The sequence below is a fragment of the Oncorhynchus mykiss genome, chromosome 13 (genome assembly GCF_013265735.2).
Source record: "Oncorhynchus mykiss isolate Arlee chromosome 13, USDA_OmykA_1.1, whole genome shotgun sequence".
Taxonomy (NCBI): domain Eukaryota; kingdom Metazoa; phylum Chordata; class Actinopteri; order Salmoniformes; family Salmonidae; genus Oncorhynchus; species Oncorhynchus mykiss.
The window spans coordinates 40,282,352-40,425,500 of NC_048577.1; the positions used below are offsets into that span (position 1 = coordinate 40,282,352).

Here is a 143,149-nt window from a genome sequence, read left to right on the forward strand (position 1 = left end):
GCCCGTGCATTGACTATTTTTATGAGTACCTCATCATGCCGTACGGGTTGATGAATTCTCCATCAGTCTTCCAATCCTTTGTAGACGAGATTTTCAGGGACCTGCACGGGCAGGGTGTAGTGGTGTATATCGATGACATTCTGATATACTCCGCTACATGCGCCGAGCATGTGTCCTTGGTGTGCAAGGTATTTGGACGATTGTTGGAGCAATGACCTGTACGTCAAGGCTGAGAAATGCCTGTTCTTTCAGCAGGCCGTCTCCTTCCTAGGATATCGCATTTACACATCAGGGGTGGAGATGGAGAGTGACCGCATTGCAGCCGTGTGTAATTGGCCGACTCCCACCACGGTAAAGGAGGTGCAGCGATTTTTAGGGTTTGCCAATTACAACCTGAGATTTATCCGGGGTTTTTGCCAGGTGGCTGGTCCCATTACCTCACTGCTGAAGGGGGGTCCTGTACGTCTGCAGTGGTCGGTTGTGGTGGACAGGGCTTTTGGGCACCTAAGAGCTCTGTTTACCTCGGCTCCCTTGCTGGCCCATCCGGATCACTTTTTGGCATTCATAGTGGAGGTAGATGCATCCGAGGCTGGGATAGGAGCCTGGCTCGCTCGTTCAGTGCTTCTCGAAGAAGCTCAGCGCGGCGGAGCGGAACTATGATGTGGGGGACTGGGAGCTGTTAGCTGTGGTTGAGGCTTTGAAGGCGTGGAGACATTGGCTAAACACCCTTTTCTCATCTAGACTGACCACCGCAACCTGGAGTACTGAATCCTCGTCAGGCCATGTTCTTTACCCGTTTTGTGTTGACCCTTTCCTACAGACCAGGCTCCCAGAATGTGAAGGCAGACGCACTGTCCCGGCTGTATGACACAGAGGAGCGGCCCATGGATCAGACTCCCATTCTCCCGGCCTCCTGCCTGGTAGCGGCGGTAGTGTGGGAGCTGGATGCGGACATTGAGCAGGCGTTGCGTACAGAGCCCGCTCCACTCCAGTGTCCCGTCGGGCGTCAGTACGTTCCGTCTGCTGTCCGTGTCCAGTTGATCTATTGGGCCCACACATCATCCTCCTCTGGTCATCCGGGGATCGGTTGGACGGTGCGCTGTCTGACTGGGAAGTACTGGTGGCCCACCTTGGCTCGGGTTTATGTTTCCTCCTGCTCGGTGTACACCCAGTGTAAGGCTCCTAGACACCTGCCCAGAGGTAAGCTACATCCCTTACCCGTTCCACAACGGCCTTGGTCACGGATCTTCCTCCCTCACAGGGAAACACCATGATCCTGGTCGCTGTGGATCGTTTCTCTAAGTCCTGTAATCTCCTCCCTCTGCGCGGTCTCCCTACAGCCCTACAAACTGCGGAGGCCCTGTTTACACACGTCTTCCGGCACTACGGGGTGCCTGAAGATATAGTGTCTGATCGAGGTCCCCAGTTCACTTCGAGAGTCTGGAGGGCATTCATGGAACATCTGGGGGTCTCGGTCAGCCTTACCTCAGGTTTCCACCACGAGAGTAACTGGCAGATGGAGTGAGTTAACCAGGATGTGGGTAGGTTTCTGCAGTCCTATTGCCAGGACCGGCCGGGGGAGTGGGCAGCGTTCATGCCCTGGGCAGAGATGGCGCAGAACTCGCTCTGCCAATCCTCCAATAACCTCTCCCCCTTTCAGTGTGTATTGGGGTACCAGCCGGTTCTGGCACCGTGGCATCAGAGTCAGACCGAGGCTCCTGCAGTGGACGATTGCTTCAGGCGCGCGGAGGAGACACGGGAGGCCACCCATGGTCACCTCCAGCAGGCCGCGCTGCGCCAAAATACCTGCGCAGACCGTCACCGCAGTGAGGCCCCGGTGTTCGCACTGGGGGACAGGGTCTGGCTCTAGACCCGAAACCTGCCCCTCCGTCTGCCCTGCCGGAAGATGGGCCTGCGGTTTGTGGGGCCATTTAAAGTCCTGAGGAGAGTGAACGAGGTATGTTACAGGTTACAGCTTCCCCCCGATTACCATATTAACCCATCGTTCCATGTGATTCTCCTCAGGCCGGTGGGCACTGGTCCGCTCCCTGAGTCTGAGGTCCACTCCCAGTATGCACAACATTGACAGTTCCTGTAGAATCTGAAAAGTGTTGAATTCTTTCCACGGCCATATTCCTTTTGACGACGAGTGATTTGATCTGTTTTTTTGCAGTAGGTGTTTTATCTTTCATTAGTCAGTACAATTTTCAGTCATTTGTGTTGGCAGATATTGATTTCATAGTAACATGACATAATACAGACATACGACATACAACATTGTGAGCATTAACCTTGTTTAAGCTAGACCATGACACTGTCATTTTCATTATTGCTCTATATAGTAGTGGAGCACTGAAAGAGATGTGGGTTCAGTATATGACGTACAGTGGGAAGAGTTAGGTCTACAGCCCACATTGAAACCTCAGTAGAGAGCCTCAATGGGAGATTTAGTGTAGCTAATAGCATGGTACTGTGCTGGTAATGTGACACTGTGCTGGTAATGTTAACTGTGTTTCTCATCAGGGCACCAATGTTTTTCCTTTGTTGCTACAGAGGTGATTCCATGACTATGTTCAAATAATTTTGCAACATTTAGTCATAGGCTACGAATACCACACTTTTCTTATGTCTGTTGGTCCTATTAAAATTTCTACACTCCAATTTCCAACATAAAAATGTATAATCTAGTTTAGGCTACATTATGGACCAAAACTGACCAGTCGACAGGTGACTAAAGTTCATATTCCATATTGATGAGTCACAATCTCAAGCTTCCAACTACTGCACTTCTTTCCATGATATTGTAAAATCACTGGGGTTTGTGATCAGCAGCATTGAAGGCAGCTGCTGATGGTCTGAAGAAGTCTGCCTCGGTTTCCTTGTTCTGCACATTCAGAAAGCAGGGAGGGCTAATGCAGAGGGACGTTGTCATGGTAACAGATGAAAAACAGCCATGGATGACCATGAGTGACGAAGGCCTGCCAGTAGGATGGTTTGTATTGTGGAAGTTGTTTCATGACCTGATTTCATACCCCACTGCATCACGTTGAGAATTTCCACAAACACAATAAAAAGTAGCAACAGTGCTAAATCAAGATTATAGTATAGCACTGAAGTACACAACTCAGTGTTTTAATACTGCTTCTCACTCCCATTCAAATGTATGTAATCAAGGCTGACGTTTGACGTTGCTGTGTTGCATTTGTCAAATAAATTCAGACAGCCTTTGGGTGGAGGAAGACTAACGATGAGCAGAACTTTGAACTAAAATAATGCTGTTGTTTTTCTCTGCATAACCTCTTATTTCACCCTGTCTTGGGCTTGTATTTGATGAAGCCCAGAATAGCTCCTCAAGTAGCCTTTTCACTAAAAAGACACAAACACAGGGCCGTAGTTGAAATGAAACATCATGACTTTGTCCTTATCATAGTCACAGTTTGTCAAACTGACCTAGATTTCCTTTGAAACGGCTCATTTAATTATTCCCTGTGCTGTTGTCTCTTTTTGGGTATTCCAGTGCCAACAAGCCAAGAGAAGATACAGCACGGTTTATTCCATACACACAAATGATCTGATGGTTATTCACAATGGACCGATTTCAGACTCCATAAACAGTAGCTACTGTTTCTATTGTTGTTGTGGACAACCTTGGGATTCACTGTCATTTGCATGTGGTCTCATCAATATGAGGAAAGAATGTGAAAAACATAAAGCAGACCGAGCCACAACATTTTCAAAGCGGCAATTGGGAGGATTCCATTTAGATTCTGTTTCCAAACAGGAGGGATGCATGGGAATGTGTGTTGCTGAGTTTGTGTGCACAGGGAGCTTGTGAATAATACCTCGTAAACGTGTGACACCGTGGGATATGCTACAGTAGTAGAACTAGATTCAGAAGGAGTATCAAAACACAATGCCTTCAGTAATTAACCTTTATTTAACTAGGCAAGTCAGTTAAGAACAAATTCTTATTTTCAATTTAAGAACAAATTCTTATTTTCAATGACGGCCTAGGAACAGTGGGTTAACTGCCTTGTTCAAGGCCAGAACGACAGATGTTTACGACATTTTTACGACAGATTTTTACAGATTTTTATTCGATCTTGCAACCTTTCAAGTTACTAGTCCAACACTCTAACCACTAGGCTACCTGCTGGATTAATACATTTACCTAGGCCATTTGTATGCTTTCATTCAAGAAGCTCATTGTTGTCATTACATTGTGATGATGCAGCTACTGTGGAGCTGTTGTCCTCAGCATGCACAGGACTATAGTTGAGTGTCTGCTGTTCCGTGAGAGGGAAGCACGACTCACAGAGAGCTCTCATTACCATGACTCCAGAGAGCTAGACTGAAGCAAACCCCTGATTGGGGCATAATAACATGGTCAGCAGGCAACACTCTTTGTCAAGGGGTCAAATGAGGCTCAGGCTGATAAACAAATGGGACCTCTTTTCCATCGTCCGTATTATTAAAAAGACATTGATTTATTCAAGTACAAAAGGCCTTTGTTGTCATTTGTGAGCTTTTCATTGCCAGTCATGATGAATGCATGTGTTATCAGAGGGGTTGGGTTAAATGCGGGGGACACATTTCAGTTGAATGCATTCAGTTATACAACTGACTGGGTATCCCCCATTCCCTTACTTTCCTTCTTGCTCTAATACATAGTCGCAACTCTGTAACGGCTCTCGTCGAAAGGAGTGGACCAGAGCCAGAGCACAGCGTGGAAAGCGTTCATGATTTTATTATCAAAAAACACTCAAACAAAATAACAAAGCAAAAACGAAAGCAAACAGTTCTGTCAGGTAACAGACACTTAACAGAAAACAAGACCCAACAAAACCCCAAAAGAAAATGACCACTTATATATGATTCCCAATCAGAGACAACAATAAACAGCTGGCTCTGATTGGGAACCACACTTGGCAAAAAACAAAGAAATAGAAAACATAGACTCTCTCACCGAGTCACACCCTGACCTAACCAAACATAGAAAATAATAAGGATCTCTAAGGTCAGGGCGTGACAAACTCAGAATAAAGGCTTGAAACAAACAGACTGAATATATTGACAGTATTGAATAATTTTGTTTTTATTTTGTAAAGTAGTCAAGGGATACAGTGCACAGACACAGTAGTAGTGTGTGGGTAAAATCACTGGGGAAGCCAAGCCACGGGAAAAAGCCATATGACAACCGATGTGTTGTGATAATTGTGTTGTTTGTTCTATAACCTGTTCGTTCATATGCCTTGCCACCGTGACAAATACTGTAGGCCTAAAGGCCGATACAATAACAAGACACAGTGGCAGAAGAAATTCAACCATGCCTTTGTTTCATTACAAAACCGGAGAGCAACATCTGTCCGGCGGAGTCCACAAAGCATATTGGATATAACAAACAGTTACATGACCTACAGCATTGTCAATCAAGTTAATATTTCAGACATATTCGGACTAATAAACCACTATCGATTTAGAATGTTATTTTATTTTATTTAACCTTATTTGAACTAGGCAAGTCAATTAAGAACAAATTCTTATTTACAATGATGGCCTACCAAGAGGCAAAAGGCCGGAGAGTTACCACAAGTCGAAAAGAAATTGGCGCTATCTCTACAGTCGTGGCCAAAAGTTTTGAGAATGACACAAATGTTAATTTCCACAACGTTTGCTGCTTCAGTGTCTTTAGATATTTTTGTCAGATGTTACTATGGAATGCTGAAGTATAATTACAAGCATTTCATAAGTGTCAAAGGCTTTTATTGACAATTACATGAAGTTGATGCGAAGAGTCAATATTTGCAATGTTGACCCTTCTTTTTCAAGACCTCTGCAATTCGCCCTGGCATGCTGTCAATTAACTTCTGGGCCACATCCTGACTGATGGCAGCCCATTCTTTCATAATCAATGCTTGGAGTTTGTCAGAATTTTGTTTTTTTTTGTTTGTCCACCCGCCTCTTGAGGATTGACCACAAGTTCTCAATGGGATTAAGGTCTGGGGAGTTTCCTGGCCATGGACACAAAATATTGATGTTTTGTTCCCCGAGCCACTTAGTTATCACTTTTGCCTTATGGCAAGGTGCTCCATCATGCTGGAAAAGGCATTGTTCGTCACCAAACTGTTCCTGGATGGTTGGGAGAAGTTGCTCTTGGAGGATGTGTTGGTATCATTCTTTATTCATGGCTGTGTTCTTAGGCAAAATTGTGAGTGAGCCCAATCCCTTGGCTGAGAAGCAACCCCACACATGAACGGTGTCAGGATGCTTTACTTTTGGCATGACACAAGACTGATGGTAGCGCTCACCTTGTCTTCTTCGGACAAGCTTTTTTCCGGATGCCCCAAACAATCGGAAAGGGGATTCATCAGAGAAAAAGACTTTACCCCAGTCCTCAGCAATCCAATCCCTGTACCTTTTGCAGAATATCACTCTGTCCCTGATGTTTTTCCTGGAGAGAAGTGGCTTCTTTGCTGCCATTCTTGACACCAGGCCATCCTCCAAAAGTCTTCGCCTCACTGTGCGTGCAGATGCACTCACACCTACCTGCTGCCATTCCTGAGCAAGCTCTGTACTAGTGGTGCCCCAATCCCGCAGCTGAATCAACTTTAGGAGACGGTCCTGGCGCTTGCTGGACTTTCTTGGGCGCCCTGAAGCCTTCTTCTCAAAAATTGAACCGCTCTCCTTGAAGTTATTGATGATCCCATAAATGGTTGATTTAGGTGCAATCTTACAGGCAGCAATATCCTTGCCTGTGAAGCACTTTTAGTGCAAAGCAATGATGCCGGCACTTGTTTCCTTGCAAGTAACCATGGTTGACAGATGAAGAACAATGATTCCAAGCACCACCCTCGTTTTGAAGCTTCCAGTCTGTTATTCGAACTCAATCAGCATGACAGAGTGATCTCCAGCCTTGATCTCGTCAACACTCACACCTGTGTTAACGAGAGAATCACTGACATGATGTCAGCTGGTCCTTTTGTGGCAGGGCTGAAATGCAGCAGAAATGTTTTTTGGGGATTCAGTTCATTTGCATGGCAAACAGGGACTTTGCAATTCATTGCAATTCATCTTATCACTATTAATAACATTCTGGAGTATATGCAAATTGCCATCATACAAACTGAGGCAGCAGACTTTATTCAAATTTGTATTTGTATCATTCTCAAAACTTTTGGCCACGACTGTACTATTGCAGCACCATTTCAACTTCAACGTTTTAACATTATCAAAGCACCTATGCTTTGTCTAATACAGTGACAACTAAGATACCAAAAACAATTTAGTCCAATGTAAGCTAAATATCATGTGTCTGTCCATGGCACTGACTCCTCATGTAACGGCTGTTGGTGGAAGAAGGTGAGGACCAAGGTGCAGCGTGGTACTTGTTCATACTTTTATCAATGGAACTGAACACTGATTAACAAAAACAACAAAGAGAACAACCGAAACAGTTCTGTCTGGTGCAGACACAAAAACAGAAAGCAACTACCCACAAACACAGGTGGGAACAGGCTACCTAAGTATGGTCCTCAATCAGAGACAACGATTGACAGCTGCCTCTGATTAGGAACCATACCAGGCCAAAGACATAGAAGTACAAAACCTAGAACAAAACATAGAATGCCCACCCCAACTCACGCCCTGACCAAACCAAAATAGAGACATAAAAAATAAACTAAGGTCAGGACGTGACAGCACACCCCCCCCCCCCCCCCCCCCCCCCCCCCCCACCACCCCTCCCCCAAGGGTGCGGACTCCGGCCGCAAAAGGGGAGGGTCTGGGTGGGCATTTCACCGCAGTGGCGGCTCTGGTGCAGGACCCCACTCCACCTTAGTCTTTGCCCACTTAGGTGGTGCCTCTGGAGTGGCGACCCTCGCCACCGCGGGCCCCGTATAGGAGGGAGTGAAGGGCGACTCTTGTGGTGCTGGAGTGAAGGGCAACTCTGGCACCTCTGGACTGACGGGCGGCTCTGGCAGCTCCGGACAGACGGCGGCTCTGGCAGTTCCGGACAGGAGGGTGACTTGGTTCTAGGAGCAGGCACAGGACTCACCAGGCTGGGGAGACATACAGGTGGCCTCTTCCTTGGCCGAGACACTGGATGCACTGGGCCGTGGAGGCGCACTGGAGGTCTCGAGCAACGAGCCTGCACAACCCGTCCTGGCTGGATACCCCAAATCCAAACTGGCTTCCCATTACACTTTTTTTTTGGTGCACTAGGACCACACACAGTTGAGCTCACTCAGTTTAGCTCAACGCTGATTGGCTATAAAAAAAATAAAAAATATATGTATATATATATCAAGGGAGGCCAAATGCTTGCTGGCTTCCCTTGCATTCAATGCTACGGGCTGCAAAAATATCATACTATTTTTGACCAGACAGCATCAAATAGATGGGCTGCACATACAGAGACAGAGGGGCGCTGTTTCGCTTGCTTGGATGCTTTCTCCGGTGAGATACATCAGCCTCTTGCGAATCTAAGGAAAATTATGAAACACGAGACAAATTCTTTTATGTGTTCATTTCTTTTTTTAATTGGTAATTTTTATTGGGGAACCTGTGAATACAAGCCACTGCACAGACATACAGTACATTTGATATGCAGATAATTTTATGGGGGGGAAACTAGGCGGTAAAGCAATAAAAAACAAACACATACAAACAACGACATACAGTAAATCATATTCCATCAATCAACTCCTGTGTTTTGACGTAAAAGTGGCCAAAACAAGGTCGACAAAAGCCCTATAAATTGCTACACTTACTAATCTTGGTGACATCAAGGTCAGTTTTTGCCGTGGAGAGAGCTGTGGGGCAATGATGCGCAGCAGCAGACACTCAGCAGAAGCCATTCAGATAGTCATCTGGGGCCCATGCAGCACACAACCTCCCTGGTGAACATGGTGAACATGTTAGGAGCTACATCAGACAACTGACAACAAATACATGCTACATCATTGGATGTCTTATTTAGAATGTCCTAATATGTGCACCGTACGGCAGAACAACAGGGATGCAAGGAGCCTGACATGCTACAGGTCGGTCTGCTTCAAAGAGCCACAGAGCAGATGAGTCTCTGGTGGACCATCAGACTCATTCGGACCAGGATGAGAGTTCACTTCTACCCTAACAGTGTGAAGCTTTGGAGGAGCTAATGAACCCCCTGTTTGTCTGTTGGGAGTAAACAGAAACATGTCTTGACTCTCCAGTTTTTTTTAAGTGGTGTGGCTGCAGTGCATCCAGTCTGCCTCTTTTGTTTCACCTCTCTCTATCCTCCTCGTCCTCTTTCTCTCTCCCCAGTGGAATCCTGAAGTTCAGCCAAACAAATACTTCTGCAACTTTCCCTCACCTACCCGCACACCCTGTAGTGAAGGGAAAATGGGTGGTTTTGTAAGAGTATGATGGGTAGACAGCCAGTCCCTCTCAACAGCTGGAAGTCTGATCAGGCCTTCGGAAGTGACTGTTTCAGAGCAAATAATGATAGAATCTATTGTTCAGAAATAAAGAGACTGAAGGGTTTATTGCAAAATGCCGAAATCAGCTGGCTCTTTATTGCGCCAGACCTACAGGGATTTTAGGCCTGAAATGAGCAGCTCATTCATTGATGACAGAGAATCATCAAACATCACCAAAAATGTTGGAAATGAATGAAAGGGAAAAACTGCTGTGATGTACTCGATGTCGCTAATGCTCTACAGAGTTGGAGTTGGTTTATAATACAGTCAGGGGGGAAGTCATCTGATTAAAACATAGCTTTTCTCAAAAGCTTTGAAAGTTACAGCTGAGAAACTGGAGCAGGTCTTTCTAAATAAATATTTAAGCTCCAATCCCTTACATCCCCGAGACATCTTCCCTGTAAGAAGCCCCTTTTGCCATTTGCTGATTTACCCAGCGTTTGTTTCCCTGTCGATAGGCTTTTTCCTTTTACCAGAAAGACAGCTGCAGGTGCTTATTTTAGCCGTCAATCACAATTTACCTCTTGAAAAAAAAAGACAATCTCTTTGTTGGCAGTGCATTTGCATAACATTATGTCTGATAGACCATGTTGAGTAGGGAGGGAGAGAGAGAGAGAGAGAGAGAGAGAGAGAGAGAGAGAGAGAGAGAGAGAGAGATAGAGAGAGATCACCATTAGTGCTGAGAGCATTAGCAGTGCTGAGGGGAAGAACTCTGTGCACCTGACAAAGTGGAGATACTACACAGACCTGTGCTGTTGCAAACCTTGAAAGGCTTCCCAGTCAAATGTGACTCACTGTGACAACGACATGTGAATGACCATCCTCTACACTGCTCCCAGGTGTGGTGGACTGGTGAGCTCTGCCAGGCATATTGCTGCTGGTTTTTGTTTTCGATTTTCTGGCCCCAGAAAGCAAGGCTACGCTCTAGAAATTTACTGGCACATTGCTTTGTGAATACCTGAAGGGGAAAGAGAACGTCAGCCCGAAAGAGACACTGAATAGAAATTCCTTCAAATGCAGTGTGCTCTGTCACTCCTTCTGAGCCACAGAACTCTGACAATAGATCGTTTTTCAGTAATTTATTGAGAAACCACCAAGACCTGTCAGACCATTAGTTGAGACACAGACAAAGACATTGGTACTGAGGCCCACACCCAGATCCCTTTATACGCTACGACCAAGGAGAAATACTTCATCTCTGTCCAAGCTAGTTTTGAGACAATATTCATTTCTGTATTCAAACCCTGTTAGAACCACATTTTCCACCCAGTAGGAAAATGAATGTGTATGTGGAATGTACTGTGCTCATGTTTCTCACTAGGCATATATAGCATATCAGACAAGAAAACCAAAGACCAGGCCTGATATAATTGGAGGATTCACTGTAAACCATGGTTTCGGTTTTCCAAGCAGCTCATATGCTCTGATGAAAGAAGAAATGCCACTGCTTTATAACTCTCCCAAAACACCATGCCAATGCAGAAAATTCAGTTTGCATTAAGTACAGATGAAATATGTTTAACATATGGTTGGAAAAAGGTCTAACCGGTATAACATGCGGGATATGAGGTATGAACCCGAGTCTCCCACAGGATCAACCAACGTATTAGACCAAGAGGAAATTCCCTCTTAAGGCTGAGGGCAGACACTGGTTTTGAAGATCGAGGGTTGGGCTACGTCATCACGTGACCATACCGACTCATGTCCACTACACTGGCACAATATCTGCAACATTGAATACACTTTGTTGGATTACCCCACAAAGTTAATTTCAGGTCCTCAGTGATACCCTCTATAGCAGCCTACATAACTAGTGATAAACACATACAGTACTACATGATAATGTGACCCTGATAAGCGTCCTACAGGAATCCCATCTCATGTTATCTGGGATGAGTTTAGACCCATTCTGCTAATGAGGACATCAGTGAAGGCTGTGGCTGCTGTATTGCAGGGGCTTGGGTCTCCAGTGCACTGTAACACGAAACACAAACTCTTCGATCAGGCCATCTATTTACGGCCCACACATTTTAATGGAGCAAAACGTTTCCCTACAAAGCCTGTACTCTGTCAGAATTTGGCAGCCTGGCAGCCGACTGAGACACAGAAGGTAGAAGGCTGGCTTATTCTTCCAAGTGAAACCAGGGCTAGAGTTGGCCTTTTTTTTCTTGCACAACTGCCTCGGAATAGCTTGCATGCATGAATAGGTGCATACTGAAGTCAGATATCTGTGTACAGTCAGTATGAGCTGGATGACTGTGGGTGTATGGCATAGACCTCCTGAATCGTCAATTTGACAATGTCCCTATCTGTGATTCCTCCCTGCAGTTGGAAACCAAACTGTTTGGTTTTGGCTTTGGCTTTGAGTCCATGTGCTTTTTCTAAGTGCCTCCCCTGTTTCAAGTCAAGTTGCGACTTCAGTTTTTTCTTTTTTGTCAGGGATCATCAAACAAAAGTTTACTCTCCTTTTCAAATTTTGCTTCCATAAAACATGCATACATTTCATCTTGTTGGATATGTTAGATTCATTTAATGAGCTGGTGACACTACCACTGCATTTCAAAGCACAGCTTCTGTCACCGTCTGACAGGCTGCTCAAACATCTCCCATCTTTCTCAAGGCTGACATACCTCCCTATTTAAGTTTCCAACAAATGTAGCTCTTTTTTTACCTTAGCGTCTGTCATGGCAGTTTTTCACCACAGCAAGGATGTCTATTTATTTTGCTCCTATTTACTTTCTCTCTGCAAATTTACTTTCCCCAAGTCATATATCTCTGCTGTTGTTTTTCCTGTGCACAATGTTTTCCAGGTTTTATTGCTCAAGCCATTTGGTTGGGCTGAATTGAATCTGACAACCTTGTTTTGGCTGCAACAACATCAGAATTATGGCTAAAAGTAGTCTTTTGTTGGGATGTTATTTTCTGTGTAGATATTTGATTGCAAAGTTTGAATGCAACAATTGATCTTACTGGCCTATACACTGAGTGTACAAAACATTGAGGACACCTCCCCCCTCCCCTCATTTTGCCCTCAGAACAACCTCAATTCATCGGGGCATGCAACCTACAAGGTGTCGAAAACGTTCCACAGGGATGTTGACTCCTATGCTTGCCACAGTTGTGTCAAGTTGACTGGATGTCCTTTGGGTGGTGGACCATTCTTGATACACACAGGAAACTGTTGAGAGTGAAAAACCCAACAGTTCTTGACACACTCACGCTCCTGGCACCTACTTCAGTACCATACCTTGTTCAAAGGCACTTCAATATTTTGTCTTGCCCGTTCACCCTCTGAATGGCACACATACACAATCCATGTCTCAATTGTCTCAAGGCTTGAAAATCATTATTTAACCTGTCTCCTCCCCTTCATCTACACTGATTGAAGTGGATTTAACAAGTGATATCAATAAGGGATCATAGCTTTCAGCTGGATTCAACTGGTCAGTCTGTCATGGAAAGAGCAGGTGTCCTTAATGTTTTGTGCACTCAGTGTATGCCGACAAAGTATAGCTTTTCAAGTTGGGCCAAATTGTAAATGGCATGTATAATTGCCTTGGAATCATTCAAATAACCCCTATACTGCCATTAGCCCAGATAATTTAATATCCACCCAATTAACTGCCATTAACAAATTAGTCTGATACTGAAGTGATGATAAATAGTCAACTGAATGTCCAGCCACAGGTACTACTGAGTCTGCCACAGCAGCATCCATTGAACAGTAGCCAACCCTGCCGCAAACCCTCCATTCGTACCGCCTAACTTTAACATAAGTAATTACATTGTAATTACAGTACATTGTAGAATATTCTCCGCTGTTCTGGTCCAGGCTTTAATTGAGATCACGAGAAGACTGTGAGATGTTGTTAAACACATACACCAACCAAATAAAACCGAACGGAGAGAACATCTTGTTTTATTCTATATATTCTATTCTAAAGTGATCTGCACTCTGCGGAATCTTTCAACCTACTAGGTAAACACCTTAGAAAACCAAGGAGATTTTGAGGTTCGTTTGACCATTATTTCATTACATTTTCACTGAAGAAAGCCTTAGTATTCAGCCTCTACTCCTGCACCTCTACAATTCCTCCACAGTGGGTTTGACATTTGATTTGAATACACTTGTTGAGTCACTTACTAGTAACTAGATTGCTATTTTCTGTTAATTGATCTGAAATTGCGTTGTTCATCACAATCACAGTGGACATTAATACAATCATGGTAACTAGGGCTTTTGCGTTTTCTCCATTAGTTTCCTTCATTTGTTGAGACCTTTTCCTAATGTATTGATTATTATTCAACTTAATTGAAATGCATTTCAGATGTTTCGACTTGGCTTGCAACCCCAGTATTTGACGAAGCCTCAGAATATGTCAGTTTCCTCTTCCTCTTTTCTACCTCGACTGAATACTGTTACCATATATTGATAGGAGACAGTATCGAAACAGACATGGATCAGTGTTTCGCATCTGCCAATAGCTATTTTACAGGAGTTTTGTTACCAGAGATTCTTACTGTACAGTAGTTGATGTCCTTCCTGAAAGCATTAGACCTCTTTACCATGCTAATAAACACGTGTTTGGGATGCCTTTATCGACTCATGAATTAAACATGAGTTTGGGATGCCTTTTTCGACTCATGAATTAAACAGGAGTTTGGAATGCCTTTTCGACTTATGAATGCAAGTAATGTAGTCATGGGCATTTCTGCTACGAGTCACGACACATTTCCACACAACAGAAAACATCATCCGTGAGCCCTGTGGCTTGTGTGCTGAGGACTTAGTTGCCTTTGAGTCACTTTGCTGGGCACTGAGGTGTGACTGTCTGTTATGGCAACAGTTTCTGGGGGCAGGGATGGCGTCAGGGGTTCAGCTGCAGCCTGCGACACTGTGTGTACTCTAGGAAGGTGACATCCCAGCTTTGTGAAACTTCATCTTGATTGTAGGAGTGACACTGAGTCAGAGCTGGGGATGTATTATGTAGGCTACTGTTGACCGAAAAAAAAGACTGTGTTGGAATAATAGCAAAGAATAATAGCACAGACCATAATCATAACCACTCACTCCTCTCTCTCCTTATAAATGGCAGAATTTTTAAGACAGAGAGAACAAACGATGTAAATTGAAAAGGCATTTTTAAGTAATCATTCTGTTCAGGTGACTTAATGCCACAACAACAAAACTTTGCAGTGTCCCAGATAAAAAATGTAGAAGTCAAATAAATCCATAGTCATCTCTTTAGGAATACTATACTGCCCCCTTGTGACTTAGTGAGAATAAATCCCAAAATGACAATATGTTGTTTTCTTCTGATTCCGTAAATCATTTCTAGAAAAATGTCCTGCATTACATCTCATGCACCACCAGCGAGCACAAAACAAATACATAGTGACACATTACTGTCTGGGTTTAAATCAACTAAATGATGTCTCCATCCTATGTTAGCTACTGTTAAAACACCAAGTGTATTCTTTATAACAGCAGGCTCCACTTGTCCACCCACCAGGGCTCTGATGACGGTCCCTACACCTTCTAGGCTCCTGTAGTGTCACACACAGTCCCCCTCTATGGTTCCTCCTTCGCCTCCCAGTTTCTCTCTCGCCATCTGTATCAGCGAGGGAATGAAAGGCTGCAGGGCTGGAAAATACAGGACACAGAGATGAGTCACTTCACACATAACCAACCACTCCTCCTACTAGAGATAGGGTTGGCATTTGGTCCCTCAGTGAGGGGCAGCCCCCCCCCCATTGGCTCTTGCTATTCTTGGGGCCGATGATTAAGACTCACACCACATTGACAAAAGTCTGGGCTTTGCTTTGCAGGACACGTGTCAGCCAGGTTCCAGCAGTAGCATAGGAATAGCAGTGGCAAGGGAACAAAGACATGGGAAGACGTGAGCAACTCCTCTCGTGACTCATACTACAGCATGCGATCATGTGTGTTCTCATGTGTGAGGAGAAAAGAATCAACCGCTATCTCTCCAAGATGAATATGAACAGCACATGGACTCCACACTATACGCAATCTACAAGCACTATGTCTTTTACATTTGTCATTGGAATTAAATGGTTTATAGTGAGTGGAATCTCATCTTTGATTGCTCTAGAAATATACACTACCGCTCAAAAGTTTGGGGTCACTTGGAAATGTCCTTGTTTTTGTAAGAAAAGCACACTTTTGGTCCATTAAAATAACATCAAATTGATCAGAAATACAGTGTAGACATTGGTCATGTTGTAAATGACTATTGTAGCTGGAAACGGCTGATTTTTTATGGAATATCTACATAGGCGAACAGAGACCCATTATCAGCAACCATCACTCCTGTGTTCCAATGGCACGTTGAGTTAGCTAATCCAAGTTTATCTTGTGAGGCGTCTGTTTTTCATACTAGACACTCTAATGTACTTGTCCTCATGCACAGTTGTGCACCGGGGCCTCCCACTCCTCTTTCTAGTCTGGTTAGAGCCAGTTTGAGCTGTTCTGTGAAGGGAGTAGTACACAGCATTGTACAAGATTTTCAGTTTCTTGGCAATTTCTCTCTCAGCCTTCATTTCTCAGAACAAGAATGGAATGACGAGTTTCAGAATAAAGATCTTTGTTTCTGGCCATTTTGAGCCTGTAATCGAATCCACAAATGCTGATGCTCCAGATACTCAACTAGTCTAACAAAGGCCAGTTTATTGCTTCTTTAATCAGAACAACAGTTTTCAAGTGCTAACATAATTGCAAAAAGGTTTCTAATGATCAATTAGCCTTTTAAAATTATAAACTTGGATAAGCTAACACAACGTGCCAGTGGAACACAGGAGTGATGGTTGCTGATAATGTGTCTCTGTTCACCTATGTAGATATTCCATAAGAAATCATCCGTTTCCAGCTACAATAGTCATTAACAACATGAACAATGTCTGCACTGTATTTCTGATCAATTTGATCTCATTTTAATGGACAAAAAAAAGGAGCTTTTCTTTAAAAACAGGGACATTTCTAAGTGACCCCAAACTTTTGAACGGTAGTGTATATTCAAAGTCATGTTCTATGTAGAGGTGATGGTTCGTTGAACAAACCTCAAGTTGACCTTTTGTATTAGCTCCACCTTATGCCTGGGCTTTAGCACAGTGAACTGGCACAGTCTTAAGGTACCAAATTCATGACACGGTGTGTCATACATACAGTTCTTTCCCCATCATGCTCTGGGCACTATGCTATGTTCATGGGGTGGCAAGTAGCCTAGTGGTTGGAGTGTTGGATTTGTTACTGAAAGGTTGCAAGATTGAATCCCCGAGCTGACAAGGTAAAAATCTGATATCTGCCCCTGAACAATGCAGTCCAGTGTTCTAAGGCCGTCATTGAAAATAAGAATTTGTGCTTAACTGACTACCCTAGTTAAATAGGTCAAATAAATATTCCAGGAGTATTTTTTCATGAGCAACCTGGCAACTCACACTAGATGGCAGTATAGTATAAAGAACATTTTAGTTTTTGATGGCCTCTAAACTTCTGAGTAGGGCGTCAATGGTCTGAAATAAGTGATGCAACAATATTGTCATCAATAAATAGTGGATCAAATACTGATTTATTCTAGTTATTTGATCAAAAATAGTTGTTTTCATACAATTAATTATTGGGAGCTATTGATTAGTGTTTTATAAGAATTACATTGCACATAAGATAAATGCTGTGCCAAACTGGAAACCTCTCAATTAAAAACTGATAAACCTGTCAAATTCATTGTCTGTTCACACATTCACGTGTTCTGATATCAATTCACATACACTACCGTTCAGGTCAAAAGTTTGGAGTCACTCAGAATTTTTTTTCACTAGGCAAGTCAATTAAGAACTAATTCTTATTTTCAATGACAGCCTAGGAACAGTGTGTTAACTGCCTTGTTCAGGGGCAGAACGACAGATTTGTACCTTGTCAGCTGGGGAATTGATCTTGCAACCTTTCAGTTACTAGTCCAATGCTCTAACCACTAGGCTATGCTGCCACCCCAAATGTCCTTATTTTTTAAAGAAAGCGCATTTTTCCCCATTATAATAATACCGAATTGATTAGGGTGTGGACATTGTTAATGTTGTAAATGACTATTGTAGCTGGAAACTGCTATTTTTAATGGGATATCTACATAGGCCCATTATCAGCAACCATCTGTGTTCCAATGACATGTTGTGTTAGCTAATCCAAGTTCATTTTAAAAGGATAATTGATCATTAGAAAACCGTTTTGCAATTATGTTAGCACAGCTGAAAACTGTTGTTCTGATTAAAGAAGCAATAAAACTGCCCTTCTTTAGACTAGTTGAGTATCTGGAGCATCAGCATTTGTGGGTTTGATTACAGGCTCAAAATGGCCAGAAACAAAAACATTTTCTTCTGAAACTCGTCAGTCTATTCTTGTTCTGAGAAATGAAGGCTATTCCATGTGAGAAATTGCCAAGAATCTGAAGATCTTGTACAACACTGTGTACTACTCCCTTCACAGAACAGCTCAAACTGGCTCTAACCAGAATAGAAAGAGTGGGAGACCCCGGTGCACAACTCAGCAAGACTACAAATACATTAGAGTCTCTAGTTTGAGATGGGATGCTCCGGGATGCTGTACTTCTAGGCAGAGTTGCAAAGAAAAAGCCTTATCTCAGACTGGCCAATTAAAAGAAAAGATTAAGAAGGGCACAAGACACTGGACAGAGGAACTCCGACTAGAAGGCCAGCATCCCGGAGTCGCCTCTTCACTGTTGAAGTTGAGGCTGGTGTTTTGCGGGTACTATTTAATGAAGTTGCCAGTTGAGGACAAGACACTCTAATGTACTTGTCCTCTTTCTCAGTTGTGCACCGGAGCCACCCACTCCTCTTTCTATTCTGGTTAAAGCCAGTTTGCTCTGTCTCAAGTCTCAAGTAAAAGTGAGTCACCTAGTAAAATACTTATTGAGTAAAAGTCTAAAAGTATTTGGTTTTAAATATACTTCAGTATCAAATGTAAATGTAATTAATAAAATGTACTTAAGTATCAAAAGTAAAAGTAAAAGTATAAATAACTTTAAATTCCTTAATTAAGGAAACCAGACGGCATGCAGTTCTTGTTTTTAGTTATTTACAGATAGCCAGGGGCACCCTCCAACACTCAGACATAATTTACAAACGAAGCATGTGTTTAGTGAGTCCACCAGATCAGGGGCGGCAGGGATAACTTTTGATAAGTGTGTGAATTAGACCATTTTATTGTCCTGCTAAGCATTTCAAAACGTAATGAAGAGTTTTGGATGTCAGGGAAAATGTATGGAGTAAAAGTACATACTTTTCTTTCAGAACATAGTGAAGTAATAGTCAAAGTTGACTAAAATATAAATAATAAAGTAAAGTACAGATACCCGAAAAAACGACTTAAGTAAAAATACTTGAAAGTACTACTTAAGTACTTTACACCACTGACAAATACTGAGATATATTGTATGCTAAAAAAAATGGGAAATTATATTAATCATACTAATACAATTGCTCAAAAGGCACTCGCACATCTGAGCTATCTTTTTTTGCAGGTGCATGGTAACAGTTGAATAAGATGAGAAAAAGTAAGAAACCCGGACACTGCTCATGATAGTATCACAATACATTTCACAAATAGTTTTTATAAATCTCAAAGATGGGGTCAAAATAATTGGCACCCCCTGTTTTCAATATCTTTCAATAGCTCACCTTGTGAGGATAGCGGCAATGAGCCTTTTTTCTAAAATGTTTTATGAGATTGGAAAACACATTGAGTGTCCCGACCGTTGTTGGAATGAGTAGACCAAAGTGCAGCGTGGTAAGCGTAGATCTTTCTTTATTTGATGATCACCCAAAAAATAATAGACAGCTGCCTCTGATTGGGAACCATACCCTGCCAACAAATAAATAGAATGCCCACCCAAATCACACCCCGACCTAACCAAAATAGACAAATAAAAAGGCTCTCTAAGGTCAGGACGTGACATTGAGAGGGATCTTAGACGATTCCTCCATACAGAATCTTCCCAGATCCTTGATATCCTTCATCTGCTCTTATGGATTGCCCTCTTCAATTCAAACTATAGGTTTTCAATGGGGTTCAAGTCTGGAGACTGAGATGGGCATTGCAAAATGTTGAATTTGTGCCAATTAACCATTTATTTGTGGAATGTGATGTGCGCTTGGGCTTACTGTGTTGCTGGAAGATAGGCAACCAGGTCTTTAACTAAAAACATCCTGGTACTGGGTAAAGTTCATGATGCCGATGACCTAAACATGGCCCCAGCATGTACCAGTGGAAGCAAAATAACCCCATAACATCAAATATCCACCACCATATTTTAAAGGAGGTATGGGATTATTTTCTACTTAATGAAACCAGGGGTGCAAAAAATGTAGATATTTTTAGATTGTTTTTAATACTTGCTTAACAAAATCACTTTTTCTGTACAATTGTATTAGTACTTTTTTTTATTTCCCAATTTTTTGGAGCATACAATATCGCTCAGTATTTGTATTATTTATTTTATACAGTATTTTTTGCTCATCTTTATCAAGGGTTCCAATAATTAAGGACATGACTGTATATCAAACATTTACAAATGATGCAGTGATTTTAAAACAATTATGAAGGCTATAGTGAATTCTGAATGAGACGGAGCAGGGATTAAACCCTATCCATTGAACACATCAAAGGGTTAAATTCAGATTACATCATCGACTCCAGCCGAGGAGCAGCCATCTTTTTCCAAGACCAACAATTTCACTTTCACCGAAGAAAAACAAATAGCTATTTATTTATTAATCATCTCAAACAAGCGACAATTCCGTTCCATCGAGACAAATACCAACGAACTCAAAGGAAAATCGGTAAGATTTGCATGTCAATGTTTCAATAATTCTACTGTCACTGTTTTTCATGGCTGTTTCAGAATGCACCACTGCCACCGGTTGCTTTGGTGATGCATTGTAACGGTGCAATAATAAGTGATGAACATTGGATACAATGTCAAGGGGCTAGATTTGGCAAAAACATAATGGCAGATCTTGACAGCCTATTTTCACGATAATGGCAGGTTTTGTATGTTGAGTTTATGTTGAAAAACGAATGTGCGTGACCAGTTTTTAACAACACAATACCATGCAACTTTTCTGATAATTTATTAGGTAACCTAACACACCTGACATTTTGAAATAGTGTCTATCTATTTGACAATAGCCCCAGACGTCACCAATTAAGTTCAGCTCGTAGTGGGGTGATTTGAGCTAGATTAGATTAGATGTAGAGTTCTTATATGATGAAGTCTTTTAAATGTTAAAAGGCGCAATCAGCAGTCACTACATCCATTTTTGACTTATAAATGCATGATATGTACGCAATGATTCTAGTGCTTCATGTGCTTAGTTCAACTGTCATACCACATCGGAACCCAAAATATAAGCGTGTTTTCAACATTTGTAAACAAAGAAAAGGTAGACAAACATGGTTAAAACGATCATTTTGATATCATGGATTGTCATTCGTTGAGTCCATAGCTATGTCTATGAATTTGAGAGAGGTTACATTTTCCCAGCGCCATCCCTTAACTTTTTACCGAACTAGAGGTGGGGAACCGCGCTTTGTTATTGTCAAATCAAATCAAGATGATGTTGATAGACATGGCAGCTCTGTTTCTAGTTCCTTATTGTTTCTACCGCTGACTGACGCTTTAATGATTAACTCCAAATGCTGAAAATATGTGCCGCTCAAGGTCATGAACATGTGTAAGCTTTTGGAGTATTATGTTTTTAAACACCTGTTGATCTTGTTCAGTATCACAGAGGTCAGCATGAGAGTTCACAACATCAATATGCCCCCAGATGTTCTGTTAAAACTCTGGGCGTTTATATGCTGCTTAACACTGTCAACACACACAACATATATTTGAAGTCTTTTCACACATCATTCGTTTTGAAATCCCACTCAAACCCATGTAACCATAAGCGTCTCTCAAGGGAAAACAGTTTCTAGATTGAGCCAGATTGCTCTCCCAGCACCCTTTCCCCACTGTATGATGCACATGGATGTGACTGTGGGTGTAGGGCCTGAGAAAATCATGTATCCATCTGAGCCAGCAGCACTGTGAGGGATGGAGGAAGGAAGGAAACGGTTGTAATCGGGGTAACTTTTCTGTTTTCCAAAGTGGAGGCAGGAAGTCAATCAGCTCTGGGGAGATGACAGCCAATGAATGCAGAGAGAGAGAGAGGGAGCGAGAGGTGCTGTGTGTTCTGCACTTTCTGTTGAATTTGAGAGAGAAGGAATACATGTATGTTACATGACTGTCCACTGTCATAAACTTCCTTTCATCGTTTATTTCATCTCTGTTGCACTGTTGCAGATGCAATGCTATACAAAGTAAATTGTCAAATCAATGACAAACTCTTGAAGGGCAGACCACCTGGAAAATTGCACACTCCTTTTCTTCTTTGCTACCGTTTTCTGTCGATGTTGGTGTATCTGGCAATATGAAATGAGCCCATTGCAACTAATGGAAGAAGTGTGTTTAGGGTCTGTGAAAGGGCAGAGTTGTATATTAAAGTCTGTTTATTGAAGCAGCTAGCCTGGACAGCATCAATGTTCTCACACTCGTTCAGTAGTTCATGCTGCAGTGTTTTTGCAGGGCTGGTGAGAAGTTAAGTTTGCATCGAGAGTCCATTTCCAACAATGCAGAGTAAAAGATAAGATAGAAATCGAATCAAATTGTATTTGTCACATACACCGAATACAACAGGTGTAGATCTTACAGTGAAATGCTTACTTACAAGCCCTTAACCAACAATGCTTTAAGAAGTTTTAAGAAAAAAAGTGTTAAGTAAAAATGTCAAATAAAAGTAACGAATAATTTAAAAGCAGCAGTAAAATAACAATAGCGAGGCTATATACAGGGGGTACCGGTACAGAGTCAATGTGCAGGGGCACCGGTTAGTCGAGGTAATTGAGGTAATATGTACATGTAGGTCGAGTTAAAATGACTATGCATAGATAATAACAGAGAGTAGCAGCAGTGTAAAAGAGGGGTCTGGGTAGCCCTTTGATTAGCTGTTCAAGAGTCTTATTTCTTGGGGGTAGAAGCTGTTAAGAAGCCTTTTGGACCTAGACCTGGTGCATTGCTTGCCGTGCGGGAGCAGAGAGAACAGTCTGTGGCTTGGGTGACTGGAGACTTTGGGCCTTCTTCTGACACCGCCTGGTACAGTGGTTCTTCCTTTAAAAGTTTTGAACTTATGCCGCTACCATTTTGTGGTAGATGGTGGCATATTGTGGTAAATTGTGTCATTCTGGCAACAATGGCTGACACTTAAATAACGTGCCATAGAATTCTGCGGCACCCTGCAAGTTGTGCTACAGTACGCCGCCACTTTTAAAGGAAGAACAACTGTATTGAGTTCCTGGATGGAAGGGAGCTCGACCCCAGTGATACACTGGGAGATACGCACTACCCTCTGTAGTGACTTGCGGTCAGATGCCAAGCAGTTGCCATACCAAACGGTGATGCAGTCAGTCAAGATGCTCTCGATTGTGCAGCTGTAGAACTTTTTGAGGATCTGATGTCCCATGCCAAATATTTTCAGCCACCTGTCGTGCCCTCTTCACCAACTGTGTTGGTGTGTTTGGACCATGATAGATCCTTAGTGATGTGTTGCACTGAGGAACTTAGAGCTTAGGGCATAAAAATTCCTAATATTGAGTTGTGCCCCCTTTGTCTGCAGAACAGCCTCAATGTGTCAGGGCATGGACTCTACAAGGTGAGGAAAGCATTTCAAAAGGTTGCTGGCCCATATTGACTCCAATGCTTCCCATAGTTGTGTCAAGTTGGCTGAATGTTCTTTGGGTGGTGGACCATTCTTGATACAAACGGGAAACTCTTGAGCATGAAAAATCCAGCAGCGTTACAGTTCTTGACACACTCACACCTGACAGCTACTACCATATCCCGTTCAAAAGCACTTAAATATTTTGTCTTGCCCATTCACGTTTTGAATGGCACACAATCCATGTCTCAATTGTCTCAAGGCTTAAAAATAATTATTTAACCTGTCTCCTCCCCTTCATCTACTCCGATTGAAGTGAATTTTATTGAAGTGGACGTCAATAAGGGATAATAGCTTTCACCTGGATTCACCTTGTTAGTCTAGGTCATGGATAGAGCAGGTGTTCTTAATGTTTTGTACACTCAGTGTATATTTAGTTCATTTAGCAGGTGTTCTTATCACACCATAGTGCCATCAGACTTCTGATACCGATGCAGGGTAAAGGGGGGGGGCACAAAATGTGAACCGCTATAAAAAAAATGATAAAGAAAAGTTTTTCGTATTTTGAAAACAATTACATTGGTATAGTTCGGCCCAGTGTAATTCAAATGACAAAATACTTAATTGTGCATTTCCATTTTTTATTTTTATATTACCTTTATTTAACTAGGCAAGTCAGTTAAGAACAAATTCTTATTTTCAATGACGGCCTAGGAACAGTGGGTTAACTGCCTGTTCAGGGGCAGAACGACAGATTTGTACCTTGTCGGCTCCGGGATTTGAACTTGCAACCTTTCGGGGTCTAGCCCAACACTCTAACCACTAGGCTACCCTGCCGCCCCAAATACATGTAACATAAATAAATAAATACTACCCATCTCTGTGTATTCATAGTGAGGCAGCACAGCGCAGGGAGAGGGCAGGCCAGAAATGGTGGTTCCTTGGTGTTCTGGTTTGTGTTTTCTCAGTCCTACTGTGCTGTCTGTCCGTATTCAGGCAGGAGGCCTGTTACACTGTTCTGACGCTGTTATTGTTACCATTTATTCCAATGAATAAATGTTATTCCTAATCTTTTCTGGGGAATCGTAAGTGTATACAGCACTTTGCTGGGCCCATGCGGACAGACTTGAATGTAATATGAATACTACAAGAGCAACATGTTTTCTGTGTGAACATGATTCAGATAGTCATGGCAAACATTTGTTCCTCATTTGGGTTGAGTGGAATGTTGGTTCTAGTGAATTTGTTTGCACAACATGTTCCCACCTCATGAGATATATTTAGTCAGCCACCAATTGTGCAAGTTCTCCCACTTAAAAAGATGAGAGAGGCCTGTCATTTTCATCATAGGAACACTTCAACTATGACAGACAAAATGAGAAAAAAAATCTAGAAAATCACATTGTAGGATTTTTAATGAATTTATTTGCAAATTATGGTGGAAAATAAGTATTTGGTCACCTACAAACAAACAAGATTTCTGGCTCTCACAGACCTGTAACTTCTTCTTTAAGAGGCTCCTCTGTCCTCCACTCATTACCTGTATTAATGGCACCTGTTTGAACTTGTTATCAGTATAAAAGACACCTGTCCACAACCTCAAACAGTCACACTCCAAACTCCACTATGGTCAAGACCAAAGAGCTGTCAAAGGACACCAGAAACAAAATTGTAGACCTGCACCAGGCTGGGAAGACTGAATCTGCAATAGGTAAGCAGCTTGGTTTGAAGAAATCAACAGTGGGAGCAATTATTAGGAAATGGAAGACATACAAGACCACTGATAATCTCCCTCGATCTGGGGCTCCACGCAAGATCTCACCCCGTGGGGTCAAAATGATCACAAGAACGGTGAGCAAAAATCCCAGAACCACATGGGGGGACCTAGTGAATGACCTGCAGAGAGCTGGGACCAAAGTAACAAAGCCTACCATCAGTAACACACTATGCCGCCAGGGACTCAAATCCTGCAGTGCCAGGGGGGTGCCCCTGCTTAAACCAGTACATGTCCAGGCCCGTCTGAAGTTTGCTAGAGAGCATTTGGATGATCCAGAAGAAGATTGGGAGAATGTCATATGGTCAGATGAAACCAAAATATAACTTTTTGCTAAAAACTCAACTCATCGTGTTTGGAGGACAAAGAATGCTGAGTTGCATCCACATAACACCATACCTACTGTGAAGCATGGGGGTGGAAACATCATGCTTTGGGGCTGTTTTTCTGCAAAGGGACCAGGACGACTGATCCGTGTAAAGGAAAGAATGAATGGAGCCATGTATCGCGAGATTTTGAGTGAAAACCTCCTTCCATCAGCAAGGGCATTGAAGATGAAACGTGGCTGGGTCTTTCAGCATGACAATGATCCAAACAACACACTGCCCGGGCAACGAAGGAGTGGCTTCGTAAGAAGCATTTCAAGGTCCTGGAGTGGCCTAGCCAGTCTCCAGATCTCAACCCCATAGAAAATCTTTGGAGGGAGTTGAAAGTATGTGTTGCCCAGCAACAGCCCCAAAACATCACTGCTCTAGAGGAGATCCGCATGGAGGAATTGGCCAAAATACCAGCAACAGTGTGTGAAAACCTTGTGAAGACTTACAGAAAACGTTTGACCTCTATCATTGCTAACAAAGGGTATATAACAAAGTATTGAGATAAACTTTTGTTATTGACCAAATACTTATTTTCCACCATAATTTGCAAATAAATTCATTAAAAATCCTACAATGTGATTTTCTGGATTTTCTTTTCTTCATTTTGTCTGTCATAGTTGAAGTGTACCTATGATGAAAATTACAGGCCTCTCTCATCTTTTTAAGTGGGAGAACTTGCACAATTGGTGGCTGACTAAATACTTTTTTTGCCCCACTGTACTACCCTCCAGTGGAATGTTCCCAGTTGACATAATCCCGATTCCCTATGCAGTTAGACCTGATTCCCAGCATTACATTTCCATGGCACAGCATCAATTTCAGTAACATGAACAGCATGTCAATCTAAGGGCAGTGAGTGCTAGTGATGAGCAGTGAATCGAACGCATTTCCCACTGAGTCAGCGGGATTGCAGGCTGGTGATTGTGTTACACAAAGGACACTTAGGGTCAGCAGCACTCTGTCCACTAACAAACACATTAAGGCCCATCTCCATGGCCTCTTTGGACTTCTAAGAAACAACTTTCTTTCAAGAGAAAGATTTTCATTTTGTCCTCACACTATACATTTTTTTTTTCTCTAGCATCTTGTCTCCATTGCTACTTTTACATGTTTGAAATATATATATATACATGTATATATACCCTTTATATACACAAAAGTACTTGGACACCCTTTCAAATGATTGGATTCGGCTATTTCAGCCACACCCATTCCTGAGGGAGAACAAGTATTTGATACACTGCCGATTTACAGGTTTTCCTACTTACAAAGCATGTAGAGGTCTGTAATTTTTATCATAGGTACACTTCGACTGTGAGAGACGGAATCTAAAAATCAAAAATCCAGAAAATCACATTGTATGATTTTTAAGTAATGAATTTGCATTTTATTGCATGACATAAGTATTTGATACATCAGAAAAGCAGAACTTAATATTTGGTACAGAAACCTTTGTTTGTAATTACAGAGATCAAACGTTTCCTGTAGTTCTTGACCAGGTTTGCACACACTGCAGCAGGGATTTTGGCCCACTCCTCCATACAGACCGTCTCCAGATCCTTCAGGTTTCGGGGCTGTCGCTGGGCAATACGGACTTTCAGCTCCCTCCAAAGATTTTCTATTGGGTTCAGGTCTGGAGACTGGCTAGGCCACTCCAGGACCTTGAGATGCTTCTTACGGAGCCACTCCTTAGTTGCCCTGGCTGTGTGTTTCGGGTCGTTGTCATGCTGGAAGACCCAGCCACGACCCATTTTCAATACTCTTACTGAGGGAAGGAGGTTGCTGGCCAAGATCTCGCGATGCATGGCCCCATCCATCCTCCCCTCAATACGGTGCAGTCGTCCTGTCCCCTTTGCAGAAAAGCATCCCCAAAGAATGATGTTTCCATCTCCATGCTTCATGGTTGGGATGGTGTTCTTGGGGTTGTACTCATCCTTCTTCCTCCAAACACGGTGAGTGGTGTTTAGACCAAAAAGCTCTATTTTTGTCTCATCAGACCACATGACCTTCTCCCATTCCTCCTCTGGATCATCCAGATGGTCATTGGCAAACTTCAGATGGGCCTGGACATGCGCTGGCTTGAGCAGGGGGACCTTGAATGCGCTGCAGGATTTTAAACCATGACAGCGTAGTGTGTTACTAATGGTTTTCTTTGAGACTGTGGTCCCAGCTCTCTTCAGGTCATTGACCAGGTCCTGCCATGTAGTTCTGGGCTGATCCCTCACCTTCCTCATGATCATTGATGCCCCACGAGGTAAGATATTGCATGGAGCCCCAGACAAAGGGTGATTGACCATCATCTGGAACTTCTTCCATTTTCTAATAATTGCGCCAACAGTTGTTGCCTTCTCACCAAGCTGCTTGCCTATTGTTCTGTAGCCCACCCCAGCCTTGTGCAGGTCTACAATTTTATCGCTGATGTCCTTACACAGCTCTCTGGTCTTGGCCATTGTGGAGAGGTTGGAGTCTGTTTGAGTGAGTGTGTGGACAGGTGTCTTTTATACAGGTAACGAGTTCAAACTGGTGCAGTTAATACAGGTAATGAGTGGAGAACAGGAGGGCTTCTTAAAGAAAAACTAACAGGTCTGTGAGAGCCGGAATTCTTACTGGTTGGTAGGTGATCAAATACTTATGTCATGCAAATTAATTACTTAAAAATCATACAATGTGATTTTCTGTTTTTTATTTTTTTAGCACAGTTGAAGTGTACATATGATAAAAATTACAGACCTCTAACACCGGAAACACCGGAAAACCTAACACCGGAAAACCTGCAAAATCGGCAGTGTATCAAATACTTGTTCTCCCCACTGTATATAAAATCAAGCACACAGCCATGCAATCTCCATAGACAAACATTGGCAGTAGAATGGCCTTACTGAAGAGCTAAGTGACTTTCAACGACGTGGCACCGTTATAGGATGCCACCTTTCCAACAAGTCAGTTGGTCACATTTCAGCCCTTCTAGAGCTGCCCCGGTCAACTGTAAGTGCTGTTATTGTGAAGTGGAAACGTCTAGGAGCAACAACGGCTCAGTGGTAGGCCACACAAGCTCACAGAATGGGGCCGCCAAGTGCTGAAGCGGGTAGTGCATAAAAATAATCTACCGAACTCCAAACATCCTCTGGAAGCAACGTCAGCACAAGTACTGTTTGTCGGGAGCTTCATGAAATGGGATTCCATGGCCGAACAGCCACACACAAGCCTAAGATCTCCATGTGCAATGCCAAGCGTCGGCTGGACTGGTGTAAAGCTTGCTGGCATTGGGCTCTGGAGTAGTGGAAACGCGTTCTCTGATGTGATGAATCACTCTTCACCATCTGGCAGTCTGACAGACGAATCTGGGTTTGGTGGATACCAGGAGAACTCTACCTGCCCCAATGCATAGTGCCAACTGTGAAGTTTGGTGGAGGAATAATAGTCTGGGGCTGTTTTTCATGGTTTGGGGTAGGCCACTTAGTTCCAGTAAAGGGAAATCTTAACGCTACAGAATACAACATTCTAGATGATTCTGTGCTTCCAACTTTGTGCAAACTATTTGGAGAAAGCATTTTCCAGTTTCAGCATCACAATGCCCCATGCACAAAGTGAGGTCCATAAAGATATGGTTTCTTGAGATCGGCGTGGAAGAACTTGACTGGCCTGCACAGAGCCCTGACCTCAACCCCATTGAACACCTTTGGGATGAATTGGAACGACTGACTGCGAGCCAGGCCTAATCGCCCAACATCAGTGCCCGACCTCACTATTGCTCTTGTGGCTGAATAGAAGTCCCCGCAGCAACGTTCCAACATCTAGTGGAAAGCCTTCCCAGAAGTGTGGAGGCTGTTATAGCAGCAAAGGGGAGACCAACTCCATATTAATGATTTTGGAATGAGATGTTCGACGAGCAGGTGTCCACATACTTTTGGTCATGTAGTGTATATATAGTGTGGCAAAAAAGTATTTAGTCAGCCACCAATTGTGCAAGTTCTCCCACTTAAAAATATGAGAGAGGCCTGTAATTTGCATCATAGGTACACTTCAACTATGACAGACAAAATGAGAAAAAAAATCCAGAAAATCACATTGTAGGATTTTTAATGAATTTATTTGCAAATTATGGTGGGAAATAAGTATTTGGTCAATAACAAAAGTTTATCTCAATACTTTGTTATATACCCTTTGTTGGCAATGACAGTGGTCAAACGTTTTCTGTAAGTCTTCACAAGGTTTTCACACACTGTTGCTGGTATTTTGGCCCATTCCTCCATGCAGATCTCCTCTAGAGCAGTGATGTTTTGGGGCTGTTGCTGGGCAACACGGACTTTCAACTCCCTCCAAAGATTTCTATGGGGTTGAGATCTGGAAACTGGCTAGGCCACTCCAGGACCTTGAAATGCTTCTTACGAAGCCACTCCTTTGTTGCCCGGGCGGTGTGTTTGGGATCATTGTCATGCTGAAAGACCCAGCCACGTTTCATCTTCAATGCCCTTGCTGATGTATAGTTACAGCCAGAATTTAAAGTGTATTACAATTATATTTTGTTTCTTTGGCCTACACACAATACCTCATAATGTCAAATTAGAATTGTTTTTAGAAATGTTTACTAAGTCATTAAAGATAAAAATCTGAAATGTCTTGAGTCAATAAATAATCAACCCCTTTGTTATGGCAAGCCTAAATAAGTTCAGGAATACAAATGTTGCATGGACCCACTCTGTGTGCAATAATAGTTTTGATTTTTGAATGACTACCTCATCTCTGTACCCCACACATAAAATGATCTGTAAGGTCCCTGTCGAGCAATCAATTTCAAAAACAGATTCAACCACAAAGACCAAGGAAGTTTTCCAATGCCTGGGCAAAGAAGGTCAGCTATTGGTAGATGGGTAAAACAAAGAAAATAGACATTGCATATCCCTTTGAGCATGGTGAAGTTATTATTACACTTTGGATGATGTATCAATACACCCAGTCACTACACACCCAGAGGAAGGTAACCGTTCAGGGATTTCACCATGAGGCCAATGGTGACTTTAAAAGAGTTCAAGTTTAATGGCTGTGATAGGAGAAAACTGAGGATGGATCAACAACATTGTAGTTACTCCACAATACTAAGCTAATTGACAGAGTGAAAAGAAGGAAGCCCGTACAGAATAAAATATTCTAAAACATGCATCCTGTTTGCAACATGGCACTAAAGTAATACTGCGAAAAATGTTGCAAGGAAATAAACTTAAATGCAAAGCATTATGTTTGTGGCAAATACAACACAACACATCACTGAGTACCACTCTTCATATTTTCAAGCATGGTTGTGGCTGCATCATGTTATGGATATGCTTGTCGTCGGCAAAGCTTGTTTTTTTTTATAAAAAGAAACAGAATAGAGCTAAGCACATGCAAAATCTGGTTCAGTCTGCTGTCAACAGACACTGGGAGACAAATTGACCTTTCAGTAGGACAATAACCTAAAACTCAAGGCCAAATGTGCACCGGAGCTGCATACAAAAATGACATTGAATATTCCTGAGTGGCCTTGTTACAGTTTTGACTGAAATCGGCATTCAAATCTGTGCTAAGACTTTAAAATGGCTGTTTAGCAATGATCAACAACCAACTTGACAGAGCTTGAAGAGTTTAAAAAGAATAATGGGCAAATATTGTACAATCCAGTTCTTACCCAGAAAAAAATCACAGCTGTAATCACTGCCAAAGGGTGTTCAAACATGTATTGACTCAGGGATGTGAATACTTATATAAATGAGATAATTCTGTATTTCATTTTCAATAAATTTGCAAACATTTCTAAAAACACGTTTTCACTTTGTCATTATGGGGTGTTGTGTGTAGAGGATGAGTAAAAAAAAAAAGAAGATTTAATCCCATTTTAATTCAGGCTGTAACACAACAAAATGTGGAATAAGTATGAAATATGAATCCTTTCAGAAGGAAATGTATATACTAGAATTTGAAAGAGTAAAATATCAAGAAGTATAGGCTACATCCCCATTTGGTAATATTGGACCACAGGTCATTGTGTTGTGTAGTATATCTGTGCCATTGCAGTAGTATCTGCCTCATAGGTTATTTTAGTTGGACTAAATTAAGACCTCAAACTCTCCCAGTAACATTGTTTGAATGGAAACGTGCCATCTGGAAAGCAGAGCAGTACTCCCCAACTGTGATTGTAGACCAAAACAGATACTCCCTCCCTCCTCCCAGGCCCACGCCATGAGTCCCAACATGCCAACGGCCAAGCGGAAGGCTATTTCTGTCTGCGGTCGGCTGGTCCAGCCGCCCCCTCCTCCACTGACCCAATGCTGAGTGCAGCGGCCCGCTCCGCTGCCTGGGCCCTGGGAGGGTCAGACGCCATGTGTGAAGTTCTCAGTCATGGCCACTGGAGAATTTATTAGACTTATGGGAAATTTACGGTGTTTGAAATGGGGGAATTTTGGGGGGCGGGGAAGAAGAAGAGTTAAGGATGAGGAAGTCCCCCTCCTCTTTCTGCAGTGCTGCAGTAGTCAGTCTCACACTGTTTTCTTTTGTGCAGTTCTGAGTGTGGTGAGACCCATATGGCCTAAGCACACATGGAAAAGGAGGCTTTTTTTCCTGTATTTTTTTCCAGCTTTTTTTGGCGAGTACTATCAGCTATTTTTAGACATACAGTTGACCTCCTCTGGCTTACTGGTGGTGAGTCAGTGAGTGTTTATTGAGGTTCAAAGTTATAAATGTTTAATGTGGTAACATACCATTTTTTTCTCTATTCCACATACATTCTAGTTTTTTCCCATTCCCCACAATCCTCTTTCCGTCACCACTGTGGGTTTTTCAATTTCAACTTCTACTGTTCTAACTCCTGTTGTGCTCAACTGCTTTTAAGTATTACTATTTCCTGAAGGGACATAATGATTTTTTTTTTATCTCACCACTGTCTGTGTCTTCTCATGAATGATCCAGATAACAAGCAGATCACAGGCTTTGCCTCCCATGTCTGTTAGTTTTTTTCTACAGATGTGTCCCAACAAGTCTCAAATGAGTCTGCATTGTAATCGGATTTGACATGGCTCAGCTACTTAGCATCAAATTGCATCTACACAAACCACGAGGACAAACACAATAGACCATGGATCCATGAGGACACTTTTAACCCCCAGGATAGGGTGGAATTCTTACTACGTTGACACTCAGTGCTTAGTCATGTGCACTATGTGGCTCACTTCCTGCCCTAGGTGGTGACACGGTGCATGCCAATTCAGTGGACTGCAAGTGAACTCGGGCGATGCAGGCTTTGAGCTGTCGCCTCGGCCCCAACAGAGGTGGCCTCATGCTCACTAGGGGTTTAACCTTGTGGTACACAAGGAACCTATGAAATAGATATGCTGTGTCAGTTCAAAGGGACAAAGATTTAGTGTTGGCATCATGTGTATTTTGAAGAATCTATAGGGGACAAGTATTGATTTCTACACTATTGTGAAACCAATCCACTGCCAGTAGGCCTTGTGGGTTACACAGAATCAAACCCCTGCTGAGATAGCAGAGTTGTTGTGTCAGGAAGAGGTCAGCTCTTGAGTCATACAGGCAGCCCATTGTCTAGACATGTTTACACCCGATCTACCTCTTGGTCGTAATTTACAGAAGGAAAATCATCTGCCTCAGGCATCTATGGGAAGAGGAATATTGTCATGTGCTCGTACGTAATGTCATAACTAGGCATCAAGTTACTCAGTGGGACAGACACGCACCCTGGGTATGCTGATTACAGGAACATAAATTAACTAACGCTCATAGTACAGATTATTGCACCTTCATGAAACGAAATTGTCTTGATTAAAAGGGCAATTTAGTTTAAGAATAAATGTAATCTGTGTGATTTAGTTGGTAGAGCATGGCGCTTTCATCGTCAGAGTTGTGGGTTTGATTCCTGGAGCCGCCCATATGTAAAAAGTATGCACGCAGGACTAAGTCGCTTTGGATAAAAGCGTCTGTTAAATGGCATATATTTTTATTCATCTGGCTCCATTGAATTGGCACATAGCTACCTTAACTTGTAACAAAATTCATACATTTTACAATGTATTATTTATTATTGAAAATTTGAAATAATAATAATAATTGAAATATCAAGTCATGGCAGTTCTGGTAGTTATGGAATTCCAGCGCTTCTAGTGCTGGGCTCCCGAGTGGCGCAGCGGTCTAAGGTAGTGCATTTCAGTGCTAGAGGCGACACTACAGACACCCTGGTTCGAATCCAGGCTGTATCACAACTGGGCGTGATTGTGAGTACTGTAGGGCGGTGCACAATTGGCCGGGTTTCTCCTTATATGGTTCCATTAGAAACCCCCACTTCTCCTTATATGGTTCCTTCCGGCGCCGACAGAGATGGCCGCCTCGCTTCGCGTTCCTAGGAAACTATGCAGTATTTTGTTTTTTTACATGTAATTTATTACATTGGTACCCCAGGTAATCTTAGGTTTTATTACATACAGTCGGGAGGAACTACTGGACATAAAGCAACGTCAACTCACCATCATTACGACCAGGAATACGACTTTCCCGAAGCGGATCCTGTGTTTTGCCCACCACCCAGGACAATGGATCGGATCCCAGCCAGCGAACCAAAACAACGACGCCGTAAAAGGGGCAGACGAAGCGGTCTTCTGGTCAGGCTCCGGAGACGGGCACATCGCGCACCGCTCCCTAGCATACTACTCGCCAATGTCCAGTCTCTTGACAACAAGGTTGATAAAATCCGAGCAAGGGTAGCATTCCAGAGAGATATCAGAGACTGTAACATTCTTTGCTTCACGGAAACATGGCTCACTCGAGACACGCTATCGAGTCGGTACAGCCAGCTGGTTTCTTCACGCATCGCGCAGTTTGCCTTATGATTAACGAGACGTGGTGTGATCATAACAACATACAGGAACTCAAGTCCTGCTGTTGACCTGACTTAGAATTCCTCACAATCAAATGTCGACCGCATTATCTACCAAGAGAATTCTCTTCTAATATAATCACAGCCGCATATATTCCCCCCCCAAGCAGACACATCAATGGCCCTGAACAAACTTTATTTGACTCTATGTAAACTGGAAACCACATATCCTGAGGCTGCATTCATTGTAGCTGGGGATTTTAACAAGGCTAATCTGAAAACAAGACTCCCTAAATTCTATCAGCATATCGATTGTGCTACCATCCTCAGAGCATGCGCAGACCAGCTGGCTGGTGTGTTTACGGACATATTCAATCAATCCTTATCCCAGTCTGCTGTTCCCACATGCTTCAAGAGGGCCACCATTGTTCCTGTTCCCAAGAAAGCTAAGGTAACTGAGCTAAACGACTACCGCCCCTTGGCACTCACTTCCGTCATCATGAAGAGCTTTGAGAGACTAGTCAAGGACCATATCACCTCCGCCCTACCTAACACCCTAGACCCACTCCAATTTGCTTACTGCCCCAATAGGTCCACAGATGACGCAATCGCAACCACACTGCACACGGCCCTAACCCATCTGGACAAGAGGAATACCTATGTGAGAATGCTGTTCATCGACTACAGCTCCTCATTTAACACCATAGTACCCTCCAAACTCGTCATCAAGCTCAAGACCCTGTGTCTCGACCGCGCCCTGTGCAACTGGGTTTCTGGACTTCCTGACAGGCTGCCCCCAGGTGGTGAGGGTAGGTAACAACATCTCCACCCCGCTGATCTTCAACACTGGGGCCCCACAAGGGTGCGTTCTGAGCCCTCTCCTGTACTCCCTGTTCACCCACGACTGCGTGGCCATGCATGCCTCCAACTCAATCATCAAGTTTGCAGACGACACTACAGTGGTAGGCTTGAGTTCCAACAACGACGAGACGGCCTACAGGGAGGAGGTGAGGGCCCTCGGAGTGTGGTGTCAGGAAAATAACCTCACACTCAATGTCAACAAAACAAAGGAGATGATCTTGGACTTCAGGAAACAGCAGAGGGAGCACCCCCCTATCCACATCGACGGGACAGTAGTGGAGAGGGTAGAAAGTTTTAAGTTCCTCGGCGTACACATCACGGACAAACTGAATTGATCCACCCACACAGACAGCGTGGTGAAGAAGGCGCAGCAGTGCCTCTTCAACCTCAGGAGGCTGAAGAAATTTGGCTTGTCACCAAAAGCACTCACAAACTTTTACAATCCACAATCGAGAGCATCCTGTCGGGCTGTATCACCGCCTGGTACGGCAGCTGCTCCACCCACAACTGTAAGGCTCTCCAGAGGGTAGTGAGGTCTGCACAACGCATCACTGGGGGCAAACTACCTGCCCTCCAGGACACCTACCCCACCCAATGTCACAGGAAGGCCATAAAGATCATCAAGGACAACAACCACCCGAGCCACTGCCTGTTCACCCCGCTATCATCCAGAAGGCGAGGTCAGTACAGGTGCATCAAAGCAGGGACCGAGAGACAGAAGCTGTTTTTCAATCTCAAAAAAATGTATCACTAGCCACTTTAAACAATGCCACTTAATTAATGTAGCGTATGTAAACATTATATTAAGTGGCATGGTTTAAAGTGGCTAGATATACATGTATTACATAAAGATGGCAAGATGCAGTAGATGGTATCGAGTACAGTATATACATATGAGATAATTAATGTAGCGTATGTAAACATTATATTATCTCATATGTATATACTGTACTCGAAACCATCTACTGCATCTTGCCATCTTTATGTAATACATGTATATCAATGCCACTTAATATAATGTTTACATACCCTACATTACTCATCTCATATGTATATACTGTACTCAATACCATCTACTGCATCTTGCCTATGCCGTTCTGTACCATCACTCATTCATATATCTTTATGTACATATTCTTCATCCCTTTAGCTGTTGTGAAATTGTTACGTTAGTTTACTCGTTGGTTGTTACTGCATTGTCGGAACTAGAAGCACAAGCTTTTCGCTACACTCGCATTAACATCTGCTAACCATGTGTAAGTGACAAATAAAATTGGATTTGATTTGATTTAGAAACCCCCACTTCTCCTTCTCCTTACCTTTTTGAAACCACTTCTCCTTATATGGTACCTTTTGAAACCCCCACTTCTCCTTATATGGTTCCTTTTGAAACCCCCACTTCTCCTTATATGGTTCCTTTCTAAATGCCCACTCTTTTCAGCAGTGGCGTGTATTCATGGATGCCAAGTGAAGCCTTGATTATAATGGCAATTCTGATCCGATGGAAGTTCAATATGTACGGTAGCTAGATGTCGAAGGCTAATATTAACTACCTAACGTTGGCCATGACTAGAGGTTAGGCTAGCAAGCAAGCATTTTAGCCAGGTAGCCTAGGACAACAAAAAATAAAGTGTGTACTGTATGACAGAGTGATAGTTTCATCAACATGAAAGAGAGGAGGATGGCATTGATGTTTCTCTACAAGTAGGGTGAGTCAACATGTTTTTCTACTTGCACGAACAAACACACCTACACAGAAATCAGAACCATGGATATCCACATCCTATTTAGCCTACGTTGATTGGACTAAATAGGTTTTGGTATCTTTTAGTTGTCACTGTATTAAACTAAGCAGAGGTGATTTGATGATCAAATCAATCAAACTGTATTTGTCAACATGCGCCTATTACAACAAGTGTAGGCATTACCGTGAAATGCTTACTTACAAGCCCTTAACTAACAATGCCGTTCAAGAAGAGTTAAGATAATATTTACCAAGTAAACTAAAATAAAAAGTAATAATAAAAAGTAACACAATAAGAATAACAGTAACGAGGATATATACAGGGGACACCGGTACCGAGTCAGTGTGCGGGGGTACAGGCTAGTTGAGGTAATCTGTACATACAGGTGGTGGCGAAGTGACTATGCATAGATAACAAACAGCGAGTAGCAGCAGTGTACAAAAGGGAGGGGGTCAATGTAAATTGTCTTGTGGCGATTTTATTAATTGTTCAGCAGTCTTATGGCTTGGGTGTAGAAGCTGTTAAGGAGCCTTTTGGTCCTAGACTTGGCGCTCCGGTACCGCTTGCCGTGCGACAGCAGAGAAAACAGTCTATGATTTGGGTGACTGGAGTCTCTGACAATTTTATGGGCTTTCCTCTGACACCGCTTATTATATAGGTCCTGGATGTAAGGAAGCTTGGCCCCAGTGATGTATTGGGCCGTTCCCACTACCCTCTGTAGCGCCTTACGGTCAGATGATAAGCAGTTGCCATACCAGGTGGTGATGCAACCGGTCAGGATGCTCGATGATGTTGAAATGTTGAAGTTGAAATGGTGCTGGAGTAGTGGAGGCAGCTCCTGTTTTCTTTGCGCCTTGCGGTAACTGTCTGTGGTTCTAAATCAATAGTTGTTTAGTGGTTCGAAAATGTCGGAAACAGTTTTGTGATAAACAAAGGTGTGGTTGAATTTATTCTGCCACTGTGTCTTCTTATTGTCTCTGCCTTTAGGCCTATATATCACCGTCCCAATGCGCAAATATGGCTTCCCCAGTGATTTTACCCACACACTGCTACTGCATATCAGTAGGGGGCAGCATAGAGACCCTGAGGGATGACTGCTCTGGGAGATGAAGTCACGACTGGACCCTATTGCTTCAGTGTGCCTGTTTTCCATATCTTAAGGCTGCCACTCCAGTGAAGAGCCACTGATCTATAAATACCTGTCCTGTTATTGTTTAGCCCCAACCAACACTGCACTCTGCTCACCAATTAGCGTCACCACGGCAACCCACTTCAATGAGATGCAAACTTTCAAGCGGACAAACAAGTCTCAATCTGGTTTACATGTTAATCTATCATTTCCTTTTTTAGAGAATATTTGTTCTCATTGTTGAAGTGATGGTAGTCTCATTTCACAGCCACTGTGCCTCTACCACAAAATGTGATTGGGAAGGGCATTCATTGCAAAAAATATATTTTCTTTGTGTTCCAGTTTGGAAAGCGGGGCCATGACCTATTGAGTTGTACAGCAGCACTGCCAGACAGTGTCCTCTCCTTGCTCCCTCTCGTACTGTCACAGGTAAACCCAGATAACACCTCAAGGTTGTCTCACCCCGTATAAATATTCTCCCCCTCTACCACTGTGGTGTAAATCATCAATGGGGGATTGAACATTTACTTTCAATTTACTTTAAAGGGCTTCTTATAATCCAATATGTGTTTATTTTTAATTGATAATATACTTTCCTTAATGCCTTTTCACGATCAAGTTAAACCCAAACATCATCATAGAGGTTGGGTTCGAAGAAAAAAATGCTAAATTACCAAAATGAAAATGGTGACACATGGCTGAAGTTTCCTTTCCTTTAGGGATCAGTCATTTTGAATAAAAAAATAAAATAAAGGCATTGCCAGGGTTAGGAACAGAACATTCTTGAAAATGGCATGTAATTGGCTTCTAACAACATCAGTTAAGGAATTCGAAGTGACTCACTCCAGCTAACGCACTGCAGCGCCATCTACTGCTCCTCTGTGGTTTGTTCTATGAAGAAAGTAATAGAATAGAAGAGAAATGTCGAATAAAGAACAGTGGCTCACTTCAATTCTTACACTCAAATATTTGGCAGATTAAATACACAGTGGTGTGTATTTAATGATCAGGAGTGTGTGTGGCCATCTTTCTCCCCAGTAGTAGTATTGCATTGACTGATTTTATGTCCAGGCATTGGGTTCAGTATCTCATTATCATCATTTGCAATAAATATAAATGTGACAGCAGCAATCCAGCTGAGGTACTTTACAGTGATCTGTGTGTCACTTTTGCCCATCCCTGTGTGAGTGCGTGGTCATGTGTGTGTGTGTGTGTGTGTGTGTGATCTGATTGTGCGTGCATGTGCGTGTGCGTGCATGCATCCATGTGTGTGTGTTGAAGATGATGTGACCCAACACAGCCAGAGGATTGCCTTTCCGTAGACTCTTCTTGGCAGCTGCCTGCGTGCCGCACAGCCTTCATGGCCTTCAAAGAGAAGTCAGAGGCCTACAGGGATTTCCCTCTGGCTTTCCCACCATGTGCGCTGCGCTGCAGAGAGCCTAGCAGGGGATGGAGAGCAGAGCAGCAGGAATGGGAAGATAGTAGGTATAGATGAGATTAATCTGTGAAAACCAAGAGCCAAAGTTACTGAATTGTATCAGCCTGCTCCCCGTGGTAGTACAATCTTTATCATTATAATAAATACAAGTGTCTGGATTTACAGAGTCCACTGGCTAGCAAGTCTATTCCCTCTGAGATAGTATTCCTACAGTGTCAGATCCATGGCTTGGCCTCTGAGATAACATCTAAAACCAGGTGGAAGGCGATACACCTCCTTCCTGGACTGACAGACAGGGTCAAACTGTGCCAACTACGCAGACCTCTCTCAATAATGAATAACACTAGGCTACGGGCTTGTAATCTCAATGTTTTATAACCTGCAATCAATCAGCCCAAACCCTCAACCCTGACACTCATGCTCATGTGTTCTAGCTAGGCAGTCAGGCCTTGATCCAACTAGGCATTTATCTTGGTTGTATCAACATGCCAGGTGGTTTATGTAGCCAAAAACAAGTCCCTTTATTTTATTTGCCCAGAATTGGGCTTAGAGCTGTGGCAAGACCTACTAACTCTCTTCACATGTGGGTGTCTTAGCTCTACATACGCTCTCTCTCTCTCTCTCTCTCTCTCTCACTCTCACTCTCACTCTCACTCTCACTCTCACTCTCACTCACTTAAAGCAAATCTTTGTTTCATAGCAAACACCAGTGTGATGCAGAGGCATGAGCAACAGATTCTATCTGCCACAGTGCATCTGAACTTGGTTAGAGCACACGTCATGTACCTTCGGGGGAAGACAGAGGATTGCTTCAGTGTTTGGTCTCTCTAATGAGAAACCATAGCCTGCTAGTGGTGCCTTAAATCAGTTTGAGTGTCTTAAAAGGGTTTGTCAACCATGTTATTGCTGGTTATTTATACTGTGGTTCTTCTTATGCGTTGTAAGCTAAAGTGACCATGTTAATTGCTGAATCTGGTCTCATCTTGATTTGGTTCTTTGTACTGTAACCTGAGAACACTTCACTAGATGTAACTCTGTAGTTACACACTTTTTTGGACTCAACACTCAGGATTTGACACTGAAAAGGCTTTGATGTCTAAAGGCATTCTCTTTTGGGGGAAAAGAAGTGGAAATGGACATTGTGAAAGATAATTTAGGACATAGGGTCAACAGTCCAATGAGATCAATATAAGTCATAGTGTAAATGTATGTTTTCTCGTCATGACAACATTTGGCATCAGCCAGGAGAAAAACCTAGTATGCAGTACAGGAAAAACGTAATGGGGCTTATGGCCCTGCACATACTGTAAGTTTAATGAGCCGTTATTGGTATGCAGGAACGGTACATGTCTGCACAGCCATCTCAGTGATGGAGTGTTGTGTTGTGTTGAAGTAGCTTCCTAACTGAAAGGTTAGACCCATCAGTATGGCATCCACTGGAAATGTCATGTTTGTTCTGGCAATTGTCTGGAAAGGATGTGGCAGGTCAGTTGAAGAGCTACATTCTTCTCTCCTCTTCTCATGTTAATTTTATTTCATGATAAGTGATGTGTACATTTTGGTAGAAATGACTAATGACAGATTTTTCATTGAAAGGAATCCAGTAAACAACCCTCGCAAGGTTTGCAAGTTTATCCAAACAAAAACCCAGGCTATTCCAATTGATATGATCTACATCTGGTTGTTCAAGGAGCCAGAACGCCCCATAGTTATGGCATGGCATGGTTCCTGGTCTGTCTTTGGCCAACAACAAGCTATCTAAGGAACAGGACTGGCTTGAGAGCTAGACTATATTTAACAGACCTGCAGAGTACCACAGACCATGTACCAAGAGGATTCATCTAGACAGTACACGTCCATCCTAGCCAAAGGTGCACCTGACGTTTTTGGCTTGGTGCACACTTGGCTAACTGAATACAGCCAGGCAGGCTGATGCATTGCAGAGCGATAAATTCTTTGCATATAAAAGACTATCGTGTTAATAATGGAACTCAGCCTGAGTTTGGAGACGCTTTATCTTTTTTTACATGAATCGCCGATAAGTCTGGTTTATTTGGCCAGCCGGAGCATCTCAAGTGAAGAGAGAGGCGGTCCTTCATCTCCTGCACAGCCCTGGTTGTAAACAACACTAATGCGTGTACTTTAGCTGACTGAGAGTGTAAACTAAGACGCATTGGGATTTGAGTATCGATCAAAGATCAACAACACACTGAAAGCTGACATTAGTCTTGGCAAAGAGTCCAGGGATCGCATTACAAACCCTCTCCTAACTGCAAACACATCCTCTCCTAACTGCAAACAAACCCTCTCCTAGCTGCAAACAAACCCTCTCCTAGCTAGCTGCAAACAAACCCTCTCCTAGCTGCAAACAAACCCTCTCCTAGCTGCAAACAAACCCTCTCCTAGCTGCAAACAAACCCTCTCCTAGCTAGCTGCAAACAAACCCTCTCCTAGCTGCAAACAAACCCTCTCCTAGCTGCAAACAAACCCTCTCCTAGCTGCAAACAAACCCTCTCCTAGCTGCAAACAAACCCTCTCCTAGCTGAAAACAAACCTTCTCCTAGCTGCAAACAAACCCTCTCCTAGCTGCAAACAAACCCTCTCCTAGCTGCAAACAAACCCTCTCCTAGCTGAAAACAAACCTTCTCCTAGCTGCAAACAAACCCTCTCCTAGCTGCAAACAAACCCTCTCCTAGCTGAAAACAAACCTTCTCCTAGCTGCAAACAAACCTTCTCCTAGCTGCAAACAAACCCTCTCCTAGCTGCAAACAAACCATCTCCTAGCTAGCTGCAAACAAACCCTCTCCTAGCTGCAAAAAAACCCTCTCCTAGCTGCAAACAAACCCTCTCCTAGCTGAAAACAAACCCTCTCCTAGCTGCAAACAAACCCTCTCCTAGCTGCAAAAAAACCCTCTCCTAGCTGCAAACAAACCCTCTCCTAGCTGCAAACAAACCCTCTCCTAGCTGCAAACAAACCCTCTCCTAGCTGCAAACCAACCCTCTCCTAGCTGCAAACAAACCCTCTCCTAGTTGTACCGTATATCAACTGAGTTAAACCCTCTCCTAGCTGCAAACAAACCCTCTCCTAGCTGAAAACAAACCCTCTCCTAGCTGAAAACAAACCTTCTCCTAGCTGCAAACAAACCCTCTCCTAGCTGAAAACAAACCTTCTCCTAGCTGCAAACAAACTCTCTCCTAGCTGCAAACAAACCCTCTCCTAGCTGCAAACAAACCCTCTCCTAGCTGCAAACAAACCCTCTCCTAGCTGCAAACAAACCCTCTCCTAGCTGCAAACAAACCCTCTCCTAGCTGCAAACAAACCCTCTCCTAACTGCAAACAAACCCTCTCCTAGCTGCAAACAAACCCTCTCCTAGCTGCAAACAAACCCTCTCCTAACTGCAAACAAACCCTCTCCTAGCTGCAAACAAACCCTCTCCTAGCTGCAAACAAACCCTCTCCTAGCTGAAAACAAACCTTCTCCTAGCTGCAAACAAACTCTCTCCTAGCTGCAAACAAACCCTCTCCTAGCTGCAAACAAACCCTCTCCTAGCTGCAAACAAACCCTCTCCTAGCTGCAAACAAACCCTCTCCTAGCTGCAAACAAACCCTCTCCTAGCTGCAAACAAACCCTCTCCTAACTGCAAACAAACCCTCTCCTAGCTGCAAACAAACCCTCTCCTAGCTGCAAACAAACCCTCTCCTAACTGCAAACAAACCCTCTCCTAGCTGCAAACAAACCCTCTCCTAGCTGAAAACAAACCCTCTCCTAGCTGAAAACAAACCTTCTCCTAGCTGCAAACAAACTCTCTCCTAGCTGCAAACAAACCCTCTCCTAGCTGCAAACAAACCCTCTCCTAGCTGCAAACAAACCCTCTCCTAGCTGCAAACAAACCCTCTCCTAGCTGCAAACAAACCCTCTCCTAGCTGAAAAAAACCCCTCTCCTAGCTGCAAACCAACCCTCTCCTAGCTGCAAACAAACCCTCTCCTAGTTGTACCGTATATCAACTGAGTTAAGTAGCTGCTTTCTCATTTTTTTCGCCCATCTCAATAATGTGCCTCGTGTGGTAGAGAGCACAGACCTCATTGTGTAAAACTATCTTTGTCCGTCTTCTATTCTGACGTTTTCTGGCACTGCTACTCATACCAAAGGACTATGGAGATTTAAATGTGTGTTGTAGATAAATAACAATATTTCCATTTTGGACTGTGTCTTTATCCAGAGTCATCCTGCAACACAGCTGGTTCTCTTTTTACCCAGCGTAACACCCTGGAGACAGACGGGAGAAATGGGACTGGTGCCACTCCATCCTCTGGGAGGCTGGAGCACATTATAGAGAGGGAGAGAGAGTAGATTCTGGGTTGGGACGGAGGGGATGGAAGGATGATATGTTTGGCTCCATGGCACATCATTTCATCATTTTGTTATCTCTGTGATTTAACCCATTGTGTTGCATAAATCAATCAGCAAACTGTAGTCTTTGCGTACGCTGCGATGGAATTGACTATTATATGAGGAAAGTGTTTCTGATATGTTTTATGACATCACTGTCTGACATAGGACAGTCAAATGGGTGATAGGGGAAGTGGCACATCTGTCTGGTGCAAGGTGCTAGAAATAACTGGTTTTGACATCCCATACAGTATATCACTTAAATTATTAGGATTTTTTAAATATATATTTCCCCCCTCATCAAAATAAAAAAAAGCACACTTACTTCGATATGTATCTCCAAGCATCAGTTTACACGTCAAGCTGACACAAATATTCACATTCTTTCATCGCTTGCACTCTCTACCCTTAAAACCACATGTTCTGACATTCAAAAAAATACATTCTGTACTAGTGGTGTGAATTCAAGAGAAGAACCATAATGACCCAGGCTAATGCTGAGATGTGCTAAACAGTTGCTTTGCTTACTCATGAGGAGCTGTGCTGAGTGCACGCTGAGATGGGAGGACTGGGCCCAGAATGCTGTCATTGTCCGTAGCCACGTCTCATTCCTCTCCCGGTCTGCCAGCTCCCAGTGGGAGTCTACCAAGACTATCTTCAGCACTGAAACCGGAATGCACGAAGAAGAACAAACAACAAAGATCCGTCTCAGTTTTAACACAGCTGGAGTTTGTTTTAGAGATGGAAGGTGCCCTGCAGCTCAGACGTCTTGTGTTTCTGCTTTTGGACGACAGGTTTCAGAAGCCAGACACTGTAGCAGCTATAGGGTAAGGCCATTTTATATTACTCTCTGGCACTTGAAGGGTAACGTTGTGTACACCTGAATCCCCTCTGTAGGTTGTTCTCCTGAAACAGACCAATGATGGTTCCATTTCTAAGCAGCCTGGATCTGCATCACAGTCTGCCTCACGTTGCGCATTCAGCATCTGTCACTGGCAGACATGGAACAGGGCCACGTTCAGTTGTAAAACGTTCTCCAACGTTACGGATAGAAATTCCGTGCATAGAGCCGACGTTATTCCTTATTCAACACATACGAGAGGAATGTTTGTTCTACATAGCATATTTAGATCTGAACGTCTGGCTCCACACGCCTTGTGCCCAGCCTAAACTCTACAATGCTGTCTACACACTCCTTATCACACTCTTACTCTGGGATAAGAGCCACAGAAAGACTTGTGTAGAACATATGGTTTTACGTCCATCTGTCCCTTGGCTGGAGCTGGGATGTAAGAAGGTCCTGTAGAAATGCTAATGATGTGATAGTCAAAATGAGCCAGGGACAGAAGCTATAGCAGCTGTTCTAGTGAAAAGTGAAGTTAGCAGGGTAGATGAAGGTTGTCGGTTGCAGGAGGAGAGGATGAATAGCTAAGATCAAGGTGATGTGCCGTTTGAAAGTAGTCAGAGGGATAAGGTGGGTGGTACACGGTGGTATAACATTTTGGTAAGGTAACGCTGGGAAAGAGGAGAAGTCAGGATTTAGCTGCACTGCAGGCAAGGTTTGTCTCGTCAATATTCTGACAGCATTGGGGCGGCAGGTAGCCTAGTGGTTAGAGCATTGGGCCAGTAACCGAAAGGTTGCTAGATTGAATCCCCGAGCTGACAAGTTAAAAATCTGTCATTCTGACCCTGAACAAGGCAGTTAAACCACTGTTCCCTGGTAGGCAGTCATTGTAAATAAGAATTTGTTCTTAACTGACTTGCCTGGTTAAATAAAGGATTTTTTTTTTAAAGCATCCCTGAGGGAGTTTCTCTGGCAGGTGCTAATGTCTGCACTATTGATAGAAAGCTGTCTGTTGATGAGCAGCAGATTTACTCTCTGTTCTCAGAGGAATGAGAAAGGCTGCGGTTCACCAGAGATCACAGGCTTCCTCTAACTTCAATCAAACCCAATCTTGCTTTGGACAGATTGGAATCTTAGGCTGCATCAGATGGGGGTGATCAGTTCTTGGCCTGACAGTAAAGCTGAGATGTGTCTTGTGGACATGACCTTTTCTATAGTAAATAGTACATCCAGAATATGGGTTGATGAAGTGTTGGTAGTAAGACCAAAAGGGAAGTGGAATCCAATGCTATACAAAACTTGGGAAATATATTACTCATTAGAACCGTACAATATTCTAAGACCTTTTACATCTGGTACATTCATCTGTTAAAATAAGTAATTTGGCTGTTAGCGTGACTCTTATTGACCAGCTTCTGATTAAATGTTAACAGGGAACATGAATCTTTAACTTCATTGTCAAGCTCCCTTCTGCTTGAGTTCCATCGTGATCTCCATGCACTCAACTGTTAGAAGTACAACTGTTAGAAGTAAATGAAATGATTCAATTGGCAGCCAAGTTTGTCACATGGTTAATAACTCCTGCTGTAAAATGACACAATGTTCCCATCTCCCCAGCAACAACTGACAACAGCAGCTCTATCTGCCCTGCTGGTTTCCAGGAGACCCGGCCTAGCTCCTCCTCCTGAGGAGTGCTGAGGCTGCAGCATGGAGCCCCAGGGGAGTCTGGGAGTGGAGGGGGACTTCAGCCTGCAGCTGGCGCTGCTGGTGCCCAGCCTCCGGAGCGAGGCAGAGACCCACGAGCTGGAGGATCTGACTATGCAGCCCAGTCCCAGCCTGCCGCCTCTCAAAGAGCGTAAGAATGGTGAGTAGTAGACCATTCAGTCACATAGGTCAATCACCTAGGGCAGGGCTACCCAACCCTCTTCCTGGAAATCTACTGTCCCGTAGGTTTTCAGTCCAACCCTAATTTAGCTCATCCGATTCAGCTAGTTAAGGTCTTGTTGAGCAGCTAATTAGTAGAATCAGGTGTGTTAAATTAGGGTTGGACTGAAAACCCACATGACGGTAGATCTCCAGGAAGAGGGTTGGGCAGCCCTGACCTAGGGCATGCATCTGAAATGGCACTCTATGGTCTAGCCTATAAATGCAAACTTGGATGCTAATTGAATAGTGTATTTGAGGTTTAAAAAGGCTTCTAAAGTTAGTAATTAACACTTTGCATACCTAATTTTAATTTTGTAATTGCATACCTAGTATCAGGAGGATAAGTGGTGAAAACACAGGGTGAATCAATTGTACTTGATTCCTTGCCTCCTCAAAATGCATTGAAGCTCTGAGGCTCTGAAAAATCAAGGAAATCTGATTGAAATGAACCCAGAGACTGTGGTTTCTACGTCATCCATCAGAGAGCGAGCCTACCCTGACAGTGAGAAAACAAACTCCTCTCCACTCCAGAGAGATTTGTTTGTGGAGAGAAGTGGGGAATTAGACTGGAATTGCATCTGGAAGCCAACACATAATCACAGTTTGAACGGTTCCTGACATCAAGTCCCAAAGTCAGTCCTCTCCTTGGGCCACTAAGTGTTTTGTTTGTTGGTTGCTCTCAGAAAATCAGCTTTTTAGGTGGGCGTTATTAATGAGTTAAATATGATAAATTAGATGCAGATTCGGATGAACAGACTTCAACAAAGTCAATGAACGGGTTGAGCCTCTCGTTTAACTTTTAACTAATGATGAATTCCTTGCGAATATTTCCCAGTGCATTTTTCTCTAAAATGTGGACCTTCAGTATCTTGAGATCTCCTCTGTTATCTCACTCTCCTAACCCTCTGGTTCTCACAACCACAGCCAGAACCCCAGTCTGGAAATATTGCCCTGGCATGTGAACCAGAGTGAGGGGTAGCACTGGGGCAGTGTCTGGTGGGCAGGCTGGCACTCACCCACCCTGAGTGGTACCCTGACATTTTCCCAGTCCCTAGAGAGGGCACAGTCAGGGATGGAGGGTATGGAGTGGAGACCACTGGTCACCCCAACCTTACTGCCCAGGAGACAGACACTGGAAAAACTCAAATGTGTTGGACTCTACGGCTTGTTGATGTAGTGGAGATGTTTGATTTGTTTGACCTCTGGCCAAGTTTAATCTCGTGTACTGACCCTTACTACCCTCCCCTCACAAGCCCCTCCCTCAGAATTACGACTCAGACTATGATGTCTTTTATCACCAGGATAATAGAGGAAGTTCGCTGTTTGTTTTCTCTTCTGGTTAATGTCTGACGAATAATTTCCAATGCAGCCCACGTGATACACGGGACACAACATTTTTGTATTGATAGCGATGCACATTGGACGACATACTATCCGTGACTGAAGTGTTTACTCCATACAGTATGCGCTTGTGGAGGCCCTTGACATTGTAACATCAACACACACCTTTAGTGGGGAGCTCTCATTGGCCAGTGTCTCTGCTTGGTACTCCATCTTGTGCCACTCTCTGTATTGATTGCCACTTTCTTCTTGCTCTGGGCTGCAGACACATTGATCCCATCGCAGGCCAGGTCTGAGCTTCATGAATCCCTCCCCGCCAGGGCTCTTTCTCCCTCCCTGGGCCCCAGCAGGAGCTGGGAGCATCTGGGGCGTCTAGAGCACAGACTGCATCCTGTCTTTCTTCCTAAGAGGAAGACCCCTGTAGTGGATTCACCTGCACAACAGGGGATGGAATCAGGATCAGGACCGGCTCTATAAAGGAGCTTGCTTTCATTTAAGCAGCATTCCTAATCCATTTGAACACATGATGCCGGCCAGTCATTTTCCTTTCGGGTCTGTATCTTTGTTAGTGTCATAATATGACTACAGCTGTTTATCTAGACATTCAGCTTGCAGTTGTGTCATTTTATAGTATTGTATGGTTAACACGTTAAGGGGTGTTCCCAAGTCGTCCTTGAACATTGACATGGATGAAATATACCAGGGCGAAATGGATTGGAATGGAAATAGAAGCAGCATGCCAGTTCATGTTGGCTGCCCTTTGCCCTTTAACCTGCAGTGTTAGGGAGTAGGGAGGGACACACATGTCTGGACTTCAAGCGTATGACTCATACTTCCTGTATGTGAATGCTAACCGGCTGGAAATGACCACCTATTCATCTGTTATCACTCTTCGGTGTTCTCTCTTCCCTGTTGTCCCTTTAGAAGTCTCCTCTGGGTGGGTGATATTTATCTTTGCTGTTATTTGTTCTCGGACACAGAGACCAGATTGATATATGTTCTCCTAGACAACATTGTGAAGGAGACAGGGTTGAATGCAACCACACCCTATTTCTAATGTTTACATTTAGTCTATTTTGTTTGAAATCCAAAAGAAAATATTGATACTTTTCCCTTATATCAATATTAGTCAGCAACAGCTACGGTCGGGTCTACACAAATGAAAAAAATAGATAAGATTGTATTAATGTCATGTGCTTGTGCTTTGAGTGTAGTGATGTAGTCGAAATAATGAAATTGAAATGATAGCAATAACAAAAAAATTCTAAATGTCAGAAATACACTTTTACAACTGGGAAAAGTGACAAAGATAAACATCGATGTCCCAGGGGCCTCAGCATGTTTTTGTCATTCTTATCCAGTGACACAACATGGTATGAAAAAAACAACTCCCGGCTCGTTTTCTCATGGAGCTTTTCATCCTCTCACTCAAAAGTCACAAATACTCAATGTTTTTTGGGACAAGAAAGACACAAGAAGTCCTTCAGTTCAGTGAGACACTTTAGAAGTTAAAATGACATTTCAATACATGCATGTAGTTAGCATACTATATGATTTGGTTGAAAGTATGACTTACTTTTATAGACTTTTAGGACAGCAGTTGGTTTGGTCAAAAGGTTGTATTGTTCTCTGTTGTTTTGATAATTAAAGTTGCTTGACTTATTGTATTTAGTTCTAATGAGGCTAGTGTTGAAAGAGCAGAGCACTGAGAGCTGAGCAGAGTGACCCAGCAGGGGTTAACAGTGGCTCGTCTGTCTGTGTTCCCTCCTCCTCCTGACTCTTACTGGCTGAGCCCAGCCAGAGCATGAGTGAGCGCACACTCGCTCCCGCTGAGATCAACACAAAGACAGGCAGAGAGAGATTGGAGAGACTGGAGAGAGAGAGAGGGAGGGACTGTACGTATCAGACTGTGAGAAGCAGTTCTCTTACCATACACTCCTAGCTGGGTGTTTTCCCTCATTACTAAACCCTCATGCTGGTCCTCGTTCCTCACTGCCCTGATCACTCCATGGGACTCCAGACCCGGCCGCTAAGCGACCCGGCTCTCTCCTCCTCTATGGCGTGCCTCGACGTGGAGACCCCCGCCGTCTGCAGGGGTAAATTTAAATCAGGTGCCCCGGTCTCTCTCTGCCTTTCCTTTTCTCCCTCCTCCTTCTTTCACTCTTTATTTCTATCACTTACCTTTTCAATCTTTCTTCCTCTCTCTGCTAGGTAGCATCACTACGTTGTTGGCATGAAGCCCAGTATCAACATAAATCAGTTTCCATTTTGGTTTCCTCTACGGTTGTCTCCAAAAATGTTGTGTGTTTTATGACTTTTTAACTACAGTACATTCTCACTAGAAGGCAAATAGTTGTTAAAGTTCTCAGTAAAATAATGGAGTTACAGTGAAATGTGTATGGCTTTATGGGTTTAGGTCTGCTTTTCAGTCAACGTGATTACCTTGAATGAAATATACAGCTACTTATAGGCCTTGATCAACTTGACCCACGGCAGTGATGTCAGAGTAATCTGTACTGATTAATTGATGATAACACCTTGACGCTGGGCTAGGACAGAGACAGAGAGCCCCACCAGGAAATGATAGGGCATTACAGAACGAATAGCTATTAAATGATGTCCAGTATCCGTTTGAGACTGGATTAACAGCACCACAATAGTGTAAAGAGTTGTTGTTTTCTATTAGAAACAAGCAAAGTCTAAATGAGGGAGGAGATGAGGCCAGAATGAGGGAGGGGACTAGGGAGGTGGGTTTATATAGCGTATCATATTATTAGGATCCTTAAACCCAGGACTCTGTGTTCACTTCTTATGATGACAAATAACTGCAAAGCTCAGTGTTACCCTCAGGCTATCAGCTAAGCATGATGTCACCACTTAGTTAGTACCTTTTCCTGAACGATAGCATTCTGCTGTACAGTATGTTGTCTGGGGGGAATAGCCCCCAGTGAAATGCTAAACCTGGAAATGCTGTAGCTCCACATTCTGTTTGTGATCTGCTCCTGATAGTATTAGGTGTTTCAAAGAACAACTTGGTGTGTAAAGAAAAGGTGATATGACTCTATTACCTGGCTTCAATGTAAGTCATATTTAAAAGGTATTGTGTCCCCTCGGGTCATGGGTGTAGAATCATGCTTGGATGAGTTGGATGAATCTGGTTTGAATTTATTGGCAATGTTTTATTCCTTATCTATCTTCGAGAGTACATCAAACTGACTCATCAAGTGAATGAGCATTTGCAAGAGCACGGAGCACAGCTGAGCTGCAAGGAGAATACTGTATATTTCCCGTAGTAATGTCAACATAGCTTATGTCAGTGTCCGACTGTCTCTATAACAGTGTAGCCGTAACAAAACAGATTCTCTTTTATATTTACACAGAAACGAGTGTTTCTAGGAAAAAGTCAGAACAAGAGATCTAATGGTAGACTTTGTCCAGAGATTAGTTTTGTTGAGACAAACATAGGCAGAGGATTAGAGATAGAATCAGGAGACAGGGATATTAGTAAAGCCTATGTACACTCTGAGGTTTGTGAAGTACCTCTGTTTATGTTGTGCTGGAGAACAGGGGAGTACAGCCGACTTGCATCACACAGGGTTCACTAAGAACAGCACTATTGACATCAGCCAAACAAATGTAAGGAGCACCTCAGGCATGGGCTGTACTGCCACGTTGATGTCAAGAATAACAATTTGAAATGGCAGTATTGTTCTCAAAAATCGTCAATTATCCTTTAGCATTCTTTTCCAGTCGAGTTAAAGTGGGTAACATGAATATTGAAACCAACCAATGGTAATTCTCTCCTATCTTCCAGAATGATCTTTCTGTGTCGCTGCCCCGCTGGTGTGCAGGTTGACGTGTATTGTCATGAATCTTGTCCTGGAGGCAGCACTGAGCGATTTCCCCCTTAGATAGGCCAGCTGCAAAGTCACAATTTTGTAAAAATGAATGGAAACAAACACAAGCCTTTTGGTGTTAATTTAAAGTTAGGGTTAGGCATTAGGTTTAGCAGTGTGGTTAAAGTTAGGGTCAAAATCTGATTTGATGTCTTTGTGGCTGTTCCAGCTAGTGGCCACTGTAGAACTTCCTCCAGAACAAGATTCATGACAAAAAATGCTAACCTGACCCTGGTGTGAACGTGTAATGGGAACCATGGATAGGGAGCAGGAACACAGTGTTCTGAGCCCTGGAGGCGCAGGGGGCTTGTTAAAGTTATGGGGGGCTCTGAGAATGGACTCAGTTGCTCCCCTGCCTTGGCTCCCTGGGACTCTCTGTGCTCCTCTGTCCACCAGTGGGAGCGGGTCCCCCCCACTCTGTACAATGCTTTGGGTTCCAGTCCAGTCCCGGCCCCCACCCCCATGCCACCTCCAGACTCCATGGTTCCCAGGCCTTCTTCTCACAGCTGCCCAGTTTATTTTAGCTGGAGTGAGTCACGTTGGCCTGGTAAGACACAGTGACTGTCCCAGGGGACTAGAGCAGAGCCGGCCTGGGTGTGTGTGTAGTATGTAGTGTTTAGTGTGTATGTGTGTGTTTGACTGTGCATTGACCATCTGGCCATAGCCAATGAGCAGTCTACTCCAGCAGCAGTCCGACCTCACTATGAACACAGTGCCTTGGTGACGATAAGGGCCCCAACGTTCTTCACAGCGCCGCGTCGTTCGTCACCATCAACCGTCACCTTCCTCTTCAAATATTTTTGCTGAGGATCACTGTTATTCCACTGAAATAACACGTCCACACTCGCCTGTTTATACATGTGTAAACTGGGCCCGCACTGCAGTTTATTATGATGGAAAAATAACATTGGGTGCCGTCCAAGGATTTGGAGCCTCCTGCATAAGAGTCCTTGTCTTTTTATGTTGCAAGGACTTCATGGATCAGTGCTTACCGCTCCAAAACAAGACGACACATCTCACTTTTTATGGGGCGGCACTTGTAAAAGAGACCGTGTTCACTCAGTCCTGGGAGGACATCATCTCCAACTCAGAGGTGACTCGGACAAAGGAACATTGCCCTGTAATTGGTCTTCAGGGTTTGTTATTTCTACAGTGGTACTTGAGAAAGACTCATCCCATGCCCGTGTCTATCTATGTTTGTATTTCAAGTTGAACATCTATGTAAAGTTACCTCTGCATTTGCATTCCAGTCCGTCCTCAGTATGTCCTTGTCTTCACTTTATTTGAAGAGAGCTTGTAAAGCCCATGTCATCGCTCAAAAGTAAACTCAGTGTCAAGAAGAGTGTTATTGCTAGTTGTCTAGGTTAACCATGGAGAAAGTATGTAGGCTGTCTCTATAGGATGTCTTAGGTGGAGGAACAGACAGGGCTTCCTGTTTTGTTCTGGCTGTGCTGTGACGTGGCGTGTCAACACAAATTGGTGACTCGGCAATTTTTTTCGGGTCCATGACACAGTTTTCTTCTTCATAAAGAATCGTGTCCAGTACACAATGTTCTTTATAAGGAATTCCAATTTGTTGTGGCTAAAGTTAGCTAGGTGGCTAATGTTAGCTAGGCTAGGGATTAAGGTTAGGAGTTAGGGTTAGTGGTTAGGGTTAGCTAACATGCTAGCTAAGTAGTTAAAAAGTAGTAAGTTGCTAAAATGTAAAAGTTGTCCATTTATGTGAGTCGAATTAGGCTGTCTTGCTAACTCCTAACTCCTACCAGGCTAGTTAGATTAGAGGTCAACCTATGCCCATCTCTGCTTCTCTCCCACAGTCCTCCAGCGCCGCCTGCAGCAGAGACGCACCCGTGAGCAGCTAGTGGAGCAGGGCATCATGCCACGTGAGTATAACCACTGAGCATTGGGCACCGCCACTCTCAAACCACCAAGGATTTAATATACTGTAACTCACCTCTACCAGAGTTAAGGTTATTGGTCTGGCATGTAGAACAAGTATAACTGCACCCACACCACAGTCATTAAAGTGGGTCTTGGTTCCAGAAAGCTCTCAGAAAATATCATACAATTATTACCTAAATTAATACCATAGATTGAACTAAGTGCTGTCTGATTTGCTACTATTATGACAACCATACAGGAGTGGAATTCTGCCACCACTGATGTCTCGACCACCCTCCACCACAACCTCGTCATGATGTTTGTAGAATAAATAAATACTCTGAATGGCCCAGGGTCTTAAGCCACAGTGAGGCATACATCTGTGGCCAGTGGCATACCAGAAACCAAAAGGCATACTGAAAACTTCCACACCCGGCTCTCAAAGTCAGCAAAGAGGTGCAGAATCCTTCCTCTTGCTGCCCTTACTGGATCAGTCTCTCTGGGAGCCAGTGGGTTGCAGACTAGAGCAGACAGACTGATAAGAAATCAAACAGCAGACAGACACAGAGAGAGAGAGAGAACAGTGGTGCAGCTAAGTGATTGGAGGCTAGAGCTGCAGGAGCCCCAGACCAGAGACCTCTCAGTGCTGGGAGTGTGCTCTGTCTTTGTCTTGTCCAGCCCTAAGAGGCCTCCTCCATGTGGACTCTAAGCTCCTCTTATTAGGCTCCACAAACAGAGTTGTATGAGTCAGCGACAGGGCCTGCGCAGGAGGTCAGTAACCCCCACTGCGGCCCTAGCACAGGTAACACAGGAACCTCCCAGCCAGCGACACTGGGTGAATCGCTCTGGTTCTCCTACACAGAGGACTTACAATAGGTATGCAGGCCAGGGCTTGGGTGACGCTTAGGAATGCTTAGCTCTGCTCCTCTGAGTTTGACGCACTCCCTCTGACTAAGAAGAACCACTGGTCAGTGTGTGTTCAGACCTCAGTGTGTGTGTGTAGAGAGCAAACAGGGATTGTGTTAGCTAGAGGTGACTAATGGGTGTAGCGGTGCCGTGCCAACAGCAGGATAAGTGTGTCTGATGAGATCAAAGTCTCGGCCTGACTGTCTCACTAGTTGGATGAGTGGAGCATTCAGAGACATCCTGTCCTACTCCCGTCAGCTATTGTGTAGTAGCAAAGTCATCCTCTCTTCCAAAGGAATAACACACATTATTGTCTCTCCCTTGTTGTCGTCAGCTTGTCATCAAGTTCAACTACATCATGTCTCAAATATGAACTTTCAAGAGGACGAGTTTACTTTTTACCCATTAGAAGTTATGGGTAGTTACACTGAGCTCCAAAAGTAATGGGACAGTGACACATTTTATTGTTGTTGTGGTTCTCTACTCCAGCACTTTGGATTTTAAATGATACAATGACTATGAGGATAAGGTGCAGACGGTCAGCTTTCATATGACGTTTTTTTCATCTATGTCGGGTGAACCATTTAGAAATGACAGCACTTTTTGTACATAGCCCCCTGTTCTAAGGGACCAAAAGTATTGGGACAAATTCACTTATGTGTATTAAATTAGTCAAAAGTTTAGTATTTTCTCCCATATTACTGATTGCAGCAAGCTTGTGACTCTACAAACTTTTTGGATGCATTTGCTGTTTGTTTTGGTTGTGGGTTGTGTTTCAGATTATTTTGTGCCCAATAGAAATACATGGTAAATAATGTATTGTGTCATTTTGCAGTCACTTTTATTGTAAATAAGAATATAATATGTTTCTAAATGCTTCTACATTAATGTTGATTCTACCATGATTACGGATAATCCTGAATGAATCATAAATAATAATGAGTGAAAATGTTAGAGGTATAATGTTGAGAGGTTAGCATATCTTGGGGGTATGATATTTGTGCGTCTGTAACTTTCTCACTCCTCATTATTCATTCCTGATTATCCGTACTAATGGTAGCATCCACATTAATATAGAAGTGTTTAGAAACATGTTCTATTATTTTCTTTTTTATACCTTTATTTAACTAGGCAAGTCAGTTAAGGACAAATTCCTATTTACAACGACGGCCTAGGAACAGGGGGTTAACTGCCTTGTTCAAGGGCAGAATGTCAGCTATGGGATTCGATCTAGCAACCTTTTGGTTACTGGCCCAACACTCTAACCACTTGGCTACCTGCTGCCCCTGATTAACAATAATTGGGCACAAAATAATCTGAAACACAACCAAAACATACAGAAAATGCATCCAACAAGTTTGTAGAGTCACAAGCTTGATGTATTCATTGTGTACTATGAATATGGGACCAAATAACAATTTTGACTACTTTAATACACATAAGTGAATTTGTCCCAATACCTTTGGTCTACTAAAAGGGGGGGGACTATGTACAAAAACTCCTGAAATTTCTGAACGGTTCACCAGATATGGATGAAAATACCCTAAAAATGAAAGCTGACAGTCTGCACATTGTATACTTTCATACAGAGCCAAAACAACAAAGCATTGTCACTGTCCCAATACTTTTGGAGCTCACTGTACATGATGTTGATCTTCCCTCCCATAGCACTGAAATGCCCTGCTGCCTTCCACGAACAGATCCGCAGCCTGCAGAGGTCCAGGGTAAGACCTCACAAACTCATCTCACTCGCACTAGTGTTCATTATACTTCATTGAGATAAACACACATCATCACATACATATGCCATTCCATATCATCTCGATTAAATGTAGTTTTATGTTGTTTTCTTACAGACTGAGAACTTCTTGAAGCACAAAATTCGCAGTAGACCTGAACGTTCAGAGCTGGTCCGCATGCACATCCTGCAAGGTAACCTCACTGCCATGTACTGTATGCTTTATGATAGGCTGTAGAGAATACAGATGATACGGAGCATACTCAGCTACCAACATAAAGTATATGTACGTTTAGCTGGCCAAGTTAGCTCTCAGAAGAGAGATGATGGAAGAGAAGGATCCTGTGAAATTGTACCCCTCCCTATTGGATATAATCCATAGGACATGAAATATTCACAACTTGAGATGTTACAATCAGTTGTCTGATTTATTGTCTTTGACGTATGAGGACATACCACCTTAAACAGTCTCCACTGTGAGACGCACAGTAGTAGAACAGTACTGTTGTGAGTTCTAGGTAGACTAGCAGTTACTGATGACTTGCTGTCTGTCCCACAGAGACCCATGTGGAGCCCTCTTTGCAGGCCACTCAGATGATGCTGAAGAGAGCCAGGCTGGCTGATGACCTCAATGAGAAGCTGGCCCAGCGACCCGGCCCCATGGAGCTGGTGGTCAAGAACATTCTGCCTGTGGAACCCAGCCTCGTTAAGGACGGCGTCACCGGTAGAGAACACTCTTGACTTTATACATTATTATTTCCAGGCTAAGGGCGAAGTAACTCATTCAACTCCCACTCCCTGCATATTTGTATAGTGTAGATTTCTGAAAGTGCCTATTACGACTAACACAGCACTGATACATTTCCAGTGACTACCATGAGAAACAACTTCGTACAAACCTCTCTCCATTTGTCTACTTGTAATTAATAAGCTGTTTTTTTGCACGTGTTACGTTGCAGATCCCGCAGACGGTGAGGTGGAGAATGACTTCCCCAAGACGAAAACACTGGATGTGTACAACTTTGACGAGGACAGCGGCGACGCCCTGTCCCCAGAGCAGCCGGCCAGCCAGGAGTCCCAGAGCTCCTCTGCTCCCTCACCCTCCCCCAGGACCCCCAGGGTGACAGAAGCCCCTATTGCCCTCTCCACCTCCCCACCGACCAGCTCCATCACCATGCAGGTAGGTCCCATCGCCATACCTCACCACCTAGAAATACCCATCTTAAATTGTGTTGTTATGGTATCACTAACAGTGTTAATATTTTGTTTCTATATTTTGGGCCTAAATAACAGTCTCCCAGGGCACCTGCCTGTTGAATATCAAATTCTGCTTGCTAGAAAATATTATTTGCCTCCTGTTTTTTTTCTGTTAGACGGCATCCATCTTTTGTTAGTCTTTTTCCAGCTCTGCCCTTGTGGCTTAGTGTGGGAGGGGGATTTACAGGCCTCTGTTCCCCTCATTACTGAACGGGCCATGTGGTTTCTATCTGTCTCTTTATCTTAGCACTGCCCACCTACCTCCCAGTCCACAACAGACTTCTTCAACTTCTCTCATGTCTCCACCAATGAGCATCAGAACAATCGCCTGGTGACCACGCCTCAGCCAATCGCCATTGTTGTCCCTCCAAAGCCAGGGCCCATGTTAGTAAAGGTGAGCCACAAACTTGAAAGAAAGTGACGTCATATCACATGATGGAGAGTACTTGAATTGTGGCAAAGGTATGGTAAATCATGCAATGTAAGATGTACATTCAATGCAAATATTAAACAAACATTTGTTTATAGCGTTTATCTGAGCACGTTAAAGCTATAACCAAACTTTTCTGTCTCTTGGTACAGAAAGCTATTTATTTCAGCAATGATGATGTTTTGGTTGTTTGGTGATCCCAGTTAGCTGAACAAGCTTTTCCTACATACCCCGTAAACATGAAAGTCACCTCTGATATTTGACTCTCTCTCTCTGATCTGCTGTGGTTTTCATGCGGCTTCCTTTGGAACTGTATTCAGAGATAAGAAGTCAGAGGAGGACAAACACTGGGGCTGTGTTCGGTCACAGTGAATGAGCCCGTCAGTGCAGGCAGAGACCAGTCGAAAGTGATGGTTCGGCCAATTCAAAATGTGGTTCAAAGCACAACAAGGCCTGGAGGAGTTTTTCACAAATCCATGGGCTTAAACTGCCAGCCGCTCTCAGTCTTCAATTAAGGTTAAGTGACAGGCTTTCTCTTAGCCTTCAGGGCATAAAGGATGGAAGCAAGGGAGTAAAAGCAATAACTTGGGCATTTGTCACAATCCTTTATACTCAAAGCAAATGAATATTTTCTGAGCTCTGCCCCTCCCGTGTTGAAGAACAGGGAGGAACACATTCGGGGCTGTGTGTTTGCATAAACCAACTTCAATTGGTGTTATGATATTTTTATGGCTTGCATCTACCTCTCAAATGCCAAGCCATTTAATGTGTATCCTGTAATTTAGTTACTGAACAATAAGGGTCACCCCACATCCCTTTCCACATTCCATTTCCCCATCCTGTCTTTCTGACTGGGCGTTATCACAATGTCCCACCTATTCATTTGATACTGCACAATTTAATGTACAAGCCTCACAATACAGGCAAGATGTTTAGACGTTATCCATAACCGTCAGAACAGGCTTTTAGAACACTAAACATGTCCACAATCCACTCCGTGAGATGAACCTTTGAAGTTTTCAGTGAAAACGTTTCACTGCTCCTCCCGGATAGTATCCAGTAGGTTGTAACCGTTCCTCTTTTCCCCTGTGCAGCAAAGCCAACCAAAGACACCCAATGACAAGAGCCGCAGTAAGAAGAATAAGGATCCCAAGCCGCGGGTGAAGAAGCTAAAGTACCACCAGTACATCCCCCCGGACCAGAAACAGGAGGCCAACGAGGCCCCCATGGACTCAGCCTATGCCAGGCTCCTGCATCAGCAGCAGCAGTTCCTCCAGCTGCAGATACTGAGCCAGCAGCAGCAGCACTATAACTACCAGACCATCCTGCCTGCCCCACTCAAGTATGTCCCGCTGTAAAAAGGACATTGGGATGTTATGTGTTACCGCAGCTTGCATACTGTAGGCCAAATAATGTGGCTAGCCCTCACATTCTAGTTGCAGTTTTGACAGCTTTGTTTTGAGGGAGGTTAGTACATCATCACTACACCTGGAAGGCAAACATTGTTTCCTTTGAACAATGTGATTCAAGCAAACAATCCTCCCTAACAGAATAAGTCCACACCTGGATAATAGTGATGTAATCTGCCACATCTGTTTCCTGCACAGCTTCTGTTTGGCTTAGATATATAGTATTCCTGTGTGCATTGTCCCGGACGGAGACTGTTGATTGCGAATGATGGGACATACAGGAAACTCTTTCTCCCATCCGAACACTAAACCCTCCTCCCGTTGTCTGTGTTCCTACAGGTCGATGGAGGGTCAGAACAGCTGCTCCAACATGTCTCTGAGTGGCAGCAGTCTGTCCAGTCCCATCGTGGTCTCTCTACCCAGCGCTGCCCCAGCACGGTCTAACCAGACTCTGACAAACCGCAAGCCTGGTGTCCTACCTGCCAACCTGGACGAAATGAAGGTGAAGCTCACTCCTGCTCCGTACAAACAGATTTTCACTATATGATAGATATATTAAAGGGCAGAGCACAGCCCCTAGGCAGTGACATGTTGTATGGAGATTTAGTGAGCGGGCTTGTCTTTTGTTATGATGACTCATGACTGTTCATTATCCCTGGCCGGTAGGTAGCTGAGCTGAAGATGGAGCTGAAACTGCGAGGTCTTCCGGTGTCTGGCACCAAGACTGACCTGATAGAGAGACTGAAGCCTTATCAGGAGATCCCCAGCAGCCAGGCTGCCACTGCCATGGAGCTGACAGGCCACACAGGGGCCCCACAGCCTGAGAGCATGAGCTCCACACCTCCTGTGTCCCCCGTGGCCTCGGAGGTCTCCAGCCTGGGCATGGAGGAGGCTGGGATGCCAGGAGCTCTTTCCCCAGCTCGGCCCACTCATTCTGGGTTGTCTCCCCACCAAGGCCGCCTGGAGGACAGCCCAATGGAGACCAGAACCTCAGAGAAGGACCAGCGACTGCACGAGAAGGAGCGTCAGATCGAGGAGCTGATGAGGAAACTGGAGCAGGAGCAGAGGCTGGTGGAGGAGCTGAAGATGCAGCTAGAGGGGGAGAAGAGGGGTCAGCCCAGCCCTCCAGCCCCCATGGCCCTGGCCCAGGTCAAAGAAGAGGGCAGGGCTGCCTCAAACTGCTCTGCCTCTACACATAGCCCACTAGCAGTGGTGAAACAGGAGGAGCACAGCTCAGGCCAGGTACAGACGTCCCCTCTGCCTCAGTTCTTCATCAGCCACCAGCAGGAGCCTCATGTCCTCAGACAGCCCCAGCCTAAGACCTCGCTGTCTGGCCAGCCTGGAACACAGATCCCGCTGCCTGTCTCCCTGCCCACCAGCACAGCCACCATCCAGCTACCGGACAACAGCATTAAGCTGCAGGTCAGAGAGCCGGTCCTGCAGACCATAGTTAGCACTACAGCTCCAGGCCTCATCCAGAAAATAGAGGCTTCAGCACCCCACCAACAACACACCACCCAGACCCAACCCATGGCACAGGTGAGAATTTATGGTTTAATTTACTCCAATCCCATATTTAGAGTGGGATATTCCCCAAGGTACTGTCTGCAGACACCATTTTACCCACCTGTATTGTAGTGTCTCTGTGTATTGTGTTATAGTACTCTCCAAGGGCTGTGTGCTGCACCAAACCATAACTAAATAAATTGTTGTCTGTGGATGAATTATTCCACTGAATAAATTGCACATCCTGTTTTTGTGCCCTTTTTTCTGGGATAACACCCTTTCCAGAGACACTTTATAAATCGCTGGTTACATTCTATTGTGATGGGCCGGCCTAATCACATTTATTAGGGCATTAGCCGTGTTTTGAAAGCAGAGAGTCTCCCTCTCCAACTTCTTTAATATTCTCTTCTCTGGGTGATTTATCTAGTGTGTTGCCAAGGTAATAGCAGGCCTGGCCAGGGTGATGAATTCCTCTCCTAGTCACATCAAAAGGAGGGCCGGAGCCTGTCTAAGCTCCGGTTACTGGAGCAGGTGCTGACTGACGGCCAGGCAGACAGCACACTAGACTACGCTGTCTGTTCTAGTCTCTATAGGACCAGACCTGGGTGCAAATTTGTTTTCCTTCAAATACTTAAGCTGTGCTTGACTGGGCCTGCCTGACAAAAAATAAACCAATTGAATAGTCCCAAAAGTGCACACTCCGTCCATCTGTCACTCAAATGCAAGCTCAAGCAAACACTACTTAATTGAAAGATGTCAAATACTATTTGAATCCAGGTCTGCAGAGCTGCACTGGGCCGAATCAACAGCCAGCCAGAATTAGCAACAGCAACTGCACACTGCTTTGTGTTGCACTGCACTGATACCCCATGCCTATTATTGTGTCCCTAGAGATTGTGTACTACCACATAATAATACATAAACACTTTTTTATTCCTCCCAGAGAGAGTGTGTACCCTGTCTAACCACTGTGTGCCTTCTAAGGGAGAGTGTGTACTACTACAGTTGACCAGTATTTACCTGCCCCAGAGAGAGTGTGTACCACGGTGTTAACCACCGTTCATCATTCCTCTACAGACGACAGTCCCACTGTGCACCACCACCACCTCAGGGTCTGGGTTCCAGTTCAGAGCAGGCCCAGGTCAGACAGAGATCCACCAGTGTTTCCTAAGCACCTCCCCAGGGAGCAGGTCCCCTGCCAGGGCCTCGTCCAACCAAGCAGTCCCCAATGGTTCAACAAACAAGGTATTGTTTAAATGCTGCATTATATCCACATGTATTCATTTAGTTGTGTTGAATATGTGAACCGCATAGGTTGTTTAGAGCTTATAGGGATTAGATCTCATTGTTTTGTCTGTCCATCAGTCCCCTTCTGCCTGCCAGCCCAACTTCTCAAACCACATCCCCAAGAGTAAGGACCCGCCACGCTACGAAGAGGCTGTTAAACAGACGCGCAGAATGCAGACTGCTGCACAGGTAATAGAGCTTTTATAACACCCTACTACAACACACTGGACTGACCTTCTAGGTCTGTTAGGCGTTGAGGCAGGTATTGACTGGTCTTTATTGTCTATGCAGGTGCCCACTGCAACCAGTCAGCACATGGACGACCTGTTTGACGTGTTGATCGAGAGTGGAGGTGAGAAAAATACTTGACTATCGTTGGGGTCTCCTCCTCTCCATTACGACAGCTGAGTCCCTCCCTGGCCATGAATCCATCATCTCCCATGTTCTTTTCTTCTACAGAGATCTCCCCATTCATCAGACAGGACCCTTCCTTTCCAGACAAGCTGCTTCCTGTGACCGCCAGCGTAACCACCCTGCCCTTCAACACGGTGCTATCCCGCCCCCCGCCCCAGATCCTGGTGGCCCGCCCGCCCGCCCCCACCCTTAACCCCCCGGCCCCACCCAGCCTGACAGCCCTGGCCATAGATAACCAGCTGGAGGCCTTCCTGGAAGGCACGCTGAAGGGGGAGACTGAGCCCCGGACACTGAGGTTGATGGAAGAGCTGCACAGTCAGCTGCTGGAGCACTCCCCCCACTCCCCCATGGACACGGACACCACCGGGTTCAACAATGTCAGTGCACCCCCCTCCAGCTACCACCTGGACCACACCAACCTGGACAACATGGAGTGGCTGGACCTGACCATGCCCGGGCCGACGGGGGGGCTCAACCCACTAGGCCTTCCCCCGTCTGGGGTCTTCTCCTCTGACTTCCTGGATTCCCATGACCTGCAGCTACACTGGGACTAAGGGGTGTCAATGTGACCCCCCCCCCCCCAAACAGGCCTATTCAGATAGAGGGCTGTCAGGGAGAGACACACACATACTGATAAGTGAGACGGAGAGCACACTCCTTCTCCAGTGGAGGTGGGGGAGGAGAGTGCAGTGCTGCTGGCCTTGAGTCCCTGTGGGAAGTTCTGTGCAGGGCTACAGCAGCACTGGTGGTGGATCTCACTGCTCTGAGCAGATCAGAGTGCTAGAGGCAGGACCCTCCTTCCTCACTGGATGTACAGTGTAGCTGTTTCCCTCTGAGGTATCGTCCCTCATAACAGCCACTCATTCTAAGGAAGGCTAAGCCCCCGCTGGGCTGTGGTATAGATCAATGGTATGAAGAGGTTGATCTCCCCCTGTGATCTCTTTCAGAAGAGGACCTGGTCTGAGGAAGAGTGGTCTCTCCTGAAATGGCGTTACAGTAGATAGGCTCAGGATGAGAACTCGCTAGTGGAAACAGATGTTGACCTAGGTGTTACGGAGAATTTCACACCTGGTTCTGACTGCGCCAGTGGCATGGCTACTGACTGACTTTTGTGTCACATTTGACAGACAGCGCAGAGAGATTGTATATATTATAAGCCTATGTCTATTGTAGCAGTAGTCTGTCTGCTCTGCTACATACATCACTAAGGCAGCTGTATTACAGTCCTGTATGTATGTATGTATGTATATGACCTATTGGAATGTGGTATTAGCTTAGCATTATGGCTTTCAAATAACTGCCTTTGCTTTACTCAGTGCCCCCATGCGATTCCCATCACAGGAGGGAATTGGATGCTAAAACACTGCACATATTGCATTATGCCTTATAAGACCATTTGCCAAATATCTTGCTATTTTCAAGGTGTTGCTTTCACTTAATTCAACTAAAGACTTTCCAAAGAGTACACAGAGTGATGACGGATTTTGTTGTCACTCAAACGAAGCAGGAGACTACTTGAAGTAAAGTGTTAACAGTCTTATATCATGTAAGATAAAAAAAATATAAAAAGTGAGTGCATGAAACCCACATTTAGTATCATTGGTTGACAATACGAGAGCTGTCGGCCTGAGAACTCTTGAATTCATCAGAATTAGAAGTTGAGAGGCATCACATTTTTAGCAGCTGTTGTTCTTACTCTATTCTTATGTGGGGGAGAGTAGGGCCAATGTGAGTTTATTTACCAAACTGCAACGTGCTTTGCCTTAGTGTCCATGGGGTCACAATAGGTGGCAGAGCACCGCTGTAGCTTGCCAGGCCCAGGCCTATGTCCTTTATATTATTGACAAAAGAGCCTTTGAAAATGTTCTCTCTCTCAACCCTATTGTCAAGTCTGGAGTGGATTTATCCCAATGTACAGATCAGCTGAATCCTGCTTGTTTATGTGTGACGTGCAGTGCACCTGAGCTAGAGCTGGTGTGTAGAGCTGGTGTGTAGAGCTGGTGTCTGTGTGTGCACTGCACATCTGTGTTGCATATCGCTTTTGCTTGTTTTGACTCTAGGAACTGGCAGAAATATAGCCAGTAAATTCCCCTCGGCATTTCAATCGCTCTCTTCAATATACCGTCTGACCTTAGTTGGCTGACATACCGAGGACAAGTTGACATCATTCAGTTTGACAAGCCAGGGAGCCACAGTGAATCAGCAGAGGTGGTTCAAGGCTGTCTTGTGCTTTTGTGATCAGCTTAGCAATGTATGTGGCTATAGTCTTGCAGGTTCAAATGTAAGCATCATTATTGTATCATTTAGTAGGCCTAATGTGTCTCTCTATTCATGAAGCCTTAGTCCAGCAGATTATGTAGGGTCGGGATTCCAGTCACTCACATCAAGAGGCAACCTTTCAAAACACAGCAGTGTGTGATCCATATGTACCATTACTACCAACAGAGGGATATTAAAATGATCTCCACACTGATGAAATAGCCTTGGTTTTCACTACTCACTCCCAGTTGAAGTTTTTGTTCAGGTCAAAATCCTACATGATTATTGCAATCGTACACATGTAGTTAAACATTTAATTACAGTGACATATACTGGCCAAAGATCAAATGTGAAAGCATTTGAAGTGTTGAAACCGACGGTTGAAATGGGTTAAGGCAGAGGAGGTTACAGACAGGTTGACTCTACAAAAGTTGACAGTCTTCTTGTTCAAGCAGTCTGAGCTACACAACGGATAACTGCATTTAGAAACACAGAAACCTTTCTGCAATTTAGTAGAGCCCCCCCCCCCCCCCCCAAAAAAAAAATGGAAGAAGCTTTAAAACACTATTCGGCATGATAAGGTTTGACGCACCAACGACAGCATAAGCATTCCTTGGAAATGCATTGCAGACCGTGCTAAAGAAATGTCATTTCAACAGTTTGGATCAATTGTAGCCTACCTGCCTGTCCCCTACCAAAGAAAATTACTTAAAGGTTCAATGCAGCTGTTTTTTTTTATCTCAATATTAAATCATTTCTGAGTAACAATTAAGTACCTTACTGTGATCATTTTTAGTGAAAACAATCCTTAAGAAACTAAAACAGCTTTTTAGAAAATAGCAATTTCTCTAGCAATAATTTTACTATGACTGTCTGGGAGTGGTCTGAGTAGGGAGGGGGAAACTGAAAACTAGCTGATGTTGGCAGAGGTTTGGAACTCTTTCTTATTGGTCTATTAACTAATTTACCACCTGGCAAACCAAAACTCCATCCCACGTAAACAGGCTGAAATTTCAGGCGGCCTTTTTAAACAGCTCTAAAGACTGAAAGGGCATTATCATCATTTTCACAGTATTATTCCAACCTCATAGTGCTGAAACACACAGAGTACAAAACACCTGCTCTTTCCAGGTGAATCCAGGTGAAAACTATGATCTCTTATTGATGTCTCCTGTTAAATCCACTTCAATCAGTGTAGATGAAGGGGAGGAGACAGGTTAAAGAAGGATTTTTTAAAAATCCTTGTGACAATTGAGACATGGATTGTGTATGTGTGCCATTCAGAGGGTGAATGGGCAAGACAAAAGATTGAAGTGCCTTTGAACAAGGTATGGTAGTAGGCGCCAGGCACACCGGTTTGAGTGTGTCAATAACTGCAAAGCTGCTGGGTTTTTCACGCTCAACCGTTTTCCGTGTGTATCAAGAATGGTCCACCACCCAAAGAACATCCAGCCAACTTGACACAACTGTGAGAAGCATTGGGGTCAACATGGGCCAGCATCCCTGTGGAACACTTCAACACCTTGTAGTCCATGCGCCGACGAATTGAGGCTGTTTTGGGGGAAAAGGAGGGTGCAACTCAATGTTAGGAAGCTGTTCCTAATGTTTTGTACACTCAAGTGTATATAACACAGGGAACTCTAAATGTTTTTGAATGCACAGGGCCTTTAAGAGCCTCAATGTCACACATTTCTGTTAGAAAAACAAAGCAGTTTACACTGTGAGTGGATAAAAATGGGTAGCTAATCAAAAAAACATTGCCTGCTCCTGATTGGTCTTTGTGTACAACTTTGTTTTTATCTGAGCATCAGTGCCCCATTGATCATGTGTCCAAACTACAGAAAGGGAGAATGAGCTGGAATCAGAAGTCATTTTATTTGTACTATACTAGTATAGCCCCTTCCCTTGCAATAGTGTATTGATACATAGTATGCCATACATTTTGCACATTGTGTATATATTTTGTCATGCATTTTATTTAATTTTTTACAAACGTAGCACATGAGCTCTTTTCGTACATTTTATACAAACGTAGCACATCTAAGCTCTTTTGTATTAAGACTGTTTGGTGTATACAGTATGTGTTCTACTGTATACCCATAATGTGTATGTGTGTGTGTGTATATATATATATATATATAGCCTTTTTGTGTCAATAAAAATGGTAATGTACATTGTGTGTGAAAATCATTCAGTTGTGTTTAGTAAATAAAACAACCCTATCATGTGACTTTTTGTTTACCAAGAAGTTCCTAACACAGCCACCACTAGGCTTGGATAAGTCACATGCAGCTTTAGAGTTTACAGACCTTGAAACACTATTTTCCTCTGTTTTATAATTCACACAGGCTTTTTGCAGGTCAATAAAATTAAAATAAACAATTTAATGCAGTTTCTCTAATAAACTGCATCGATGAAGACATTTTATTCCAAGAACAGTGCGATACATACTAACTTAAAATGTACAGGATGACGACATCACAGGAGTGGTGGGAGTGACACTGACCACAGTACAGTTGTTGGGAATTTAGGATCACTTGTCACTCAGCAGAACATGTTTCACTATGGCTTGGCTCCATTTAACATTCATTGTCCATTTCCTCCTCATCCACTGCTGTCCTATACCTGCAGGATGGGACAGGGTGTCTACTGAACCCCAAATGGGTCACCTCAGATTCATGGTAGATGCCTCATCATCACAAGAGGAGATGTCCAAGCCCAGTCTGAGACCTGTTTATTAGTCTCTATGTACATGTGGGCCCTTACCTCAGAGCTTTTTGATGGTGATTATTGAACTTCGACACTTAGGACATCTATGCGTGACATCTTTGAAGTTATCAATGCAGAAAGGGATAAGGCAGCAGCCAGCCACACAGCTGAATGAGAATAGACCAGAAAGGATAGTGTTAAACTTTGCATTCCATCAGGTGATGTGATTATCAGATATGACACTAGCCCAAAGGCACTGGCTTTTGTTCCAAACTGAAATTTGCATAGTACTGCAGGAAACAAATATCTGGAATGCAGTCTCCAAAAAGCACCTTTGTTAACCGAAATATCCTACTCCCTCCAACTCTAGATGAAGCATAGAGTTGAAAACACCTCATTGTCGACCTCCTGTCCATTCAAAGATGGCAGACAATTGGTAGTAACACAGCAGTAAGACAGTGCAGGTCAACTCACCCAAGTATAGACATTGTGACACAGACCAGACAGGCCACATTGCCTACTGAAGTGACAATCTCTGTGGTGATGAACTGTCGACATTGTGGGCACTGGGTCTGAGATGAGCAGGGAGGAAGTTTCTGGATGTCCAGGATGACCTCCGGAGCTATGGAGGGAGTGTAGTTATGACCATATAACATCACTCATCTATAGGACTAGCCTCTGATCTAAGCAGGCCAGGAAAATAATTGTAGCAAAATGGGGGAACTGCTTGAAATAACCCACAAATGAACAAGTTCACACCTCATTTGACTCTCAGTCCAAGTGACTCACCTGGTATAGAGGGTGGAGCTTCAACAAAGACAACAGAGGGGTCAGGGAGAACAGATACGCCCCCCTGACTGATGATGCACTCTGCAAAGGACATTAAAGGGAGACAATCATGATCAGAATGGGAGTATTAAGAGAGTGCTGTGTGAGAACAGTATCACCATAACAGAGGTAAAGTAGACACACCTTTTATTTGGTCCTTGGAATGGAGAATGTTATCTTGCCTTTCCTGCAGCTCTCTCTTCTTCTCAGACAGCTCCTGCAGTTCCTTATCAAGGCATTGAATCTCAGTCTGCTCCTTGGAGCCATCTGCTGGACAAAGAGAGGTAATACATGTCTCGGAGGGGGTCAGTGATAGAACACATCAGCCCAGCTGGGTCATAGCTAGAGGTCACATCACATCCATTCCTGCCATGTGCATTTACTCAATAATAGCGTTTCTAGACAGTGAATTTCCTCTTTACCTGTATTACTGCGGTTGGTGCGGTTCCTGAACTCCTGCAGGATGGTCAGCATGTTCCTGCGGTCGATCAGTTGCTGCCTCCTGAATGACAGTTGGTTCATCTCCATGGAGATCCTATCCAGCTCCCTGTGCTCAGAAGAGCCAGACATCCTGGGAGCTGAAAAGAACCACCAGCATCAGACATCACAAAGGTGGAACATTTCAACCCACCACCAGTCAATGCCACCAATCAAGTAGTCCGGTCTGAAATGCATGCCAGTCGCCCAGAACTATATAGTGTTAGGCCAACAATTCAATTTCTTCAGATGATTGGGTCATGAAGTTAGACACATTCAGATCAATTCGATCTATTCCTGTCATACAACTTGGATGATAAGCCAAAAGACACAGCCCTAACTTTATGTATCAATGTAAGCATCAACCTTGCACATCTACAAATACTTCATACCAAGACAAACTAATGTAAGGAGATCACGTTCTGTTTGTACAAGTCAGATAGATTGATGTGACCCAACATTACTAAAAAACAAGATTTCAAAGATACAAAATATATTTCACATTTTCTCTTCGCCATCTTAGCTGCTGCAAATTAAATGGTTACTGTAATGAGACCATATAGATTTTTACCTGGTTTCACTGGTTGCTCCCAGATTGTGCTGTGGGAACTGTGATGCTCCTCTATGTACGCCAGGAAATAGTGAAATATTTTGCTTGTTTTCAACAAGGACTACCTACAGGAGATATTTACATATTGTGGTTGTACTCTCACTGTTAGACCAGGCGGCACACCCAGGTCTGGTTCAATTATTTAACGCCAGATAAAATTCTAAAACATATTCACTGTAATTAGGTGATATTTCAGGGGTGTTTGGTTGCATTGTAGCCTTTATTCATGTTTGAAGTGGCACAATTTTACTGTACAAAATGACAAGAGAATATGTCCAAACAATAAACAATTGAGACCGTACGAAACATTCCACACAATCATATCTACGACATGTAAAAAAAAAAAAAAAAAAACGTTTGAGATGTCCATTGAAAAACCTTTTAGACATCATCTGAGTCATGTCAGTGTATGACTATAGTTGCTGTACATCTCCAGGTTGAAACATAGAGGTCTGAAGCAACGGGGACTGAGCAGGCAACTCACAGAGTAGGCAGGACTACACACGGTAGTGAGATCTGAAGTTGGAAGCACATAGAGCAGCGTTATTCATTGTTCAACTCAACGTATTATCAATAATATTATAAACATAAAAATATATATTTAAAAGGGTTGCCAGTGTTATACTCCCATGGGAAGTGCAAGAAATACAAATGTTGAGTCCTTTCGAAATGAGTATTATCTTATTATAATGGAAAATGCCACAGGCACATAAGACAGTGGTATTTTCCAATAGCTTCTCTCGTTCACACGGCCATACAATTGTATTAGTTACAGTCATCATTACAATGGTACCACTTTGCCTGTGAACATCTTTCAGATGAGATCGTAGTTCAGAAGACTGCTGTACCTCCGTTTCACTTCTTCCTCAGTCTCTTCATGAATGTCACCTCATCTCTGTTTCTGATCCCATAACTGACAATAAAACAATACAATAAATGTTGTTTTCAGTTAACAAAAGCATTATGTAATATACTCCATAATCACAATGATTGCAACTTACTCCTTTAGTTTCATTTTGTCATCATCAAGCTTCTCCCCTTGAAATATGAGATGAAAGGTTCTCCATACGTATCTCCTGCACACGAAAAACAAAACTGTGAGTGTGTGTGTGTGTGTGTGTGTATAACTATAGTTGTGGGGACAAGAATTTCCCACAAGAATAGTAGACAAACAAAAAAAATGTGTTAGTTCCCAGAAGGCCAAATGCTATTTCTAGGGGGTTAAGGGTTAAGATTAGAATTAGAATTAGTGTTCGGAGCTAGAGTTTGTTTTAGGGTTAAGGTTTTCAGATTAATTTTAAGAATAGGGTAAGTGTTACGGTTAGGTTTAGGGAAAAATGATTTTGAATGGGACTGAATTGTGTGTCCTCACAAGGTTAGTGTGTGTGTGTGTGTGTGTGTGTGTGTGTGTGTGTGTGTGTGTGTGTGTGTGTGTGTGTGTGTGTGTTACCAGCTGACGTGCTTCACCCCACCCTCCCGTTGCTGTTTCAGCTCCATGAACCTCTGAATGGCTTTCTTCAAATCCAGCACCATAGCATTCTGCACCACCACTATGGCTGACCAACACACATTGGAATGTCACTTACACACACACAGTATCATTCATTTGACCTGCTAAAATAGAACAGAAATATGGTATTCTACTAAGAAACAGCCAGAAACTCACGCATTACTTCGCCATCCGCTTTGCATACACGGACAGTCATGGCTTGGCCATACTCCAGAGCAACCTGGGAATTCACCTCCTCCAGAGTCACCTGCAGGAAAGCGCAGGCAGTAGTGAGACATTGGTTAGGCTGGAGGACTTTACATCATCCAATAGATACATTTCACCCTGTATGGATTAGGTCACCAACCTGAATGGGAAGGTCACAGAGTAGAGGGTCCTGTACAAGGCGAGCCAGTCCTTCTTCAAATATGTCCAGGAATTCCGAGTGTGGTAATGCTTCTTCGTCCTCCTCATCTTCCTCTTCAACCTCCTCTGGTTGTTCATCCTCCACTTGGTTCATCTTTCCCTCTGCCTGTCCTAACTCCTCTTCCTTTACAGACAGTCCCTCATCCAGGTGAAGGGACTGGGTCTCCTCCCCCATCATTTACACTGTGAATAGGATTTTGTAGCTAAAGTTGCTGACCAGTTTATGTTAGCTAGCTAGCTATTTCATGTAAGATTAGCTAGTTAGACAAACTAACAGATTTTCACACCTCATACTCTATCGATCAACGTGTACAGTAAAATATATATTACGCGATTACTAAAACATACCTAAACTGTAGCATACAAATAAAGTATATTTGGAAAGTCTGAATCTCTGCAATCCATGCTAAAACATTTCGCGACCGGCATGTACGTCACTCACAACATACCGGAGTCAAACTAGCCCGAGTGGAGGTTCTGACTTGTACCGATTTGGGATACTGCTATTTCTATCATCATTGTTCCATTTCTATGGCTCTTTTTCTAATATAATACAATATAGTTAACTTTAAGTATAAATTATAATTATTTTAAGAAGGAACCATAAAGAAATAGCAAATGTTGTTTCTTACCGAACCTTTTTAGATGTAACAACGTTTCACACGAGAGTGGAGGTCAACAACGCTGTCAGGATTTTTATCATTTAGCTAAATGATTGAAATAGATGTATAAACTTAGCTACATTGTGAGATCGGTTCTGGCCAATTTAGTCAAAAGAATATGCTTCTGTTTTGTCCAACATGTGGGAATGTGTTGATTGTAGAGGAAGGACAGAAGTGCTATCGATTCGCCTGCAACACATGTCCGTACGTGCACAACATTACTAGGAAGGTAAAACTAACTTTTACTTAATTCCTAGACTTATTGCCAAGTAACTGATGTCTGTCATGTGTTCTGTCTTACAAAACGTATTGATACATTAACATGTCCATCTTTCCCATAGGTAAACAACAGGAAGTATCCCAAACTGAAAGAGGTTGATGATGTGCTTGGTGGAGCTGCAGCCTGGGAAAATGTGGATTCCACGCCAGGTAAATTACCAAATCACCTGCATAATTTAGCTAACATTCAATCAGTATGTGGTCACTGGTCATCCACGCCTAAAATGATAGAACACTGGCTGGATTGTAGCCCAAAGGCTGGCAGATGGCATAGCTGGATTAGATTTGCCCAGCCTCCTGTGTCCACCACCAGACCTATAGAGGACAGGTGGTCATAATGGCCCATATTCACTGTTACTTATAGCCAGGTATGTATTTACTCTAACTCTCATATTTGTGTTATTTAGAAAAATGTCCCAAGTGTGAGCACCCCCGAGCATTCTTCATGCAGATTCAGACCAGATCTGCAGATGAACCGATGACAACGTTCTACAAATGCTGCAATTATGAGTGTGGACATCGCTGGAGAGACTAAACTGGTTCAATTGGATCTCTACCTGAGAACACTAGTTGAGTCAGCTAACCTGGTTTTATAGTGTATGTGCTGTAGCCAAATCTTCTGTTGTCATGCCAGACAGCTTTGGCATAACAGTGAATAAACAGGAGTTTGCTAATAGCACAAATAGACTGGACCACATGGCTACTAGTTGACCACACCATTGGCGCTAAGCTTGTTGGTGAAAAAGTAGCAAGAGTTGATGTAATATACACTTCTACCAAATATGCTTTATACACAAGAGTATGTCCTTGCTTTGTTCAGCATTGCGATTAGTTAACTTCTCTTTGTGTTTCCTATTACATTCAGAAGTCAATTGCACTTCCAATTTATAGCTGAAGATGCATCATTTGTGTTTGAGTAGTTGCCAAATGGCCAGAATCCATTGTTGGAGTCATTTATTTTATTTCTCCTAGATTTGTTTTACATACTATAAAAATGACTTTGTGTTTTTGGATTGAAAGAGTATGACTATCTGATGAAATTACTAATAACATCACAAATACTGGTTTGTTTTGTTAAAATAACTGCACTGTATGCAACAGTAATGACCCAACTCATCATTTAGATGTACATGTACATTAGACAATTATTTATTTTTTTGAGGGGGCAATAGACCAACTACAAAGACATTCATTGTGTTCAAAGTTAAATACAATCCTTAAACTCTGCTTTTACTACATGTTCTTACACAGCCTCCAGCCACTTCACACTGCATGTAGAAGATTCAAGAGCGTACAAAGTTAAGAGACCAGCCTGTGAAACGTGTCCATAAGAATGCATGTACATGCAGACATACTCCACCTGCCTTCAGTGTTTACTGTATATAAGCATGCTGGTTATTGGTAGTATTGAGAGGAGACGAGACTCAAATGAAGCAGACAAAAGATCTTGCATACCATACATTGGACTGAATCGAACACGTTAATATGAAGCGGATGATAACATCACTTGAATCTGCATTCGAGATTACATTATTTCAGCCAAGACTTGGTGACGAACTTGCTTTTGTACACCTGTATCTCTATGGCATATCAGACTAACATGCATCAGAGCAATAGTGATCAAAGCTAGACAAGGAACACTAAAGAGAAAGAGCAGATTGTGGCGTTGAGACCTTAACTTTGCTTGACCAGATGATGTAGCAGGTTTATGCACAGAAATGCTGAATACGAAAGAATGTATTTGAGATGAGGTTGAATGTGAAGGACATTCTGTTCATCATTAAAGAAATTATGTAACCCATCAAAAAAGGTAGTAAAACACTGACGAGGGAAAAACCCTGGATGCACTCTACTTTAATTATTCCCTCTGGACATCAACTGACAGACATGACCAGTGAAAGGATCATCCGTTTTGGATTGGGCAGGACAGAGTAGTGTGGGCCAGCAGCACAGATTGACACACATTGGCCTCGTGACACAGACTGGACATATGGCCTGAGAGAGGATGAGTGCACAAAATTACAGTGATATCATGCAGAGCGCTTCATCATTCTAATGTGCCCCTCCAGCAGAGCGGATTGGACACTGCCAGCCAGGTCGGCTTCGCTCCGTTCCCTTCCTATATGGAAAATTACAAGGAAAACTGTTTTTTCAGTGTGGACTGATAGATCAACTAGAAAATCTCGGTCTCTGACATGTGCATGGTTATGGTGCTCGGTGACTGCATGGATGTTGAAGCTCAATGTAGCCCTGCATCAGTGACAGGTGATGTGTTTGTGGAAAGTACAGGATTATGAGTAAAGATCAGGTTCACTTAATTTGACACCAAGCCACATGTAAATTATCCTTAATATGACATAGTCCAAGTTGTTGACAGCAAAGTCTTACAAAAACTAGCTAGTCTCCTTACCAGTTGGGTCTTAATGATAACGAAGCTTGGCAAGCAAGGCTATAAATTATCTAACTGAATGGCAGTCTAAACCACTTAAATAAATAAAAACTACAGTAAAGTCATGGCAATTATGGTTTTATGAATGTATGAAATTTCACATGGGAACTTGTGCATTCGCAATACAAGCACACATTTTCTTCATTATCAAAATTGAATACATTAATATGGACATGACTGGCATTATTGTGTAACAGCTCTAGCAAAAATCACTGGACATCAAGTGACTATAAAGCACATAGAGGATTTAAAAAGACAGTAACACGTACTTCTCTCACTTAAGTGGGAACAACTCAAATTAACTCAGTCTTACCGACTCGAGTTTGTCCTAACAAATCTGATACATGGTTATTTCCTTGCAACATTTGAAATGGATATCCATTAAGGTTGTAGGACAAACAGGGTGATTAGAACATAAACATAAAGTAGGTCTCAGACATGGACGTAACCTTCATTGTGCTCAATATTAACATGTTAAAATACATTCAATTACAAAAACAACAAAATACTGACCCTGCAATTGCTGATGATTGCTGGCGATTTTGATTAAAGTGACAAATGTTTACAGCTTTCCCAAAGTGTGACCTTTCTCTACCCCTCAAGTTTGCTCCATAAATGTCAAATTCAAAGCCTTCCTGAACCAAATACATTTTTTATAAAGTATGCAAGATGTACCGTGTCTGCAACTCATCTTTTCTCAATTGTTATAAGTTTCTGTTTTTAGATCAGGTTCAGTCCTGTGTGACGTGTCTATCTAGCACTTATCTAAATGCCTGTACATAGCTAGGTAAGTGAGTCTGGACAATAAATATAGCAGAGGTGGCTGGTGGGAGGAGCTATAGGAGGACAGGCTCATTGTAATGGCTGGAATGGAATAGTACCAAACAAATCAAACACATGGACAACGTGTTGGACTCCGTTCCATGGATTCCATTCCAGCCATTACAATGAGCCTGTCCTCTTACAGCTCCTCCCACCAGCCTCCTATGATATACAGTAAATATAGTGAGTGTGAACAAGTAACTGCTTTAGAAAGTGAGGGTAAAGTTAGGAGGGCTAAATGAAGCACGACACACTGAGCAAATGTTGGAGAAAGAACATAGGCTGCAACTACAACCATGAGGAGCTGTGAGTTGTGTGTGCATAAGATATATATATATACAGTGGGGCAAAAAAAGTATTTGGTCAAATGTGCAAGTTTTTGTGCAAGTTTTTGTGCAAGTTCTCCTACTTAAAAAGATGAGGCCTGTAATTTATCATCATAGGTACACTTCAACTATGACAGACAAAGTGAGAAGGAAAAAAATCCAGAAAATCACATTGTAGGATTTTGAATGAATTTATTTGGAAATGATGGTGGAAAATAAGTATTTGGTCAATAACAAAAGTTTCCCAATACTTTGTTATATACCCTTTGTTGGCAATGACAGAGGTCAAACGTTTTCTGTTAGTCTTCACAAGGTTTTCACACACTGTTGCTGGTATTTTGGCCCATTCCTCCATGCAGATCTCCTCTAGAGCAGTGATGTTTTGGGGCTGTTGCTGGGCAACACAGACCCTCAACTCCCTCCAAAGATTTTCTATGGGGTTGAGATCTGGAGACTGGCTAAGCCACTCCAGGACCTTGAAATGCTTCTTACGAAGCCACTCCTTCGTTGCCCGGGCAGTGTGTTGTTGGGATCATTGTCATGCTGAAAGACCCAGCCACGTTTCATCTTCAATGCCCTTGCTGATGGAAGGAGGTTTTCACTCAAAATCTCACGATACATGACCCCATTCATTCTTTCCTTTACACGGATCAGTCGTCCTGGTCCCTTTGCAGAAAAACAACCCCAAAGCATGATGTTTCCACCCCCATGCTTCACAGTAGGTATGGTGTTCTTTGGATGCAACTCAGCATTCTTTGTCCTCCAAACATGACGAGTTGAGTTTTTACCAAAAAGTTATATTTTGGTTTCATCTGACCATATGACATTCTCCCAATCTTCTTCTGGGTCATTCAAATGCTCTCTAGCAAACTTCAGACGGGCCTGGACATGTACTGGCTTAAGCAGGGGGACATGTCTGGCACTGCAGGATTTGAGTCCCTGGCGGCGTAGTGTGTTACTGATGGTAGGCTTTGTTACTTTGGTCCCAGCTCTCTGCAGGTTCTGGGATTTTTGCTCACCGTTCTTGTGATCATTTTGACCCCACGGGGTGAGATCTTGCGTGGAGCCCCAGATCGAGGGAGATTACCAGTTGTCTTGCATTTCCTAATAATTGCTCCCACAGTTGATTTCTTCAAACCAAGCTGCTTACCTATTGCAGATTCAGTCTTCCCAGCCTGGTGCAGGTCTACAATTTTGTTTCTGGTGTCCTTTGACAGGTCTTTGGTCCATAGTGGAGTTTGGAGTGTGACTATGAGGTTGTGGACAGGTGTCTTTTATACTGATAACAAGTTCAAACAGGTGCCATTAATACAGGTAACGAGTGGAGGACAGAGGATCCTCTTAAAGAAGTTACAGGTCTGTGAAAGCCAGAAATCTTGCTTGTTTGTAGGTGACCAAATACTTATTTTCCACCATAATTTGCAAATAAATTCATTAAAAAATCTTACAATGTTTCCCTCATTTTGTCTGTCATAGTTGAAGTGTACCATTGATGAATTACAGGCCTCTCATCTTTTTAAGTGGGAGAACTTGCACAATTGGTGGCTGACTAAATACTTTTTTGCCCCACTGTACTCTTGTCTGTCTGTTGGTGGTTAGCAGATACGCTTGTATGTGTAGATGTAGCCCTTGCAGTAGGGGCAGGTGTGTATCACATCCTTGAGATCATCGATCAGACAGGGAATCAAGCAGCAGCCCAGATCACACCTGTGGTAGAGAGAGAAAATAAATTACGAAACAAACCACCAGAGAATACAGACCATAAATCAATAGTCTTATTATAGCTAACATCCCGCTGCTCTCCTTCATTTCATTCTGACGCGTTTGGCCGGAAATCAAATATTTCCTGCCGTAGTTTAATATTCTGTGTTTACACCATGGCATTGTTGAATACTCGTTTCTGATTGGCTTGAAGGTCATTCTAGAGCGTGCATTATTTCCTTATGAGGCATGGTAGAATTCAATGGCTACTTCATTCTTATATGTTCTATGCTTGAGCTGCTTTTGAAAGCAAACGTTTAAATTGAAAACATTATTGGCATTGTTGCATTCGATTTTCATAACAGCAAGCAGAACTGATGGTTTGGTTAGCTATACTAGCAAGTCTGTTTGGTTACCGAGGAAACATCTCTCGTTACAGTGTCTTCAGAAAGCATATTTAGTCAGCCACCAAGACTTTTTCCAGATTTTGTTATGTTACAGCCTGAACTTAAATTGGATTCAATTGAGATTTTGTCATCACTGGCCTACACACAATACCCCATAATGTCAAAGTGGAATGATGTTTTTTTATTTATTTATTTTATTTATTTATTCATTTTGTACAGATCGTACCCTTTTTTTTCTTCCAAAGTTTCACCTAAAATGACTTACCCAAATCTAATTGCCTGCAGCTCAGGACCTGAAGCAAGGATATGCATATTATTGGTACCATTTGAAAGGAAATACTTTGTTGCTGTGATAAAAGCATTGTTGTTGTGCACTCTCCATGCACTCGCATGGTATTTTTTTTTAACTGTAATAGCTACTGTAAATTAGGCAATGCAGTTAGCTTAAATTCTTGTTAAGCTAACTGCCCATATAAGACATGTCTATGTCCTGGAAAGTTGGCTGTTACTTACGTCATCCTAGTCACATTAGCAACAACCGTCCCGGTTTAGGGACACCGATCCCGTAGAGGTTTTAATTTAAAAAATGAAAAGTTGAGTCAATAAATGCTCAACCCCTTTGTCATGGCAAGACTAAATAAGTTCAAGAGTAAAATGTCGATTAACAAGTCACATATAAAGTTGCATGGACTCACTGTGTGCAACTGTTTAACATGATTTTTGAATGACTACCTCATCTTTTGTACCCCCCACACACAGTGGTGACTCGTAATGGTAATGGTAATGTTCCCTAGTTGCACCGTGATTGGCTCAGTATTCTGTCACTCATGGGGACACCACGTCACTGCCAAATCTAAGGGTAGGGCTCGAAAATGTAAGCCTCTTGGGTGCTGCCATAGAGTTACATCAGAAGTGCCCATCCAAGAAGGCTCAAGGTCATTGGCCACAGATAAAATGACATAAAATCACGTTATATCTACAGTAGCTTTGATTGGACTGATCAAGTCAGCATCATACTTTTCAAAATCTAGTAATCATCCTCAATCAAGTTGACGATCTACTTGCAAATCCTTGTCATATGAAGAGAAATAATAGATAAAACGTATCGGTGCTCATCGGCCAATTGGCATAAACATTACACAACAAGTTGGAAATCGCAAATTCAACAATGAGTGGTTTGGAAGGAATCAGTCTATAACTGCCAGTATTGCAACACAATCACTAGCCTGCTATTCAGTGGAATGTCTGTGTGGTCCAAGTCTGGGTTTAAGGGTCTCTTTTCCAAGCTTAAAATTATAAATATTCAACATTGGCCATGCTGTCAATCCAACATGATTTCTGCCGTACTCAAAACAACTTAACTTGGAAATCTGACTTCAGTGAGTTCAAGACAACTAGGAACTCGGGGGGGGGGGGGGACGAGCTGCGGCTGTGGAAATAAGTTTTAAACAGTCATCCAACTCGGAATTGTAAGTCAGGAACTCGGGCCTCTTTCTAGAGCTACGACCTGAAGATCACCGACGTAATCATGATTCGACCTAGTTTTTTCCCCAAATTCACAGTTGTCTTGAAGCAACATAAATCCAGAGAATGCCAGACTTTGATGACAAAATTTGCCCAAAGGACCGCTGCGCCACCTTCCTGTTCAAGTGAGCACAGCACAACAAGGTGAGTCCACAAATGTCTTGTATGCTGCTGCATAAATTATGTAATATGCCAGGGAGATATGTATACAGTAGCTAAGAAAGTAATACTAAGTGTATGTTGTGTAGTAGCCCATGTGCCTCACCCCATTTCACCTACTGCTCTGACTTCGTGGTGCACATAGACTATAACCTGTTTTAGAGAAATGTAATCATTGAATATTGTAAGACCTTTCATTGTCTGCTTATGTGCCCTTTATTTATCCTACGGTTCTGACTTAGTGTACAGAGAGAACGGCCTATGTTCTGAATTCTGCCGCTGTACATTTCAAAAGTGCTGAACAAATAGTTATATTGACTACATCTGTCCTAGCGCGCTGATTAATGTCTTAATCGAAATTACGGATTGTCTCTTATCTGCTTATCGTCCCCTTATGCCACAGTTTGTATATCTCAATTGTCAATAGAAACCACATTTGTTTAAGCAAGTCAGCCAAAACAGCTGTTTTTTTAAAGGCAGTAAATGAGGCTGAATGAGCTGTTTCGCTGCCAGACAAGGCTCCGCTGATAGCCAGGTGTAGCAGTGTTGGGACTGCTGTTGGGACTCTGCTGTTAGGACAGCTTTATGTAGGCCCTAACAGTTTGTGGACACCATTTGTCACCGTTATAGTGCAATTAATTTATTGTTTAGTGTTGTGGCTTTTAAAATTAATTTGATCCACCAAGATTTACATTCTAAAATCGCCACTGCCCACTGGGGTATTATGTGTAGATTGTTTTATTTTATTTATCCGTTATTTTACCAGGTAAGTTGACTGAGAACACATTCTCATTTGCAGCAATGACCTGGGGAATAGTTACAGGGGATAGGAGGGGGATGAATGAGCCAATTGTAAACTGGGGATTATTAGGTGACCGTGATGGTTTGAGGGCCAGATTGGGAATTTAGCCAGGACACCGGGGTTAACACCCCTACTCTTACGATAAGTGCCATGGGATCTTTAATGACCTCAGAGAGTCAGGACACCCGTTTAACGTCCCATCTGAAAGACGGCACCCAACACAGGGCAGTGTCCCCAATCACTGCCCTGGGGCATTGGGATATTGTTTAGACCAGAGGAAAGAGTGCCTCCTACTGGCCCTCCAACACCACTTCCAGCAGCATCTGGTCTCCCATCCAGGAACTGACCAGGACCAACCCTGCTTAGCTTCAGAAGCAAGCCAGCAGTGGTATGCAGGGTGGTATGCTGCTGGCCAAATGGGTGCGAATAAAAAACAACACATTTAATACATTTTTATTTCAGGCTGTAACAACAAAATATTGAATAAGTCAAGGGGTATGAATACTTTCTGAAGGCACTGTATCTAGTAAACTTGTTAGCTACTTCAGTGGATGTTGAACACATTTCTAGCAGCAAATGTGTTCAATTATAGCCATGGTGTGAAAGAGATTATCAACTCTGGGCTTTATGCTTTCTCTGGAAAATAATGTTGTGTAACACACCTTCCACGTCGTTTATTATTTTCCATAGAACGTATAGCCACTTGTTGGTTATCCGTTACATAACCTCTATACAATGTAGTACACCAATTCTTCCTCTTACCCAACAAAGAAGCAGAAGAGGCAGAAGACAGCGTTCATGAGGCCCACGCTGTGGTTGATGCGCGTGATGATGGGCTGCTGGCAGTGGTGACACACAGTCTGTACGGGTGCTGTCTGGAATATCTCCCCCTGTAGCACGGTCACTGTGGTAGCTGTCCCAGGGGGTACCAGCACCGTGTGAGCCGTCTGACCTGCCACAGGCCCAAATTGAATGGGCCCAGGGCCAAACTGTCCCGGGCCAAACTGTCCCGGGCCAAAGTGACCTGGCGGAGGGTAGAAGCCACCTGTAGGGTAGAAACACAAGGCGGTATGTACTGTTTATGTTCTGTATACAGGTGCTATGCCAAACAACATGGGTATGCATTTAGAGTCGCCCATCTTATTTAATTCCCTCTGTAGACCAGTGTATGCCTACCATGTGGTATGGGCATGGCCCCATCTCCTGGGACGTGTGGCGGCAAAAAGCCTGGCTGTAGCGTGGCCTCGTAGGGTGGAGGGCCATAGTCTGGAGGCAGGGGGTGTCCCTGAGGAGGACCCGTCGATACAGGGACCGCCGAGCCTGGGAGAGAAAACACAGACAAACAAGAAGGATTTATTAGTGAGCTTTCACAGCAATGACTGATTGAAGAAACATGACTTATGTTGGGCTTAAATCAAGTAAGGCATTGGCCCATTATTGAGAACATGCATCATCATCTGTTACTCAGGCCAGAATAGTTATTTTTCATAGCTTTACAATTCTCAAGGATTTGTTACGTAGTTTGTAACAAATACACTTTGTTGATCACATTCCCATGGCTGGTCGAAACAGTATTTTATTGTAAGGAAACCTGGGGTGGAGGGGAAGCCCAGACAAAGAAAGATTTGTTCACAGACAGGGCCTACTTTCAAGGTTTCCCTGGTGATGTTTCTCTAGGCCTTTCTCTAACCAGCCACACAAGAGCTGATATGGGAGGCATTTAGAGGCAATTATGCAAATTCACACCAGTTTCCCTACAGCTAGTCAGCTACAGTGCAAATACTAAATCAGCAGCCCAGTCGAAGAAACCAGATGGTATTTTAAAGTTCACAGGTATGCCTGTGCGTGGTTCCTACCCTGGACTTCTGTCCATTTGTAAAATAGTCTCTTAAAATGTGTCTCTTTTTGTAGTCTTGTCCCAAACTAAATGTTTTTTTCCTCCACATCATACACAAGAGAGAGAGACAGTTCTAGAATAATTGTACCCGGAATGGCTGGCTGTCCATTCTTCTCCTTGATAAGAAGGGCGCTGGGACCTCCGGGGTAGGGAGGAGGGGGGTCGCTGGACATGCTGACTGGACCTTTGGATGGGGGGGGCCTGGGGTAGAAGCTCCACTCACCACTGGCCTTGGACTCACTCAGCCACTCTGTGAGAAGAACACACACACAGGCCTATCAGTTCACTGACAGTCAGCTCAACACCCACACACTACAACATGATACAGCAGCTGCCTCGCACTTCAGCTACTGACGCATTCAAATAAATGAACTTATCTGACATTTTTGTCTCAGTATTGACTCGTCTTGGTAGACCCTAGATCTTTTCAATCAAGTGAATTGGTATGATAAATATGATGGATGCAGACAACATTCAACAGTATTGCTGGATAACGCTGGGTTTAGGCTAGGGCTAGGCTACTGCCTCTGAGGCCTCTAGAATATTACATTTGCAGGGATTTAAATCAAAAACAATGGCAATTGCTTTCAATCCACCCTTTACCTAAACGTGTGTTAGATGATAAACATTAATATTGTTTATTATCCTAGCACACTCACAACAGCAAACATTAGGGAGTTTAGCAATGAGTTGGCAGTCTGACATTAAAACAGAAATGACCTCCTAAAGCCACCAATATTTACAGAAAAACAGAACCCATGGCAGCAGAGTGAAGAGAAGGGACATTAGTCATGATTACCTGCTGATGACAGTGGGGAGTTTCCACCTACAGAGCCTGCTCTTCTGTCAGGTCCAACAGCCTATAAGAAAAAAGGGAGAAAAAAAGACAAGTTTATTGCATGTGGTCCTATTTGTAAATTGCAATTGCTACTTTCTCACGCAAATGACAAACACTAACAGTATGCAGCCATTAACAAGTGATAGGTTAATTATAGACAACTTGCTTCTCTCAAACATTGATGCAATAACATTTAGTCTCCAAGATACTAACACATGCCTGCCCATTAATCACAGTCGACTGCATCATGGCATTCCTATGACTTCAATTCATTCACCTGACAACACAAGCACTTACCCAAGACAATCGCAGTAGCCTTTAAATAAAACAAGCACATTGCCACAAAAATGGAGCAGCAAAGCTGTCTGGTGTAACCAACTTAGCCTATGTCAACGAGAAATTTAGCTCTATAGTCCTACAATACAAAGGAGATTGACTGGCCAAACGACACAGGAGGAGCGGACATTATTGGAACAGTTAAGAACTAGATATCAAATGTTATTTGTCACATGCACCGAATACAACAGGTGTAGTAGACCTTACCGTGAAATGCTTACTTACAAGCCCTTAACCAACAATGCAATTTAAAGAAAATACACACGCAAAAAAAGAGATAGAATATCATCATTTAAGAGCCGCAGTAAATAACAATAGCGGGGCTATATGCAGGGGGTACCGGTACAGAGTGTCGTGGAAATTTCCTCTATTTACCAAATCATGAGCGCAAACCACACACAAGTCAGAGTTAGTTATCAAAGTCCATCTTTAATTATATGAGCTCTATCACAACCCTGTGACTCTCAGATCAATTCAGTGTCTATCAATGAATTATCTGAGAGCCCCCTCTACATTGCAGCCGAGATCCTTTAATAGCAAAAAACACACATAGTCAGACAGCATAGACATAATAAATCGTTCAGCTTTGTCTCCTTACTCAAACCCAGAACCATAAACCAATCCTCCATATCAACAGGCATATATCAAATTGTCATTTAGATACAACCAATTCTAAATACAACCAATTCTAAATACAACCAATCCTGGACAAGCTCACGGGGAGCATAGAATGATTCCAGACACTGCCATCCTCCTCTCCCCGATGGGAAAAGTAGGAAGTGACTGGCACACAGACACAGTGGAGCAAAAGATATGTTTACACATGATGACACCTTGACCTCTCCCCTCTCTGCGGCCCATGCAACTTAGTCTTGACATAGAACAGATAACTGCCAATGGCCACCACTATAGTACTACAAAATACATTCTTATGAGAAATAACTCATAAGCATATGATGAATATAAAACATCTTACCTACGTTACCACCAATTCTGATTATTCCCCAACAAGAGTCAATGTGCGGGGGCAATGCAAATAGTCTGGGTAGCCATTTGATTAACTGTTCAGGAGTTTTATGGCTTGGGGGTAGAAGCTATTTAGAAGCCTCTTGGACCTAGACTTGGCGCACCAGTACCGCTTGCCATGCGGTAGAAGAGAGAACAGTCTATGACTAGGGTGGCTGGAGTCTGACAATTTTTATGGCCTTCCTCTGACACCTCCTGGAATAGCGGTCCTGGATGGCAGGAAGTTTGGCCCTGGTGATGTACTGGGCCGTACGCACTACCCTCTGTAGTGCCTTGCAGTTGGAGGCCAAGCAGTTGCCATACCAGGCAACCCGTCAGGATGCTCTCGATGGTGCATCTGTAAAACCTTTTTGAGGATCCGAGGACCCATGCCAAATCTTTTTATTCTCCTGAGGGGGAATATGTTTTGTTGTGCCCCCTTCACAACTGTCTTGGTGTGCTTGGACCGTGTTAGTTTGTTGGCGATGTGGACCCCAAGGAACTTAAAGCTCTCAATCTGCTCCACTACAGCCCCATTGATGACAATAGGGGCGTGCTTGGTCCTCCTTTTCTTGTAGTCCACAATCATCTCCTTTGTCTTGATCATGTTGAGAAAGAGGTTGTTGCCCTTGCACCACACAGCCAGGTCTCTGACCTCCTCCCTATAGGCTGTCACATCGTTGTTGGTGATCAGGCCTACCACTGTTGTGTCATCAGCAAACTTAAATGATGGTGTTGGAGTAGTGCCTGGCCGTGCAGTCATGAGTGAACAGGGAGTACAGGAGGGGACTAAGCATGCACCCCTGAGGGGCCCCCGTGTTGAGGATCAGCGTTGCGGATGTGTTGTTACCTACCCTTACCACCTGGGGGCGGCCCATCAGGAAGTCCAGGATCCAGATGCAGAGGGAAGTGTTTAGTCCCAGGGTCCTTAGCTTAGTGATGAGCTTTGAGGGCACTACGGTGTTAAACGCTGAGCTGTAGTCAATGAATAGCATTCTCACATAGGTGTTCCTTTTGTTCAGGTGTGAAAGGGCAGTGTGGTGTGCAATAGAGATTGCATCATCTGTGGATCTGTTGGGGCGGTATTCAAATTGGAGTGGGTCTAGGGTTTCTTGGATAATGGTGTTGATGTGAGCCATGACCAGCCTTTCAAAGCATTTCATGGCTACAGACGTGAGTGCTACAGGTCAGTAGTCATTTAGGCAGGTTACCTTAGTGTTCTTGGGCACAACGGACTATGGTGGTCTGCTTGAAACATGTTGGTATTACAGACTCATGTCATCTCAGCAATGCAGTGCAATTAACTTGGCTACAGAATAGCCTAACACTTTCCCTAACAGACTCTACAACAACATAAACCTCACCTGACTACTACACGTGTCTGAAAACAAACACAGCCTAGCCTTGGGAGCAGGACACTGCTATGCCACCAGCTGTCCAGACCTGCCATCCATACTTCGGCCTACTAGGCTTCACTTTCCCAGGTCAGCTGACCATGCCTGTGAGAGATCACCATGCATGTCAGGGCATCTCTAATTTGAACATAAACTGATTAAGAGGCTGGCCTGCCTGCTCCAAAACAAACAGTCAGAATGCCAGACAGCGCAATAAAAATAAGCCTGTCAAATGACTGGGTAATCTAAGGCAGAGGAGGAGGAGCGGAGGAGGAGAGCTATCCAACCAGTTAGTGAGTGTGATGTGAAGAAGACTGATTAAGCTGGGGAAATGACAGGAATGTCCAGGGTATGATAGAAATAAAAATGTACAAATGCATGCATGGCATCTGAATGTAGGCCACAATTCTATAAGAGCTAGGCTAAGTTAATACCCATATTGTGCCCAAGGCAACCTAGATAAGGCCATGAATTTGCACTTGCTCTGTTTGATTAAACTGGAAAGTAAGCATTTAAGCGTCATACATTACAACAGCATCAGAAATTCAGAATCAGAGTACAGAACACTTAGGTTTAAGGGACATCCAGAGACTCTTCAGTCATGCACTTCATTATGTCTGGATGAGTTTGATTTGATCACAAACAGTTGAAACGGGCCTTCATTTGTTTTAACATTACACTGAATTCCAACAAAGTCATTCCAACAAAGTCATTGAGGATCAATGATGGTGATGTTACAAAAAAAGTGCCATTGCCAATTTATGTTTAAGTAGAATATGAATGAGCCATCATTTTCAATAATTTACCTAAAAATAAAGAAGATCAACTACACTATTTTGTCATGTGGAACTGAATCAGGGGGGGGGTGACATACAACAACACCAGCATAGGGCTCTCTAGTGAGCGGCAACTTTCTAGAAAGATTTTCCTGAATCCTCTTGCTACAGTAACTTTATTTACATAGATGATCCGCTCAACCCACCAGACAAACACTCTTTACGTAATGTAGCTAGCTATCTAGACATCGACACAGTTTATATCAAACATAAATTGCTATCTTAGCTAGCTAGCTCGTCGTTACTGCATTTAGGACTTGTTGACATGAGAGAAGCCTCGATTTGACTGGACGTTTACATCAGCTAGCTAGCGTTATACAACTGTCTGCCTAGTTAGTATAGTTGCTACTGTAGCTAGTTCAACTAGCTGGTTAGGTATCTAGCTAGCTATTATTTTCATCAGTGAAAATGGAACACATTTCAAAAGAACAGTCAAGTTACATGTAACGTTAGCTAACTCACATTGAGTAACATCAGTTTAAAACTAAACGGAGATTAACGTTAGCTAGCTACGTTACGTTAGCTAGCTGATTGCCTCTCAAATATTGTTTCCTAGTTATCTCTACACGGAATTTACCTGATGTGTTGTCTCTTCCACACAATTGGAATTAGGTGATGACGACAGCTATATCACAAGCCAGTTTGTAGGGAAGTCAAATGATGGCAACCGTTAGCTCGTCTGTTTATCATTCATCTATCTACTCAACATCCGCCTCTTGTGGTGCTTTCAAGACAACTGGGAACTCGGCGAAAAAAACGAGGTCAAATCACGACGTCGGCGAGCTTCAGGTCGGAAAGTCGGAACTCTAGAAAGATGCAGCGTTCAAAACTCGGAAAGAAATCGGTTCAATTCAAATGGGCTTTATTGGCATGGGAAACGTGTTTACATTGCCAAAGCAAGTGAAATAATATTTACAATGTTGTTTGTGCTCCACTGGTTGCCCTTTTCACATGGCAACGGCAACACATCTCACTGCTTTGATTGCACACTGCTGTATTTCGCCTAACAGATATGAGTTTATCAATGCTTGATTTGTTTTCAAATTCTTTGTGGTTCTGTGTGAAATATGTATCTAATGTGGTCATACATTTGGCAGGAGGTTAGGAAGTGCAGCTCAGTTTCCACCAATTTTTTTTGTGGGCACACAGCCTGTCTTCTCTCAAGATCCAAGTCTGACTATGGTAGCCTCTATCAGTAGCAAGGCCATGCTCACTGAGTCTGTAACGTACATAGTCAAGGTTTTTCTTAATTTTGGATCAGTCACCATGATAAGGTATTCTGCCACTGTGTACTCTCTGTTTAGGGCCAGATAGCGTTCCAATTTGCTCCATTTTTTTGGTTGATTCTTTCCATTGTGTTAAACAGTTATTTTTTTGCTTTCTCATAATTTGTTTGGGTCGAATTGTGTTGCTGTCCTGGGGGGTCTGTTTGTGAACAGAACCAGCTGGCTGAGGGGACTCTTCTGTAGGTGATTGAGGGGACCTGTCTTTGTGATTGTCTCCACCCCCCTTCAGGTGTCACCCATCTTCCCCATGATCCCCTGTGTATTTGTACCTGTGTTCTCTGTTTCCAGTTGGTTTTTAGTTTCGGCAAGCCTACCAGTGGTTTTCCCCTCTGCTCCTGTCTCTCGATTGTTCCTCTTTCCTAGTTTTCCTGGTGTTGACCATTCTGCCTGCCATCCTGTACCTTTGCGCCACCTTCCTGGATTACTGACCTCTGCCTGCCCTTGACTTGCCTTTTGCCTGCCCCTGTGATTATAAACTGTTACTTTGACATTGTCTGCATCTAGGTGTTACCTGAAACGTGATAGTAGGTTCATCTCTCTATGTAGATGAGGACTTTGGTGGAATGTGAGGGTATCGCTTCCATTTAGGTGGTTGTAGAATTTAACAGCTCCTTTCTGGATTTTGATAAATAGCAGGTATAGCCCTAATTCTGCTCTACATGCATTGTTTGTGGTTTTGTTGTACACCAGCTATATTTTTGCAGATTCTCATTTTGGATTTTTTTTCATTTTGCGAATTTTTGGTTGGTGAGTTCAGACCTCACAACCATAGAGTGCAATTGGTTCTATAACTGATTGACATATTTTTGTTGTTGCCAGATCCTAATTGGGATGTTGAGTTTTAAGTTCCTTTTGATGGAGTAGAAGGCCCTCCTTGCCTTATCTCTTAGATTGTTCACAGCCTTGTGGAAGTTACCTGTGGTGTTGATGTTTAGGCTGAGGTAATTTATAGTTTGTGTGATCTGGGGCAGTGGTTTCCAACCTTTTCATTTATTTTACCACCAACTGAATTTTGCTCTGCCTGAAGTACCCCCTCAGGTTCTAGTATCCCTGGTTGGGAACCACTACTCTAGGGCAATGGTGTCGGGATAGAATTTATATTTATTATCCTGGCAACTAGACCATTTCTGGAGCACCATTATTTTTGTCTTCCTGAGGTTCACTGTCAGGGCCAAAGTCTGACAATCTATGCAGATGATCAAGGTGCTGCAGTAGGCACTCCTTGGTTGGGGACAGAAGTAGCAGATTATCTGTGAACAGTAGACATTGGATTTCTGAGTCCAGTAGGGTGAGGATGGGTGCTGCAGACTGTGCCGCCCCCCCAAATCTGTAACTTCTGACTTCAGTGTGTTCAAGACAGCTTGGACCCCCCCAACAAAAAATGTCATCCAACCCGGAATTCCAAATCTAAACTTTCTAGAGCTCTGACTCTCCGACCTGAAGATAACTGACGTCATTATTTGACCTGCTTTTCTTTATTTTTTTGTCTTGAAGTCTGAGGTTTCCGAGTTCCCGATTGTTTTGGATGTGGTATTCGAGGGGGATTTGATTTAACAGTGCTCTATGAGAGATATTGGAACTGGAAACTCAGACATCTTTCTTGAGCGCCGACTTAAAATTCACCGACGTCATGATTTTTATAGTTTTTTTTTCTAGTCTTTAAGCACAATTTTCACAGCAACCTACTGCTCTGGGTATGACGATGCATTATTTGTTTCTGTTTCAGACACATTCTTGCACTTTTTAGAAGTGTCACATTTGTAGACACCGATGATACTCAGTAATGTAACAAAGATGAGAAATTAAGCTTTTCATATGTAGACTAATGGCCTAAAATTAAATGTATTATGGATATGTCAACATTGCCCGTAACATAATGTTGAAGTTATTCTATTTGATGTATAAACATTTTGAACATAGGATATTTACTGAGAATGGGTTAGATGGAGACTCTTGGATAGCGTACATTGGTCAGCTGTTAAGTGATCTGTAAGCGTAGTGCAGAGGCTTGATGTGCATTCCCCGTAATACACTCGTGTCCCCCGTGGACTGTCTGGTACTGTACATGAAGCATCCTCCATTCAGGCTGTAAAGGCACCATTTTCCTCCTTAACTAGCTACATTGGCAAGAATGCTGGAAAAAACACAATTATTTTCTGACACCGGTGGCTGAATGCGTTGTGCAACATCCTAAATTGCTCAAAAATAAAATGAGTGAGTGTGATGTGACCACTGATTAGGCTGGGGAAATTACGGGACTTTCAAGGCTAGGACAAAATAAGAATATACAAATGCATGGCATTTGAATGTATGGCACAGTTCTATAAGAGCTAGCTAGGCTAAGTTATCAGTATTTAGCCCAAGGCAACCTGGATGAGGTGATGAGTTTGCACTTTACAGTTTAATCAAACAGAACATGCATTTAGGCCTCATGCATGATTAGAACAGCTTTAGAATCCGAGTACAGAACAATTTAGGCTTGATGGACATCCAGAGAAGCTTCAGTCATGCACTTCATTATGTCTGGATGAGTTTGATTAGATCACAAACAGTTGCTATAACTTTACCTTGACATCCAATTAGTGAGCAACAAAGTAATTGAGGATCAAGGTTCCACCATGGTGGAAAATTGTGTTTCATAAAGAATGTATGCATAATTTCCCCATTGTTTTCTGCCTTTTCTGCTCCACTCTCACTCCAATATCACATTGCATCATTTAGTGATAGTTTGCACCTGGTTCGCGCCCGGGTATGGGCGAGGGGACGGTCTAAAGTTATACTGTTACATTGATGCTGTTGACCCGGATCACTGGTTGCTGCGGAAAAAGGAGGAGGTCAAAAGGGGGATGAGTGTAACGGATTTGAATTTATTTAATCCCTGGGCTTTTCTCCCATACAAACAAACTGAAACCAAACAAACTGAAACTGGACATAGGCCCCTGCACTGTGGCAATGACACAAACACAATCAGCCTGAAACTAAATACACACAAGAGGAAAGGTATTTGAGTTATACCAATGACTGCCTGGGTCTTTCCATGAATAGAGTGCCTTTTTGCATCACTTCGATATTATTATTTAACTAGGCAAGTCAGTTAAGAACTAATTCTTATTTACAATGACAGCCTACACGCTGGGCTTGTGCACCCTATGGAACTCCCATTCACAGCTGGTTGTGATACAACCTGGATTCAAACCAGGGTGTCTGTAGTGACACCTCTAGCACTGAGATGCAGTGCCTTAGATTGCTGCGCCACTCTGGAGCCCCACAATGAAGTAGAAATTGTGCACCAATATTCAATTATTAAAGCCCGTGATATTAAACGACATGCCCTTTAATATAAACCACATATAACATTTAATAAATGAGATTTTTATATATAACTGGCTAAAGTACCAGAAATCTGCATTTTGACATGTCCCATGGCATGTTTTACTGAGTTCTAGGACGATTTTAACCCACTTAATCCCCACATTTTCCAAAGTTTCCACCATCATTGTAAAGCCCTAGTTTTGATGCCTCAACAGATATTTCTGAAGGCTGTTATTTATTTCATGTGATTAATGATTAACTTATGTTTGTCCCACATTTTAAGTTCAAGTCTGATTTATTTATTTATATATTTGAATTTAACTGAACTCTTGTTTTAATGTGGTTAAACCATTCCTTTTGAAATACTTTTTTTCCAAAGAAACATTGAGCATCTGTCGAATCATAGTGTAAATAGCAGGTGAGCTGGTTGTACTATATTTCTTTGCCATTTTCTGGTGTTATGTGTTGGAAAACCTGAGTGCGTCGACTCGAGTATAACTTGTCAACCCTATTATCCATAGAAAAATAGGGTAGACATGCTTACACAAAAAGCTTCCATTTGCTCTGTCTGCCACAAGGGGAGTTATGGCTGATTTTAAATATGAAATTGTTAACCCAGTTATGATCAACCCTGTTACTTAAATTGGGACTTGCTATAGTTTACCCAAAAGGCACTCTATTGGTGGATTGATCCGCTGATTACATTTCGTGTTTGGTTTTGCACTCACATAGACACACTCCCCCAGTCCTCCACACATTGCTGGCCAGTAACTGAACTTACAACTTATGTTTTATTGCCGGGTATGTCAGAAGTCTGTTGATACTGATATTTTCATGAATAAACTGAACTCTTTCCTTGCAGAGTTCTACATCTAACTGTTGAATGGTCTGGAAAAGAGAGGCCGGTTAGGGTTTGGCTTCACATTAGTCAAATCACATCCTGAGAAAAACTTTGCAATTGTCAGGAAAACGTGTCTGTTTGTGCTGATGTCCTGCAGTAGCTAGCTTGCTAAATCATCCCTTTCCTAAGCCATGGATGGAGATGGGGATTTGGACTTGTGGTTTTCACCTAATTCTCTGTACAGGCCAATGATTGATGGCTATTCTGATCTAACCATAAATTCATATATTGTACCACTGGTGATTGAAGTTCAATATGTACGTAGCCTAGTTGACTCATGTTAACTAGCTAGCTAACTTAGCTGGTTTATAGAGCACCACAGTGGAGGTACACACACACACACACAGTGCATTTGGAAAGTTTTCAGCACCTTATTCTAAAATGGATTAAATAGTTATATTTCCTCATCAATCAATCTACACAAAATACCCGATAATGACAAAGACATTTTTAAAATGTTTTTATGAGACTTTGAGCTCAGGTGCATCCTTTTTCTGTTGATCAAACTTGATGTTTCTACAACTTGATTGGAGTCCACCTGTGGTAAATTCAATTGATTGAACATGATTTGGAAATGTCTATATACGGTCCCACAGTTGACAGTGCATGTCAGAGCAAAAACCAAGCCATAAGGGCGAAGGAATTGTCCATAGAGCTTCGAGACAGAATTGTGTCGAGGCACAGATCTGGGGAAGGGTACCAAAAACTGTCTGCAGCATTGAAAGTCCCCAGGAACACAATGGCCTCCATCATTCTTAAATGTAAGAAGTTTGGAACCACCAAGATTCTTTCTAGAGCTGTCCGCCCGGCCAAACTGAGCAATCGGGGGAGAAGGCTCCCAAGTGGCGCAGCTTTCTAAGGAACTGCATCTCAGTGCTTGAGGCGTCACTACAGACACCCTGGTTCAATTCCAGGCTGTATCCCATCTGGCTATGATTGGGAGTCACATAGGGCGGCGCACATTCGGCCCAGCGTCATCTGGGTTTGGCCGATGTAGGCCGTAATTGTAAATAAGAATATGTTCTTAACTGACTTGCCAAGTTAAAAAAAGGTTAAATAAAAATGTCTTTGGTCAGGGAGGTGATCAAGAACCCGATGGTCACTCTGACAGAGCTCCAGAGTTCCTCTGTGGATATGGGAGAACCTTCCAGAAGGACAAACATGTCTGCAGCACTCCACCAATCAGGCCTGAATGCCAAGTGTCACTCCTGGAGGAAACGTGGCACCATCCCTACGGTGAAGCATGGTGGTGGAAGCTTCATACTGTGGGGATGTTTTTCAGCGGCAGGGACTGGGAAACTAGTCAGGATCGAGGGAAAGATGAATGGAGCCTAGTTCAGAGAGATCCTTGATGAAAACCTGCTCCAGAGCACTCAGGACCTCAGGCGACGGTTCACCTTCCAACAGGACAATGACCATAAGCACACAGCCAAGACAATGTCCTTGAGTGGCCCAGCCAGAGGCCGTACTTGAACCTAATCCAACATCTCTGGAGAGGCCTGAAAATGGCTGTGCAGTGATGCTCCCCATCCAACCTGACAGAGCTTGAGAGGATCTGCAGGGAAGAATGGGAGAAACATACCCCAAAAGACTCAAAGCTGTAATCTCTGCCAAAGGTGGTTCAATAAAGTACTGAGTAAAGGTTCCGAATACTTATGTAAATGTGATATTTCAGTATTTTTTTATACATTTGCAAAAAAAAATTAAACCTGTTTTTGCTTTGTCATTATGGGTGTAGATTGATGAGGGAAAAGAAAAAATGTAATCCATTTTAGAATAAGGCTGTAACTTAACAAAATGTGGAAAAAGTCAAAAGGTCTGAATACTTTCCGAATGCACTGTATATCTGAAGAATACTTTGATAGAATATTACATGTACAGCAACAGTTGAATAGGATGGACTTGACTAGAAAACAGTATATACAAATGAAATTGTTTAAACAGTATGTAAACATAATTAAAGTGACCAGTGTTTCATGACTATGTCCATTGGGCAGCAGCCTCTAAGGTGCAGGGATGAGTAACCGGGCGCTAGCCGGCTAGTGACAGTGACTAAGTTCAGGGCAGGGTACTGGTTGGAGGCCGGCTAGTGATGGCCATTTAATTTGATGCACCTGTACTGACCTAGCCTTCTGGATGATAGCGGGGTGAACAGGCCATGGCTCAGGTGGCTGGCGTCCTTAATGATCTTCTTGGCCTTCCTGTGACACTGGGTGCTGTAGATGTCCTGAAGGGCAGGCAGTGTGCTCCCGGTGATGTGTTTGGCTGACCGCACCACCCTCTGGAGAGCCCTATGGTTGCGGATGGTGCAGTTGCCATACCAGGAGGTGATACAGCTTGACAGGATGCTCTCAATTGTGCATCTGTAAAGGTTTGTAAGGGTCTTAAGGGCCAAGCCAAATTTCTTCATCCTTGTGAGGTTGAAGAGGTGCTGTTGTGACTTCTTCAGCATCTCAGATTGTCAGTGATGTATATGCTGAGGAACTTAAACCTTTTCACCTTCTCCACTGCGTCCCCGTCGATGTGGATGGGGGCATATTCCCTCTGCTGTCTCCTGAAGTCCACAATCAGCTCCTTCATTTTGTTGACGTTGATGGACACGTTATTTTCCTAGCACCACCACCAGGGCCCTCACCTCCTCCTTGTAGGCTGTCTTGTCGTGGTTGGTAATCAGGTCTACCATTGTTGTGTAGTCTGCAAACGTGATGATTGAGTTGGAGGCGTGTGTACCACATTCTGCCTTTTGTCAGCCTTACTCACACCTACAGTCCATACCTCTTTCACTTCACGGAGAGTTGAGTTGTAGCAGGGTGTTGCGTTCCCTCTTCATAGAGGCGTGCGTAACATAATGGGGGCTCATCCGGGATCATTCCATTAAACTCACCGGACCCTGCTGCACTGAGCTCTCTGTGATTGATGATTGAGGTGTGATGGTAGGTTGTGAGTTTGGATGACTTGTTTAGTTTGTGTGTTCAGTAGACTGCATTGTACAAGATGGCTGCCTCAGCCATCTCCAAGTTTTTTGAAGCACACTCGATTGTTTGGTGAGGTTTCGTAAAGTAGACCTTTTCGCTGTAGCTGACCATTATTGATTCTTCATCCCTGAGAAAGCCCTGAGCTGAGCTTTTGGTGCTAGTCAGGGAGGGATTAGTGAGAAAACGAATTCTCTCATTGAAAGATGATGAGAGGGAGGCTTCAGGAGAGGAGAAGGGTAGACCTTCCGATGCCAAGTCAGAGGACAGGGCGGAGGAAGGGGTTGCTCGTACCCCCTTTACATTGCCCCGATTTGACCCTTTAGCTTCTGCTTCAGGTCGTTCAGGCGGGACCACTAGGCTGAAGGTGAGGCTGGCTCTGTTAGAAATGGAGCAAAAAGATAAAGAGAGACAGATGCAGTTTGAACTTGAAATTAGGAAAATAGAAGCCGACAAGGAGGTGAGGATCCGACAACTAGACGCTGGCTCCAGTGCGACTCCACAAGCTGCTCATCATCAAGCCCACTTCGACAGTAGTTCCTCCATTTCGAGAGTCGGAAGTTGATTCTTATTTCTCTGCGTTTGAGTTGGTGCCTGAAGCTTATAGACAGCGCTTCAGGAACCACAAGAAACCATCTCACCGTACTTTCGTTGAGTTTGCTAGGGACAAAGAGTCTCTGTTTAGTCGCTGGTGTTCAGCCAGCAAAGCTAACACCTTTGCTGATATTTGGGAATTGATGCTGTTGGAGGACTTTAAAAGCAACCTCCCTGATAGAATTGTAGTTCATTTAAATGAACAGAAAGTGGCGGCATTGGCCCAGGCAGCAGTGTTGGCAGATGAGTATGCTTTGACACACAAGACTGTCTTTGGTGCGCCTTGTTTTGAAGGCCGGATGATTACGTCATCAGTTCCTCATTCGGGTCGCTTTTCCTCTGACAACCGTAAGCCTTTTCATGAAATCCGTGAATGTTTTTACTGTCACCAAAAGGGTCACGTGATTGCGGACTGCCCAGTTTTGAAAAATAAACCAAAACAGTCCCAGTCACCGTCCCCAAAAATAAAAAGTTTGGGTTTAGTCAAGTCTTTGGCTCGTCCATTGGATCGAGTTATTGATTCAGCATTTGAGAAACCGGATCCTGTCTATGCTCCGTTTATCTCTGCCTGTTGTGTTTCCTTAACTGGAGAACAAGCTGGTCAAAAGCCTATCCAAGTCTTACGAGACACCGGGGTGGCGCAGTCAGTTATTGTTACTGATGCTTTACCCTGGTCCCCTGAAACGTATTGTGGCTCGCATGTCATATTACAGGGTATAGAGACAAAAAACATAACTGTACCATTACACTGGGTCCACTTAGTGTCAGACTTGGTATCAGGACATTTCCGTGTTGGTGTAGTGTCTACACTGCCAGTAAAAGGAGTCACATTGCTACTAGGGAATGATATTGCTGGTGGTAACGTCACTCCTGTGTTAGAGGAAGTAGACAACCCAAAAATCAGAACTACAGATGATAAATTTCCAATGTTTTTCCTGCTTGTGTGTTAACGAGGGCACAATCTCGCAAGCTTGGAGATGTGGTGGATTTGGCTAGTTCCATTTTTGAGAAGGTTGAGGTAGAAGACAATGCACCGAGTATGCCTTCTGCAATGCCGACAGTTTTTACCCCCGTAAAAACTAAGGCAGGGGAAAGCAAAATCGCGCCCCAATTACATGACATTCTTTTGTCATTCACCCCCGAGAAGGTGATTGAATGTCAAAAGGGAGACACAAGTCTTCGCAAGTGTTTTGCTTCGGTAATTTCCATTGAGGAAGCTAAAACTAAAGAGACTGCCTACTTTATGGAAGCAGGAGTTTTGATGCGGAAATGGGAAGCTCATGACACCGTTAATGACTGGAGTGAAGTGTGTCAAGTGGTTGTTCCTGCACCGTTCCGACAGCAGGTGCTGTCACTCGCCCATGACCAGGCGTGGTCCGGACATTTGGGGATCACAAAGACTTATAACCGGCCAGGTTTGAAGTCTGACGTGGTCCAATTTTGTAAAACATGTCACATATGTCAACTCACTGGGAAAGTGAATCAAACAGTTCCCCGAGGGCTGCTCTGCCCGATTCCTGTGGTGGGGGAACCGTTTGAAACAGTGATAATTGATTGTGTAGGTCCATTGTCGAAAACCAGGTCAGGTAACCAGTTCCTACTAACAATAATGTTCAGTGCTACTCGATACCCAGAGGCTATTCCTCTCCGTACTATAACGGCTAAGACTGTGGTGAAGGCACTAGTGAAGTTCTTCTCTACATTTGGACTCCCTAAAGTAATCCAAACTGATCAGGGATCCAACTATATGTCCAAACTGTTTTCAAATGTGTTAAAGACATTATGTATTTCCCATCAGGTCTCCAGTCCGTATCATCCAGAGTCAAGGGGCTCTCGAATGCAGGCATCAGACGCTGAAGGCAATGCTACGCAAGTATTGCATGGATACCAGTACTGATTGGGATGAGGGGGTGCCCTTTGTCCTATTTGCTATAAGGGAAATTATACAAGAGTCCTTAGGGTTCAGCCCTGCTGACCTTGTGTTTGGACACACCCCACGGGGTCCGCTGAACGTTTTAAAGGAGCATATCTTATCTTCTACACCCAGTAGCTCCCCTAAAAATGTGTTAGATTATGTCAGTAAGATGCGGGCGAGACTGCACACCGCTTGTGCATTTGCCCAAAAGTGTCTCTCCTTGTCTCAAAAACGCATGAAGTTGCATTATGACAAAAAGGCTGTTGGCCGTTCTTTTGCACCAGGGGATCAAGTTTTAGTGTTGTTGCCAATCCCTGGCTCATCTCTGTCGGCACGTTTTTCTGGACCATATCTGGTGGAAAAGAAACTCAGTGACACCAATTATGTGATAAAGACCCCAGATCGAAGGCGTTCTTCCTGTGTGGGTCATGTTAACATGCTGAAAACATATTATGTGCGTGATTCTCCCAACAGTTCCTAAGGTAAGCCGGTCCAGCCCGCCATCTCCAAACTATGTTTGCATTTTTTGTGGTGGGCGTGTTACGTTCCCCAGTTTCTGTGTTGTAGTTTGTGTATTTGCATGTGTGTATTTCAGGAAATGGCTTCCTGAAATCCCTCAAGCAGCTGATTGGTCGACTCCATGGCTAATTGGAGAGCTGACCCCGCCCCCTCGTCAAGACGCAGCTGTCTCCAATTAGCCATTCATTCTGAAGCTATATAAAAGCCAGTGCTCTGCTCAGAAGAGAGATCATTGCTGGGAGGAGATTGCAGAAAAATTTATTGTGATTTAGAGAGATCATGGCTGAGGGTCATATTATGTTTGTTGTTTCTGAGAGTGATACAGGCAGTTGGTATGTACTGTGTTAGTTTGTTGCATTATCAGATAGAGCTTATTTGATGCCCTTTGTTTCTTAGTTTGTTTGTGAAATTGTTTAATATTCTGTTTCTTTTGATCCTAGGGGGGAAGGGGAAGGCACCTAGGGAGTGCTTAGGCAAGAGGCCCGCGAGCATACATATACCCGTAGTATATTCACTGTCTAGGCACACTAGGTAAGACCTGGGCGGACCACCCCCAGGTTAGGGCACCAGGTGGTGCTAAATTAGGTAAGTAGTGGTTAGGCAGGTAAGATGGAGGGGGCTTTGATATTTACTTTCTTTGCCTTTTGTTCCGTCCAGCCCCTTTTCCCCATATTACCTTGTGACGGAATACATTCCTTGTAAACGGTACCACTCTGTCTTTTGTCAACCTTACTCACACCTACAGTCCATACCTCTTTCACTTCACGGAGAGTTGAGTTGTAGCAGGATGTTGCGTTCCCTCTTCAGAGGCATGCGTAACACCCCCCTCCCCAAAAAAGTATTGTTATTTTGGCATTAATACGTGTCATATCAGTTTGCAAACAATGTAAAAAATTAAATAAAAATAATAATTGAGTTAATAAAGCCGCATACAAACATGGTCTGTTTCTTTCTTGAGTAAGGCATCATCATGAATCATGTCGACAATCTAAGGGCAAATCCTTTTAATCCTTGTCATATGAAGATAAATAATGAAGAGAAATCATAGATAAAACGTATCGGTGCTCATGGGCCATTGGACATAAACGTTACACAAGTTTGGAATTGCAAATTCAACAATGAGTGGTTTGGAAGGAATCAGTAGCCTGCTATTCAGTGGAGTGGCTCTGTGGTCTTGAATCTGGGATTAAGTGTCTCTTTTCGAAGTTTAAAATGATAAATGATAAATCATGCTGTCAATGAAGCGTGATAACGCACTCCAAACATCTGTTAACTCAGAACTGCCAAAACTTGACTTCAGTGAGTTCAAGCCTACTGGGAATTCTGGAAAAAAGGATCTCCGACTGGGAAATACGTTTTGAATGGTTATCCAACTCGGCATTGTACGTTGGGAACTCAGGCCTCTTTCTGGAGCTTCGACCTGAAGATCAATGACGTCATCATGATTCAACCTTGTTTTTTTCAGAGTTCCCAGTTGAAAGCACCATAAATCCAGAGAAGGCCAGAATTTGATGACAAAATTTGCCAAGAAAGGCCTGCCGTGCCACCTTCCTGTTCAAGTGAGCACAGCACAACAAGGTGAGTCCAAAAATGTATTGTATGCTGCTGCATAAATTGTGTAATATGCCAGGGAGATATGTATACTGTATCTAAGAAAGTAATGCTAAGTGTACGTTGTGTAGTAAGCTGTTAGTAGCCCATGTGCCTCACCCTAATCATTTGGTCTATTTACCGCTCTTAATTTCGCCAACTGTTTTGACTTGGTGGTGCACATGTAGCCTATAACATGTTTTAGAGAAATGTAATCAACACATTTTTTAAGAGCCTTCATTGTCTGCTTATTTTCCCCCTTTATTTATCCTACGGTTCTGACTTGGTGTACAGGGAGAACACTGTAAGAATGACCCATGTTCTGAATTCTGTCGCTGTACATTTCAAAAGTGCTCCACCAAGATGTACATGCTAAAATCGCCACTGGAACCACAATGATTTGTCTTTCTTATTAATATGCCTCTGTGTGTTTTGTTTGTAATCTCAAATGGGCAGTGATGTCCAATGGGCCTTCGAAAAACAAAATACTTTTTCTGTCTCTTATCATAGAATATGGGGTCATCCTGCAGGTTGTTTCCGAAACAAATTAAATATTTGTCAGAACCCATTGAGTCTAACATAGGGAGGGTTTCCTCCCAAGGTCAAGAGAGAATGCCCCCTACCCTGTTGTCCACTCCAGCCGCTAACAAGCTACTTGTATCTGTGGTCTCACGTCAACAACATTGATGTGATGATTAAGCTCGTCACCTGGAAGCTTAGCCAAATATGGTCTACCTACCGGTTTATTGAAACGCTACACTCAAGCTGTTGTGATATGTGGAATTTGATTACAGTTACCAATTATTGCAAGACATATTATGATGCAAAACCAGGCATAAACAGAGATGAACAAGAAATTAAGGCTTTGAGAAAATGTACTTGAGATCTGTACTAGTTTTTTCCCAAGGGCCCTGGCATGTATGCCTGCGTCAACACATGTTACGTCTCTGCTTGTCTTTGTCAATAAAACATCTAATACTCTGAAAGCCATCTTGATCTTTCTTTATTATTGATTACCCCGAGACCATCACTGTCATTGAAAGTAACATGATAATTATTGTTTGTACAGAACTGAAAAAGTGATATGTAGCCTCATATCTTTCTTATAATGTTCCATTTGCTTCAATAATAAGCATGCTGAGTCAGATGTCCTTCCTGTTCTTTGGGAGATGTAGGCATATTTTCAGTCCTACAGAACAGACAGTTATGAACCACCAGCTCCCTTTCCTTGCACAGTATGAGAGGAAGTAGTGCTTGGGTGCGAGCCAAAGAAAACCTCCTGATACAGTGCAACTCTGAAGCAGACTATTCACTGAGTCTTCTCTCTGGCTCAGAGCACTCTCAGTTTCACTACCCCCAGATGGCCTCTCAGTCTTTCTCAGACAGCCACTGTTAGAATACTCAGTAGACACTTGAGAGCAGCTGAGCCCACAACCCTGTACCAGAACAGTGCCATGTTATTTTAAAGCTTGGATCTCTGTTTGTAAAACATTCATTGGAGACTTGTGCATGTAAAAGTAACACATTAGAGAAAACAGTAACCCGCTATGTAAAGAGAGGATTACGCTATTGTTGCCGTTGGCCCTAGGATTGCCCAGACTCCCACTGTTTCCTGAGAGAGAATAAACTGAACTTAATTCCGCCCTCTGTTGAAGATACAATAATTATATACATCATGCTAGGGGTCAAAACAACAAAAACATTCACTTCAATACACAGACATAAACAAAAGAAAGAAAACGGTTGAAATAGGTGTCTCGGTGGAGGTTTGTGATTATTTATATAGCATGAATTTGTATAATGTTGCGAAGCAATGGCTCCATGCCTAAAATGTCCACTAGAGAGCACTGTCCACAATGCATAACTATATCCAGAAGTCTCCTCCTCAGAAGACACATTTAGTCTACCACTCTGCACTCAAATGCAACTATTTCCCCCGCATCTTAGGTGCAGATAATATGGACAATTTTATGCTGTTTTACCTCTAATGAGATATTTGTTTTTAGAGCATTCTGTATGGTTTTGTTTCACATGTTGCATTTTAGTCATTTGGCCTATTGTAAGTTTTCCCATGCATTCAACCTTAAACAATAGTGAAGTTCCAGGCACACAAGTTAAAACAACAAAATACTGCTGTTGGCAGGGTAGACACTCCCTTGTTCTCTGGCAAGTTTTACATCCCATAGTCTGAGCCAAGTTTAGAGGCCAACCAACCCAGTCTCTCCTTTTCTATCACACTCCCTGTGATTGGTGAATTTGATCGCAGTTTCCATGTGTTTATTGCCAGATAGATTTGATGTTGCTATATTAAGAAGGTTGTTACTATGTTTGGTTTTGCAGTAGGATATATATTGGCACACTGTCCAGAAATAACTTGTTACATAGACTACAGCAGGCTACTAATTCATGTTTTAGTACTAATAAGAAGAGGCTGCTGTAACATGTTGAACCAGCAAAACCAGCTGTAAAGTACCCTCCCTGTCCGGACTCTCCCAAACCGGTGCTACAATTACTACAACTACTACACTGAAGCATGACTGGTGTCCAGAGTGAGATTGTTTCAGCAGACAAGGGGGTGAGGGGTCAGTCAGATGCATGAATGGAATGAATGAAAGGGAGTGTTGTCTGTCCCACCAGTGTTATGAAAGGACATTTCTCTCTACCTGTGTTCCTGTCTGTTTCGTTTCACTGGAACACTACGTTTCTGTTCTCAGATCAGTCTGTGTGATGAGAGACGGGGCACACTGCAGTGCTCTTATGTAACAATGAGGAATGGGGGGCAAGAGACGGAGAGAGGGAGAGGGTGGGAGTCATGGTGGAAAGAAATGTCTCCTCCCCATGCTTTGAGAGTTGAACAGTCCTATTCCTTCCATTTGCAAGAGCAAATGTGAGATGTAATCAGCAGTCCCACAGCAGATACGATAGATGCTCATGGTGTGTGTGTGTGTGTGTGTGTCAATATGATCATTCCCTATAGGCAGTAGGCTAAATGCGACATGTTAATGCCATAGTAGCAGAGGGGCTTACGCGTGATAAACAACTTTTTTCTTCTTCCTCGTTGCTGTAATCTCTACCTGCCTCTCCCTTTCTTCTAGCATCTGCTGCTGTGTCTACTTTGTCCTCATCACCTTTCACCCACTTTCTGCTTTTGAGGGTTCACTCCAGGCTTACCCTCGAGTAAGTTTTTATCTCAGCAATCACGTCAGCTTCTCACAAGTTTTCCAAAAACATGTCTTATCTGAGATTGCATACTGCGACAGCATATCCAAACAATGACTCTGACATTGACAATAGCTATCTTGTTATTGTATAGGCTAACCCACAATGTTCTGGAGATGGAGTGTATAATTTCTATATATTTGAACCATTTCCCATCAGTACAATAGCTGGAGCACTTCTATTGTGGTATGTCTTTCTTACGGATGAAATCCCGTTAACGGGATCGATTTGACAATAGCCAGTGAAAATGCAGGGTGCCAAATTCAAACAACAGAAATCTCATAATTAAAATTATACACCATTTTAAAGATAATCTTGTTGTCAATCCCACCACAGTGTCCGAATTCAAAAAGGCTTTACGGCGAAAGCATACATTGCGATTATCTGAGGTCAGCACCTAGTCACAGAAAAACACAGCCATTTTTCCAGCCAAAGAGAGGAGTCACAAAAAACAGAAATAGAGAGAAAATGAATCACTAACCTTTGATGATCTTCATCAGATGACACTCATAGGACTTCATGTTACACAATACATTTATGTTTTGTTCGAAAAAGTTCATATTTATATCCAAATCTCAGTTTACATTGGCGCGTTATGTTCAGTAATGTTTTTCTTCCAAAACATCCGGTGATTTTGCAGAGAGCCACATCAATTTACTGAAATACTCATCATAAATGTTGATGAAAAAGTGTTATACATGGAATTAAAGATATACTTCTCCTTAATGCAACCGCTGTGTCAGATTTAAAAAAAGCTTTACGGAAAAAGCTCACCATGCAATAACCTGAGTTTTTTTATTTTACCTTTATTTAATTAGGCAAGTCAGTTAAGAACAAATTCTTATCATACCCGCCATGTACCTTAGGGATATGAACTTGCAACTTTTCGGCTGCTAGTCCAATGCTCTAACCACTAGGCTACCCTGTCACCCCAAGGTTCAGACACCAAAACAAGCCATACAGATACCCGCCATGTTGTGGAGTCAACAGAAGTCAGAAATAGCATTATAAATATTCTTACCTTTGATGATCTTCATCAGAATGCACTCACAGGAATCACAGTTCCACAATAAATGTTTGTTTTGTTCGATAAAGTCCATTATTTATGTTCAAATACCTCCTTTTTGTTCGCGCATTTAGTTCACAAATCCAAATTCATGAGGCGCAGGCACACTTAGTACAGACGAAATGTCAAAAAAGTTATATTACAGTTCGTAGAAACATGTCAAACGATGTATAGAATCAATCTTTAGGATGTTTTTAACATAAATCTTCAATAATATTCCAACCGGACAATTATTTTCTTTTTAGAAAGGTAAAGGAACGCAGCTAGCTCACGGCCACACGCATGACTGAGCTCATGGCATTCTGCCAGACCCCTGACTCAAACAGCTCTTATTCGCTCCTCCTTCACAGTAGAAGCCTGAAACAAGGTTCTAAAGGTTGTTGACATCTAGTGGAAGCCTTAGGAAGTGCAATCAGAACAAATTTCCACTGTGTATTGGATAGGCAAAGACTTAACCTACAAACCTCAGATTTCCCACTTCCTGGTTAGATTTTTTCTCTGTTTTTTGCCTGCCATATGAGTTGTTATACTTACAGACATCATTTAAACAGTTTTAGAACATTCAGAGTGTTGTTTTCTATCAAAATCTACAAATAATATGCATATCTTAGCTTCTGGGCCTGAGTAGCAGGCAATTTACTCTGTGCACATTATTCATCCAAGCTACTCAATACTGCCCCCCATCCACCTACAACGCATAAGCTTCATAAACATTGCATGAAATCCATGTAAAGAACTATGAAGTAAGCCTAATGGTTGTGGTGGGTTGGAATGTGAGCAGTACGGAGTAGCAGAGAGTGGGGCAGTGTATTATAGGAATTTCCGCCATGTAACTCTGTTCCTCCATCTCGTCTTGTGTTCCTGCCAGCTCCACTATAATCCTGGCCAACCTGGCAGCTGCCTGGTATTCATGTCACACCCTGCAAACACAGAAACACAACACAGCCAGCGAGGTGACGGGGATAGGGAGGGGGACTGGGTCCAGCAGGATGGGTCTAAAGGAGACTCAAAAGTATTTTATGCACTGCTGCTGCCAGGGAAGTGGAGGTGATATAAGGATAGTCGTAGTCAAAAGAGACACACAACCCACCTCTCATTACTGCTGGTTATTTGGGGGGACCGAGAGGAGGGGGGGTAGAAAAAGAGGGAGAGAAAGAAAAAAAGAACAGGGGGGGTTGTGCATTATGAGAGCAGCCGTTGTTTATGTTTGGATGCCTGAGTGTTCTCCACATTTTGGGGCAAAAGCAAGTCACATTGCTGATCTCCCCTGGCGCATACTCTCACCATTTCCTCCATTCTATTTCAGGCTAAAACTAAATCTCCAGTATGTATACCCGAACCATCATGTCTTAGTTTGGCTCAAACGAGCTTGTGCTTACAGTACTTCAAGGCTCTGCGCAGCAGGGAAATCTTGTGCTAGCCTGCTTACAGTTTTACAGTGCAGCAATTTGCAGTGTAAACAAACAGCAACACAACTCACCAATCCCATGAGTTTTGAGGAGTTATGAGGATGGGTGGACTGCTCGGGGGCCACTCACCTTTCACTGTCAACTCAGTACACACAGATCAGATCGATCAGTCTGATGTCAGCATGACATTATACAATGTACCAGACTAAGGCCTGTCCAGCTACAGAATACGGGGAGGTTCACCATGTGAGCAGAAGAACAATAATTGTTTGAGGTTGATAGGTGCACAGTCCAACTAGGCTCTGGTTAATGTTTGAATCCATGTCGCTATGTGTTATGACTGTTGGAGCATAAACACGCTCACAGAACTGATGACGATCTTCAACACTCAAGTCAAAATAGAGAGAAGTTGAATAGCATACACAGGGGATGACATGAATGAAGACAACGTCTATCAAATGGGGAGAGATGATTTCCCAAGCAGATGGTGGGGAAAGAACAGTGGGGTGAAAAGGTTTGTCATACAAAAACAAATCTGTACCACATAGACAAGGAAGTGGCCATAACATAGCACTGTTTGGTCTCTGCTTGTCCTTGTAGTGTGGGATAAACAGTCTCTGACTCAACATCTCCTCCTCAGTCTGCTCTGAGGTCTTTCATCAATCCAAGGATGGAGAGAGAAGGGCAAACATTCATCTGTTTAGACCATTTCACATTTCCCCTGTTTTTTAAACAGTGTATCTCTCTCCCTGATGTGATGTGTGTGACTGAAGATTGCGTCATACCAACTCACTGGACTCAACATCCGCTGAGAAATAAACTGCCATCTGGGAAATACTAAGAGAGCACAGGATGTTGTGAGTTATAGTTCCATTAGAGCCCCATGTCCATTTGATACATAGAGTCAGACTCCAAGATCTAATGCAGTGTAATAGATACAATATTTATTCAGAAACACAAAATAATTAATTGTCTGGTAATCCACAAAATTGTTGTGGTAGCTGTCTCATGGAAAACATTGAGGAACAGGCGTGTGTTCAGATTAACCGATGTGCAAAGCAAAACTAGTGTGATTATCAGATTAACAGATTGTAGAATAGAAAACGTTTGGATGAGTCCTTCAATGAATGTATCAGTTCCTTTCAATTGCAATATTCATTCCATTTTACAAAATAAAAAGATGATCAGGTGCCTAGACGAAACATGTTTGAGCCGAGAGTTCCTGAGACAGCATCACCAAATATGCAGTTTTTTCTTATTATTTTGTATTTATATGTTTTAAATCTATATTCTTTCAAATATATTTTCCCTATTTATTATTTTCCCCTAATATGTTGATTTCCATCTTAAGCAACAACAACACTGTATCAAAAACTATCTGTCTGCTACTTCGAGATGGTGCACAGCTGGAATATCAAGCAAGAAGTCTCGCTCTGACAGAAACCTTGATCTCACTTTTCCCCTGAACACTAGTGGCTGAAAACAAAATCATGCAAAAAACACTGAACCATGATTGCAGTATAACATCCTTTAGCATTCAATGCAGACAGAAACACTGTATACAAAGAGGCGCAGCTTGTAAAGTTGCTTATTAAACATAAGTTGGATTGGCTAGCTGGTGTTCCTTGATTGTGTGAGTGAGACAGTCAAAGTCATTGCCCAATGTTTGAAAAAGCAGATCCAAGTTGGTTTCTAAGCACATTAGAATACTAGAACACATGATATTCACACACTTACACTGGTTAAAAAATCAAGAAGAATGATGTTATTTATGCAGTGCACCCCCAGTATCAAAGGCATCCAGTCCATTGACACCACTACAGAAAGACAAAGGAAAGATGATGACACTGTCATACACATCGGTGTGTACAACAAGAAGATCCTTCTTCGGCACTAGTTATACAAGTCCACCTTTGTCTCTGGTTTCAGATCAATGAAAAAAAATGAAACGTATGCCTAGCTAAAATTGTCTGCAGATTTTTACAATGTGGCGTCATGTGAATGTTCATCAGCTGTATGCTCATAATTCCTATCTTTCTGTCCTCAGTGCATTTCCACAACATTGCTTGGTTTTCTGCTTTCCCTTACAGACAACTCAAAGAGGACTGCCCGATGTCGGTTCCTCTTGTTATCGCGAGGCCCCTGCAGTGCTCTCATCTCTCTGCCTCCATGGTGACGCTGGCCTGTTCACTGGAGGCCTGCTGTGTGACGGCTTGGGGCCACCCAGGGGGAGGCACCTGAGAGGGCATCTGCCCAGAAGTCCACATGCCCTGCTGGGTCTGACCTGGGGCAGAAGGGCCCATGGCCCAGTTGACCTGAGGAGGAGAGGTCGCCATGGAGGCTATGGGACTGCTGGCGTTGAAGCTCTCTGAGGCCTTGAGGCGGGAGAACATGGCCAGGGCGTCTGGGAAGTTGGGAGGTGTTGCTGGTGTGTTGGCTGGAGTGTGCATCTGTAGAGAAAAGAGAGAACCTTTAATAAGAGAACATCGATCTGTACGCATTTCTGATTACATATTTCACTACTGACTTTTGTCATTACTGGCGCATTGTCTCCAGTTCTAATTGACAAGCTTGGTTTGATTTACCATCTTGACACTAATGTCCTCCCTCAACTGGTCCTTAGAAGTGCCTACATCATAATAGTTGTGGAAGCGAAAAGGGAAAAATATTTTCCCTTCGAAGCCCAACTTCCTCAGACTGACCCCTTGTCTTTCCACTGAACTCTACATCCTGCCCTGAGTCTGCCCTCTCAGCTGACACTACAGAGAGCAGGCCTCAGGAGACTGCTCTGTGACTGCCAAACACAGGACCAGTCAGCCAAAACAAACACCATTCCATCAGTAAGAACCTAAGTGGGTCCAAAGGAATCGTACCTTCCAGGACATAAAAGGTCAAAGCAACCAGTGTTAGGATTCACCCCAACCATCTGAAGGCTACCAGACTGTCTGTTTTCTCATTGTGTGGACAGGATATTCACACACATAATAGATTATGCAATATCTCAAACAGTCATGTGGTTTGTAGTGGAACTAGGGGAAACAGATACCCTCCCCCCCCAAGGCACATGCTTGCCTCCAGAACAGGTTTTGACTATGGTAAACATATTTCTTTAGGAGGATTGTCAGACAATTTAACCACATTTTGTTAATGAGAGCTGAAATATGTATAAGAAGAAAAAAATGTCCACGGGCTAATAAAGAAATTCTTATTACTTGATAAGAACATTAGTGGAGTATCCCACACACATGGATTTCTAAGGTTTCTATGGTGCAGTACGAATGAATGAGTTAATGAATGAACAAACATTGGATTTCCCACAGGCATTAGCGTTGAGCTGCTTCAATAGGAACAAGACATGCCTTTATTCAACGTAATCATTTATGATGCGTAGTGAACCATAAAGCTAGTATGTGCATTGCTCAGTTCAGGACAAGCATGTCTTTGTACAAAAAAAAAACAGGTCAGCAGCAGCCATACTAGCATAAGGCTGGCTGCTTCAGAAAAGTAATTTTGCATTTTGCAGATCACTGGTAGCCTACATTTGCTTCAGTCAATAGCATTGCAATAAATTACAGCAATAAATTGTAAGTGATCATAACAGACTTCCTGTCACCTGACACACATGGCGGCAATAAAACAATGACCTAAGTGTAATGGGTGCGTGTCGGTGGCCGGGAAGTCAGGCGCAGGAAAACCAACTTGGTATAAACAGAGTCGTTTAATAAGTGCTCATAAAACTCCAAAAAAACTAAATATACAAAAATATTGGGTACAAAATCACATGACATACAATAAAACAATCTCCGACAAGTACATGAGGAGAAACAGAGGGTTAAATACACAACATGTAATTGATAGTATTGGAACCAGGTGTGAAGGAAGACAAGAGAAAACCAATGGAAAATGAAAAATGGATCAGTGAAGGCTAGAAGGTCAGTGACGTCGACCGCCGAACACCGCCCGAACAAGGAGAGGGACCGAATTTGGCGGAAGTCGTGACAGTACCCCCACCTGACGCGCGGCTCCAGCCGCACGTCTGCACTGACCTCGGGGATGACCCGGAGGGCGAGGCGCAGGGCGATCCGGATGGAGACAGTGGAAATCTCACAGCATAGAAGGATACAACACGTCCTCCACCGGAACCCAGCATCTCTCCTCCGGACCATACCCCACCCAGTCCACGAGGTACTGAAGGCCCCTCGCCCGAGGTCTCGAATCCAGTATGGAACGAACGGTTTCTGTACAGCACTCACAAGACAAAACCAATGGAAAATGAAAAATCTATCAGTGAAGGCTAGAAGGTCGGTGACGTCGATCGCCAAACACCGCCCGAACAAGGAGAGGGACCGACTTCGGCAGAAGTCGTGACACTAAGATTTGATTTAGAATGATATTTTTTTAATATTACATCTGCTTACAAAACGGTTAAAACTGTACAGCTGAAAAACACATATAATACAAAAGCCTTCCGTTATCTGACCACAATAACAAGACAGCCTGGTATGTGTGGGAGTTTCCACTGCTTTACATTGAAAGAGGTCAGCAGTGTATAAGGAGAAAGGTGTTGAAGGGGTTGGCTATGTGGACACACAGGGTGTGGGCCTCAGTGTGTGGCAGCTACTCAGTCAGATCAGCTGGCTCTGTACACATAAACACACAGGAGACCGACCGTGCATTTTCTCATCTGGAGCTGCAAAGTTGCTATAGAAACAGTCCTGTTTGATAGGGATGGATCCTGTAATAGCAGCTGCAGCCAGGGAAACAGTACAAGAGAGCTTGTTTTAGAGAGTGTGGTCTTTCTCATCCCTTTTCCTATTGTTTATTGTCAGTTTGCCATATTTGTGGCTCGGAACAAACAATGGCAAACTGTACCCTGTACTAAAGCCCTGCATCCTACCAACCAGCATTGTCCATTTTAAACAAATGTGCTATTGTACACCAGGCAGTCTACTCTACCATTGTTCAAAAGGCTTGTAAAACAGACACATGTTCTTTTCAAAAGTATATCCCGCATCAGAGCACATCTAAATGTAGACGCTAAACGTCTAATAGCCATCCCAAATATGAATAACAAGGGTAGTAGTACAGTTTACAAAAGCTGTTTCTTTTGGACGATGTTATGAAGACTCTTTAACTGACTCGATTCATGACTGCCACAGACCTCCTGGCATCCTAGACATTGACTGGGACATTGTGATAAGCCACACGTCTACAATATTGCCACCAGCCTTTGCCTTATTCGCCTCCTGTAGTTAAAAACCCCTATGTGCATTTCAATCATGTGGGACGTAATCATCTGTGGATGTAACATCCCGTTGAGTTTCAACACTGACCTCCATCGTTTGATCTACAAGATAAAATTGTTGAGGGCATCATGGGTAATCTGTCTTTAGCGAGGCTGCACCTTTTTCAGAGCTGTTTCACTAACTCACAGTCACCCTACACAATGTCTGTTTCCATGTACGTGGTCAACTGTCCAACGAGATGAACGAAAGGAAATTCAAACATCACGTGTCACGTGATACACAGCTTACATTACTCTGTCCTGTATCAACAAATCAATCTCACCAACCTCCAACACAAACAGGTCAATGAGCAACCATAAGGTGAGTCAATAATTAACCCAACACAGTCCCTTGTTGTTATTATGCAGCCAGGGATAGATTAATATACGGGTGCTGGTTTGTCATGTCAACTTGTTCAAGTGACAAGTGTCATTTTAAACTAAGGTCACGGTGATCTTCATAACAACACAACCACTACTGACAACAGAAACAATACCCTACAGCACTTTCAAAAACACTTCCTTTAATAGCCGTGGGTGTAACAGAGTTAATTTCGGAACCTCACTCCCCAGCTTGAGATGTCTCCACATCATGTTACCTCTCCTACGCTTGGCCTTTCTGCGCTGGTCTGTTTAAGAACACGGTGGGCAAATGCTGCACCGTAGTTAACCTGTCAACCAATTGTCAATGAAAGGGGCTCAACTTAACCTTATGCCACTCCTGACAGCCAACCCCTAATGTAAACAGACCACGCCAGATGTATTGCCAATGTCACTGCTTCTTATCTAATCTAATGTCTGCCCACATCCTGTTTATTTTCATCAGTTTAAAAATGAAAATAGGAGCAGGATGAGATTTTTGGGAAATGGCAGACCCAGTGGTAGGTTATGAGAGGTTCTAGGTTTAGGTTCTAGACCTAAATAAACTGATTTATTATTGCTCATGAAGCCATATGTTGTTTCGAAGGAAGAAATCTATTGGCCAAATGGAAAATCTATATGACAAATGGCCTAGAATAAACTGTGCTAATGTCCTGTTATACATGTGTCAAGATTTTAACGCTGTCATTAAAAGACAATGTATGTACAGTTGAAGTCGGAAGTTTACATACACTTAGGTTGGAGTCATTAAAACTTGTTTTTCAACCACTCCACAAATTTCTTGTTAACAACCTATAGGTTTGGCAAGTCGATTAGGACATCTACTTTGTGCATGACACAAGTAATTGTTCCAACAATTGTTTACAGACAGATTATTTCACTTATAATTCACTGTATCATAATTCCAGTGGGTCAGAAGTTTACATACACATAAGTTGACTGTGCCTTTAAACAGTTTGGAAAATTCAAGAAAATGATGTCATGGCTTTAGAAGCTTCTGATAGGCTAATTGACAACATTTGAGTCAATTGGAGGTGTACCTGTGGATGTATTTCAAGGCCTACCTTCAAACTCGGTGCCTCTTTGCTTGACATCGTGGGAAAATCAAAAGAAATCAGCCAAGACCTCAGAAAAAAAATTGTAGACCTCCACAAGTCTGGTTCATCCTTGGGAGCAATTTCCAAACGCCTGAAAGTACCACATTCATCTGTACAAACAATAGTACGCAAGTATCAACACCATGGGACCACGCACCCGTCATACCGCTCAGGAAGGAGACGTGTTCTGTCTCCTAGAGATGAACGTACTTTGGTGCAAATCAGTGCAAAGTGCAAATCAATCCCAGAACAACAGCAAAGGACCTTGTGAAGATGCTGGAGGAAACAGGTACAAAATTATCTATATCCACAGTAAAACGAGTCCAATATCGACATAACCTGAAAGACCGCTCAGCAAGGAAGAAGCCACTGCTCCAAAACGCCATAGAAAAGCCAGACTACGGTTTGCAACTGCACATGGCGACTAAGATCGTACTTTTTTGAGAAATGTCCTCTGGTCTGATTAAATAAAAATAGAACTGTTTGGCCATAATGACCATTGTTATGTTTGGAGGAAAAAGGGTGAGGCTTGCAAGCCGAAGAACACCATCCCAACCGTGAAGCACGGGGGTGGCAGCATCGTGTTGTCGGGGTGCTTTGTTGCAAGAGGGACTTGTGCACTTCACAAAATAGATGGCATTGAAGCAACATCTCAAAACATCAGTTAAAGTTTGGTCACAAATGGGTCTTCCAAATGGACAATGACCCCAAGCATACTTCCAAAGTTGTGGCAAAATGGCTTAAGGACAACAAAGTCAAGGTATTGGAGTGGCCATCACAAAGCCCTGACCTCAATCCCATAGAAAATTTGTGGGCAGAACTGAAAAAGCTTGTGCGAGCAAGGAAGCCTACAAACCTGACTCAGTTACACCAGCTCTGTCGGGAGGAATGGGCCAAAATTCACCCAACTTATTGTGGGAAGCTTGTGGAAGGATACCAGAAACGTTTGACCCAAGTTAAACAATTTAAAGTGCTACCAAATACTAATTGAGTGTATGTAAACTTCTGTGAATGTGATGAAAGAAATAAAAACTGAAATAAATGATTCTCTCTACTATTATTCTGACATTTCACATTCTTAAAATAAAGTGGTGATCCTAACTGACCTAAAACAGGGAATTTTTACTCGGATTACATGTCAGGAATTGTGAAAAACTGAATTTAAATGTATTTGGCTAAGGTGTATGTAAACTTCCGACTTCAACTGTATGTTTTGTATAGTATGTATCATAAGTGCTGTAGCACTGAAATCATTTTATTTATTTATTTTGTCCTTTTTTTAATTTATTTTTTACTAAAACAATGTTCACTTTTTCTGGAACCACCCTCTCCCACAAGACACATTTTCAAGGCTTCAATTCAAGAAGAAAAAGTATAGCAGTACAGATCATCCATAACTCACATGACTTCATTGGCCGACTATAAGTATTAGAAACATAGCAGCCTATCATGTCACCGTTCATGTGAAATAACACAGTAAGTAATATGCTACAGTACATGACAAGGCACTATGAACAACGTGGCCAACGTGTGTTTACTTTTGTCAGGCTTGTGTGTCGGTACAACATGGCGGACACGGACGACAAGGGCATGAATATAAATATAATCATAGATGTTGCAATAATCATCATCATAATGTAATAATAATACATACATTATTAATTGTTAACAATAATACTGTAGGTTTTCTATACTTACCATTTGATGATGGTGACTGTATGGAATATTGGTTTCTTGAAAAAAGGCACTTAATGCAGTCTATTGAAAAATAAAATATATGTGTCAATAAGCAACAGTCCAGTGTGCATTACACATATGATAGCCTATTGCAGACAGATACAACCTAAATTGATATTATACTATCTGCTGTGAAAATGTTACATTGTGCCATTAGGCTGCTGAATACCATAGTTAGCTACATTTTCATTGCATAATAGCATTAGCCTACTGGGATGTTGTAAAGATAACCAGATTATTTTACAAATGATTGGCATTACTGTATTAATTAGATGTATTTAATGAATGACTCTGAGAAACAGACACAGACTGATCTCTGTAACTGATCTATCTTCCATGCACCAAACCCATTGTCAACAAGAAAAGGTTCCCATACCTCGAACTGCCAATGTGCCGCTTGTAGAAGCTGTTTCGCTTGGTCTGCCGCGCATCCAGCAGTCAGGACGAACTGATTTATCATAACTTGGTGCTTTAGATCATCCATATTTGCATACGCGGGCTATTCTAAACCTTTCCCCTTGGGTTGGTGCTCAGTCCTTGAGGTTATTCTCCCTTGCATTAGCCTTTCCTCTCATCGACCATGAAGACAGCACAGTCCGCAGTAAAAACCCAAATATTTACTGTATGAACTATGTTCAGTGTCCTGAGCGCCCCTTTGATCGGCAGCACGAGAGAGCAAATCAGAGCGATGGGGAGGGTCGATCAGTAAGTAGGTCGGTGACAGAAAGAACTACAAGTCCCTAACACCATGTAGTTTGACGTATCACACATCAGAAGGCTTTTGGCTAGAAACTTGTGTTTATTTTCTTTAGCGGACACCAAGTTATCCTTGGTTCTATCGTTATTCTTGACAGGCACACAGTTGGATATATAAGTGGCTGTGTAATACCGAAGAAAGTCTAAAACTTGTTACAAAACGGTCCCTTGGACGATAATTACACTAGCGTAGGGGCTAGTAACGTTAGTAGTTAGCCAAGTCTGTAGCTAATTAGCTAGCTAGCAACAACAAGGAAAGATGGGGTCGATTCTTAGCCGGAGAATCGCTGGCGTTGAGGATATTGATATCCAGGCGAATTCTGCGTACAGATTTCCACCGAAATCGGGTAAATATAGTTATTCATTTGGATTGTAACGCTAAAACTCGAACTATAGCTAACGCTGCTAACGTCAGTTAAACTGACATCATCAGTTCCCAACATTATAGGCCTAACGTTACATGTGAACGCTGTAAATGGGTAATTAGATGATATTCAGTCGTGGTGAGATGTTTATTTGATGAGGCAGAGATGAGTTGTACATCAGTGTCCTGATCTTGTCCTGATTAAAGATAGGCCTTCCATCCTGATTTTATCCTGATTCTAATCTAGTCACATACTTCTATTTTTTTTAAGGGAATTACTTTGCCAGCCATTTTTTCATGGGAGGGGAGAAATTTGACACTCCACATCCAGAGGGTTACCTATTTGGAGAAAACATGGATCTGAACTTCCTTGGAAATAGGCCTGTACAAGTAAGGACCTACAAGTTCGCTATATAGTGGTAAAGATTCTTAGCTATGTTGTTAAGTTTTGCACCTTGCAAGCTGCAGACAGAGAAGTAACATGTACAGCCTATTAGGCATATTAGTTGAAGTGGAAGTTCAGGACTAGTCCTTGATTCACATCCCCCATGTTATTGATTAGGCTAAAGCATTTGAAGTTTATCTGCATTGGGCTGTTCTTTTCTTAGACTAGTTGTCATGTCTCACCTTTGCTTAGTTTCCGTACGTGACCCCGGCACCCCATGAGCCTGTGAAGACCCTGAGAAGTCTGGTCAATATCAGAAAGGACTCCCTGCGCTTGGTCAGGTGAGGAAAAACACCACCATATTCTACAGCGAGTAGTCTTCAGACTAACCTTACCTCATTTATTTTTCTTCGTGGTTTTCATTGTCAAGTGATTCAGGTCAAGAATCCTGGCTGATTGAGCTTAGCTTAACATCTATTCACTGTACTTGTTTAATCCTATGTTTCATTTGATATCGACATGCTTTCATAAGTGTGGTGCATGAGGGATTTGTTGTTGTTGTTAACTTAATCATAGCTTCAGTATCAAAGTTATGTCATTTTGAAATTGGCCACTTGAAAAAGCTAGCTTAACATTGTTTTGTTTGTCTGCTTGACTACTAGGTATAAAGATGACACTGATGCTCCAGTAGAGGAAGGAGGGAAGCCAAAGGTTCTGTATGGTGTGGAGTTCACATTTGACGCTGATGCTCGTGTGGCTATCACCCTGTATTGCCAAGCTTTTGAGGAATTCACCAATGGGATGGCAATGTATGTAAGAGTCTGATTCAGAAACCTTTTCATTTACATAATAGACTATGTTTAGCATCAATATGCTATTTCTAAGTCATTCACTAATTAGAAATACATATTTTCTTCCACTGTCTCTTGCTCTCTTGCTAACTAAATCAAATTCATAATTTTACATTTCTCATTTGAAATTAAATCCATGCCTTTTATCTGTTTCTGCAGTGAAAATGTTTTATTCACTTTAAAGACACGTTGTATAAGAACATCTTATGATAGTGGCCAATATACAGCATAGAATGCCAGTCTCCAAAAAGCAGACTGGGAGAGATACAATAGGTCCTTAGCAACTGCCTGTCTCCATGGATACGCATGTCATCTGAAGAGGGAATTAATATAATAGTTTATGCTGAGGTCATTATGTGAGTGGATGGATGTGTTTTTCTGCCTTTTTTTGCAGTTTTTTTTATTGAGCTTTTCCATTGACAAATTTAAGAGGGAAAATACGGAAATTGATTTTAGTTAGGCCTAATGCTGTTTTTCATTATTTGTGGTCGAAGAAAGAGCTCTCAACAAGAGATCTGATAAAGAACATCTTATATTTCCGCTATACTAAATTAACGTTGATAGTTTTTGTATTGATAAGATATTGACATCACTGTTTCTGTCTTGTGTAGGTACAACCCAAAGGGCCCAGCCCTGGTTTCTGAGACTGTACACTATAAGAGGGGTGTGAGCCAACATTTCTCCCTACCTTCTTTCAAAATCGATTTCACCGACTGGAAGGAGGAGGATGTGAGTATATCTGGGCAGCAGCACTCAATCCTGTGGAGAGATGTCACCAGCTCACGGTTGATAAACTCATCTGTTGTCACCATTTATTTTATCTTTACAGTTGAACTTTGACCTGGACCGGGGTGTTTTCCCCATGGTGATCCAAGCTGTGGTGGATGAAGGGGATGGTAGGTGGTCCAAACGGTTGACGCTGATGTTAATGTACTGCGCTCCATATATCACCTCAAGACTGACTTAACAAACTTAGTTAGCAACTGTCTCTCCGCTGTACCACAATAGCAGGTGCTAGATTAGACACTCTGTATGCACAGAGTACAGTAATCCCTTATGAATTAGTGTTTGTCCTTTTCCAGATTGCTTGGGACATGCACATGTGCTGCTGGCAGCCTTTGAGAGAGTAAGTAACTCATTGTGTCAATTGAGTGGAAGAGGACAGTGTTTGAATTTGACTCAAATTTGCATCCCGCGTCTGATGTCATGAAGTTCTGTTTTCACACATTATGAAATATGTGAATTAAACACCATTTCTTCCCTTCAAGCATGTGGATGGCAGTTTCTCCGTCAAGCCTCTGAAGCAGAAGCAAATTGTAAGTTCATCCAAGTTAATCCATGTCTTCTCTATTATATTAGTCGATTATTCAAAATACAAATGCCTGAATAACAAAAACATGTTAATTTACAACACATACATTTGTTAGCATGTGTGCTTACGTCCTCTTTATCCCCTATGGGACATAAGGCTACAATGTGTTCCTCCCATCGTTCTCTGTCCTTGGCCACGTGTTACCATGTGTGCACTCTGTTATAGGTGGATCGTGTGAGCTACCTGCTGCAGGAGATCTATGGAATTGAAAACAAAAACAACCAAGAGACCAAGGTTGTTGTTCTAGAACTCACCAGGAACAACTTTTGTAGATGCATACAGTAGATTTATCTAACATGAATTTACAAAGGCTGTTGGAAAGCAACACATTTTTACATTATGGAGGTGTAACCACACCTGAATCTATCAGAAATATAGCTCATTTTGCTGTAGGTTTTCAGACCGTTGGTTTGCGTAGTCAATTTTTTTCTACATGTTCATCACTCTTAACAACACTCTTGTTTTTTGGATCTCTGCAGCCATCGGAGGATGAGAACAGTGACAACAGCAATGAGTGTGTTGTTTGTCTGTCAGACCTCCGAGACACCATCATTCTGCCCTGCAGACACCTGTGTCTCTGCAACTCCTGTGCTGACACCCTGCGTTACCAGGCCAACAACTGTCCTATCTGCAGACTGCGTAAGGAGCGACACTAGTTTGTTTCCAATAGGCTTCCAAATGGGATGCCTTCGCTAATAGGAAATAGACATGCCAGGCTGCCATGTTTCAGAGCTCAGCGAGAGAGACACCTAATGGACGTGGAGATGAATGCCCTGTGTGCACTGAGCTGATTTAAGGAAAATGCTGTGAAGTTGACATTTTAGTGAAGATGCAGTCCCATTTGACAGTGTGTAGTGTAATCAGTGTTTGGTCTGTCTCTCTCCCCAGCCTTCCGAGCCTTGCTGCAGATCAGAGCTGTGAGGAAGAAGCCTGGGCCGCTGTCCCCTGTGTCTTTCAGCCCTGTACTGGCTCAGACCATGGACCATGATGAGCACTCGGTACGGCGCACACGACCCAGGCATTTGGTGTTAATACATGACATCGTTTGTGACAAGGATTGTTTCTTTTTATACTTGTATTTAACGAAACTCAACTCCATCACGATGCAGTTACAAAGCCTTTAATAAATGACTGTGAATGACTAGTGAAGATATGAGCAGTCTTTCTGCGTGTGCGTCTCTCCAGAGCTCAGACTCGGTTCCCCCAGGCTTTGAGCCCATCTCTCTGCTGGAGGCCCTGAACGGCCTGCACTCTGTGTCCCCCTCCATCCCCCCCGCCCCCCTCTACGATGATATTAACTTCTCTGGGAGCCTGGTAGGGGAGGGCCGGCCACTGGGCTCCCCAGAACACTCCGGTGACGGGGGCCTGCAGAAGGGCAAGGTCAGCAAGTCACCTGACAGGTAATCCTGAGACACAAGGGTAGTAACAAGCTCAGTTCACTTTCTCCTCCATCTGAGATGGACCATCTCCCTGAAGTGTGCACTCGTACACTACACTCCCCCTCATGGATTTAAAAGTAATGGACAGGTGTAAGAGAAGATGGTGGAACCTCCCTCCAGCGAATATTTAAACCAATCCAATGCTTTGAAATCTTTTGAGGTAGGGTGAATCAGTGCACACTTTAGGAAGAAGGGGGAGGAACTGAAGTGGGCTAAAGTCTCACAGTGCTGCTCTCTACAGTCCAGCTGCCTGCTACTGTAATTCTTCACACCATTACCATTTGATTTGAATGGTCTCTAACTTGGAGCATATGCAATTTTGAATGATTTAGTTTTAGTATGGAGTTAATAGCCCTGACAGATTAACTGCCCTGGATGGATTTGCTTGTTGACATTGGGTTTGACTCTGGATTGATTGCTCATCATTTTGTGTAACAGCTTGGCCCAGGGTCAGAATAAAGAGTGTCCTTATGTTGTGGTGAGCTGCTGCTAGAGGTCATCTTCTGTATCCAGCACCATGCTACAAACTGATTATATGGCATGTCCTTGGCAATCCATCCAGTTGACATTGCTGTGCCTTGCCAACCTGCAGAAAATAAACTTACTAGGACAACAGTACAGAGTGCAGTCTGTATATTATAAAGCTTCACGTCGGTTGTAAATGTTTTTTTGTTTGTTATCAATGTCACCTCATTGTAAGTGTTTCACCCCCGCAGCACCCTGAGGTCACCCTCATCACCCATCCAGGAGGAGGATGAGGAGAAGCTGTCTGAGATGTCGGACGCCCAGCCTCACACACTGCTCTCCAGCAGCCCTGCTCCTACCGAGGCCACTGCAGCCGAGGATATACCGGAGTTCATCTCCCCAGATGATGGTGAGTTCTGTCATGCTCTGAATGCACGTAGTTAGCGGTCCAGTCTACATCAAGTTCGAGTAGGTGACCTCTCCAAATAATGACTTGAAATACCTACCAGGGTACATTGCAAACCAGTGTAAGGACATTTAGGTCTTGTTGCATGTTGTGACCTTGTCTCTCCCTCCTGTCGTGGGTGGTACAGAGGACAGGCTGCACTCTGGAGGAGAGCGAGAGATCCTTCAGGACTACAGCAGTGAACACAGCAGCCTGACCAAAACAGAGAGTGACCCGCCAGGGGACCTGTCTCTGCCAGGTAAGCTAATAATAACACAAGGCCCAGGTCTGTGCGTATATGTGCACAATTGTGTATGTTTGTCTGGATATTAAAGATATTCTCTGGTTCTTTTGTATACTTTTTAGCTAGTAGTTCTGAAAGTAGCGCCCACGAGCCAAAAGTGGCCCCAGAAAATTGCGTACTCTGTCACATATGTGCATCATGTCTCTCTGTCTACTGTGTGCGTGTTGCTAGGGATTTCTTGGCTAGTTCTGCTCATATGAACTACACATTAACACACACAAAATTGGAACCTTAAAACATACTTACTAGTTGCCAAAGTACCAGAGCATGTCTTTAAGGCTCAAACCAATTGTTAACATAAATTTTTGATTGCACGTATAATACCTTTTGGCTCTTTTTCTCTTTATTCTCCCAGGCTTTCAGTCCCCCAGCTTTGCATCTAACCTGTGTGCTGTTTGTTCTTCTCTGTTTCCTTACTCCCTGCCCTGTCCCTTTACCTGGCCTTGCTATGGCCAGCTCTAGGTCCTGATGCCTGCTCTATTGGTGTGGAGGAATAAATGTGGTATGTAGGACTTCTCTGTCCTGTCTTTACCTATCTGCTTTTCTGTCACGTTGCTTCAGAGAAACCGATCCCTCGCTATCTGTCCGATTCAGGACAGTTGGTTAATAATCTGCTGCAGGTTGTAACTCTGTTTATCATGCAAATAGACAGCAAGTTTGTATTGATAAGTATGCAACTGTTTAGATTTATTTCACTGGAGTAAGAGATCCTCTTGTTTAATTGGATCATGCTCCTTGTGTCCACAGGGTCATCAGAGAGCCTGAAGAGTCAGAGTACCAACTGCTCCAGCCAGCCCCTCCTGTGTTCCCCCAGCAGCCTTCACATGGAGGATGAGCAATTTGACCCCTAACCTCTGGGCCCAACGGTTCTCCCTCTCTGGCTGAGTCCCAATTCACTTTCTCACATGGATTTCACAATGGTGGAAACTCCCTCCAGTCAATAATTACACCAATCCAATGCTTTTAAATCCATGACGGGGAGTGTGAAAGTGCACATTTAGCCTAAAGGATGAATAATTGGGACTTAGCCATGGTCTCCTCCCAAGCCCATCCCTCCCCCATGATCCAGTCCCCTTGGGCCTTGTAGAAGACCTCTCTCCTACTTTGGTCACCGATTCATGCCATAACTGGCATTGATTCAAAATGTGTTTGTGGTGGTCATTGCAAGGATTTACTAAAACCATACTATACCTTAACTAAAAAACAACAAGTCCTTAATTAGATTGCTTTGCATACATACATTTTGGAGTGTGTAATTGTTTATCCATTCTGGATGGGGTTGTGGTGCAGTGGTGGACGTTGCATGATTCCAGTGGTTGAGTATGACTACCATCATATGGTAGTACTAGAAGCACACTCACTTTCAGTTTACTCTACTCAAATTACTGCTTGACACTAATTGTTTTAGAGAGCATTAATACCATTCATGTTGTATTCATCTAAACTAATAACTTTTTTTTAACTGTTATTTCTTGGTGCTTGTATGATATGAAACGTTTTTGAAAGCAAACTTTGAAACATTTCAGTGGACATTTGACATGATCTAAACATGACATAATTGAATGGTGTCATTTTTTTTTAAAGGTTTTGAGGATTCATTCATTTTACTTTGAAATGGTGAATTCCCCTGTCATAGCAAGTCAAATTGAGGCATTTCATTTCAAGTTGTCTTCAACGGTAAATATCTGCATTTGTTTGTTTTTATACTGAATTATGTGATATCTTATATATTGTACCTGTACTAGAAAATTGTGTAGATTAATTAGCAAAATTGTATATTTGTGTATTATAGAAGAACATCTGGGGATTCAAATAAGGAGATTAGTAGTTACAGCTACATGCACAGTATCTCACATTTAGCTGATCGATTTTTAGTGACAGAGTCCAGCTTTACACCCGAACAGCCGAACACAAAGATAGATAGAGCCTGCAACAAGCCAATACGCGATGCTGACTGTATAGCACAAAGTGTGTTATTTGTAGACGTGGCATATTTCTGTAGCTATATTGTGGCTTGTCATCCTGGCATAGTCGTTGCCTTGCTCAAGTTCCATGACTTGCAGTGTCTGACTTCCCTGTAGATGTAGCACCATACGTATAGATCTATGTGCCTTCAACTAAACAGATATGGCTGCTGCTTGTTGCATTTTTGGTGTTCTTGTGATGACTGTTTCAGGATATACAGCTGTATGAGCACGTAGTCTAGGAGGTTTTTATTCCCATTGGCTGATATACAGAGCTGTAAAAGTATGACGTTTCTTTGCATTCTCAATGGTTCGTTAAATATTTTTAAAGAAACCTAATTGTTATTAAAAACCAACTGTTCAGCAATTACAATTATGTTAAGTCCATATATTGATACATTTAATCTAAAAATTAACTACATTATGAGTAGACTTGGTTGTTATATGGTCTGTATTGTATGTGTTCTAATTTTTTCCCCCAGGGGGAATAAACTAAATGCTTCTCAACCATTTTACTTATGCAACATCTTTAGACATTGTAAGATAACATTAGGTTATCTTTTGCTTGTGAGTTTTGTTGTAGAGGGGTGTAAAACTATCCAATCTGTTTTGGATTAACACTGTTCATGTCATGTGTCTTTGACTAACGATGTGTCATGTTAACTTTGATGATACACTTGTGCCTTGTTCCTGTTTCTCACTATTATTGACCTGGTATCCAGGACAACACCACATTTAGTGATTCATAACTCTAGCAATATCTGTCTGTCCCTGTGTACAGATGTAGGATCTTCATTTGATCACTATTCTGTTACTGAGAATTTTCCTTCACAGCAGGAAATGCAAACTTGTAGTGTATTTAAGGTTTAAAAAGGCTCCTAAAGTTTGTTATTTCTACTTTAAAATATCAGACTAGATTTGCAGTAACGAAAAATGTATCAACCCCTACAAAAATATCCCATTCATTATAATCCACATAATTCAAATTTCCTGTTGCTGCAGGATTATTTTCCTGCTGTAGCAAACTGGCTCAAATTAAGATCCTACATGTGTAGCCTATAGCCGCATGTGAATAACAATTAAATGAATGTAATGTTGAACACTTCTGGTTTTAACTGCATGTCCTGTGATGACCATTTAGGGTGAATTCGGAAAAAGTGGGACACTGCATTTCCATCTTCTGTAACCTCTTTCGACATCTATTCAACATATTAGCCCAACACGTGACACATTTCTGAAATCCTACAGATGTTTCGTAATCACACAAAAAAACGACTGTTGATTTCATATTCACAGGAGGCATAACCATATTTTCAGTTCGCTTTTGGTCGACTTTGACACCATTATTATAGTCCTAATTGTACTTCAATGACGATTCAATTTTGTGTGATTAGGAAACATTTGAGGATTTCAGAAATGTATCATGTTGGGCCGATATGTTGTCTGAAGAAGTTACAGAAGACGAAAACGCAAAAAGTGTCCTGCTTTCTGAATTCCAGAAATAACAGTACTAATAACAGTACTACAAGAACCAGAGCTTAACCTAAATACAGGTGGTCCCTAATGTAGACTGGTTCTCTCTCCATTAGAAAAGCCCACTCCATTCTGTGCTACTTTAGCTAGCTATGGTTGGTAAAGCGGGACAACAACAAACATGACAATTTCAAAATTGAAAGATAATATTGGCAACTTTATGTATTTTGATGCACCAGTACATAGTATTCACATTTACGTCAACATTCGGCACAGTGCATTATGTAGGACCGTTTTATAACCTTAACAACAACACAGAGAAGCTATGTCACTGATTTTACCTTGTGCTTCCCGGGGTGAGCTTCCTGTTTGCTTTCTCTGCCCCTGATGTGATGTAATTTTGCTTTTAGTAACAATAGTTTAGATGTTATTTTGTCAGACCAAGAAATAAATGAATCAGGATTAATCTGTCCCAGTTTGTCTTGTCCCACTCTTTCCCGAATTCACCCTAAATAGTCATCACAGGACATGCAGTTAAAACCAGAAGTGTTCAACATTACATTTATTTAATTGTTATTCACATGCGGCTAGTCCTACAAGTTGAAATGAAATGTGTATGTATATATTATATATACAGTACCAGTCAAAAGTTTGGACACACCTACTCATTCAGGGGTTTTAATTATTTTATTATTTTCTACACAGCAGAATCAAGAGATCAAAACTATGAAATTACACATGGAATAATGTAATAACCAAAAAAGTGTTAAACAATTCTAAATAGAGTTTAGATTCTTCAAAGTAGCCACCCTTTGCCTTGATGACAGCTTTGCACACTTGTGGCATTCTCTCAACCAGCTTCACCAGGAATGCTTTTCCAACAGTCTTGAAGGAGTTCCCACATATGCTGAGCACTTGTTGGCTGCTTTTCTGTCATTCTGCGCTCCAACTCATCCCAAACCATCTCAATTGGATTGAGGTCGGGTGATTGTGGAGGCCAGGTCATCTAATGCAGCACTCCATCACTCTCCTTCTTGGTCAAATAGCCCTTACACCGCCTGGAGGTGTGTTGAGTCATTGTGCTGTTGAAAAACAAATGTTAGTCCCACTAAGTGAAACCAGATGTGGTGGCGTATCACTGCAGAATGCTGTGGGTAGCCATGCTGGTTAAGTGTGCCTAGAATTCTAAATAAAGCACAGACAGTGTCACCAGCAAAGCACCATCACACCTCCTCCTCCATGCTTCATGGTGGGAACCACACATGCAGAGATCATGCGTCCACCTACTCCGCCATCTGACAAAGACTTGACGGTTGGAAACAAAAATCTCAAATTTCGACTCATGAGACCAAAGGACAGATTTCCACCAGTCTAATGTCCATGGCTCGTGTTTCTTGGTCCAAGCAAGTCTCTTCTTCTTATTGGTGTGCTTTAGTTGTGGCGTCTTTGCACTTTGCAGCAATTAAACCATGAAGGCCTGATTCACGCAGTCTCCTCTGAACAGTTGATGTTGAGATGTGTCTGTTACTTGAACTCTGTGAAGCAGCAGGTAGCCTAGTGGTTAGAGTGTTGGGCCAGTAACTGAAAGGTTGCTGGATTGAATCCCTGAGCTGACAAGGTAAAAATCTGTCGCTCTGCCCCTGAACAAGGCAGTTAACCCACTGTTCCCCTGTAGGCTGTAATTGTAAATAAGAATTTGTTATTTACTGACTTGCCTAGTTAAATTTAAAAAGCATTTATTTGGGCTGCAATTTCTAAGGTTGGTAACTCAAATGAACTTATCCTCTGCAGCAGTGGTAACTCTGGGTCTTCCATTTCTGTGGCGGTCCTCATGAGAGCCAGTTTCATCATAACGCTTGATGGTTTTTGCCACTGCACTTGAAGAAACTTTGAAAGTTCTTGACATTTTCTGCATGGACTGGCTTTTGGTTGCTACATGATTCCATATGTGTTATTTCTTAGTTTTGATGTCTTCACTAGTATTCTACAATGTAGAAACTAGTAAAAATAAAGAAAAACCCATGAATGAGAAGGTGTCCAAACTTTTGACTTGTACTGTATATACAAAAGTATCTGAACAACCCTTCAAATTAGTGGATTTGGCTATTTCAGCCATACTCCTTGCTGACAGGTGTCTAAAATCGAGCACACAGCCATGCAATCTCTATACAAAACATTGGCAATAGAATGGCCATACTGATGAGCTCAGTGACTTTCAACGTGGCACCGTCATAAGATTCCATCTTTCCAACAAGTCAGTTAGTCAAATTTCTGCCCTGCTAGAGCTGCCCCGGTCAACTGTAGGTGCTGTTATTGTGAAGTGGAAACATCTAGGAGCAACAATGGCTCAGCAGCGAAGTGGTAGGCCACACAAGCTCACAGAACGGGACCGCCAAATGCTGAAGCGTGTAGCTCGTAAAGATCGTCTGTCCAAGGTTGCAACACTCACTACCGAGTTCCAAACGGCCTCTGGAAGCAACATCAGCACAAGAACTGTTCGTCCCGAGCAGCCGCACACAAGCCTAAAATCATCATGCGCAATGCCAAGCATTGGCTGGAGTGGTGTAAAGCTTGTCACCATTGGACTCTGGAGCAGTGGAAACGCGTTCTCTGGAGTGATTAATCACTCTTCATCATCAGGTAGTCTGACACATGAATCAGGGTTTGGCGGATGCAAGGAGAATGCTACCTGCCCCAATGCATAGTGCCAACTGTAAAGTTTGGTGGAAGAGGAATAATGGTCTAGGGCTGTTTTTCATGATTTGGGCTAGGCCACTTAGTTCCAATGAAGGTAAATATTAATGATACCGCATACAATGATATTCTAGACAATTCTGTGCTTCCAACTTTGTGGCAACAGTTTGCGGAATGCCCTTTTCTGTTTCAGAATGACAATGCCCCTGTCCACAAAGCGAGGTTGATACAGAAATAGTTTGTTGAGATCGGTGTTAAAGAACTTGACTGACCTGCACAGATCCCTGACTAAAAACCCATCGAACACCTTTGGGATGAATTGGAACACCTACTGCAAGCCAGGCCTAATCTCCTAATATCAGTGTCGGACTGAATGGAATCAAGTCCCGGCAGCAATGTTCCAACATCTAGTGGAAAGCATTCCCAGAAGAGTGGAGGCTGTTATATCAGCAAAGGGTGACCAACTCCATAGTAATGCCCATGATTTTGGAATGAGATGTTTGACGAGCAGGTGTTCACATACTTTTGGTCATGTAGTGTATGTATGACTAAAACCATATAGAGACAGTGTAGAAACGATAATGGACCTACAGTACCTTCATACAGTTTCTTGACTGTGTCCAACTCGTTAATAATCATCAAAATTAAAGATAGACAGTCAGGGAGTATATACAATTCAAAAAATGATGGAGAGAGAACTATTTTAGGCCAATTTCTGATGGCGAGGAAATATAAGACATTTTAATGCGTCCTCCGGAAATCGTCGAAGACCGAGTGCGCGAATGTGATCCGAGGGGCAAAATGAGTTTTACACCCTGAGTTAGAAAGACAGAGTTTGTGAGCCTGTGTCCCAGACTCCCAGGACCAGAGAAAGAGTAACTGTGATGGAGTTTTCTACAATGATCATATTCATTTTAACGGAATCATAGTTTCCCTGTCAGCTGGGTATACCTACTGATTAAAAAACGGATACAGCAAATTCGAGAACCTTACATCGACAATAACCAGTAGATGTCGCTAATACATCATGTCAAAGCCAGAATTACCCAATTTCATCCCAGAGCCAGTAAGTTCGCAATTTCAACTACACACATTGTCATTAACTGTAACATTTATGTCTTCAATGTCTATAAAACGAGGAATTAATCAAATGTCAATTCAAATATCGACCATGTGTAGCTTAAGTGTCACATCACAGTTGTAAAAAAAATTACTCCAAAGGTGGCTGTTTTACAATTAACTAAGGATTTATTCATTATCTACAATTATTCAGGATATATTTGAAATATTATGTATCATTAACTGTCCAATAGCCTACAGAAGACCCTTAGTAACAAAACTGCACTTCAGTTTTTTAAATCAAAACTCATTCTTCTTGCAATTTATGAATGCACAACGTATTCATGACAGTCAGAAGCCACTTTGTTTCTGATTAATTAGGTAAAAAATATTGATACAATATTCTGTGTAATTACATTCTGTTTGTTTTCGCTGATTTAACAAATTTTTCCTGTATTTGCACACATACAGCGAGCCGTAGAAACAAAGGCGAAACCTGAAAACCACTGAGCCAATCAGCGACCTGCTATTTGTTTAGGGCTATTAAAACTCAAGGCGGTCTTTTCTGTCTTTCCCTCAGTATGTTCTGATCTGCCCCTCGCCGTTGTGAGATTATTATCACACATCGACAGGATCTGAACGAATGTGGAAACATAAAGGCTGCTTTTGCAAATTAAGTCTTGGTTTTACATGTTTAGATTGCAGTTTCTCTCCAAGCCATCTGTACAGACATCGCAATAACGTGTAAGAGGTTTGGGTACCATATGAGAACAGTGGAGCTGATCATTCAAGCTGTACTGCGGAGTACACCAAGACCAAGGTAAATGTACTGCTTTTGCAAATACTTCCTTATGAATGAATGGCCACTGTTCTTTTATTTTTATGAGATTATAATGCAGTTGAGTGAGATCACACCAATATTTTGTGGGAATTTATTAACAGGGACACTTTACAATGCCAGTACTACCAAGTCAGGAGATTGCCACCAGATTCAAGGAGAAATGGATGAAGCTTCACCCAGAAGACCAAGACAATGTGAATGGTGCAGTGCACCTGGATGACAGTCTCACCAGCCTCCAATGGCTCCAGGACTTCACCATAGTCAGTGTGAGTCTAGAAAGCCTACCGGGCTCCACTTGCCAGCCGTACCACCTGCCTCAGCCCAGCCACCTGCACCCTCAGGGCTCCGACTCCCCCTCCAGTCCACCTGCTGGGGACACTGCAGCCTCCGGCATGCCTCAGAGTGCAGGCAGCCCCATCACCTCCAGTGCCTCAGCCAACAGGACTAGTTACTACTCACTTCAACCGACAGTGACCAACAACCACCACCAGATCACTGTGCCAGCCAAGTCCCTGGAGGAGGTAGATTTCAATACCAACCACGAGGTGAAGCCTCCCTACTCCTACGCCACACTGATCTGCATGGCCATGCAGGCCGGCAAGAAGAACAAGATCACACTGTCTGCTATCTATAACTGGATCACAGAGAACTTCTGCTACTACAGACACGCTGAGACCAGCTGGCAGGTTAGTGACTCAGTCTGTCTTCTACATTATTGATCAAACCTGAGAGAGGTACACAACACAGGGGGAGAGAGATGTGTGGGCGATTGCATGCAACTAATCCCTCAGAGATACAGTATTTATTTTGATGTCGTATGGAAAATATGTTCTAGGCCTATCATGATTATATATGTTTATCATTGATGTAATCGTGGGTTATTTAATGTTTGATTTTTTGGGGGGAAATAAGTAGAAGGTGCTCAAACCAACGTGAGTAGAGGTGCAACCTAAAAATGGGTAGACATCATTGGACAAAAAAAAAACGCAACGCTCGCTCACCATTCAAAATGGGTAGTTTTATTAGACAAGTTAAATGATTGACTTTGTTTGATTTTCTTGGAATCTCTGTGATGGGGACTATATGATCCAGGAGTACACTGAACTTAAATTGTTATTACCTTGTCCTGACGATGCACATTTGACATGTTATAACCAATGATTTATATAAACATCATTAGTTATAACATTATGACGATCCAGCAACAAATGACAGAGAATATTTCATGAGACTGCTGTCAGTTAGCTCATCTTTTCATGAACTACATTCTATTCTCTCCTCAGAACTCTATCCGTCATAACCTGTCACTCAACAAGTGCTTCATGAAGGTTCCCAGGCAGAAGAATGAACCAGGAAAAGGGGGATTCTGGCAGATTGACCCTCAGTACGCGGACATGTTTGTCAATGGAGTCTTCAAGCGCAAGCGGATGTCAGCCATCCATTTCAACACCCAGGGACACAGCAAAACCCAAGGATCATCCCGTAACCGAAAAACCCAGGAGTACCACCAGCATTTCCCCCAGGCCCACTACACAGTGTCCCACAGAGGGGCAGGTGCTGGGAACAGACGCAAACTTGGTGGCACAAAGTGGGAGACAGTCCATAAGTCACCACTGTTGACACCGGAACTCATGGAACCAGAGGCACTGAAGGGTGAACTAGACTGGGCCATGGTGTTTGACGATGTTCTGAATGGGAGCAGCAATAACTTTGAGGATCTAGACATTAACTTAGCTCTGAACTCCCTGGGCTGTAAGGTGGATCTCTCCCAGCAGGATCAAGGCCGGGCCTGGCACCTGGGGAGGTGGTGCAGCGGGGCTGATCGGAACCACCAGCAGGCCTGCAGGTACATGGAGGTGACCACCATGGGCTGCTACAGCATGGAGGAGATCCAGCAGCACCTCAACCTGACTGGGCTGCAGCAGCCGCTCCCTTTGACGGTCCACCCACAGCACTTTGAGGAGCCGACACTGTTCCCTGATGAGCAGCAGAGGCACCCCTGGGAGGAGCTGAAAGAGGAGGTGCAGGCAGTGCCTATCACCCTGGATCATAGTCTCAGCTTCTGTGAAGGCTTCTTCACTGAGATGCAGCCATGGGGGACAGCAGAGTCTTATATGTGACACCCTCACCCAGCACCAGCCCCAATACTGAACAAGCAGTCCAGCAGGAGGCCAGAGGACCTATAGACTACTGTTTTGCTACATTAGCATTATGGATTTATTCGGAGAAACATCTGAGTCACATTTACTGTGTTTTTTTTATTTGCATTTTCTATTTGCTTTGTGATTGTTTGCATCTATGAAACAAACATGCTGTTTTTATTGTAGTATTGAATGTCTGTTATAGAACAAAACAAATCTATCCTAAATTAGCAACCACTTCGTTTTACATGAAGGGTTTAATTCCCAAAAAATGTTACACTACTTGTCAAAAGTTTTAGAACACCTACTCATTCAAGGGTTTTTCTTTATTTTTTACTATTTTCTACATTTTAGAATAATAGTGAAGACATCAAAACTATGAAATAACACATATGGAATCATGTAGTAACCAAAAAAAGTGTTAAACAAATCAAAATATATTTTATATTCTTCAAATAGCCACCTTTTGCCTTGATGACAGATTTGCACACTCTTGGCATTCTTTCAACCAGCTTCATGTGGTAGTCACCTGGAATGCATTTCAATTAACAGGTGTGCCTTCGTAAAAGTTCATTTGTGGAATTTCTTTCCTTCTTAATGCGTTTGAGCCAATCAGTTGTGTTGTGACAAGGTAGGGGTGGTATACAGAAGATGGCCCCATTTGGTAAAAGACCAAGTCCATATTATGGCAAGAACAGCTCAAATAAGCAAAGTGAAACGACAGTTCATCATTACTTTAAGACATGGAGGTCAGTCAATACGGAACATTTCAAGAACTTTGAAAGTTTCTTCAAGTGCAGTCGCAAAAACCATCAAGCGCTATGATGAAACTGGCTCGCATGAAGACCGCCACAGGAATGGAAAGCCCAGAGTTACCTCTGCTGCAGAGGATAAGTTCATTAGAGTTACCAGCCTCAGAAATTGCAGCCCAGATAAATGCTTCACTGAGTTCAAGTAACAGACACATCTCAACATCAACTGTTCAGAGGAGACTGTGTGAATCAGGTCTTCATGCACAAATTGCTGCAAAGAAACCACTACTTAAGTACACCAATAAGAAGAAGAGACTTGCTTCGGCCAAGAAACATGAGCAATGGACATTAGACCGGTGGCAATTTGATATTTTACACACACATGAAGGATAAGAAATCATTTCTGATGAAAAAAACAAATGTGACAAATGTGTGTATATAGTGTTTTGGAACTCTTCACATATTAATATAATATAATTTCATAATCAGTATTTTGTGGGCAATCAGATCAGACATAATGCAAGAGAGAGTTGTGCCGTGACAGTTTGCTGGCTGTCCAGCAGGCTACATTATACTCTGAAAGTCTTCAACTGTAAAACTTCATGATGATTTTTTAATATTCTTTCCATTAGTAGATATTCTAAAAAGGCTCAGGATTACCTAACATTAGTATAGCCATGGTTGTAAGGGTATGTTATGTAAAGGATGTTTTATGTATGATTCAAGTAATACAGTTAAAATATGAAAACACTGAATCACTTTTTCTGCATAGATGGTCATCTCTTTGGCAGTAAGTTTATCTAAACGTACATGTGATGAATGGGGTGATGAATTATTGAATTATTCATTAAAAGGCTGTAAATAATGCATCAATTAAATAAATACAGTGGACTTAAAAATACATTATTTCATGATGTAGTTTATATGGTCTTCCCAAGGATAGGGAAAAAGATGGAACAGAGTAAATAGGTGTTAACTTGTGGAATAGACACTGGCTGGAATAGGTTTTAACCAATCAGCATTCAGGATTAGGCCCACCCGTTGTATAAATCTCATTATAAATTGTGTGGTTCGAGCCCTGAATGCTGATTGGCTGACAGCACTAGTATATCAGACCGTATACCACAGGTAGGACCAAAAACATTTTTTTTACTGCTCTAATTATGTTGTTTATAATAGCAATAAGGCACCTCAGGGATTTGTGGTACATGGCCAGTATACCACTGTTAAGGGCTGTGTCCAGGCACTCTGCGATACGCTGTGCCTAAGAACAGCCCTTAGCCGTGGTATATTGGCAATATACCACACACCCTCGCGCCTTATTGCTTAACTATACTGGATGATCTATTGTTAATGTATGTAGACAGACAAATATTATTCTACTCTACCAGGAATGAACTGTCCTATCTCTATCCCCTACCTACACCCTCTCACCATACACCACTGAACCTTCGTCTTATGAGGACCAGCCTGCCTAAGCCCAGGTCCCTCAGTGCATTCTGAAATGGATGGTACAAAACAAAGCACTTCACCCAGCAGGGCAGAAGAACACACTTCCCTCTCTGCAAGATGAAACGTTTATTTCAGTTCCCTCAAGGAGTTTCTTTCCCAACAAATCCAAATTCCATTTCCAGAGGAGGATCCATTAGCGATAGAGCGTGATGAGGTATTGTAGCAGTGCCCATTCAATTCCACTCATGGTGGAGAAGTTATTCCAGGATAAAAAATAATCATTTGGTGGTGTGTGTGTGTGTGTGTGTGTGTGTGTGTGTGTGTGTGTGTGTGTGTGTGTGTGTGTGTGTGTGTGTGTGTGTGTGTGTGTGTGTGTGTGTGTGTGTGTGTGTGTGTGTGTGTGTGTGTGTGTGTGTGTGTGTGTGTGTGTGTGTGTGTGTGTGTGTGTGTGTGTGTGTGTGTGTGTGTGTGTGTGTGTGTGTGTGTGTGTGTGTGTGTGTGTGTGTGTGTGTATGACCCATTCTGAACACTTCCCTCCTTCTCTTGCACCATGTTATAATGAAGAGAACCTCTTTCTCTTTCACAACAGAAAAAACATAGATATTTCCCTCAGGCAAGTCTGAGCTTGTCGAAGCTTCATAAAATGGCCAGACCCACTGGACTAATAACCATGGTGCAACTTGGTCTGTCTGTGTAAGTCTAATGTTTTTGTAATCGCCACTCTGAACATGAGCAGCCCAGAGGCAGGTGTTAAGGAAGAGTCAGGTCAGGTGGAGGTGGTGGAGCAGGTCTGGGCATGCAGGGGCCATTGTGTTGTTATGCAATTCTGAGTAAACATAAACCAGTTGGATGTGTAGGTAGGTTGGGTCATCCTGAGGTCCATGGCCAATCTGCACATCACTTAAACTCAAACTGAACCACACCACAGCTTGTGGACCTTACGACAGTTTACGTTCTAGACAATCTAATGGAAGGTACAGCTGGGTGGTGAGCTCAAATCTAACATTCCCCCCTGGACAAACGTTTTGTCTGGTGTCGAAGCCAACTCTCCTGAGCTGCCCTGATAGACTTATCTCCCTGCAGGCTGAACCATGGGGCTCTATTCAAACAAGGAACTGTGGCACACTGTCAGCCCAACATGCAGATCTGTCAGGGTGAACAAGCAGGGCAGTCAATTCACCCTGACCCTGTCTGCTTTATGTCCTCCTGGTACTGCTGATTACAGGAGCTGACTGCTGGGGGGCACAGGACAGCCAAGGAGGAGCTGACTGCTGGGGGGAACAGGACAGCCAAGGAGGAGCTGATTGCTGGGGGGCACAGGACAGCCAAGGAGAAGCTGACTGCTGGGAGGCACAGGACAGCCAAGGAGAAGCTGACTGCTGGGGGGCACAGGACAGCCAAGGAGGAGCTGACTGCTGGGGGGCACAGGACAGCCAAGGAGAAGCTGACTGCTGGGAGGCACAGGACAGCCAAGGAGGAGCTGACTGCTGGGGGGCACAGGACAGCCAAGGAGAAGCTGACTGCTGGGAGGCACAGGACAGCCAAGGAGGAGCTGACTGCTGGGGGGCACAGGACAGCCAAGGAGGAGCTGACTGCTGGGGGGCACAGGACAGCCAAGGAGGAGTTGACTGCTGGGGGGCACAGGGGACAGCCAAGGAGGAGCTGACTGCTGGGGGGCACAGGACAGCCAAGGAGGAGCTGACTGCTGGGGGGCACAGGACAGCCAAGGAGGAGCTGAAACAAAGGGTGAACTGATACTGATGGGTTCACTCATGTACACAATACATGAACAAAACAAATCATGTTGGTTTTTATTAGTCTTTCCAGTGATATACAGTAGAAAGCACAACACAGAGTGGGGACGGCCTGAAAGCTCTATGCGTTGTTCTGTGTATGTTTCTTTTACATCTGTACAAACAGTCCCGACCTGACATACCTATTATTAAACAAGTGGTCCCCAATCCCCAGAGTCCATTCACTCTGAGAATGATTGCTTCTCATTGTTCCCTGCATCTTCATTCAAACCAAGTGGAAGTCTTTGTGTGGTGAGAGACGTCTGGGGATCCATCTCCTTCAGATGTGTGTGAAACCAGAGCAGAGAAGGGGATGGGGAGCTGCATCTGACTGCATTGCATTAGTCAAGTAAACCTCTGTCCTAATGCACAGCTCTGCTGAGTTTAAAACATAATTCTAAATATATATCTATACTCTTGAGCATGGTTATAGACATGTCTTTAATTATCACTGTTGTATTCATTATGATAGGAGAATCCTGACAAGTTCCAACTTTTACATTCTCGGCTTTACTTAAAAATCTTTTGGGAGACCAAATGTCATGATTGATATTCAGACACACAAAAGAGATCTGTTTTTTTTTTCAAGTGGGATGACTGTCTCGTATCTGTCACATTAGGGGTTAAAACAGACTAATCTAATTTTCTCCCATGGTCATTTCATTTCCACGGTCCATTCCCAATTCTGACTTGGGCTGACTGATCAATGACATCCTCCAGAAAGAAAGACAATCTAAACATAGAAAAATATATCATTTGTTTTTACCATGCTGTTTTGACAACCAGACTGCAGACCAAGTTGCCTACTGTTTGTGACTGGAATCTTCACAGGAACTCAAGAAAATTAGTTTTTTTCTCTCAAAGACTGTCATGTCGTGACCATAGAAAGCCTGTATTTTTTATGGTAGAGTAGGTCAGGGCGTGACTAGGTGTTTTAGTCTAGTTATTTATTTCTATGTGGGGTTCTAGGTTTAATTTTCTATGTTGGTGATTTGTATGATTCCCAATTAGAGGCAGCTGGTAATCGTTGTCTCTAATTGGGGATCATACTTAAGTAGCAATTTTTCCACCTGTGGTTATGGGATATTGTTAATGTTTAGTTGCCTGTTCGCACAGCATAGTCGTCACGTTTTGTTTATTCTTTATTGTTTAGTTTTTTCTAAGTTTCACTGTCTATAAATATGTGGAACTCTACGTACGCTGCGCCTTGATCCATCTATACTAACGAACGTGACAGAATATCCCATCAACAAAGGACCGAGCAGTGTGCCCAGGAGGAGGAAGTATCCTGGACTTGGGAGGAGATCCTGTATGGGAAGGGATCCTGGACTTGGGAGGAAATCCTGGCAGGACATGATCGCCTTCCTTGGCGGGAGTCGCCTAGGAACATGAGAGGACAGCGACGACGTCAGGAAGGAAGGCCACAGAAACCCCAATAAATAAATACAATTTTGGGGGGGGGGGGGGGGCACATGGAGCAGTCGGCGGGGCCGAGGAGTGAACCAGAGCCAGTCTGGGAGAATTGTGTATTTTTTTATTTATCTGTTATTTTACCAGGTAAGCTGACTGAGAACACATTCTCATTTGCAGCAACAACCTGGGGAATAGTTACAGGGGAGAGGAGGGGGATGAATGAGCCAATTGTAAACTGGGGATTATTAGGTGACCGTGATGGTTTGATGGCCAGATTGGGAATTTAGCCAGGACACCGGGGTTAACACACCTACTCTTACGATAAGTGCCATGGGATCTTTAATGACCGCAGAGAGTCAGGATACCCGTTTAACATCCCATCTGAAAGACGGCACCCTACACAAGGCAGTGTCCCCAATCACTGGCCTGGGGCAATGGGATATTTTTTAGACCAGAGGAAAGAGTGCCTCCTACTGGCCCTCCAACACCACTTCCAGCAGCATCTGGTCACCCATCCAGGGACTGACCAGGAACAACCCTGCTTAGCTTCAGAAGCAAGCCAGCAGTGGTATGCAGGGTGGTATGCTGCTGGAGGAGAGAGAAATGGGAGAGTTGTTGAGTTGGTGGAGGATGCACGGCATTTGCCCTAAGGAACGTGTTGTCAGTTTAGTGCCACCTGAGTCAGCTCCCCGTACTCATCCTGAGAAGTGTGTTAAAGTTCCAGTACAATTGATACCGGCTATACGCACCAGGTCTCCACTGCGTCTTCACAGCCCAGTTGGTCCTGTGCCAGATCCTCGCACTTGCCGTGCGAAGTGTGTTAACGTTCCGGTACAATGTGTGGCGGTTCTGGCAAAGTGTCTCCAATGTTTAGTTCATGTTTAGTTGCCTGTTCGCACAGCATTGTCGTCACGTTTCGTTTATTCTTTATTGTTTAGTTTTTTCTAAGTTTCACTGTCTATAAATATGTGGAACTCTACATACGCTGCGCCTTGATCCATCTATACTAACGAACGTGACAAAGACAAAGCACGGTTGGGAATAATGGTTTAATATCCAATGGTCTTTCATTAACTTCCTCTATGAAGGTACGTGGTCTCCCACATGAAAACATACTGTAGTATAGAGGTTGTTAGGCGGTCAATGGAATGCAGACCGTGAGGGGTAGAAGGGAGCTGGATTGGGGCTAATTAAACACATTATTTTTTTTAAAAGTGGATATTCATCAAATCCGTCATGACTGATGTCTTGTAAGAGACCCAGAAGCATTTCGCTACGCACACAATAACATCTGCCAAATACAGTTGAAGTGGGAAGTTTACATACACCTTAGCCAAATATATTTAAACTCAGTTTTTCACAATTCCTGACATTTCATCCGAGTACAAAGCACGGATCCTGCAGCAAAGCACGCCCACAACATGATGCTGTCACCCCCGTGCTTCACGGTTGGGATGGTGTTCTTCGACTTGCAAGCCTCCCCCTTTTTCCTCCAAACACAATGATGGTCATTATGGCCAAACAGTTCCATTTTTGTTTATTCAGACCAGAGGACATTTTTCCAAAAAGTACGATCTTTGTCCCCATGTACAGTTGCAAACCGTAGTCTGGCTTTTTTATGGCGGTTTTTGAGCAGTGGCTTATTCCTTGCTGAGCGGGTTTTCAGGTTATGCTGATATAGGACTCTTTTTACTGTGGATATAGATACTTTTCTACCTGTTTCCTCCAGAATCTTCACAAGGTCCTTTGCTGTTGTTCTGGGATGGATTTGCCCTTTTCAAACCAAAGTATGTTAATCTCTAGGAGACAGAACGTGTCTCCTTGCTGAGCGGTATGACAGCTGTGTGTTCCCATGGTGTTTATACTTGCGTACTATTGTTTGTACAGATGAACGTGGTACCTTCAGGCGGAAATTGCTCCCAAGGATGAACCAGACTTGTGGAGGTCTACAGTTTTTTTCTGTGATCTTGGCTGATTTCTTTTGATTTTCCCATGATGTCAAGCAAAGAGGCACTGAGTTTGAAGGTAGGCCTTGAAATACATCCACAGGTACACCTCCAATTGACTCAAATTATGTCAATCAGAAGCTTCTAAAGCCATGACATAATTTTCCAAACTCTTTAAAGGCACAGTCAACATAGTGTATGTAAAGTTCTGAACCACTGGAATTGTGATTCAGTGAATTATAAGTGAAATAATCTGTCTGTAAACAATTGTTGGAAAATTTACTTTAAAATCTACAAAGTAGATGTCCTAACCGATTTGCCAAACCTATAGTTTGTCAACAAGAAATGTGTGGAGTGGTTGATAGACAAGATTTAATGACTCCAACCTAAGTGTATGTTAACTTCTGACTTCAACTGTATATGTATGTGACCAATACAACTTGATGTGGTTCCTAAAGTCCGATGTGGATATATTTGGCTGTTTTCACTGCATAACATTTAGAAGTTGTCCCTGTTCAGGTTTAGAAGAAGTGACTGCTAAATGCTAATTCCCATAAGTATAAGCTTTTACCATAGCTAGTATACAGATATCGATGCTGGTAGTCAAAGTTGTTTTGAACTGTAATGCAGTTGATTGATGATGACAAGATGAACATATATTGGGGTTGACATCCTGTAACATTCGTCGTTGGGAGAAAGAGAGGAGGACCAAGGTGCAGCGTGGTAAGTATTCGTTATGCCGTTTAATGAAAACGAATACTCGAACAAAACAACAAAACGATAAACGAGAATGAAACGAAACAGTCCTGTCTGGTGACATACACAAAGACAGAAAATAATCACCCACGAAACACAATAGAAAACAGGCTACCTAAATATGGTTCTCAATCAGGGACAACGATTGACAGCTGCCTCTGATTGAGAACCATACCAGGAAAAAACACAGAAATAGCAAATCATAGTTTTTCTAACATAGACAACCCACCCAACTCACGCCCTGACCATACTAAAACAAAGACATAACAAAAGAACGAAGGTCAGAACGTGACACATCCATACAAACGATATACGCCAATTTTTACCTCAATATAGTGTGAAATACACATACATGTATAAACAATAGACTAAATGTAGGCTAATTTCTTCCCACTACACGTTTACATGGCATTTCCATTGTTTTGGTCGAGTTCCATTGACCTCTTTACTGAATCTATACCGCATAGTTTCTAAACATGCTGTTCTGTCTTTGTCTATATTATGGTATAAATACTATAGTATTCACTGAAGTATTTTGACGACTTTACTATAGTATTCACTGTAGTGTTTTGTGCAAAAACTCACTCAAATCGTGAGTGTAATGAAAACAGAGGCAGGTTGAAACTTTTCAAGTACATTTAAAGAGAAGGTAGAAGGATGCATGTGTGTGAAAGGAACTATACAAGGAATGGACTTGGAATGCTGGAATGATAACCCCCATGAATAAACCACTTAATTCCCAAACAGCATCTCTTTAATGTGAGGGGAACTAACTAGGCCCAATGAGCGATAATCCAATCTGTTGTGGTAAAGAATTATTGGAAGTGGCATTCCTGTTCTATTATTCACCCAGGAACATGGAAGAGCCTCTGTGGTGTCCTGCAGTGGTGGTTCACAAGTTCAGAAAGCAGTTGATTCCTTATATGAAACGGTAGTGGGAGCATGTCTCACCCCTGAGGACTCCGGACAGAAAATAAAACCACAGCATGGGCTTAATGCCATTTTTAATATAGCTATGTTCTAGATCTCTCTGTGTATACACCAACACACAGCTGGGGTCATGCAGTGTGCCCTCTGGCTTTGATGGGCAGCAAGGTAAAGGTCAGAGGTCACCGATCTGTCAGATAGTTCTCCTGTTGAGGCTGTAATTAACTTGGGCCCCTCTGAGAAAGGGGGTGAAAGGATTGTCTCCTTTAGATTTGGTCTGACTAGATTTGATCTCATCCTCGGCCCTATAGATAGTCCAGTTTGAACATCTCCCAATCTCAGTGCATCAGCAGGATATCTGACCATTGATGTCTAAACAAAAGAGGGGTCCAATTTGTCAGAGAATCCTGCAGCCCAAGGTGAGGTGACAGGCTGGGGGTGAAACATCATCTGTCTGTTTGAGAACCTCTGGTCAGGTGATCCTTAGTCATCATCATTTATGTTACATTTTAGTCTTTTAGCAGATGCTCTTATCCAGAGCGACTTACAGGAGCAATTAGGGTTAAGTGCCCCACCTCCACCTGCTGTGGGTCTGCTCTATCCCTATGGGGAATGTGGATTATCATCAATAATGAACACCAAACAACAGCCTCCACTCCAGATCAAACTGAGGAAAGAAGAGAATGAGTGGTGGAGAGGTGGGTCCTTCAATAACTTGCATCCCCTGAACACAGCATGTTGATTATTATTATTATTTAACCAGGCAAGTCAGTTAAGAACAAATTCTTATTTACTATGATGGCCTACACCAGCCAAACCCGGATGACACTGAGCCAATTGGACTCCCAATCACAGCCGGTTGTGATACAGCCTGGATTCGAACTAGGGTGTCTGTAGTGACGCCTCTAGCACTAAGATGCAGTGCCTTAGACCGCTGCGCAACTCAGGAATTAGCTCTTGCAAATCTATCGATCATTATAAGAAAGTATTTTCTGCCACATCAGTGCAGTCACCAATAAATTAATGTGTTAATTTGAGTTGTGTGCTGTGTGTGTGTGTGTGTGTAAGCGCAGATGCTCAGTCCTCTTTTCTATTTCCCTCTCCTCACAGCTTTCCTGATGAATAAGAAGGTGGGTTTACATTGCAGGGATTGTCTGGGTCTTGAAGAGAGTCTTACTTGATTAGCTGCTCCTTGTTTTATGAAGCCTGGCATCTGGCTCCCTGGGCCACCTAACTGGTTAATACAGGGTAACACTACACCTTCCTTCCCAAGGCCTGGGGCCAGGTGACCGCACTGGGAGCTCCCCTAATCAGCTGTCTGGATGGAGGGATGTGTGTATGTATGCTGGAAGACATTTGACGGGGAGTAGAATCTCTCTCACCTGCTCTCCTCTTAGGACATCATCATACTCAACACAATAATCTCTCTCTTTTACTAATCAGACTAACAATCAGTAGTCAATATTGACCAATGAAAAGAGCAAGGATCAGACAGTAGAAGCAGACCTGTTTAAAGGTTAGAATGACTTCCTGGAAGGACTATTCCGCTTTTGAAAACGTTTTATGTAACTGGCATTCCCAAAACATTTTTAACCGGACTATACTGTATATATACTGAATAACAAAGCTCATATTGTGGAACACTTCTCAACCACTAACAACAACATTTTAAATGTAAAATCACGCAGATTTGAATACATTGCAGAAATGATAGAGACAAACAAAAGATGTAAAAAGCCACACACCAGTCCGTAACACCATTGATCAAGATACTGCCAACGGTGGCCTCTCTTGCAGAAGAGATCGGTGGGATTCATTAAAAGCGGTGTAATTACTGTAGCTGGGACTACACCTGTCCCCGGCAGACTGTTGATCAAACATGCAGTACATCTGCCTGCCTATTGTGATTGGCCATGAGGCACAGCAGGTGCTGTGTGTGCAGCTCCCAGAAGCCTCAGTTCCTCCAGGTGAGAGAAGGCTACCCTCTCCTCTCCATCAGCGCTACTTTAAATATTCATGCTGGAGCAACAGTGGAACACAATCCTTCTCCTGGGTTTTCTCCTTCCCTGCTTTGAGAGGCATAGGTCTATGGTGGCAGACCCATTATGGGCCGTTATCTCGCACATACACACAAGCAGAGCACACACAGTAAGCCGTCATCATACTTAATACCTGATGAAAGCAGGCATATTGCAAGTGTTAAAGTGCATTAATCAGACAAATGTAAATGTTCACAGAAAAACAGAAAAACCTTATCCTGTTGGACAGCAATGTTATAAAAAGCTTTTTATTTGTATTTTTATTGATGAATTACTGCACTGTCAAATATTAGAGTCAGAAGGCTCTTTTTCATCTAAAACCAGACGATGGGCATGAGACCTCAGAGAGAAGAAGCTACACTGTGGGTAGGAGCATGGTTGGTATCTCAGGAAGGACTATCAGGTACCGGGGGACCCTGGGAGTCCCTAGGGGCCAGAGCTCATTAGGCAGCTGCTTAATGAGAGAGCTGAGGGAGAGATGAGACTTGTGGCTAGGCTGTCGTTAATGCTGCACTAGGTGGTAGCAATGGGAAAGAGAGGGAGAGGGGGAGAGAGAGATACCTGGAGACCATTCTGACCTAAATAGACAGGGTGAAGAACATTGTGTGCAAGTATTAGTGATGTTTACACCATTTGCACACACTGTACATAGACTTTTTTTCTATTGTGTTATTGACTGCACGTTTGTTTATTCCATGTGTAACTCTGTGTTGTTGTTTGTGTCGCACTGCTTTGCTTTATCTTGGCCAGGTCGCAGTTGTAAATGAGAACTTGTTCTCAACTGGCCTACCTGGTTAAATAAAGGTGAAATAACAAATAAAAAAATGAAAAATGTAACAAGCACATTTACATCAGCCAAGATCTCCCTCATCACCACAGACTGGAAAAGTCCTTTTGAAGTAGTAGTGCTTGGTGAAAGTATGTGTAAAGCCCAGTATGAGTAAAGCCTAGTATGAATGCCTTATTCCAACAGACCTTCATTTTTGACATTTTGATACTGTCTTCCAGAGAGCACAAACAGATTTCAGTCACAAGGACACATATTACACTACACAATCAAGCACACAATTTGGCCAAATGATTCAGTGCTCTTACTAAAAAATGTAGTATGGGGCGTGGATACTTGATGAGAATGCTGACCTCCGACCTTCAAACTAATTCAGAGCATTGTTTCTGAGGTATTGTTCAATACCCCTATTCAGATCATATGAATACTTGATTGAGTAACTCTTTAGCGTTTGAATCTGTCCATCCCATGGCTGAGAGAGGGGTCTTTGTGTAGTGGTAATCATGGAGCTTGCTCTGGCATTAGGGTCAGGACCTGTCCACACTCAAGATGCCCCT

The 143,149-nt window shown here is 43.0% G+C and overlaps 8 protein-coding genes across 18 annotated transcripts; 4 read left to right on the plus strand and 4 right to left on the minus strand.

The window, feature by feature from the left end:
* The first annotated feature begins 20,181 nt into the window (after window positions 1-20,181).
* Window positions 20,182-65,677, plus strand: LOC110485173 (myocardin-related transcription factor B). 6 transcript variants are annotated; one of them, XM_036941046.1, is made up of 16 exons: window positions 20,182-20,327; window positions 38,335-38,421; window positions 46,284-46,530; window positions 53,647-53,712; window positions 56,285-56,340; window positions 56,473-56,548; window positions 56,914-57,078; window positions 57,314-57,534; window positions 57,859-58,005; window positions 59,136-59,383; window positions 59,790-59,952; window positions 60,117-60,989; window positions 62,034-62,201; window positions 62,322-62,432; window positions 62,535-62,595; window positions 62,703-65,677. In XM_036941046.1, exons 3-16 carry the CDS (start codon window positions 46,374-46,376, stop codon window positions 63,209-63,211), a joined length of 3,021 nt encoding a protein of 1,006 aa, XP_036796941.1. In that variant the 5' UTR covers window positions 20,182-20,327; window positions 38,335-38,421; window positions 46,284-46,373; the 3' UTR covers window positions 63,212-65,677. The 6 variants fall into 6 exon arrangements, with proteins under 6 accessions (XP_036796941.1, XP_036796943.1, XP_036796944.1 ...); XM_036941048.1 differs by lacking the exon at window positions 38,335-38,421; XM_036941049.1 differs by lacking the exons at window positions 20,182-20,327; window positions 38,335-38,421 and adding an exon at window positions 40,044-44,649.
* A 758-nt stretch (window positions 65,678-66,435) lies between these two features.
* Window positions 66,436-69,634, minus strand: LOC110486342. 3 transcript variants are annotated; one of them, XM_021557858.2, is made up of 6 exons: window positions 69,502-69,634; window positions 68,876-69,031; window positions 68,598-68,723; window positions 68,415-68,495; window positions 68,100-68,247; window positions 66,436-67,792 (listed from the first exon to the last, which is right to left on the minus strand). In XM_021557858.2, exons 2-6 carry the CDS (start codon window positions 69,021-69,023, stop codon window positions 67,684-67,686), a joined length of 612 nt encoding a protein of 203 aa, XP_021413533.2. In that variant the 5' UTR covers window positions 69,024-69,031; window positions 69,502-69,634; the 3' UTR covers window positions 66,436-67,683. The 3 variants fall into 3 exon arrangements, with proteins under 3 accessions (XP_021413533.2, XP_021413534.2, XP_036796947.1); XM_021557859.2 differs by having other exon boundaries at window positions 68,598-68,720; window positions 68,876-69,587; XM_036941052.1 differs by having other exon boundaries at window positions 68,876-69,587.
* Window positions 69,635-69,741: 107 nt separating this feature from the next.
* Window positions 69,742-72,219, minus strand: snrnp25 (small nuclear ribonucleoprotein 25). Of its 3 annotated transcripts, none has more exons than XM_036941054.1 (7): window positions 72,088-72,219; window positions 71,397-71,638; window positions 71,207-71,297; window positions 70,991-71,096; window positions 70,542-70,616; window positions 70,389-70,453; window positions 69,742-70,056 (listed from the first exon to the last, which is right to left on the minus strand). In XM_036941054.1, the coding sequence occupies exons 2-6, from the start codon at window positions 71,631-71,633 to the stop codon at window positions 70,396-70,398; spliced, it is 567 nt and encodes a 188-aa protein (XP_036796949.1). In that variant the 5' UTR covers window positions 71,634-71,638; window positions 72,088-72,219; the 3' UTR covers window positions 69,742-70,056; window positions 70,389-70,395. The 3 variants fall into 3 exon arrangements, 2 of the variants coding, with proteins under 2 accessions (XP_036796949.1, XP_021413538.2); XM_021557863.2 differs by lacking the exon at window positions 72,088-72,219 and adding an exon at window positions 71,804-71,918; XR_005035538.1 differs by lacking the exon at window positions 72,088-72,219 and having other exon boundaries at window positions 70,342-70,453; window positions 71,397-71,897.
* polr3k (polymerase (RNA) III (DNA directed) polypeptide K) lies at window positions 72,099-73,623 on the plus strand. The gene is given in 3 exon segments (NM_001160530.1): window positions 72,099-72,346; window positions 72,459-72,546; window positions 72,804-73,623. Coding segments are annotated over 3 exon segments (327 nt in total). The 5' UTR covers window positions 72,099-72,235; the 3' UTR covers window positions 72,932-73,623.
* Window positions 73,624-77,443: 3,820 nt separating this feature from the next.
* LOC110486343 (cell death-inducing p53 target 1) lies at window positions 77,444-87,684 on the minus strand. The gene is made up of 6 exons (XM_021557860.2): window positions 87,470-87,684; window positions 83,283-83,343; window positions 82,572-82,733; window positions 81,763-81,906; window positions 81,349-81,631; window positions 77,444-77,700 (listed from the first exon to the last, which is right to left on the minus strand). Exons 3-6 carry the CDS (start codon window positions 82,654-82,656, stop codon window positions 77,589-77,591), a joined length of 624 nt encoding a protein of 207 aa, XP_021413535.2. The 5' UTR covers window positions 82,657-82,733; window positions 83,283-83,343; window positions 87,470-87,684; the 3' UTR covers window positions 77,444-77,588.
* An 18,908-nt stretch (window positions 87,685-106,592) lies between these two features.
* Window positions 106,593-114,878, minus strand: LOC110486345 (UBA-like domain-containing protein 1). The gene is made up of 3 exons (XM_021557864.2): window positions 114,551-114,878; window positions 114,136-114,195; window positions 106,593-108,125 (listed from the first exon to the last, which is right to left on the minus strand). Exons 1-3 carry the CDS (start codon window positions 114,656-114,658, stop codon window positions 107,829-107,831), a joined length of 465 nt encoding a protein of 154 aa, XP_021413539.2. The 5' UTR covers window positions 114,659-114,878; the 3' UTR covers window positions 106,593-107,828.
* A 31-nt stretch (window positions 114,879-114,909) lies between these two features.
* On the plus strand, window positions 114,910-124,458 carry LOC110486339 (probable E3 ubiquitin-protein ligase MGRN1). 2 transcript variants are annotated; one of them, XM_021557857.2, is made up of 16 exons: window positions 114,911-115,277; window positions 115,566-115,684; window positions 115,932-116,020; window positions 116,342-116,488; window positions 117,142-117,259; window positions 117,360-117,426; window positions 117,613-117,656; window positions 117,799-117,846; window positions 118,068-118,136; window positions 118,382-118,541; window positions 118,791-118,900; window positions 119,088-119,302; window positions 120,058-120,215; window positions 120,400-120,510; window positions 121,012-121,057; window positions 121,303-124,458. In XM_021557857.2, exons 1-15 carry the CDS (start codon window positions 115,190-115,192, stop codon window positions 121,050-121,052), a joined length of 1,584 nt encoding a protein of 527 aa, XP_021413532.1. In that variant the 5' UTR covers window positions 114,911-115,189; the 3' UTR covers window positions 121,053-121,057; window positions 121,303-124,458. The 2 variants fall into 2 exon arrangements, with proteins under 2 accessions (XP_021413531.1, XP_021413532.1); XM_021557856.2 differs by lacking the exon at window positions 121,012-121,057 and having other exon boundaries at window positions 114,910-115,277.
* A 3,868-nt stretch (window positions 124,459-128,326) lies between these two features.
* Window positions 128,327-131,084, plus strand: LOC110486346 (forkhead box protein J1-B). The gene is made up of 3 exons (XM_021557865.2): window positions 128,327-128,565; window positions 128,688-129,272; window positions 129,870-131,084. The coding sequence occupies exons 2-3, from the start codon at window positions 128,700-128,702 to the stop codon at window positions 130,704-130,706; spliced, it is 1,410 nt and encodes a 469-aa protein (XP_021413540.2). The 5' UTR covers window positions 128,327-128,565; window positions 128,688-128,699; the 3' UTR covers window positions 130,707-131,084.
* The last annotated feature ends 12,065 nt before the right edge of the window (window positions 131,085-143,149 follow it).

Coding starts and splice junctions, on each gene's coding strand:
- LOC110485173 (XM_036941046.1), top strand. CDS start 46,374: ATGGAGCCCCAGGGGAGTCTGGGAGTGGAGGGGGACTTCAGCCTGCAG. Junction 56,549..56,913: donor CCGCATGCACATCCTGCAAG/GTAACCTCACTG, acceptor TCTGTCCCACAG/AGACCCATGTGGAGCCCTCT. Junction 59,384..59,789: donor ATCCTGCCTGCCCCACTCAA/GTATGTCCCGCT, acceptor GTGTTCCTACAG/GTCGATGGAGGGTCAGAACA.
- LOC110486342 (XM_021557858.2), bottom strand. CDS start 69,023: ATGTCTGGCTCTTCTGAGCACAGGGAGCTGGATAGGATCTCCATGGAG. Junction 68,724..68,875: donor CACCAACCGCAGTAATACAG/GTAAAGAGGAAA, acceptor CTCTTTGTCCAG/CAGATGGCTCCAAGGAGCAG. Junction 67,793..68,099: donor GTCACAATGTCTATACTTGG/GTGAGTTGACCT, acceptor ATTCTCATTCAG/CTGTGTGGCTGGCTGCTGCC.
- snrnp25 (XM_036941054.1), bottom strand. CDS start 71,633: ATGATGGGGGAGGAGACCCAGTCCCTTCACCTGGATGAGGGACTGTCT. Junction 71,097..71,206: donor AGCGGATGGCGAAGTAATGC/GTGAGTTTCTGG, acceptor TGTGTTGGTCAG/CCATAGTGGTGGTGCAGAAT. Junction 70,454..70,541: donor GACAAAATGAAACTAAAGGA/GTAAGTTGCAAT, acceptor TTTTATTGTCAG/TTATGGGATCAGAAACAGAG.
- LOC110486343 (XM_021557860.2), bottom strand. CDS start 82,656: ATGTCCAGCGACCCCCCTCCTCCCTACCCCGGAGGTCCCAGCGCCCTT. Junction 81,907..82,571: donor TGGACAGCCAGCCATTCCGG/GTACAATTATTC, acceptor TTTCTCTCCCAG/GCTCGGCGGTCCCTGTATCG. Junction 77,701..81,348: donor CTCTTCTGCTTCTTTGTTGG/GTAAGAGGAAGA, acceptor TCTCTACCACAG/GTGTGATCTGGGCTGCTGCT.
- LOC110486345 (XM_021557864.2), bottom strand. CDS start 114,658: ATGGATGATCTAAAGCACCAAGTTATGATAAATCAGTTCGTCCTGACT. Junction 114,196..114,550: donor CGGCACATTGGCAGTTCGAG/GTATGGGAACCT, acceptor ATTTTTCAATAG/ACTGCATTAAGTGCCTTTTT. Junction 108,126..114,135: donor ACAGTCACCATCATCAAATG/GTAAGTATAGAA, acceptor TTTTCTCTACAG/ATGCACACTCCAGCCAACAC.
- LOC110486339 (XM_021557856.2), top strand. CDS start 115,190: ATGGGGTCGATTCTTAGCCGGAGAATCGCTGGCGTTGAGGATATTGAT. Junction 118,901..119,087: donor TGGACCATGATGAGCACTCG/GTACGGCGCACA, acceptor GCGTCTCTCCAG/AGCTCAGACTCGGTTCCCCC. Junction 120,216..120,399: donor GTTCATCTCCCCAGATGATG/GTGAGTTCTGTC, acceptor TGGGTGGTACAG/AGGACAGGCTGCACTCTGGA.
- LOC110486346 (XM_021557865.2), top strand. CDS start 128,700: ATGCCAGTACTACCAAGTCAGGAGATTGCCACCAGATTCAAGGAGAAA. Junction 129,273..129,869: donor ACGCTGAGACCAGCTGGCAG/GTTAGTGACTCA, acceptor TTCTCTCCTCAG/AACTCTATCCGTCATAACCT.